Source organism: Vanessa atalanta, chromosome 16 (genome assembly GCF_905147765.1).
Source record: "Vanessa atalanta chromosome 16, ilVanAtal1.2, whole genome shotgun sequence".
Lineage (NCBI taxonomy): Eukaryota > Metazoa > Arthropoda > Insecta > Lepidoptera > Nymphalidae > Vanessa > Vanessa atalanta.
The window spans coordinates 7,139,895-7,278,688 of record NC_061886.1 but is presented as its reverse complement, the minus strand read 5'-3'; the positions used below and the strand labels follow the sequence as shown (position 1 = coordinate 7,278,688).

At 30.4% G+C, this 138,794-nt stretch overlaps 2 protein-coding genes across 2 annotated transcripts; one reads left to right on the top strand and one right to left on the bottom strand.

Annotated features, from left to right (window-relative positions):
• Positions 1–11,662: 11,662 nt before the first annotated feature.
• Positions 11,663–42,184, bottom strand: LOC125070123. Its single transcript, XM_047679824.1, has 11 exons — positions 42,113–42,184; positions 38,072–38,248; positions 17,371–17,476; positions 16,299–16,406; positions 13,844–13,870; positions 13,427–13,483; positions 13,232–13,309; positions 12,921–12,974; positions 12,519–12,533; positions 12,339–12,440; positions 11,663–11,739 (listed from the first exon to the last, which is right to left on the bottom strand). The coding sequence occupies exons 1-11, from the start codon at positions 42,182–42,184 to the stop codon at positions 11,663–11,665; spliced, it is 873 nt and encodes a 290-aa protein (XP_047535780.1).
• An 11,603-nt stretch (positions 42,185–53,787) lies between these two features.
• On the top strand, positions 53,788–137,645 carry LOC125069809 (transcription factor hamlet-like). Its single transcript, XM_047679387.1, has 3 exons — positions 53,788–54,108; positions 90,790–90,862; positions 135,696–137,645. Exon 3 carries the CDS (start codon positions 135,716–135,718, stop codon positions 136,487–136,489), a length of 774 nt encoding a protein of 257 aa, XP_047535343.1. The 5' UTR covers positions 53,788–54,108; positions 90,790–90,862; positions 135,696–135,715; the 3' UTR covers positions 136,490–137,645.
• The last annotated feature ends 1,149 nt before the right edge of the window (positions 137,646–138,794 follow it).

Genomic DNA, 138,794 nt, shown 5'->3' with positions numbered 1-138,794 from the left:
AACATTCTAGTTTGTATTGCGTTCGCATTTTGAAAGCACACTTGCAAAAAACACTCTTCGACCATAACCTCCTTTATTGGTAAAGTTGGTTAAAATAAAAAATAAGCAAATTTCAGAAATATATAAAAAGCTCACGAATATTAATTTGATTTTTCATAAATATCAATTAACTGAAAATAAATTCTAATTATTCTAAGAAATTGTTACGAGTATTTTTAGCAGACATTTGACAAGTCAATTATTTATCAGCCAGCTTCCATGAGTTCTCTGAGGCAGCTTTACGGAATCAGCATAGAACTCAGCAGTTACTCTTTTTATACATATTAGATTTTATACATATAATTAGTCGTGAAAAATTATTGTAACCTTTCAATAATCTTTGAAAATTAAAAGTAAAAAATACCTATCTTTTTTCTAAAAATGGGTTCAAAGTTATTAAGATTGAAGTTAATAAATGTTCTCATCTTCTAAAATGGCTATCTAAGTCAAATCGTCTAGCAACCACAGCCAGCTTTCTTCAACCTGTCACACGACCGACGCGTGCGCAACACTAAAATGTATAAATACTATCTCAATACGTTAATGGAAACATCTATGCAAAAATATAAAAAGAGAAAGTCTGTCTGTAAAAACTATTTAAAATTATATAATAATTTAAGCACATTTATCAATATGTACGAATTAACTCTAATTTTATTCAAAGATATTATTTTAAATTAAGATTAATGTTTTTTTTTATTTTATTGATAAAATAATTAAATTCAATATAGCATTCTATTGAAGTATTCAATGGTAAAAGACTTTATTACGTTTAAACAGCGATAGTATATTAAATTTTATCATTCAATTGAAAATGCATTAAATACACCTACTCATCACAGATTCAACCGTCAAGCAGAAATACTTATTACTGTATCATATTTCGGTTTGACCAGAGATACTTATTATAGTATTATGTTTCGGCGTATTTTTGACCAGCGAGTGAGCCAGCGTAACAGGCACAATGGATATAACATCTTAATTCCCAAGGTTGAACGTGCTTGGGCGATGGTGATTTACTATCAGTTGACCCATTTGCCAGTCTGCTTATCTTTTTTACAAAATCTGATTAAAAGTACAAACAATCCTAATAAAATATTTGCACTAAATGTATTCATAAATTTAATTAATTCTTTATTAGTTTTAGTCCTTTGCACGCCGATTGCACATAAATATTATTCATAATATTTAACGATTAACATAATCGGATTTGAGTCACTTTGCAACAAACATCGACAGTTACTTTCCTGTTTACGAAAATAGAAATGATTCGTTTTATCGAAGCGATTTGAATTAAATTTTTAATAACGACTCAGCGGGCAGGAAGCTTTATTGTGTGGCTAGCGCAATCATAATAAGCCTCCGTTATCAGATACTAAAACACTTTTAATTTTGCTCTGACCTTAAGATGTCGGCCGTTCACGAACAGTGAAAACGAGAGGAGATATACAATCGATTGTGCCCCACCTATCTATGGGAGTGCGCACACTCAAGACGCGTTAGACTAATCGGGACACATGAAAATTTGCTTTATAAAAACACAATACAAACCACACATTCTTTAATTATATTTATAGATATTATTTTAAATAAGTATGAATGTTTATTTTTATATAATTTATTAAAAATAACATTCAATTGAATATGCATTACGTTTAAGTATTCAATGTTAAAATACTAGTATGTAGGTATATTATGTTTAAACAGATATATTGAGTGAAATAATTAAAGTATTATATTACGGCTGTGTAAAGCTATAAGTATATCTAAAAATATGGCATTTTTTTTTTCGACATTGATCTAAGATATAACATATTATGTCTAAATATATAATATCAGAAAGAGATAGTAATATTTTTGTCACTTCAAATGTCTAGAGTTGGTAATTTGAAATCGATACCATTGGTTGAGATATGATAATTTTATCTTCTTTTGTTTTCCTTTAGATATCTTACTTAAATAAATTAACAGTGTCTAATGTCTGTACGAGCTGCAACTGGATGACAGTTATGTTGTACAATAAAGGCAAAAATGTTATAAGCGCTAACAAGTTATTTTTTTATTAGACAAGAGTTTAGACGATTGTATATCATTTAAAAATAAATATAAATAAGTACATACCGACTGTAATAAAACATGTGCCATTGACATAATTATTGACCTTTTAATAAGTTTTTTTTTTGCAATGTTTAACGCTTATGTTCAATGCGAAAGAGAGAATATAATTAATATTGATTTTGTAATTTACTTTAACCTTTTAAATTTAATATTATTTACTTATTTAACAATGAATGATCCCACTCGATCAAGTGAAATAAGGTCAATATTACTTAATTCAGTTTTTCTCACTCAGCTAGATAAGATTTATTGACTAATTAAGGATTAAATAACGTAAGCGCATTAAGCGCTTTAATGTGAATTGTTACTAGATTTTTTTACTGTAAGGTTTTATTGGTCCGAGGCATGTGTCTAGCTATCACTCAGCGGCGACGCATCCTACTCGACGCCGCGCCGCGCCGCGCTACCACCCGTCGTGCACACTTTTCCTGATAAGTGCGTGGTGAATTTTAATTTAACAGCTGTATTAATGTATCCTGAAGCTATCAATTTGACATTGATCGTTAAGACGACAATTATATATTTATATCTATGAACATATTTAGAATTTTGTCAATACAATATGATTGTAGTCATCGTTCGCTTTTTTGTTTTTTAACAAGAACTAATTTATGATTTATGTATATATACAATATAATTTAATTGGTATATTACAGTATAATCATCTAATAGAATATGTTTTTACTATAGTTCATCAGGTGCTCTCAACAGAAAGTAGCCAACTGCACTGGAGCCATTACAGTGCACTGGTGTGTGTGCAAGCACAGGTACATCCTCCTTCAGTTTCATAATCCGATGAGACAGTAATACGATACGACCGGAAAGACTTCAGGTACATAACCAATGGCTTTGTGAGCTTTCCGAGGAAAGGGAGTAACATTACCAAGTTTCGTACTTCGGGCTACTACTGAGAACAGAAAGCCCCAACAAACTTTAAACGGGGCCGCTCCGGTATTTAAAGTTCGTACCACTCGATCTGATACTTTATAAACTAGCCCCTAAACCAATATGGCAATCAACTAAGAAAGTACTTAATACTCAAACATACAGAAAGTGACATTGTGTCATACAGCAATTTACTATGATTACATTAAATGTACAGAATATGATAGGGCGATATATTATACATGTTCACTGTACAAGTATATTTGCGTACATTAAACATACGATTTCTGAATTATATTATTTTGATAAAAGGTAATGCATACGTCACACTTTAATGATCGAAATAGAAGTATTTTTATATATCGATTAAGTGTAGCGGAATTAATAAAATTTTCAGGTTGACCGCTATGCTTATTTGCTAAGTAGGCTTTTAGTATAATTTGGTTACTAATGAAGGTCACAGAGTTAAAATACTTTAACATAATATTTTTTTTATTTTACTATATAACAATTTTATAAATCCGATAGTAACTCTGTCTGTTTGTCTATAACTTTTTCAAACGACGGAACCGAATTTGATTAAACTTGGAATGAAGCAAGCTTGAATTCCAATAAAGGACATAGGCTACTTTTTATGCCTAATTCCAATCCCTAAAACGCGTGCGAAGCCGCAGATGACAATTAGTAATGTTTTAGCTACTAGTATGTTTAAATTTGACAAAATAATTAAGATACAAAAAGAAGCAATAATTAATTCTTACAAACCATCAGCTATCCTATGTCTTTAGGGGCACTTTCTGTCTGAAAGATATATTTGAATATCTTTTTCATTTTCGATAGATCTCTGTATGTTTTCACTCACATATCAATCTCTTGTTACTGCACCGGAACCCTTAGGGACCAGGCTGAAGTTTAATGACTAATTATTTAGTCCTTACTATCCATCAAATTATATTATTTAGCAGTTCGTAAATATATATAAAGGCTAACGTTCATACAAACATATATATACGAAGACATATCCTCAAAATCAGTATTGTACTGTTGAAATACATTTCGTAAAAGATAAAATTCGTAATTTATCACAATTAATATTTCCAAATACAAATTAATGACAAAAGCTTCGTAATGGGAAGGTAATCTTTACTTAAAATAATTTATGCTATCCCAACCTAACCTAACCTAACCATTGACGGCGTTGGTGATCAAAAACCTATTGTCACTCAATATTTAAGCATGTATTATATCATTCTGTTGAATAAATATGTACATTTAAGTAATTAAATGTAATTAATTAGCGTAATTCGGTAAAACAGTTTATGTATCAAATGATAACTACAAGAATGTGACAGCGTACGGTTTGCTCTTTAATACGTACCTAATTTTATAACCTACATAAAGTAACGGACAAATTAAAAAAAAAAAAATGTGACCGGACATAAAATCTGAGAATTATTTGCGATAATGACTTGAATTTTTTAACATTTATAATCGTGTACAAGGTTGATTTAAACGAGATCAGATTGTTTTAACCATGCACATTAAATAAGAGTAATAAAACGGAGAACGGTATGACCTCTGTTCTGTTGTAATCTTTCACTTGAATTTATATAAGAGACATTTATTTGCTAATGCAATAATATTATTGTATAATTGGGGTTTTGTAGAGTTAATAATGTTATGTACAACGACTGAAACCTTAGATATTTCAGTATAATTAATCAACGAGATTATGGCCTTAATGGCAACGCAACAACACTTAGTTTAGCATGAAATATTTTTGTCACTTTTAACATATTATGTCAATGTGTACGTGCATGAACCCATGGCACCAGAACGGCTACGAAGTTCTAAAGGATTTTGCAATAAGCCGCGCTAAAAATATTTTCTAGTAGTCGATAAACGGAATGATTTACGATCGTACGATATCACAATGTCGCAATTAATTTGCGGTACGTAAAATTATTTATATTATCTTATTTTAAGAGGCAATGTAAGGCATGAATAAATAAAAATGTTAATTTTACTTTTTGTTCAAAGCCGTAAAATGAACTTACACGCAAATAGCAGTGGAATATTTGAATAGCCAATTTTATAACTTTATACAGCATGTTCAATTTTTATAACTTAATTTAACATAATTTCATAATATCAACGTTATTTACAAATATGACGTGGCATTTGGCAGGCATTTACATTGTTTTTCCGCTTTAATTATTGTTTTAATGTTATTACGAAACGTTTTTCGACAAAGGTATATAAAATCAAGTCTAGACGTGGTTTACAGTCCAATTTACAAATTTCTAAAGACATTTATCTTCATAGTTGCAATCTAACCTATTAAGTAATGAAAAATAGGTTAGTATTGCGGCAGCGCGTGCGACGAGTAGGCGCGGCCGCCACCGGCACGCTTGCTCTCTATAGCTCGGGTATAGACAGAACAACCGCACTTGATACTTGCTTCGTGCATATAAATAGTTTTTATACACTTATATCAAACGCTATATTCGGTATCTATATCTATGATACGTTATTAGACGTCGAAGCTTACAGCTTTTTATGTATTTTTTTTTAAATTTTATTTAAAAAAAATTTAAAAAAAAATGAAAAAAAAATATATCCCGCTGAGTTTCTTTCGCCGGTTCTTCTCAGGTCCGAGGTGCTAAATTCCGAACCGGTGGTAGATTTTTGACAATCAATAAGCAAGTGCAAACACTTCTATATTGAATAAAGATTTTTGACTTTGACTTTGACTTTGACTTTCGTTTATTTTTATAAATTAATATTAAAACAGGTAAAAAAAATATAATTTGATAAAATTATTATTTGATATCTTAATTAATATATAGTATTTATCTCTTGATTTATAAATATTATACAATATCATTATCAACGAGAATTTGTTGTATATTTTTATTAATAATGAACTTTTGAAATACACATACGAAGGATGTTATACTTTTCCTGTCGAGCTTTACAGTATACATATATATTACACTTAACCTAATAACACCTGCAATCTCAGTAAAACCTGACAAAATTGCGGGGTCATCTATCTGGGCACTAATTGAGATAGTTTACTTGAGACACTGGCCGGTCGGCAGGCATCTCTAAATTGGCCGTTTATGGTGAAAGTCGAGAGCATCAGAGTCTGGAGAAATGTTAAAGTTCATTGTAGCTCCTGATATTACCGGCATGGAACTTTGCTTCGGGGGCTGGTCGAGGTCTTAGCATCACTTTTATTAATAACAGTGATCTAGCCTTCACCTAATACCTTTTGTATAAGTGAAAACAAAATATTTATACAAGTAAAGCGATTATAATTTATACTGAAAACTTCTTCGTAACATTGTTTAATAAGTATTAATCTATATTTATATATTAGTAGACCGTTTTGTAATGCTTAAGTCATAAAATACAAAATCAATATTTATATAAATATTTTTATATTAGAAGAGGCGTAGCGTGTTGGCGAAGATTTTGAGTATCCGTGTTTCAGAATTTCACTAGCTTTTAATTTAGACTATTGACAAGCGTGAATACCAATTCTTGATATATTATAATTATATATTGAAAAATGCATTATAAATATGTAACTCAATACTAAATTTACATTACTTTAAAGGATGATAAAAATATGTAAATATATTCTATAAAATTCAAATTTTATCTAACGTTAAATTTAGAGGCAGTAAAGGGAAATGAGCGATATCACAAAATGTTCAAAATGGTGTAGTGTCCATGCAATCTGATTTACGCGCTCCGCTACACGTTGAAGTCAAGCTTACTATAAACTACACGATTGCCTTTTTAGAAATGCTAATTTCTAGTAAAATATTCACTATCCTTGTCTCTGTATTATGCACGATGAGGAATACCCTATCTGAAAATATTTAAGGTTCGTTCGTTTATTCGTTATCTAAGTAAATAATTCTAGCATTTCTATATTTAAATATCAAAGAGTAAGTTTACAGATAGAACATAATAATTATTTTTTAAATGTTCATTCATGGTTAAACGGTAAACAAAAAATGTTTTTAAGTATTTGAAATAGACAAACAATGTGCCTGATACACACAAAAACAATAAGTATATAGCCTATTCCAACGCAAGTAGGAAAAAAGATCAACAAATCTTAGATTTACGTATTTCATACGATTTGCTAATAATTCAGCTATATTGTGCAGTACTTAGCGTCTATGATTAATATATTTTTTATTTATAATACACTTAACCACTTATTTCCACTTTAATTTTACTTCCAAAGGTCCGATAACAGTTTTGTCGACGTTTAAAACGGAATTTTTCACAAATCCATAGTGAATATCATACGATGTCAACGTCGTTTTAAATAGATAAAATTTCATATGCAATTATTTTAATATTTAGATTCTAAATTTAAATAAAGTTTTTTTTTTAATTAAAATAAATATATAGCAAATATTTTCTGTACCAAAAACACTAATTGATATAAAACTAAAAATAAATAAAGAATTCCTTAAATATCGCCGCGACAAAATTAATAATGACAAGATATTTATAAGCCTTTTACTGTAAATCACGGCTGCAGTTAAATAAGAGGCGGCAAACACTTCTAACCACTAATTAAATTTACGAAAAAATGTATCACACAGCGACCGATTAATTTGAATACTTGTTAAGTTACACTAAAAGCCGAATTTTACTTGAACGGTTTCATTTCAATATTGTAAATGCAACATTTGTAAATACCGACAAAGTTCTTACAATAAATTTTACATTACAGAGATAATTACTTACGTTACGTGTTTTGATATCAAATCAATTTTATACCAAAATAAATAAATTATTTGGCATGAAAAAATTAAAGTAGTCAATTTTACGCACAGTTTTATACTCCATTTCACATAGAAAGTGACTGAAAATAATTTGAATCCTTTTTAAATCCTTTTAATAAAATGTTATTTTGTTAATAAATTATTCTATATTTCATAACGTTAAAACAGACATACAATATTTGAATTAAGAATTTAAATACACATAGTTGAAATAATATAAATAACTGTACAGATCTAAACAAACAAAGATTTTTCTTTTTCGTAATTTATGTTAGTTGCCAGTAGGATAATTTCAGAATGAATGAATGAGAGATTCATATATTCCAACATGTGATACAAGAGTGTCGTAATGTAAGAACTATGTGTGCGTACAAATACAGAAGGTATAACGGTTCAGACTACACTGGTGTTATCACAATACACACTCGTTAGCTTGAAAACGAATATAACATTACAAGACCACACGCTGTGAAGTCAATTAAAATGCATGTTTTTTACTGGAGTCGGCGATTATGTTCTAGACAGTTTATGTAGCTGTTTATTTCAAATTAGTTTTTAATTGAAGTGTTTTCGAGGTGCGATTGATTAGAATTAAATATTTATGTAAAACTTTTTGTAATGTTTCTATACTCTGTGGTCTGTGATACGGGAATGGAATCATTTATTTTAACGATTTTTTTTCTTTATTTGCACAATTGGAAGTTACGCAATTTTTATTATTTAGACTGCTTCGTTGGTCTAGTGGACTTGTCTTTTGAGGCTGCCTATCCTAATGTCTTGGATTTATATACATGGGTATAAAAAAACGCCTGAATTCTTGGACAACAGTCGCATCACCTGTGTTTGGACACACAAGTATTCACGATAGTATCTCCCGTATTCAATATTAACAAATGAGTTCAGCGGAAGCAAAAACGTGATCATATATAAAGCTATGGTCACACAATGTAACTAAGAGTCAATATCTTAGTTATATCTATCTCTAAATTACAAGCAACCTATATATTCGAAAAGGTCATAAAATTTTCAATCATTTCCTATTGTAGTATTTTACCGGATTGGCATTTATAAAAATTTTACTCGATATTTGCACCTAAAGGCTTGGTGTTCCTCACAAAGGATTTAATTGCAATGTTAGTTATTCGGCCGGCTACTTAGATTAAGATCTACATTGTAGACTTGGAGGTCACTTGACTGCTCCACCTTTGCAATCATCTGAGTTGCTTAAGTATCGATTTCTGATTATTTCATACATGGTAAATACTTGACTTTGTTTTATTTAATCTTTAACATTTACCTACTTGTAATTTTATGTGCCATAAATATATATTAAGATTGGAGTAGAGAGGTTTTATATTATGTATGAATGATCTTTGATATATGATTACAGAATTTAATGAAATATTACAAACATTGAAGACTTAGGTAACCATAAAATCTAATAGGTTTTTTTAGCAAAAATGGTAGGTTTTACTCATACATCTTGCTGTAAATATTTAATATGTTTATTTATTTATTATTAGGTATTAGAGGTAAGATCTAAAAAAAAACGATCGAAGAAATATATTTTAAGACAAAAACGAATAAAGGAAAATAATCGCAATCCGCAGACGACAAAAAATGAAAGCACATACTCAGTATGTAACTACTAAAACAAGTGTAAGTTTAATTTAAATATGTATAAAATTGGAATATATTTAAAAAAATCCTATATAACTATATAAATATTACAAAAAACAATATTGAAAATACATTTTATTAGTGAACGAAAACACTTTGCTAATAAATTAAACAACTATTTATTAATATAGACATAATATCTCTTAGAAGTATAAAATGAAAACGCATTGATTAGAACTAATAAATAAAATAATAGTTTAAAATGTAGTAGCGACCTCAATATTCAATAACCATTAAGTTCATCTCAGACCGGACGTCTTAATCATATCTATGTAGAAATATTTGTAAGCGAGAGCCATAAATATTTCTATGGTTAATTTTTGTGTGCCGTGACTCTGAGGTCAAACGCCGTGGTAAATAATTGCACTTGTGCAAGTTATGTACAGCGCAGACATCAGACCGATTTTGTTAGATTAATTATACCGATTTTCAACAAGCAATTTATATAATAAGTATTTATGTAAAATGTTATGTGAAAATATTGTGACGTTACTTACTGAAGAATAAAAGAAAGGAGCCTCACAGTTATAGCGTATAATGTTTAACATTTAACATCTCACCTTGGTAATAAGCAAAATTAATGTTGTATTCCTTCGGAAAATAGATTGTTACTATCTGACGACAAACTTTTTAACATAAAATAATGCTAAACATTATTTCACTTAAAGCCGAGATGGTGCACTGATTATCGCAGGATCCAGACAAGTAGCTCTTAATTTCTATGTACCTATTTTTGGTTTTTATTTATGTCGTGCTTGGTGGTGGAGGAAAATATCGCAAAAGTTCTGCCACATGTGCACCAAACCGGATCGAAAAGTCTTCTCAGAGGTAGAGAAGGACTTGAGTTTACTATTTTACTTTTATTGTTACAATTGAAGTTTTTTTGGTTATTTTAGTCTTGTTAAATAATAGCAGTACCAGGTACTGTCTGCGTGAACTCTAATTGATTAGGCTCTGCGCGTTCATTGTTTGATTTAGTGATTCCACTGACAGTGTTCCAATAATGTGTTACAAAATCCTTGAAAGTCACATTCTTTGTTTTAAACTAGAACGCTGAACTAATCATAGAATGACTTTAAATTATTAATGTCAGACCAAAAAAAAGAATGAAAATTTGAAAAAAGAATAACGATTAAATTGTTCTTCGGACATTGTATCAAATTATGTTTTTTTTTTAATCGCATGATGATATCGTCACTATCTTAACCTTTTCTCAATTATTATTGAGGTCAATGCAGTATGTCCTTTTCTACAATTTATCTTGATTCGTCATCACCTTCACATTTACACCCATTTTGTTGAAACAATATTTAATATTTATTATTTTGTCTCTCTTTCCCTTGCTATCCGTTAATACAAATATTCAATATAGTATTAGGCACACGTCCCTTCTGTCACTAGCTTAACCTTAAAATTTCTGATGTACACACTTATTTGTCTTGTCCTTTCTTATAACACTCCGAATCTATCTCAACATTTTCATTATTCGATACAAGATTATATAGATGATAAAAAAGCGTGGAGTTAATGCTTGTTGACTTCCAGGCAGGATATATTACATACATATATAATTGTATTTAACTAACATGATTGTATTTTTCGATGTCGTAAAAGAGTAACTACTGAGTTTCTTGCCGGTTCTTCTCGATAGAATCTACATTCCGAACCGGTGGTAGCTTCACTTAATATAGTTTGTTTAAAATGACGATTCAAAAGCCTACTTAAATAAAGTATATTTTGATTTGATTTTGATTATCAACTACATTATTTCATAGAACACCATACAACATTACAGCACTACAAGAAGATATATTTACAAGTCAAAAGCTCTTCTTTTATGGATGTCAGCGGCATATGGTAAGAGAAATAAGAGAAGAAATTATTTAAAAAAAAAAAAAAAGAGATTTGTCATCATATTGCCATTATTTGAAAATATAAGTCATATATCAATAAAGAAATATATTGACCTAATACATACCATATACATATGTGATAGTGGTTAGGGATTCATGAAACACTTTACTTTATGTACAACCTTATATTCATTATTCGATAATTAATTAATTCAGAAAATACATATTGTATATATATTATAATTTTTTTTTACATTCGTTTCGGTAATATTACGAAGGAAATTTGATTTTCAACCAACTTAATTCTTCATCATTAGGCTTAGGAATATCATTATGTATTTGTCCATCTGAAAATAATTATACATTGATCATTATTGTATAATTATCATAGTTCAATGGTGTTATATAAGTCCTTTCGCGATTATTAAATCGCAGGTACATTGATATTGTCATTACTTGTAGAACTCATCGCTTAAATAAAAAAAGTAGAAACATGAAGGATTCCTTAGTAAAATCGTAATTTTAAAATATTACTTTTATTACTATTTCTTATATTTTATAACGAAGTCCCCCTGTCTGTCTCTTGGTTTGAACGTGATTAACTCAAACCTAACGATTTTCATACGGTTTTCACCAGCAGACGAAGTAATTCAAGAGGAATGTTTATGTGTACTTAAACTATGTATAGTTCATTAGTGTTGGTAAAAGAACAAAGAAGAAGAAAAAATGATGTGACGTAAACTAATACAGTTATATGTATCGACATTAACGCTTAAGATAAAATATTTAAATAACTATGGACTAACAATATTTTCTTAGCAAGGAAGATTGCTTCCGTAGAAATAATAAATCTTTTATTATTATATCGTTTGTAATATTTATTTATTTTATGCTATAGTTGTGATATTTTATTATTTGACTAGTAAATATATAAGATACAACTCACTTTTCTTCAATGTGTTTATTATATCGACAAACTGGGTGTTATAATTCTCTCCTCTTGTAAAATAATTCATTTCATTTGAACCGGTGCCTTGGTTACAATGTTCTAAAAAATATACCTCGTGAGCTCATAAGCATAATTTAACTAAAAAAATTAAAGGGTTAAATATTTTGCAAAACTTACGTCCACTTTTCATACCTTTAAATGTAATTAGAAAATAATTAGTAAGATGTAAGAACAATATAGATACTACGTGTAATTATAATATATAATAATGTTGAGGTTTTCTTAACGTGGGTACTTTTAATGGTTTTTAAGTTGTGATTAATTTTATTTATACTTGTGTTTACTTTGATTATCTAGTTCTCTGCGGAAAATGAAAACATCACAAGGCAACTGCAAACACTTTGTCGGATAAAATGTTACATCAGATGAAGGTATACTAAATAGCAAGTTAATGCAAGTTGGTTGTGTTTACACTTCCGCGCCTCTGAAATTAAAAAAAGCCCTGTGTCCAGCGTCTAGAATGCCATTTCACCGGATTATTATTATGAGGTAACAGTGTTTGCTTATGGACTGCCTCACCCAATGCCATCCAAAGATCTTTTTTCAGCAAAGGTTGCATGGCTTCTTGACCATCTAAAATCAAAAAGTATACAATTTTGTTAAAAAATTATGAACCTACACTGCCAATGAAAATTCCTTATTTATGAGCAATACTGGTCGAGTGTCACGTGACAAACTATCAAGCAATTTAAGGCTACGGTAAGTAGGATGAATTTGTAAATGTTTTGTGACAATAATATTAGGCGATATTGACAAAGTCAAAGAAACTAGCCATACCTTCAATATACGATCAAAATATTAATTAATAATTACAAGTTAAGTTCACTTACTCATTATATTATGTTTTTTCTCGAAATCTTCCAATGCTTTTTTCAAATCTTTCATGTAAACAATTTGATTATCTTGATCTATAAAATTATTTAAAGTAAGTATTTAAATATTGATTAAAAAATACGTTGAATATCTATTTATTATTAAAACCAATAATTGTTTGACAATAATTGTAAATTAAATTATTTGCATACCTGATACGAGTTTGGAGGTCTCTAAATTTAGTGTCTCTGGGTTAGATATAGAAGAAGCTGGAAAAACGCATATACATATTTGTTTATGTTTTCAAAATTGCTAGAAATTGATAGAATTCTTAACAATCAAATAATTTTTATGATAAATACTAAATAATAGTAATGAGCAATGTATACAGTACGTATAATTTATAAAAAAATATGTTCAAACGACAAAAAAATCAATTGTGTTGGATGTATATAATGCCCATGCATATTTATATAAGGCTATTCAATTGTTTTCATGCAGGAGTATAAGAAAATTGACTACCTGATAGCAAATAATGATCTTAGTTTAAGAACATTTACAGTATAAGAAATAAAACCACTCATAGCACCGTCAATGAACCGCTAACTATGAGATCTTTAATTACTTACGTGTTGTTATATTGTTGTTCCTGCGAACTGAAAATAAACCATATAAAGCAAATATATACCGTAAAGGATATTGTTACAATTTTAGTATGGGATAATTGCTTAAATATTAAATAGATTACAAAAATTCTCGTGCCTGTCGGTAAAGATCTAACGTAAGGGAAATAGTACGAATTATTCTAAGAGAAATTGTATACATAATATAAAATGTTACAAAATTTAAGCAAGACCAACTTGTGCCTCGTTGATCTTGTAGCTAATTTTCAGCTCGTACGCAAATTAAGGCACGAAGTCCTCGTACCCTGGATTAAGTCATTGAATAAATCAATAAATTCTGCTTCGTTTTTGCTTAGTACTGTGTACTATCTTAATTAAGCATTTAAATAATTAGGAATTAAGCAGACGAACTAAACGACATGAGTAATGGTATGATTTGGCCTTCGTTTCTTCAGTTCGAATTTAGAAAAGAAATAAGGAGGATAGTGCAAACCCTGAACGCAGCGTCCAGAAATGAAATGAAATGAAAACTGTTGTTTCAATGCAAAAACAAAAGCAGTGCAAAGCGGCAATCGACGACAGCAGCAACAGCAGCAGCAGAAGCACTGGAGAAGCAGTTCCTCCACAAAACAGCAGCTTCAACTCAGCAAAAATCTTCAGCTGAGTCCACCAAGCAATATTATAATACTTTGGAAAATAATTTTCAAAGTATACAAAAAAAACACTCCCTCAGGAGTGTTTAAATAAATGAAAATTCGGATTGCCGATACATCACCACGTACAATATCTGACAAGGATTGCCTTGTCAGATATTGTACGTGGCCGGTTATTGTACAAAGAGGTTTAGTAACCTGAACCTCTCAAAAAATGGAAATATACATTGATGACGTAGGTAACCCTCCGTTTACATATAATTGGTGTATATTGAAGTATAAGGTGACCGGCGGCGCCTGCACAACGATAAACAGAACGACGTAGACAACGCAGTGCTGCCATCTCATAAGACGAACAGATAATAAATACAAAGAAGATTACGATTCAAAATTCGAAGTTTTGTTAAATAACCGTTAAATGTTCATAACGACAAATAACTACTACATTTTTATTAATATTAAAATATTGCAAAAATTAAATTTATAGGATTATAGTTATATATATATATAGAGTTTTGGTCACGTCCACCATCATAAAAATATACATTTCATTATATATTAATAAAACATATAATATACAATTTAGACATAGTTATTGCATTTTAATTGTTATGATGTTCTGCGCTTTGATTATAAATGATTAGTTAAGTTTTAAAAGAATTAACAAAGCGGCTTTGCTTTCAAAAATTATGAATACTAATTTGTCTTGGCGTATATGTCAATTAATTAATCATTAGAAATATATAAGAATAGAACAACTTTTAGATAACGCTCGTTGCTTTAATGAGGACATTTATTTCCCTGCAAATATTTTAGAATAAATTATAAATAAAACTCACAATGTCAAATGAGTAAATATCGATATTTAGGGTTCCTTTATCAAAATAAAAGATTTTAAAATAAGAGTGAATAAATTTTTTTTTTATATATCCTTTTGTCAAACTTCTTTAGAAATTCAAAAACATGGCTATTAAAATTGATGATAAATTTCATAATTTTAGTGTACGTTTATATTATACATAACGATATATTTAAATAAAATTTTAGAATTCAATTATGTAAGAGGTTTTTTTATTTTTATTTATTAATTTTATTCTACCCTTTCTTGTTATATTTTAATGTTTAAGAATTCGATAAAATAAAGGCGTTCCTGTTCATTTACATATACGAAAACATAAATTAATAATCATTATCTACATATTTTAATATTTTGGGCATTAATTTTCAAATATATTATACTAATTCAGCTTGTATATATATATAAATACAAGCTGAATAATGAAATGTATATATTGAAACTTCTGATTGACATTTAAAGACTTCCACAGCGTTTGACTGATTATCCTCAACGTAAATATAATCACTGAAATAGATAGGCAGCTCTTTGGAATTGCTTTACAAACACTTTAGCTTTTATAGCCAATAAACTATGTATAAATATATGCAGTTAATATTTAAATAGAATACAATAAAAATATAGTTAGGATATGTTTTAAACTATTATTATATATATAGTATTATACATGTATTACATACAGTGAGAACTTAGTTTAAAATCTTTTAATATTATTAGCGTAAAAAGGTTTCAGAAAATTTGTACTGAATTTCGGCAATGACTGATCACAGGCATAAACCTAAGCTAAAAAGAATTTGATTTAATTAAATATTTATAAAATTTTATACAACAATTCTTTTTTTGAAATTCTGATTCGATATTTGACCTTGATTCACATATATGTATACGTTAATACACTAAACCAATGAAACAGCAAAATTAAGTATTTAAATAGTATGGAAGTGATACAAACCTATTTCGTGGACCTGATTCTTTTTGCTAAACCGTCTTCGCGAAGCTTCCTTGTCATAGTTTCGTTCTATATCAAATTGTACTTCGATTTCATGATTAGGAAAAAAACCTGAACAAAATTATTTGAATAAATAAAATCCCCTAGGTATGTAGATATTCTACTAACATACTAAAATTATATTATTTTCATTTTACAAACGTAAGAATTAGGTAATTTAACATGAAATCTATTTAAAAATAACATCATGTTAAATATCCTACATCATCATACGGTGTTATTCTATTTATTTCTGCACACGTTATACAGGAACGAGCTATTCCAGAAGAAAGGTTGGATGGAAAAGTGCTCGCAGGCATCGTAATTTCAATAATTCGGAGAGTTGAAGAGGTCATTCGAACATAATATTAATGATATCAATAGATAATGACAAAATTAGAAGAAAAACTTTAGGCAACGGATACGGAGAATTCGTTTCTTGAAAGACAAGGGCCCTCGTGGATGAATAGGGATCCGGGTGTTTCTAGTATATCATCTGAGGTAAATTAGAAGCATCTCTTGATAAATAATTAGACGAACGGCAGCCGGCGGGGCTGCACACACATGCGCGAGCAAACCGTTAACCTCGTCACTCATGAAGCAAAAGAACATATTGTGGGTTTTGACTGGTGCAATCAATTGTATGAACATTTCCGAGATAAGGATTCGTCGGAAATCCGAGATTAACCATGAACGTTAGTTTCAACACAGTCATGAAGTATTTCAACACCAATTATTTTTACAATTCTTTACTGCTACTATTAAACGGTTGAAACTAGTTGTTACGAATGTAATCCCATATTTTCTTGATACGTGAAGATTTTATCATTGTCCAGGAGCATTTAAATTTATCATTAACCAACAGCTAAGCCACCAAACGAAGTCGGAAATACATGTTCCTTCACTCCAATCATTTAAGACTACGTACATGTTTAAAAATATTTGGACTTTTTTTTATTTAATTTCGAGGACAATTACATTCAGCCTGTAGTGTCAACTTGACGAATTCCTTATTTAAGTGTAAAAATTAACGAACCTGTCAATTTTTTAATTGGTCTCACGAACGTTTCCAGATTGTTTCGCAATTCGTCGACGTCGGCATTGAGGTTACCTTCAAAATTTACATTTAAAAAAATTCCACACTAATCCGAACATAAAATAAATTATTAATACAGTTAATAATTTTAAAGCCTCATATATGAGGAGCCAGTACTTGTACTAGCTACTTATCACTAGTTACCGTACTACCAATAAGAGCTTTAAATTATTTATCGTGTTACAAGTGTAAGTAGGGCTTGATAGCAAATAAAACGAACATGATACACATTAGGTGATCAGTAAAAATAAGTAGTCGACCTAAAACGGGGTGAAAACTTTTCTTCTGAAGAAGAAGTTTTATAATGTATTTCTAAAAAATTAATTTTTACTTATAGAAGCGATAATAATAAGTCGCGCTTTTGTGTCGATAACCAGCGAGCTCAACCCATAAATTGAAACTGACAATGAAAATGACTTATAATTTTTTTTGTATAATAGGATTAGGGTAAGTGCACGATGTCGTTTAAAAGCATATTACAAAATCTTGTTTTTTATACTATGATTAGTTTAAAAAAAAACTTAATAAACAAATATTTAAAAAATTATTAAACATTATAACCTCATAATAAACATAGATATATATTTATAGATGATTAGCTATCCAGAGGGAAATAGATCGTGAGGTTGGTTATATTTGACAATCAGGAAACTCTATAGCAACTTAAACTGTCAGGTAGTACTTACTTTTATGTCTATTAAGAATAAATATGTACTAAAAAGATCATCTCTATTGAGGCAAAAGCGATAACTTACGACTTCTGTAAAAACATTTACATTTATACAATAATGTTATCGATACCATAAAATACAGCACAGAAATCATATTATTTTTCCTTTTACTCTGTAAATAATACTTAAACTCGGCTACCGAATTAAACGGAAATCAATAAACTTCAAGAATTGTAAACATTATATGACTATATAGTTTTATTGTGATGGATTATATAACGAAAAATATTTAAATATAATATTATGTTTGAGAAAGTGTGTTTGTTGATTTATCCTTAAATATAGAATAGAGATAAAAACGCTGTGGACTGTCAGAGAGTGACGTAGTCTACTAGGAGTAAAGAGTGGTGTAATGTATAGAAAATCATTTCGTAAAATCATTCGAAATACTATATTCATATTCAGTATAAATGTCAGACAGTGTTACTATCTATATGCATTGGAAGTCGTAGATACCAGACGATCTTCATTGTTTCGAAGAGTGTCTTTGAAGAGTCATTATTTGTTTCGTGAGAATACGTATTCCTTGGCTGGTCTGGATTGTATTCGACCAGTCAGATCAATATTGGATCATCTCTATTAAGGATTTTTAGATTGTACTCTAGGATCTCCTTTTTTGTCGCTATTTCACCAAGGCGGAAATTTTACTCTTCCTAATCATCCTTTAAATATACATTTATATTAGGCGTTTTCTGTAGAAAAAAGTATACCGTTCAAGCTTTGCAATTCAAAACAATAATTAGACATAGAGATATATTACATACCTAAACGTAAAATGTATTTGATTATCATTGGAAAATAGATCGACCGGGTTCTTGTTTACCTCTGTAAGGTTAATTAGCCAAGATATTATATTATGATGTATTTATTTTATACTATGTAAAATATACACTAATAAGTTTCTAATTCATAAGTTATAACTGGCCATAGTCACATAATTACTTTAATTACGTAACTATGGCAACGGGAGAATAAGCTGGAAGGATTTGACATGATGGTGGGATATTTTTTGACAATAAAATATAAGAATATAATCGACTTTAATTGGAGAAATAAACTTAGATCCTTTTACCTCTAATATTATTTTAAACAAATTCTATAAAAAAAAATAACTATAATATTATCTTTGTGAAATCGGAATAAATAGCTAGTTTTATAATAGTTTACACTACTTTCCTTTGGTTTCGATACCTCTCCATCGTACTATATATATGTTTATTTTATGACTAACGCAAGTCTTTAAAATAATCAATTAGACTGTCATTATACTGATTAGTTCTAGAACGATGAATAAAATAATTTATTTCGCAAAGCGAGCCGGCTATTGCAATTTGTTATATATAATTATCGAAAGACAGCTCAGACCATTGCATATTGCAATTAAAGGTAATAAAATATTGTAATAATTATTTTTTATTGAACAATATCCGTACATATTGCACATATTATTATCTAACAGATAAACTTAAAATAAAAATATAAATATAATTTATGATATAAAGCTCAATTATGTTGATATATTAACTGTTTATTTTATAACTTGTTTTGCCCTTCATTTTTATTGATTTAAATTGGGACCATAAACATGATGAGTAGTCTAAAGTTTTCTGGTTGAGTTCACATTTACGGTTACTGCGCCACACCTTAGGATGGTAACGTGAAGTAATATAGCCTACAACTTACAACTTTCCTCAATCAACGGGCTATGTAATTTACAAAGATTTTTTCCAATTGCCTTATTGGTTATGTAATGTTAGAATGATGATCTAGATATCTATACTAAAATTATAAATGCGAAAGTTACTCTGTCTGTTACCTCTTACCGATGAGGTAAAATTTGGTATGGAGGTAGTTCAAGTCTCGGAAAAGGACATAGCCCACTTTTTTATATTCACTTCTTTGAGGGGGTAAAATGGGGGTAACGTATGTGTGCTATAGGTAGTGTTATAAATTTTGCGCGGGTAAAGTCACATGTCAATCTAATTTTCTATATACAATACCACACATCACGAGATATCCGAAACTGTAAGTCCGATTGACTTGAAATCCAGTATAATTACTCCTTTCAGGACGTAGATGCTAAGAAAAAAATTCTTGAAATTTTAACTTGAAGTAATTAATACAAGTATTGTAAAAGTTAGTGCTTTTAACTGTCAAAATTTGTATTCATTATACATAGCAGCATTAAACTTACATATTATTTCCTTAAAATGAAATAATATGTAATTTTAATAATGAAATAATACTGAAATAAATACAAAATAAAAAAATTGATTAACAAGCGGTGTTTTTAGTTATTATATTATTTTATCTGATACCCGAAGGCAATCCGATTATTCGCAATGTGATCATCTCAAAGTCGTTAGTTTCATAGAAACATTTATACAAAAGTAATTCCTATTTATTATTTTACCTCATTTTTCTTGTAATAATTTAACTACTATCCAGATTGTAGAAAATCGTTTAAATTTCTACACAAAATAAATATTAATCTCTTGTATTCAGGTAATTGAGATGAAAAGTTACGGGTCATTATTCAGGCAGTAAATCAATATCGTATTTAAAAATACCACTTAATCGTAGGTTTATTCATGGTAGGTTCCAATGCACCTGCACGCAATTGAAACGAAATAAGACACGTACATAAATTTTCATGTCTTACCCCCGGGTCACACGACTAATATATTCCGTATTGTGTGCATGAGCATAGTACCTAGTATTGTTAGATTAATGTTGTTATCGGCTTATATATATTTTACGACTTTAGACGAATTTTCATTCTTTTGGTTTCAAGGCTTTCTCTGTTACGTGGAATTAAATTGCATACAATGTTTTGTATAAGAAATATTGTTACTAAAAATTCGATTTTTTTTTTATAAAATACGAAAAAGTTCTTAATGTATTTTTTATTCTGAGTATAAGTTATAGCAGTTGCAGAATTCTGAATTTAATTTGTTCATATAAGCTGAACGAATATTTGTAAAGTTAATTTTAATAATACTTTGGTATTTTTAACGTATAACTAGGAAATGTGATTGTACGACAATTTTATGGATATATGAAGGTATTGGTGCATTAACTTGAGTCATTTTATTGAAATTATTTAACATTATAGGATGTTCAAAACTAGTGTTCTAAATTTAAACCTAAAATGACTACTAAGTTACGATAATAGTGAGTATTTAATAAGATGCATAATTTTATTAAGTTAATTTATTATAATAAATTTTATTAGATGCATATATGCTCTATACATATAATATAAAATTTAATAAGAGAATCGATAAAGTTTATTGCGACGGAGGAATTATTGCCCTCGTGAATCTCGATAGCTTCGGACTGTACCTAATATTGCGCTTATCGTGCGCTGCGACAATCGTGCGCTCGACCGAGCATGTGTGATGATACGATTTGCTTCTATTAGTTGACTTAGAATCTATTGCAAAAATCCTACTTTGTAATTGGCCAGTATTTGATACTCGATCAAAGTTTTACGTCCCAACGATGGGCGTCCCTTTGTTTCCGTTATTTGAGTTTGAATTTATAGGAAGAATCTACGTCGTTGTAATTGGTCAAGCGTTTGAGTTGACGTTTCTAGGATTTGATTATGTGCGATGAGTAGATTTGCTACTATTATTTAAGTTCGATTTTTTTACGGTTTGATATTTGTGAAGAGTTTATTAATAAGGTTATTGGCGAGATCGAGCATTTGCGATAGAAACGATTTTTCTATTTGCTTTTATATTTAAGTTACAATTTGGAATACGGACGAGTACTAATTTCGATAACAAAAAGAAATTAACGATATTTAAAACAGAGTCTGGTAAATGGTAAGGAACGGTATTATATAGGAATAAGAATAGGATACCGGATACAGTGAGTTGAACTTATCATTAGTAGGCTAAATCCATAAGTCATATCTATTCAAAGCTTTTTTCAAAGCTTAGCTTAGAGGGCCCCCTGAGCTCCTGGGCCCTGGATCTGCACTGCACCAACCGGCCCTACGATAGCTACGTCACTGCATTTATATTTTAAAATTCTTAATTTAAACGATAGTATTATATCTTATGAGATATTTAAAAGTAACTGTATACGATTTATGAATATAGTATGCTTGATGTTAAAGAGTAACAGTGCCAGTGTCTTGTCGGTTCTTTTAAGCAGATTAACACCGAATTTATGGAAGCTTTAAATTGGTCGTGCAAAATGACAATTAAAATGTACTTGTCACTGTAATGAGTATTGTAATGTAATCTTCACCTGTTTATCAATAATTTCGTAAAGGTCCCAATCAACAACTATCCACCATTACAGATCATTAAAAAATAATATCTATGTACTTGACAATATGTATCCGCATTCGTATAATCGAAATATTTCGATATTAAATCCATAAAATTCAATGACATGAAGTTCATCGGGCGGCCATGTTTGACGTTTATGGGTGCGTTCAGTGAGTGTGTTCGAAGTAATAATTTCGTGCAGGCGTACGGAAAGCTCAATGAAAACTTATCCAGAATAAATTAATAATAAATGATAAACCGTATTTGTTTATTTTATTTTATTTTACCCGGTTTTCATCTAGTGTAATTATAATTGTAATGACATGACTAAAGTATATTTTGAATTATTTGACTTTTATATCCAAGGATTAAATCTTATGTACGTTTGTAAACTACTTTGAGGATAACACGATATTAACTGTAAAATAATTGTTTTGAGTTGAAGTTGTTATGGATAAAAACGAAGAAATTTTCAAATATTTTAGGAGAGACTTCGTGGATACTAATGGAATTTGATGCTTTTGTTTGATTTTTAATTTATAATAAATTATTAAGAAAAAAAATCTAGTTACTGGAAACACCATCGGCATATTCACAAAAACATTGTATTCAAAAATACACGGACTGATCCCGTTTGATACACCAATACAGGTATTTACAACACTATTCAATTACAAAAAAAAACTCATTAAATTAAGTAATAAAACTTTAAACTAGCATAAGGATACAAAAAGATAATGGCCAAAGGCATTGGAATCAACGCAACAATTGTAATCATCTAAAAATCTACACAACAAACACAATAAAAAAAAATAATGATTGTAATATAATTTAAAAAAAACACACAATAATAAATAATAACTTGAATTTAATCACCCCAAATGGCGTATATATAAGCTTGTAAGTTTGTATTCATTTTGTGCTATCAATTAAACAACAAAATTGTATGGAATAATATGGAGCTAAATTTTTGTTTGTAAACAATTCTAATCAAGCGATTCGAACCTAAATATATTAGTAACATTTTCAAAGCCGATTTCAGCGGTGGCGGAACTTATGTCGCATTAGCACACAGTTTTGGTTATCAGTGACAGTTTTATGGCGATACAAGTGCATCCAAAACGGTCCAGCATGGTCAAGATCGTGACAACGGCTGACCTCTTTGCGTTATAAACATTTAATGGTATGCTGATCATAGATTATACTCGACTACTTTGATTTTTATATCGAATATGATAAATAGTATGTAATTAATAATGTTACAGAATTTGATATTTTAAAAGTAATAAAAAAATCGAATAAGACATTTATTTTTTATAGTTGCACGAACATAAAACGCCTTGACGCTTGTCTATACATTATAGCTTACAAAATAGCAAGTAAGTATATTATCAACTTCAAATTATTACTTATGGGGCAGGGCTTGTGTCACTTCAAGGAATTTTAAGATATTAACTAAGATAATCGGTTTATATTTAAGGCATAGTAACGTATATTAAGATAAAAGTACCCCATTTAATGAGCCGTTGTAGTACGTAATTGAAATCAAGTCTATTCATATATAGTTATTTTACAAAACTAGATTTTTACAAAACGTTTTCAACCAATATGTAATTACTATATATATATATAAATAAAAATCCTATTAACAGAGTAAATCAGTATTAATAAAATCGTAGCATTGTAGTATTCAGCTAAATAAAAGTAATAAAGTTTCTACATTTAGTAAACTACCAATAGCAAAAATTAAATAAAACCGATACTTGTGAAAATAGTTACTCTGTAACTTTTACTAATGTTCAATATGCCTTACGACATCAAAATTTGATTTTAATATAAACGGGTGTTGATGTAACACAAATATATGTACATATGATATTTGAATTGAGCTTTTCAATGAGATGAAAACTTGTATATTTAATATTTTACTTTGTGATTAATAAAATTAACTAATCAAATTTAACTCAAATCGAAACTATTGTACTCATATTAACAACTTTTTATTTGAATGACATAAGACCGACATAAATGGCAGCGAGGAAAGAATCTTTCTGTCCCTTTTCGGGTGGACTGAGTATTGAAATTGAATGAATAAAATAAATTAATTTTTATTCATAGCAGTTATTAATTTCACCTTCGGACATCTCGTCAAAATTCCAAATATCACCCACACCACCTAGATGTCCGAAAATCCACAACAGCGCGATTTTTAAGTCATTTTCTGCCTCGCACAACCACTCTGTGGAACCAGCTTTCGTCGGCGGTTTTTCCGAACCGATACGACTTGGGAACTTTAAAGAAAAGAGCGTACTCTTTCCTGAAAGTCCGGCAACGAACCTGCAAGCCCCCCGGTGTTGCAGATGTCCATGGGCAGTGGTAGTCACTTTCCATCAGGTGAGCCTCCTGCTCGTTTGCCACCTTTTGACATAAAAAATAATAATAATACAAATAACTGTCTCACTGCTGGGCAAGCTTCTTCTCCAAAAGAAGGCTTGGACATACTCAACCATACTACTTCACTGCGGTCTGTAAACATTCACGTGTCAAAAGCTTTAACCAACACATGCAGAACTATTTGAAATCTAACATAATATATTTGTAATTACTTGTAAATTTAATTGATAAAAAAAGTTTTAAGGAGATTGAAACTTTAAATCGCTTTTGTAAAATTTATTTATATGGCAAGTATGTAATTAAGGGAGAGAAGAGGAAAGGATATAGTATAAAGGTTTATTAGCAGCCTTTAAATTTCCCACTGCTCGGCTAAAGGCCTCCTCTCCCTTCGAAGAGAAGGTTTGGAGTCTATTCCACCACACTGCTCCAATGCGGGTTGGTGAAATACATATGTGGCAGAATTTCGTTGAAATTAGACACATGCAGGTACCGATGTTTTCGACGAACGACGAACGACGACGACGAAATCATCGGTTAAGATGCACGCGTTCTAACCACTGGGCCATCTGGGCTAAAGGTTTATAATGAACAAAAAAAAGGTGTATAGTATAAAGGTTTTAATAAACAATATAATTAAAAAAAAAACCCTATGCTACTTCAAAATACCGCTATAGTAATTTCATAATATTGCATAAGTATATTCTATAATTTCACTATAAGGACGCAAATACGTAACGAATATACCTACTTCTATAATCACATATTGGTTTACCATAAAATCATTTCATTAATCTCTATATTAGGAATGTTATCTTTGAAAGCAACGTTGCACGTGTAATTTAGAGGCATTTCTATGTTAATTTGATAACCTCTATTTAATAGCAAAGTGAAACAGTGTTTCATTATGTAGTAAATTTTGAAAACACTGTCTGTATTTAATATTAAATAAACCTTTTTAATTAAAGGATTTTTTTTTTTTGGTAATTTCCACCAATCGTTTGACCGAAATCTATGACCATGACTTTCACAGTTCTTACAATGTTTTGAACGATATGCTGCAAGATATATTCGTAGACTGAATATATATAGATATTTTTAAAGAAGAATTATTAACATTAAGTCCTTAAATACATACAAATATGAATTAAAAATAGTTCTTGTACAAATCTTGATTGCGTAGAATGGTGGCAAGAATGCTAGCTAGATAAATTAGTTTAAGTTCGAAATCAATCTATGCATGCAATCATAATATACAATATGATTAAACATAAACAATTTAATATTGTATATAATTATGAAACACTTAATCTATAGAAATGTAATTATTAATAAATTCTAAAGGGAAAACTAATATATAAACTTAAATTAGTCTAAAATCTTTGTGTGGGCCGCACTGTTTTGGCGCACATGGCAGTAGACACCATGTAAGTCTGCCCAGCGGCTATTCTCCTATTAGATAGCACTTCCTTAACAAAAGAGGCTCTGAGCCTCCCATTGCAACAATTGTATGAGCTATTTACCTTATCTGTAGCAAGCCACAATCACACCCGTTCTCGTATACTGTATTTTGTATACTTCGGTAAAGTAATTTTGATAATATTTTATTTATCAATTAAATGTCATCAGTGGTTGTTATATTAGATAAATTGTAATATTTGCCTCTATACTCAAACAGTCACGTCAAAGATTGCTTTTTTCTTACTAACACGTCTCCAAAATATTACTTTAATACGCACGGTGCAATATTTGTTTGTTACCATTGAGAGGTCGATACTGATGTGATTGTTCACGCACGAAGAGTATATAGAAATAATACGTAAGTATGCAACATTACAAATATCCAGTATAATTATTTAGTGACTACTTTATTCAACATCCGTATATCTCACTAAAATATTAAAAATATATAAATAGTGTTTCTGTTCGAAGTCCATACTTATAATAGTTATGATCGTTAATGTTTTGTCTAAAGATCCATTCAAAAAAAATGTTGGAATGTGACCGTAGTTCCTGAGCTCAAATCTAGGCAAATATAGTTATCCACTTATAAACGAGAAAATTATAAACGAGTAGGAAGATTAATATTTGTTAATTTATTTATTTATAATACAAAACTGTATACATTACAGGACATAGTTGTCCTAATTCGGTATCAAAGCACGTATATTAACAATATTTAAAATAAGTATCTACGTTATATGATATAGTACAATAAATATGTATGGAGATATATTAAAACGCTTGATGTAGTACAAATGTTTTGTTTGATTGTAAGTACCAAGAGTAATAGCGCTGTGTATAGAGTTGTATCGAAGAGTCCGTAGGAGCAACCGAACTAGCTGCGTTATAACAGTGATAGCGCGCGTGACGTGACCATAGCGGGACACTCCTAAACGTGTCCATACACGCCACCTGAATCTTTCTAATATGATAAATGTGAAAGTTTGTGTGTTCGGATGTTTTATACTCAATCACACGCGAACTACTATACGAATTATGTCAGGGAATAAAACAGTTTTTTTTTTCGAGTAATCCCAGGAAGTTTGCTCGTAATTGCTAGTTAAACTTTTAAGTGGCAACATTATGTTTACACATACAAATTGCCATTCATAAATATAAATAAATTTCGACCTTTTCATTAAGTGCTACCCTTAAACGGAATAATGATAAAGTATAAACGCGTCGACGATAACATCTGCATTCAATTTAATTCAATCATTGCAGTTATTTATTTTACGATGACAATACGTTAAAAGTGATTCAGTATAAAATGGGCTAAAGACGCGTTTAAGGTTTAATATTTTCATTGTTATATTATTGAACCAACGGTGAAAGATAATGCCTTTTTATATGACTATATAAAAAGTATATCATATCTGTAAGATTTATCTTCGATACTAAATACATTTATGCGTGTATCTGACAATACTTATTACACTCAAGGGCATATATATATAAAGGATATAATTATTCGGAAATGCTGAATAAATAGTACAATTCGTTCTTAATCTGCTGTACACAATTTTCATATCATTTATAATTCATCGCGTGCTCAGAGGTGAAGAAAAACATGTGTACTCACTAACTTGCCCTCGAGCAGCGTTTTAGAATACGCTCCAAGTTTTCTCCTTAAAAGTAAAAGAGGTATTTGCTCTGTTACTATGTTATTACTTAAGTATGTAAGCAACTATTATGTTATACGATTAATATTTAAACACTAAATTATATAGCGAAATCAACTTGTTTGTTAAAACAAAGAAAACCTGAATCTCGATTATGAAATCCTCAGCACGTGCTGCTAATGCAGACTTAGGGCGCGTACAGACGACCTTTAATGTTATTACGAAATATAAAACTTGACAAACTCAATTCTATACCAATTTATCAGTGTGTAAAGGCATTATTGTAATTGATTTATAACGAATAAAGGATAAACAACATTTTGCATTGATCGTGTTATTCAATCTAAAGGGCTATAGGAATCTTGTATACAAACCTCCTTAGTTAAACAGAAGTGTCTATGGAGCGTAAGCAAGTCGTGACATAACTCCGGCGGGCGGGCGTAATCTCGAATAAATTGCGTACACTTAGAGACTCTTTATAGACCTTTTAAGGCAGAAATTTTGAGATGATAATCGACACGCTCATAATTAAGATGATTTTGATTATAAACTCGTGACGGGGTGTGGGTGGTTCCGCTTCCGAGGTCACGGGTGGCCAGCCCCGTTACGGTAATACATTCATCTCTAACTTTTAACGATGCATAATACCAGACACGGAGTGACTTTTGACCAAATTAAGTAAAACTTTGAATGAAGCAGTTGACACATGTGACGTTAATTTAACAAAGTAATTCAAAGTAACGTTGTAGACAATAAAAGTTTGATTATAAAATAGAAATAAAATAACAAGTAAATACAGGAATAAATGCTAACAAGATATAGACTTGCTTCGATGAAGAAAGGGATCCAACTTTATTCGTCGGCACTCGTCTTATACGGTAGCTTCGTGTGTGGCGTCTACCGATACTTTAAATAATATACTAGCACTGGACGATCCTCATATCTCAGAGGGAAGTATTTTGCATGCAGCCACTACCTATCTTTTGGAATAATCTGGAAATGGGAGCGCATTATTGGATAAAATGGTTCATGTACGGAAATAGTAACACTCATTATCAACCTTAAATCTTTTATCATAAAGTTTAATTTAAATTACGCTTAAATCATTGCAAGATGTTTTGTATTTAATTGAATGATGTGTAACGCATAATTTATCGTAAATACGTAATTGTGTATTGAGAACAAGGAAAAGCATCTTTGAAGAATGTAATGTTATACATTAAAAGTACACGCAACTGTTGATTTAATTTTTTGTGAAGATTTTAATTCAACTTTGAATACTTATCGACCATACTGATTATTCGTATGTACCTACTAAAAACTTAATAAGATACTTCGGTCTCGTAAAACAATTGCCAAAAAATAGTGATTAATTTTATACAAATTGCTTATACAGAGTGTACATTTTATTTAAATTGCTTATTTAAAATACTTTAAGCGTTAAAATGACTTCCTATTAACACACTTCATTTTTATAAAAAAATAACATTATATGTACATTGCATCTCTCTTGTTTTTGATGGCTTTGTGTTTTTACGTCGCAGATATAGCCTGTCTTATGGTACTCATAGGGAATTAAAAAATCCTATATTCCTACAGACGTTATCTGGGTATTGTGATCGATGGTCATGTCCACTACCTCCTTTGTAATAAGATACCCCTATTAAGATTCCTGAATAGTTATTGGTTTAATCATTGATATTTTTAATCATCTTACATCGACTGATAATATTCAATATTACTATTATAATAAGTAATTATTATCCGCTACAATTACGTTTTCCAATACAATTTTATAAAATTTTATGTTTAAAAAACAAGATTAATATTGTCTTTCAAAAATTAAAGAATATATAAGTTTTTTAAGAGGTTCTTTTCAAAAACGTTCTTTGAAATCTTTAATTCTTAATTAAAAAGCATAACACGAAACAATATGATTAAATCAAATACTTAAACGTCTATAAACTTTTCAAATTCCTTTGTATATGTACAAATTCTATCATTTGATAATAGCACTTTAATTTCAATTGTAGTCCATTAAGGCGTGAAGTAGCAAAGGTTTAAAATCGAGTGTCTAGGCTTCAATAAACTTTAATTAATCTTTTGCTTAAGCTTTAGAAAATGTTTTCAGTTATCGTCGAGGCAGATGGCCAGAGCGTCTCATCGCTTCATTAGGGGGTCAGAGTTCAATGCGACACCTCTCCCGCTAATGTTCGTGATGTCTACGTTACGATTGCCTCTACTTCCTGAGACTTGAGACTGATATGTTTGCACACGTGCCACAGAATTAAATGGTCAGTTTAATTCAATTGTGCTTTGTTAAAACATTTTTAAGAAGGAACTGATTATATATATATATATATATATATATTGTATACATTATTTGGTTTTCAAATGTTTTTATACTGCGCTTATAGATCAATTTTTAATTTGAACTAGAAACTTAAGATATATAATTGTGCCGTGTTATATGCTATTTTAATAACAAACTTTTGCATCTCATTATAAATTAATTTAATTATTTGACTGTAGTTTTAAATTGTTTGCAACATCTCGGTGAAGTTTTTAAATAATAGTCCCAAACAAGTGCTATATTTAATATAAATGTATAAAAACCTACGTAAATATTGTTTTATTATGATTTTGATTGATCTAAATCTTTAATTAATTAATTATTAAAAGTATTAAAATGCGTTAGCTTAACTAAGCGAGAATTTATTACGTGTAAGTTATTAAAGAAACGTAAATCACATATATTATCAGCGGACGCTCGAACTAATTGACAGACGGATCATAATTCATTAAAGATTAAGTATTTAATAGAACAAGATCGTTTTAACGTAATGTTTGCGTTAAGTTAATATACACTTTTTCGTCGGGCTTTACTCGATACTTATCGATGTAAGACTTTTGAACCAGTTACTAAGTATGAAAAAAAGATATGAAAACAAAACCTCCTCAAAAAGGAGATAAAGGCTTAGCTCAAGTGTGAGATATGTACAGGCTAACTACTAAGCAATGTGGACAAAATTATATTTAAATTTAGACTATTATTTTAAATATATTCAGTAATATTATTATTTTAATTATATTCAGTTTGACGTTTGTAATGACTGATTACATTAAATAAATATTTCCGTTTAAATTTCTTGTTTTAAAAAATGTTTTCATTGCTTATTTTACGCAATATTATATCTCATAATTAGAATTTTAACATGTATGCAGTCACCTTATGTAATTAAATGTAAAATGAAGTGATTAAAACACCAACAGTAATGAATCAGACTGAACAGGTTTCTAAATCAAAACGTATGTATATAATTTATTTTAATTATTACTTGTTTTAAAACATTTCATTTACAACACAAGACTTAATTCATTTATGAAGTATGATTAGGAAGTTAATATCTTAGTTAAAACATACTAAACTACTAGATGCAGAAGACCGTAATTGCAATTCGTTTTGCAATTTAAAAATGTTAGTAATTCTTATTTATATGCAAATGTAGCAGTCAGAAAGATCTCTTCAACTTTCTAGGAGAAGCCATGTATCTTATTATAAAGGTAGGATGATCCTTTATCGCCGAGCCAAGATATATTCTTAAATCCAAGATATTTGAACCAATTTATGTGGGCTCTAAAGACATTTTTGTACTATTCTATAAGGCACTGAGGCCCAATAGGAAATTAAATGACGGTTTTCTCTTATTTCATTTCATTTTTATTTTAGCATAACCAGAAGAAATTGTGCATCTTGATCTAAAACTGTTGATCTTTTGTAGAGTTTCAGATGTGAGAATTTTACTTATCAACATAATCAAAATACTTAACTACACACAATACAATACTTTACTTTACTTTACTTCTAAAATAAAAACGTGTATTGGTAAAAATATATAAGATAAGAAAATATTACCACTAATAGACTAGTAGATACAGTATAAAAACAACTATTGCAATTTATAAATGTCATGGCTATTTTATAATAGGATGTTATGACGTATTTAGTGTAACTTTCACTGTAATAGAAGCAATGCCGGAGACATCTGCCAGAGGGAAGCGAATCAATTTATTTATTTGTGCACCATTTCCCGCCATTAAATAAGTCGGAGACAGGCGCGCGCGCAAGTGTCTCACACAAACGCAAGCAAGTGGCAGGAAGCTGATAAATGGAAATTCTTACCCCTTTTACAGTATATGTCCATTCACAAGTTTATTATTCAGCTTGTTTTTACATGGAGAACTATTTTATAAAATTCAAATATTAATGTATAACATAAATTATATTTTGGTGAAAAACTTCCTCTCAATGTAATTTTTTTTTTTCTACTGTTTTGTTTTTGTATTTTTATTAACATTTATATTGTAGTTAGGAGTAAAAGTTTGTTAATACTAAGAGACACCAGCTTGTTCAATATTTATATACGAAATAATTTAAAGACACATATAACTGAAATTACCTTGTTCATATATTGTGTTCAGTACAATTTATAGAAGACTAAATCGTTATAAAGATATCAATAACGAGCAATACTGTTTGAAAATAATACATTATTTATTTGAATTATTAAATTGTATTTAATTAAAGTAGACGGCTTTAACTGCATCCATTCTACACGTGTAATATTATTTACTATAACGTCGTTGTATTTTGCTATTAGCTAGATCTGGGTTACCTTCAAGTTACGTTTTAATTAAATCCGTCTGTCTGTCATGCTATCACACGTGCGTCGCTGATTAAGACGGTCGAACACAAAGATCTTTCCGATACTAACGACAGTACAGTCGAACTCAATAATAATGTCGTATTTGTAAATATGTTTTATAAACCCCAGTTCAGAACTTCAAAATCACGTTCCAAATTCAATTATATAAATTTATACTAAAACAATTTCAATATTTAATTAAATAAACGAGATCTATTATTTTCGAAATTCATACAGTAGATAATGCAATTATATAAGCCAAAGAGCCCTAAAACAAAGGGCCCCGGGCCACGAGACTTAAGTTACCTCGCTCGATGGCACGACACCTGTCTGTTTAGTCGCTCCCGTTAGGACTTGGCAGCGCGTCTTTGTAAAGGTTTCCCGAGATCATTAATTTATGCCAACATTGCAACATTAACAATTCATGTAAGAAATACCATTGTATTGACATTTCAATTTTAAGGATTACTGAAAACCCTACAATCAGACGGCCTTACTTATAAATGTCGTTTCGCGGGTGCTTAGTTAAACTCTGATAGCTCTCTTCTATCATTTTGATTTGACATTTGATAGAAGAAGAGCATTGTTTAACTAACCATACCTAAATAACATTTATACGTAGCCGTTTGACACTGAAATGTAATGTATGTGGTGTAAGGGTATATATATTTATATATTAATATTTAAGTTAGTAAAAACACAAACATTTTTGTATGCTGTATATTATATTTAATTAGGATATACAATTATATTTCTTTAAATATTAAAAAAAAAATGATAATTTAAGGAGTCTTAGATAAATATTTCATACATCGCGCTTAACATTATGCATTTAACTTATCAAAATTATATTTTAATCTATTAATTAATCTATGTAAACGATCGATTTATAAAAATAAACAATAGACTTCGTATTTTTAATAACAGTACTAATAAAAACATTTTATTAAAACTAATTGACTTGAATGACGGAGGTAAACTACATACACCCACTAATTATATAAAATAGATTTGACAAACAAAAAAATTACAACGTATTATACTTTCGAAACTTGATTGATTCAGTTTTACTTTTAAATCTATAAGCAACCTATATTTTATGCAACTCGATAAGATAGCAAGCCTCGTTCAATCGAGCTGAGAACTAAAAATATATAGAAGTGACACCTTATATTTGTAATTATAATGTAATTTATTAATTAAAACCAAAACTTTGAAACACTTTATTTAATACTAGCGATCCGGTACGGGTGTACCTTATAGCATAATGTAGTTTTCTACCAGTGATTATTCTTTAAGATTGTTCCGGAGATTATAGGCAAACAATGTTACCTCTTGATAATATTAGTATAGAAAAACCGATACCGAATTTTCTTCCACGCTTTATTTCTAATCAATTCCACTCAGCAAAGTTATATTAGTTATTTATTTTTCTGTATAAATAATTAGGAGAAGGACGACGTTAATATTAACAGCTTAATAAAAAATACCCAAACACATTACGACGACGAATATTCAAATTTATACTGAATATATTCAATACATAATTCCCTTCATGCCACTTCTATTTGTATATCTGTTTTAAGATCTTATTTAAACGGTAAGTATACTCGGTCTGCCATATAGGGATTTTGTGGTTGTGATTAATGAAGTTATTGTTGAATCAATCTGACTTTTATCATGTTGAATTCTATCGTTTGTACTAGTCAGACATTAATACAAATTCGATCATTTTCCTTGAGTGCTTTTACTGATTGTGATTCTATACAATACTGACCGGAAATAAACTTATCCCGAGAATCTTTGCAGACTAGTAAAGTAAATGTCCCACTATTAGGCTAAGGCTTTTTGGGGGAGAAGGTTAATCAACCACATTCCTTTAATCCGGGTTAGACACATGCAGTTTTTCTCACTACGATATGAATTATAAACAAAATTCATTAAAATAAAAAGTTACATTAGTGACAGACTCAGGGAATACTTCGGCAATAAATGCAAGATGAAACAAAACGACGGAATCTGTTTTTTTTTTTTTTTTTTTTAAGTTAGTAATATGTACACACATTCTTTTTTAATAGTATTTAAATATAAGATTGTGTAAAAATGCTCCTAAACTAAATTCAACAATGGCGTACAATTAAGAACTAGCCAACTGTTTTAAGGGGAAATGTAATGCGTAATATCGGGAAATTTTAAAGGCAATATAGATTCTGATTTTCATATCAATGTTTTCTTTAGGCTGAGAGCTACATCTTTGAATTTTTTTAAACAAAAAATTTTTTTTTTTTATTAATGCCGCTCAAGTCTTTTATTAATAATATTTTGAAGCACAGGTCGAATTTCACGTTTTTAATTTACAAACATGATTAAGAAATAAATAATTCAATTTGTGAATTATAATTACTACGCTAAGCATTTATAATTATGATTATAAGTTAATTTATATCAGTAATATACAAGTCTTTCATGCAAGGGCCTAATTATGTCAATAATAATATTTATTAATTATGTCTTACTGCCTTGTCAGTCTTATTGCGATGACTAATTAATTAATACTATGATCATATGATATGTTTCTTTTGTTGCATAGTTTGATATGAATTGAATAGCCGCTTACAATTTAAAAAAAAATATTTATCTCACTGGCCAGTCATTGAGAAAAAAATCTTGTCCTAATAAATCCTATTTTATTTACAGTTCAAAATGCAAATTTATTTTATAGTACAGCTAAATTAAGCTTTTTTTAAATCAGTTATCCATTTGTTTTTCCTACGTTCGATTTTTCTTTATAAATCGTTATTTCTATGTCCATTAAAACTAAATTGCGCGTTATTTGCGAATATAAGTCGCGTCATGGTACCGACGCAAATCAGTTGACATGCAATATTGACGACGTAATAGTATTATTTTTTTTAATGTAAAATGTAAAATAAAATATTGAATCATAAATATGATTCCTATGCAGGCTTTGTATATTACATAAACTACCACCCATAACACGAGTCAATGGTAGATTACATGTAAATGCCATATTTTACTTAAACGTTTGTGCATCAGCCTCAGTTATGGTTCTCAGTAAGGTGGTTTCCAGTTATCGCTTCCAGCTAAGATTTAGTCTAGCTGTTTTGAAGTGAGGTTTTCACAATCTAAGTGTTTCTGCACCAATAAATAAATTCATGGAAAGGCTCGATGGCTCGTTTGCGGTGTAGACGTGAAAACTGCAAATCGTCAATGTTTATTTCGAGCTAATGTCAAACATATCCGCGGGCGTCATGGGCACGAGCGCTTCTACAATGGTCGCATTTTATTATGTATTTATTATTCAAATTGCTTAAAATATAATTTTATGTATTGGGATTAATTTATACTATTTGGATCCCAAATGAAGATTGATTTCATTGCATTTAATACATATCTATAATATAAGAATAAATGCAAATGTATATTATTTAATAAATATGATGCATGTAATGTAACTGTTTAGTGTTATATAATTAAAGATACCTATATTTTAGTATAAGGTAGTATTTAAATTTTGAGGCAATTAAGGGACCCATACTACTTACCAAAAAGGGAAGATTTTTCCTTATTTATATTAAAAATTGTAGTTATATAAATTATCGCATTGATCCGTATAAAAGAAAAGAGTGAAAAATCGTTAGATATTACAGTAATTTCTATGTTATTATTATTTGCATTATAGTTCATTGTAGAACAGACTCCAGATTGGGAGCGCGCGATGTTCCCCGATGCGGGTATTAGTGAACTGCAGCCCCGAGCGTGAAGATAGCAACGAGGTGTAGCCTCAGCGTTCTCGAATTCAACTCAATTATCATACCCCCAGGTCAAATTGACCCGTGATCATTGCGAGACAAGAGGTAAGTAGAGTTACTACAGAATTACAATGGTAATAGTTGTGTTTATCACTGTATTTACCAGTTAAGTCAAGTCTCTATTACAAAATTACAACAGATTTATTTTAATTATTGTTATTTCATTAAGAATATTAAATGACATGTGAGCTAAATTTAAGTTGATATTATTTGTATATATTCCTTTTTAGTTTTCAAAAATATTCCAAATTTAAAATATATAATTTTTATTTCAGACTCACATAACAAAAAATAGTTTCAACATTTCCGATTGGTTGAATTTGTCATTACAACAAACGATGTCACAGGTCAATGGATAAATATCTCGAAATTGAAATACCAGTTTTAATGTATACCAGACAATGCCCACACAAATCAGACAGGATTCCCAATAGAGTATCTGAGTTGTGTATATCAAACATTTGCATGCGCAAACGAGGCTTGCGTGTCGACGCCCACTCGGTGCAATACTGTGCAATCGCTCTACGTATCGGCATAGCATTAGCGCATTTGCTGCACAATGTGGAATTCTGCATAAAACCTTCTTACAAAGTGTTAAATATGCAATGGAATTGTGATTCTTTATTTTTTAACCACAATACATTTGAATACAAAATAAAGCTATATTTTAAAGTATGGATACATATATACTTTTATATAGGATTAGGTAAATATGTATATTGTTAAACTAATCGTAGCACATTTTGAAGAAAGCAATCAAACATTAATTTCGAAACAAAGATCGAGATTATTCTATTCTATAATAATTAACGTTCTGCTAACTTGATTAAAAAGTAAAGAGCGACGGTTTTATGGTTTAATCAGTTTAAAATTTAATTGAAAAATTACGATTTTTATTCAATTCTTAGCTATATGAAAAATTATCAAAAACTATTAAATGTTGTATTTGCCTATAAGCAAAAAAATATTTCTTGTGCAAACAAATATAAGAGCAGTAAAGGAAGTCCCTGTAAATTTCCCTGTAATTATCCCTATTAAAAATATAATATGATAATACCTTCATCTGAAATAAAATGATTGGAACAATAAATAGATTAATTATTTAAACATCAAACAAACATAGCAGAAAGTAGTACACGTATTAAAAACAAATACACTTAAGCAGTTAAGTTAGTGTCTAACTTTTCCTGGTATTAACTATTCCTATTTCAAGTTAAAATGCTCAAAAAAATGATCAGCCTACATTATATTCGCTACCTTAAGAGACATATATCTAAAATATTTAACAAAACTCTAAACCTCTTTCTATCCTATACTAAACATATTATTATAAACTAGACATGTTTCATTAATAACACGTTATTTATCGATGAATACTCGACACGATTTGCAAAGGATAGTTCCCACGTGGTAGACGAATTCAAATCACTTCGCGGTATAGAGAATTTCAAAAATACACTTTAAAAAAATCGAACGCAGAAGATCTTCTAAATGAATAGTGTAAAAAAAAGAGAAAATCTAAATCCTCGTAAATAGAAGTCTTATGATATTAATCCCATCCTCAGATATTACCGTTGGTAATCGGTATATTGAAACTCTCAGTCGGTCGATGGGTAAGGCGATCGCATCTGTCACCCGATACGCCGGCTCGGATCGCGACGATACAGCACGGTACGGGGCCTTGGGATCACGCTTACGGAATACGCATCTCATGCGTATCGGGTGCGCATTCTTTTGAAATATTGCCCACTATACATATAGTTTAAACAATTACTGATAAAAATTATAAAATTTCGTTAATTTTTTTACTATTTTATAGATAGTTAAGTTAAGTAAATAGCAACGCTGTTAATGGAATGTCAAAAGATTCCATTAGTAAACATTGGTAATGAAGATAGACACGGACGACTTTTTTACAGTTATGCGAAAATATTGCATCGCTGACTATGATGCATGGTAGCCCCAACACTTGATACTCACATGTCTGTGGACCCTGTGCTCCAGTGTCCACTGCAAGTTGTAAGAAATATTGTTACTAAAATTATATGGGCAAAGCCTGAAATAAATTGAATATTTATTTTTCTTATATAACAGTAAGACATTAGCAGCGCAACATTAGCAGCGTTTCATTTGTGTGATTTCTCTCTAAAAATAGAAAATTGTATTATATTTTAATATATTATTTTTGAAGTTACACACACGCAGCTACACTGACGGACTGCACCAAAGATCGGGATTACTTTCGAATTAATATTTTTGATAAGTGTGTTTTGATAACCTTTTTAGATAAAACTAAATGAAAACGTCAAAATTTAAATATAGAGCTACAGTAAAGTATAAAAAGGGGGGGGGAGAAAAATTATGCAGTCTCGATTTCGTGTGTATTTAGAGTAAAATTTGAAATTAATTCTTTTTGATTTTTTTTTTCATTTGCGATTTTTAATTTTTATATAATTAACTAAAATACCGTATTGAACATTTTGTAACATAATATTTCTCGGTATTCATTGATAATATAATCAAAATCAAGTTATATTTTATTTAAGTAGGCTTTTACAAGCACTTTTAAAAACACTGGCACGGAATGCGGATTCTACCGAGAAGAACCGGCAAGAAACTCAGTAGTTACTATTTTTCAACATTTAAAAATACAAAGTTATCTTAGTTAAATATATATGTATATATATATATAGCTCCACACTTTTTTTATCATCTATATAATCTTGTATTTAAAAAATAATTGATAATAAAATAATAGGGTGTCCTTTTATTCTCCCCAATTATATAGCTCTTGTTAACCGAAGATAATAAGAAAGTGTCAAATATTGAAGTATTCGTAAATTGCTCTTAAACGTGTTAAGCGCGAGTCAGTGGACGATTGACGTGTCCTTAATTTGATACCATGCTTACTTCTCGCAAACAAAAGTTAAATGAAGTTACTTGCAGAGATTTATTACTTTGCGTAAAAGTGTGAATAGTGGACCGTAAAGATATTTCAATCATTTCTTATATGTTTTAATTAATGTTAAAAATATAATGTAGACCTACACTTTGAATATATATTTTTAATTCAGTATTTTCTGTTATAAACATGGAATATTCATAAAATATTTTAGTAATTTTTTTTTTAATTATTGTCATTTAAATCATTACTTACAGCCCTGTTTATTCCATTATTGTTTATAAGCCCTTCCGCCACATGCTGTCTGTCCCTGTTCTTCACCAATCTGGTACAGTAACCAGTGATTTTGAAATTCATAATAAGTGATTACATCGCCTAGTCAAGTGTCCGTCTGGCTCCACTTAAAATTCGTTACTGCAAATTAGATATTTCGAACTTTATTTTATCATCATCTTTTACTGTGTGCGTGTTGCATATTTTTATGTAAACTATCAATAAAAGATGAACTTTAATGTTATCCCATATGTGTTGCTCACAAACACATGCTAAGTTGTAAAAAAAACACTATTTTTGATTATCGCCTCCTGTCAAGAAAGTCTAAAGTGAGTATTAAGATTGCTCTTCATATTTAACATTTTGTAATTAAACTAACATACGAGAGACTAGAGACGTAGGTTCACGCAGAAAATCAAAATTGCGATTGTTTGTGCGGTTTTTTATTTTCTTTATCAACACAAATCAATAAATTAGTAATGTGAATAATACTTTTGTACATAAAATACATTGTTAGCAAGTATGCTAGTAATTCAATGGTAGGAAATTGTTACCGTTATTTATTGTTATTGCTAGGGGCACAATAAGATCAATTATGCACTTATATACAAATAAGGTGTCGTCGTATCACCAATCCTGTTTAAATGAGTAAATATGTAAAACTAAACAGTTTGAATTCATAATCATAGATCAGGTATTCACTATAACGTGAATTATTTGTTTGATAACATAGTATTAACAATGTGAAATATCCTTTATAATATTCATTACATACATAATGAATATCATTAATAGTAGTGCTTTGTTGCGTTGCGTTGCTTAATTAATCCTACACCGCATTAAACTCGAAGATGCGAGATCCTCGGTATTACAAAGACATGAGCTTAATTAAAAAAGATAGATAAATACCCATGATCTTTAACGTAGGTCTGGTAGAGTAAATACATGCGGAGGATGAGGGTTAAAGGTTGTACAGTTTTCTTAACTAGGCTATATTTTCATATTCTTGTTATAGCAATCTATCAATGGGTAATAAACAAATAAAATCTATGATTTGTATAATTTAAATAAGTTAATGAAAGATTTTTTTTTACTAAGAGATTTCTTTAATCTAAGCACTAAAATTATTTATGATATTTATTATATCGGCCTGTGACAAATGTACTAATTATACCAAACTGTAGCTCAATCGATTGAGTTACTAGTTTAAAATTCAGTTGAAAATACTAATATATAAATTTAAATAAAAACTTTTTTCTAAATATTTAATTTTATATAAACATAAAAATGATTAGTACTAAATATTTGCGATAAACATATCATGTAAATAATCATGTATATTATATATTATTAAATACAAATTTACGTACCTACCAATTATAATAATAAACATATAATGTTGTGTAAAGTAACTATATGCCATATAAAACATTGTTATGGGTAATGGTTAACTTATTCACAATAAAGTGCAATCATTTCCATACAAATAATATATCATTGGCTTGTTGATTCTATATTATTAGTATCTACATATAAATATCATAGAAATATTTTTTGTTCTTGTAAAGACGATGTTTGAGAAGAATAAGAGTATGTCTGTAATTTTTTTCACATCTCTTTAATTTGTTAGTATTATATTTATTTGTGTTTTAAATATAGAATATTAATGTCATCTGTGTCCATAGACATCAGTTCTGTTCGAAATATAAATTATTTACACTGTCAATCCGCCTAAAATGACGCCCAATGTTTGTAAGTACACTGGCTCACTTCTAAAACCAGAACACAATACCACAAACTCTTAATGACGAAAATAGCAGAATTGTATACGGTAGTGTGGTAAAATAAGTTAATCACAACAATAATGTCTAACCAAAGTTTTAGATTTTAAAATATTAGTAGCAGTAGAGTCATACGTCAAGCTTCGAATTAGTAGAGTTTTATTGAATTTAATAAATAAGAACTGCATAATATCTGCAATTAAATAATAAATAAAGAATCTCACGAATTAAATGTATTAGAATACGAATACGATGAGGAACCGAAGGAGTCGAACGTTCCCTACGGTATATAATGTAATTGTTACTTAATTTACCTTTGAGGATTTGTATAAAATCCTATCACCAATATATATTTATAATGTATGTAGAATTTGTCATTGTATAAAATACAAATAATCAATTTATTATTTTTTAAATATGATAGATAAATATAAGCGTCAATTGAACGCAGTTAAAGAACGGAAGTTGGAACAGACGTTGGAAATAATAAATTAACTTAAAATAAATCATGATATATGTTTAAGCATTTCGTTATTTTATCGATTAATTAATAATAAAATAATAATAACCCTATGCAATAGTTAGTATTGAATACGACACGAGATATTATATGCATTGTAATTCATGTCAAGATGGTAAAATTTGTAGCGTACGTACCTCGCAACGCTTATTAACTATTCTGCGCAGTATCGCGTAGGCGATGTTAGTTATTGTATCGTCAACAATCATATGTAAGCCTTGATAAATAATTAATTTATATAATTATAGGCATATTTTCTTAGGTATTTATGTTATAATAACCGTGATGAAAACTAATTTGTCTTAGGGCGTGTTCTGTACGTGAGACGCGTTGGCATTTATTTTATTTATCACCAATAAACATTTTTTATTGTAATGAGAAATAATTCATGAAATGTTTGTGTGTTTAAATAAATTAATTCGTGACAACCTGGATGACTTCCATTATTCGACTGTAATTGAAAACTATGGAGCCATCTTCCCCTAATTGCGTTCGCCAAAATTACAAGATTATATGATATCATATGATGAAGATTTAAGGCATAACAAATGGCAAGGTATTGATAATTTCCTCTTATCTTTAAATATCAACTTAATATTATATGACCCTATATATTAGATAAATTATCCTAATGATTTGCTTGCAAATAAAATGTTTTATAAATTATCAGTGTTTTTTATAATAAATTATACACCAAAAACCAAAAGTCTTACCCTCTTTATTTTAAATATATTTGGACTGTCTGATTTCTTTTTAGGGACATAGCATGTTAGTTCCCAAGGTTGGTGGCGCATAGGTGATGTAAGGAATGGTTAATATTTCTTACAGCACTTTTGTCTATGATTGGTGGTGACCACTTTCACCATCAGGTGGTCATGGCTCGTCCGCCAACCAATGGCATAAAAAAGGCGCTCAAATAGACCATCTCATGGTGAATGGTCACCACCGACCATAGACATTGGCGCTATAAGAAATATTAAACATTGCTTACATCGCCAACGGGTTACGTGCTTACAAACCTTGGGAACTAAGTTAAGATGTGACATAACGTCACTTACGCCTATAAATACACTGATTTACCCACCCACAATAACCCAACAATCCAGAACACAACAATACTGAGAATTGCTGTTTAGCGGTAGACTATGTGATGAGTGGTTAGTACCTACCCAGAGCTTGAACAAAGCCCTACCATCAAGTAAAGTGAACATTTGCATAATATATATATGATTGAATACGTATTTACCTATCTAACAATTTTAATAATATTTTTTATATAGTACTCAATGTATAGTAACTAGTTAAATTTAATTGTATTAAAAACAAAAATTAAAGACTCAAGAGCCGAGATGGGCCATCTCACAGTGGTTAGAACGCGTGCATCTTAACCGATGATTTCGGGTTCAAACCCAGGCAGGCACCACTGAATTTTCATGTGCTTAATTTGTGTTTATATTTCATCTCGTGCTCGGCGGTGAAGGAAAACATCGTGAGGAAACCAGCATGTGTCTAATTTCAACGAAATTCTGCCACATGTGTATTCCGCCAACCCGCATTGGAGTAGCGTGGTGGAATATGCTCCAAACCTTCTCCTCAAAGGGAGAGGAGGCCTTTAGCCCAGCCCAGGGAAAATTTACAGGCTATTATTAAAAGACTCAAATAGAAAAGGTGAAGCAACATAAAAACATGACATCAAGATTGTATGCGATATAAATTAAATTAAACTAACAAATGACGATAAAACACGATCAACTGTCACAATTTTAGTAGCCGACTGTACATTGTAATCAATACGATCGAATGATTAAGTATGAGCATGTTCTTACGTGGCGATTCCTTATTTGTCGAACTAGATCTCGGTGTCTTCCCTAGTAATTATCTATATGAGGTGGTCTTAATAAATATGAATGCAAATAATTGGCCTATCAATTGCGGAAGCCGTGCCATATGACGTATAAATATGTATTTTAAAATATTATATGTGAGGTATAAGTGATTACATAAATGTCATGCAGGTTTAAAACAACAGCATACTATCATATTATAAATTGACCTTAATCGCATTCTTACAATAATTATAACAAGAGAATTTGTATTTCATTTCAATATTTTTTATAACCAGCTGTTACCCGCCCACATCGCTGTTCGTAAATAAAACATTATATATGAATTTTTTTTAAGATTAAATATTTTAAAAAATAACTACCTCATGCTTAATTCAAATTGTATTCGTAAAGATGTGTTGTGTTTTATATGCATGTGTGCGATTTATATACATATAATCTTTCTGATTAATAATATAACGAAGAAATGAACATCTATACTAATATTTTAATGCTAAACTAACTCTGTCGATCGGTCTGAATGGAATTTTATGATATTTGATATGAAACAAGCTTGTACCCCAAGGGCATATAGGGCTACTTTTTATACATAATACCTGACGAACAACCCCTAAAACGCGAGCGAAGCCGCGGTAAGTCCTCCTTAAAAATATAGTCGTTATGCAATGGTTTTAAGGACCATGGCTTATACTTAGTACTACGTTCGTGTATCAATTTAAGCAAAAATGTTTGGGACAATTCGTGCGCGTGTATACCTTATTAGCATATAAGTGGCTTGATGATGTTTCTTGACCGTATAATATCATGTATAAAATTACTTTTGCAAGATGTTAACCAATTCGAATACATGTTGTTTTTAAATTATGTCATAATAGTAATTGTTGGTTCGTAGTTATTGCGGTTAGATATAAATCATTTAAAAGCATTATTTAAATTAACTGAGCAGACATATTTTAAATGTGTGTTATGGAAAATTTTATACTCCTCAATTAAATATTAATTAAAAACTTTATTGAAATATGTAGTATTAAATTATTCGGCGATCAAACATTAAATTTACTCGAAAAAAACAAATGCCAAACGAAACAGAATAACTATTATAAATCAATTGATAATATTCTACGAAAATATGAATTGATTTGAAATTTGACTTCTATTTAAATATAACGCGAAGCAATCACTAATAAAACAAATTCAAAACTTAAACCACTTTACGGAATAGATTCAAAAAGTTGTAACTCAACGTATCCACGGTTACTTTACCTGTGTATCTTACACAACCGAACTACATGCAGGACAGAGAGCCGCGAATAAATATCACCGAGTGTTGTAGGAACATGTAATAGATATTACGCGAGCTAGTTGCATGCAGGTACAGATATATTCCGCGCTGATAACAGCCAAGTCACGTTATCACCGCGCCCGTCCACTGCACAGTCGCCACATTCACTCCTGCTTAACTGCGAATGCGTAGTATTGATACTTGCAATTTAATTTAATTAAACACTTTCATATCCAGGGAGTAATAAAGTTTATATTTATGTACAATAAATTAATTACATGTATAAAACAAACAAATCGATTTAACGAGTAGAACATATGAGCAAGAATGTTATAGATAAACGGGAGAAATTAGATTATGACTAGATTCTCCGGAGGCGAATCGCAGATAGCAATATGAAATAGCAGTGGGTACATACGTTAGCCGTTAGAACAGATTAATTGAAAACTGCGGATTTGCAAGCACAGATGACTTTAGTAAGGATCGGTATGGATACGATAAGCGGAGAGCAGGGATTACGTAACAAAATTTAGTGGTAGGAAAACTTTTGAGACTGCCTTTCCGCAACATTAATTGATGTAACAACCGTAAATAAATTAGCATAAAATGGTCTCATTATTTAAAATCCTTACATTGAAATATTTTACATGTAGATAATAATCCACATAATATTCATATTTTTTTTGTTTTACACAATTTTTTTTTTAAATCTTGTACGTACAAAAGTACCTAGCACGTATAGCTTCAATTGCAGATTTATTTAATATACTATATGTAATATTATTTTTTTTTAAATATGCATAACAAAATAAGAAAAAAAATTACAAAGGATATCTTATGTTTTCTTAGTTTAGTTACCCATCTTATGGATATCTAATGTTTCCTTATGTTTTTTATATTTAGTTATGCCGTGTGACTCGGCCGAAGTAGTAAATAGGCGTCTTGATCTATGGGTATCGTAAGAGCCAAATCGTAACGTAATGTGGCGGGAAATGAACCCAGTAAAATAATTGTAATAATGTTGACAGCAAACATACCGTTGACCGTAAAAATCCTATGCGCCAATCATGAATAAATGAGACAAGGGTAAGGGAATGATGATGATGCCAAATATGGTATCAACGATGTTTAAAGTTATTCGAGAAAAAAAATATTCTATTTGTTAGTGAGAATAAGTAAAATCTTAAAATATATACTTTAAAATAAAGTAGTATAGAATTAATATGTTAGCGTAAAAAAAGTATTAAAATCCATTCATAAATATTAAAACAAAATAGGTAAGTATCAAGTGCGTCTAATCTAGCTACAAAAGAGATCATGCGATGCTTGACGCTGGAGTCAAGGCGAGCGGCCGGCGCCGACCACGCCTTCCCCCCGCGCCGCATGCAAACCACATCGATAGATTCGATTGTGCCATTACGGATACCATGGCATTACGGCTCGTAAATCTGTATCACTATAATTCTATGTAGTTCACTCATTAATAGGAAGTATGAATCGTTGGATTTCCAACGTTTATTTAATTATTTCAAGTATTTAAAAATATATTATTCAAAATTCATAGCGTTGAAGGATATCGAACAGGAAATAAGTCATTATAATTATAAGTATAGATTCTTTACATACCTAGAGAGCAGTATCAACCTATAGAAGTCCCGCTGCTAGGCAATGCTTCACTTGAGGACTTGGGTAGGGATACTTAATCTCAAGTTAAGCAAATTTTGTGATAAAATAAATACTAGTATAATATTTATTTCAACACGATATTTCCTAGATTAATTCTAACACAGACTTAGAAAATATTTGAACCTAACGCTTGCGCAGGTGTTTAGGAAAAATTTGGTTTCTTTTATTTATTAATTAAAATAATTATTTTTCAAAATTATGTATTTTCACTGAATGGAAGGATTTTAAAAGTAACAGGCTAAAGCCTCTTTTTAGCCTCCACGCTGCTCCAAAGCGGGTTGGTAGATAATCAAGTGGTTGCTTCTCATCAGACATTTGCAAGTTTTTTCACTTAAACATTCAGCGGTGCTTATTTGAATTTGAACCCGCAATCATCGGTTTACATTCAAGAGTTCTAACCACTGAGCTGCCACTACTAGTAATTGTACAGTACAGAAAAGAATTCTCTAAAACCAAGTAACCTAAATGGCTGTATAGAATTACGATAAGCAATTAAAGAAATGATACGTATGAATGCAAAGGACTCGTAATGCATTTAAGCCGCAAGTCACAAGATAACTATTCCTAAAGTTGATTTATGCTGACAATTATTGATTTATAACGATTAGCATTTGAGGTATGATCTTGCTTAGTGTTCAAAACGTGTGTTTTTGGACATGTCGGTATAATTTAAGGTTTCACTAACAATTTTACTAAGCGGACTTATACAATTATTCAAATTGGATATATTTTTATAACCTTGTAGTTAACTATTAGATTATATAATTTAGAAGTATTTGTATAATTAAATTAATACTGTTGAATAAAAAGACATGAACTGAAGAAAGAGTTGGTATTATGTTTAATTATTCATGCGACAAGAATACTTTCATTATTTCATTGACGTTAAAACTATACAATAATGATTAAAATTAATAAAGATTAATAAATAGCATTAACCAATAGTAACGCCATCTATAGAGGACGCCTAGAAATCTTTGCGAGGAGGTATGAATATTATTTTCCTATGTGAAAATTCCGAAACGATTTCTATCAATTGATTGGACCAATTCCAAAAACTTATCAACGAAATATTTAAACGAATGACAACTTATCAACGAAATATTTAAACAACATTTAACAATTACATTTTTATTTCTGAACATATTGATAAAATAAGCCATTCTCAATGGTGATTAAGTAAGCGGGAAGAATATACTGTATGTGCGTAATTTTTTACATAATCTGATGGAACCACAAATTCGATACTACTGAAAAGAGTTAAGCGGAAGAAGAAGACTTCACGAACTTTAAAAGGCATGCGAGTGTAACTCTGCCTAGTTCCAAACTTCTTAAAACTTCACAAACAAACAATTGTTATGGTTACAAACAAACAATGGTTAATAGACTCGATAAATAAATATTTTAAGTTTGATAAGAATAAATTGTATTTCTAGTTACATAATTTACCTTGTATAACAAATCATTTGGATCTTGTTAATATATCCGTGATAAGTTCGCGGTACGTTATAATTTATTTAATCAGATCACCACTAACATTACGGATCTTACTGATATCTTTCCAGCTGGTCCGGGCGGATACTTATTAAAATTAATAAACTCCGCCTTTTGAGTCACGTCTAATTTCAATTGCATATCTTTGATAACCTAGATATTCCTCATTTCCGTCCGTCCGTTAGTGGTCCGTTTAAATCTAAGTAAAATAAAATATTTTACTATTTTATTGTCTGTTAAGTATTGTGTTGTTGTACATGAAGAAGAAATATTAATAAAAAAAAAATAAGCACACTTTTTCATAATAAAATCATAAAAATAGCTTTTCAAAATTTCACAAGCATATAAACAATAGATACATTCCTAATAAAGAAAAAATATATTGAAACTAAACATATCAGATATCAAAGTAAATTTAAAGATAAATCAAACTCATATTCCCCAATTTCAAACTGTCATAATACTGATTAATTTAAGCACGTTGTGACGGTAATGATTATTATAAACAGACTTTAATTTCGGCGCTGCATTCGCCTGACCTTTTCACTCAAGCGATATTTTTTATTTCAGATGTGGTTATCATCAAACGTTGATCTGGAATGGTGGCAGCGGCTTGAACGAGGCTGCTACATCCGTTCTCTAAGGTCTTTGGGGACCACGCCCTGTTAAAACGTCGATGCCTACACTATAATACGCGCTACTGCGCAATCGAAGGCGATTCGTTTGGATCTATTTCGCGAGGCTTGAGCGTTATAGCTAAATATGTCTAAGGATTTTTTTGCAATGATCTTTATAAGTAAGATACCGTTTGAAAAAAAAAACGTGTTGAGTTTTAATAGAATATCCAACCTTATACAGGCTAAAAAAATGATGACTCAAAATGTTTTGCCTTTTATGAATGCCTCGTAATCGTATAAACCTTTGATAAGAAAATAATATAATAATAAGATCTCTTTTGCAATGTTATTGAACAGCCTTGTTCAAAGATTTCAATAAAGATAGCGAACTTAAACATACAACATTAAAATTGACACCAAATATAACAAGATAAATACAATTTTTTGTAATAATTAATCTATTTGTATTTTATTACATTTATACATCTTATATTAGGTAAAATCATAATGACACTGAGCCTGTGACGTCATTACTATACAGAGTATTTTTTATAGCTTTCGATACGCATATTTTTTAGAAACAATCTATTTTTAAAATATGTGCTAGAAAAAATTATAAGCTTTATAGAATATTATTTAAATCCTCTAATCTTGAGTCGGTCTACGTTTCACTTGATTTGATTGACGTTTTTTAATTAGCCCGATGCGTTGCTGTAATTCATATGATAAGACAAAAGGTAAAAGAACTAACCACTAACTACTGGTTAAATTTTTGTTTGCGTAATCGATTACCAGTTACAAATTGAAGCCAGTTTCTCTTTTGCAAGTCTTCTTGATTGTGATAATGGTTTTTTTTTCTATTCGACAGCCGTCGATTATTTTCAAGATTACATTGTTATAACCGCAAGGGTGCCGTTTTAAAATAGAATTATAAACAACATATTTTAATTGAAACTCAACAAATTCGGTAACAAAGTTTTTTATTTCTCTTTGTCTGTAATTACACAGGCTAAATCCACTAATCACCAAGCCGCATTGGAGTGGCGAGGTGGAATAAGCGCTAAGCATTCTCGTCTAAATGAGAGGTGGCCTGACAATGCCACCGGACAATCTTTAGGATGGCGTGTTTTCCAACAAATTTGTATATCATGTGTGTTTGTGTATTATATAATCTTGTAGGTTATAGCTTTATCTGCCTACCTGCTAAAAATATACGTGTATACTATACTAAAACTTCAAAGAAGATGTTAATCCATAAGTAGAAAATGTAACTAAATATTTTTATATATAAAGAATTCAAATAATACTTTACAACTTAGACTGCATTCAAAATCCGTTGGACCGTTATCAAAATACAAGTACTGATTTGCATATGGTGCAGAAATCTTAATATGCATATATGCATGATAAATTACAATGAGAAACTAGTCAAGTGCGAGTCTGCGTGTTCGATGAAATTTCTTCAATGTTTTTTTTCTTTTTTATCTTTAGTTTAAATGTTTTTATTAACTACCTAATTACTATTTAGATCATTTTTCGTTGAAATATAACATAACTGATTTTAATAGATGTTGATTTCAAAGTATGTACTACGGAATATGTTACAAAATATTGTTTACATGTTTTTAAAGAAATAAAAGTAAAAATTAATAGAGAATAATACAACATTATTTTGTATCCAAAGCTATATTCTAAATTTTAAGTCTCTAACCCATCAGGGAGTAAGTTAAAATGTCCACGTTTACAGAGAATACACAAAACGGGTGAATAAAACCGTAAACCTAAGTATTACATGTGAAAGATTTTTAAGAATATTATAAAATAAATTTACATACAATAATAACGAAACCCACCGAATTCTCAAAAGTGACGTATGTCCATAAAAAACTTACGTCCCCTTTTTTTTCTCGCTGGAAAAATGCTCTTACGAGTTTCCACATAAAGTCGGGTATGTAAAACTCATCAGTGCCTAAAAATCTTGTTAAATTTCATCTTTTTAGACCCACTGGTTAATGCTATGCGTTGTACGTCACATATTTTAAACTTTTATTAAATACATATTAATAACTTCGACTGCGGATCCCAAAATATTAAATAAAGTTCCTGAAACTGTACAGTTTTATTAGGTAAGAGTTGTGACTAGTTGATACTATCTGAATTCGTAGCTCGTTAACCTTGGCAGATTATAACTCATTTCAAAAGGATTGTGTCTTAAACTATACTTTTAATAAAAATTTATGACCGGCATCCATTAAAACAGGATATCGGCTAAAGATAACATATTTTATAAATTATGTCTTAATAGATTTTTTATTATTCTGTAAATATTTGTTGATTTTTAAATCAATAAACTGCAAACTGTAATTATTTTTTATTTATTTTTTATTATATACCGGCTACCTTTATCATAAAAAGCGGAGCGTTGCAATAATGTTAAGAATCTTACCTTTCGTAATCAATATCAATTGTTTGTTGATTATAATACTTTGACATTACCTAATAATATCTACAAATAGTGAAAAAAATCTGGAAGCAAATGTACTTACTTGAAAAAGTAAGAAAGTTCTAAATACTTTTAAAAATGAACTCATACCTCGTAACTTATCCAAGAATAAAGATCAAAATTAAAGCAATGTGTACTCTCGAGACCATGAACACTTTATTAACGATGTATTTCATTTATTTAACACAAAAACTTACAAGGCGATCATGATCTTATTTAAAGGCGACCATCGCGTTCTTGTTAAAACAGTGGAAAATTTAAATATACACATATTGAAACTTGTAATATTAATCGTAAACTTCGCTTACATCGAATACCGATTTGTTTTATACCAGATCTTCAATAAAAATAAAGAATGATAATTTATCAATAAACTTTAAATTCAACATATATATGAAACGTGCTCGGTTGAATATAATGTTACGAATTTGCTATGTATATATCATTAACATAAACATTTCTTTTTAATTTAAATACTTAACTTGTACTTAAAGATCAGATTCTAATTTGTAAATATCAGTAGCTTTAATGACGATAATTGACTACGAATTGAGCACTAAGGATGAAAATAAAACGAATTAGTTTGCATCTTTTCAATAAAGTACAATACAAACATTGTTTACTATAAATCACATTAAAACAATGAATAATATAATAAAATAATAAAACTTCAATAACAAAATATATTTAACATAAATTAGGATAACATTTACTTAGCATAACGTTGCAATACGTATTTATATATATATATATATATATATATATACAAATGTTGTGTATCTAAATATATATAAATTAACCTCAAATCACTTTATTTTAATAAAATCATAACTTAATCAAACCTTTGAAAATTTAGAATAAAATGGCTCAATCGTTAGACACACAAACATACTGATCTTGTGTAGTACAGACATCGTTTATTAGGTATTGCGCTGTCTGTCTTGCAATCACATCAAAGCTGTCATTACTCTTAATAATTGAGTCCTATATCTTAAAATTCAAGACTTAAAAAGCTTTCATCTTGAAAATTACATTTTGGTCGCATTTTGAAATATTAAATAAGCTATAATTTCATACGATTCCTGCGAATATGATTTAATGTCATGACTTTATTCGTTAACAAGACATCGGCGTAGGCCCGAGGCCGTGAACCAGTAATTCACTGTTTGGTTACTTCAACCGCTTTTTATTGAATCAAAACCAATTTATTTACTTACACCGCAAATTACGACATTTATCGATTTTCGAGAAACTGTAATTATGGCTTAATATTTTATTTTCACAATTCGGATTCCATAGGTTTCAGCCAATCGTTCTGACGTCGAAAATCAATAACGCAAACATATATGTATACATTTTCGTTATTGATTTTCAATTTTATAATAAAATAAGATAATAAATCGATATTACATGAACTATATATGTCTTTTTATGATTAATATTAACTGTAACAACATTATGGATACTGATATGGTAGTTGTGACTTTATAGTATTGCAAACTTAGAGTTTAATTGAGTAAGAATGTCTTGTACGATAAACGCTTTGTCCTAAAAACAAAAGGACTCAAATCACAATAATAATAAAAAAATCGACCAAAGTCCACTCGACCAGCATCCGAACAGTGGCGCACAAATCACATAAATAACAAATGGCTAAATTATACAGCTACAAGTTTAATCATAAAATACTTATTTACATTATAAGTTAAGAGATATATACATTCTATCTTGTATACGACGATTATTATTTAACGAAGAATTTAATATAATTTCTTTGATAAAAAAACGTCCGAAACTGAAACCATTAAAATGACCTTATTGATAATTTTATGAAGCTGTAAGTTTTACAGAACAAAACTCTTAACAACTTATGTAAGTAAATTCTAATAGTTAATCAAGTAATAAATTTAATCTATCTATCTCATATAAAAGACATCAACGAACTATTTCAACGTTGCAATACGTATTTGATTAAATTAAGAAAATGTAAATAAAAAATAAGACTTTTTACTATATAGAAACTATTAGTTAAGTGTACATTGAACATGCATACTGTAATAACCACACAGCATAGTACAAATTGCTTATCAACTATGCAATCATCCAACCAGTCACAACCATATTGGTTAGCGATGTCAAAGACGTAAAAACGGGAAAATGTTGGACTCAAGACTAGTACGATGTGCACGGGGCGGCGTCGCGCCCGCGACTGTGCTATCGTTCAAACCTCGAGTACCGTTAGAGGGAGAGGGAGTGAGATAGCGTAGGGCGTGCGAGTGAGATGCCAGCCGCGCCCCGTCCGAGCCATCCGGAAGCCTCGCTGAAACTGGACCGTTTTCTTTTCTTGTTATTATTGAGATCGGCTCTCAAGTTCTGTTGTTGTCGCGCGGCGCGCCGCTCGCGCTGATAACGCGATGCCACGCCGGCCTGCACACGCGCATGCTTAGCTTTAAGCTCGCTCGCTCTATCTCAACCCCAGTGATGGAATGGATATTCGATGTTCTGTGGTACTGACTTAACGGATATTGTGTTTGAATTTTTTGAAGTTGGAACGTAGTGATAACAGTGAAAACAATTTGTGTTTTAATTAACTCTCGCATTATATTAAGGATTATCGGACTTTTTTATTTTAATAATAACAGTGTTATTCGAATTAGAATAATAAGTACAGCTGAAGGATAATATCAAGTTATTTTCTTCTAAAAAGGTAGGTCAAATATATTTATTTGTCTTATAATGTTACAAGTGAAGATTTTTTTAAATAACAAAAATGGGATAAAAAATATAAATTATATATAACAATAAAACTAAATTAAATAATAAATGTTAAAGTAAAACGATTTATTTAAAAATAAAAATTACTTATAAATAAATAGAATTCAAAGGGTATTCAAATAAATATTATTAGTATTATATTTTAGAATTTATTTTCATTGATAAACTATAAAAATATACTGCATTATAAATAATTCAAGTTATGGTCTAATCTATTAAACCATTAATCGTATAACTATCGGCAGCTAGAGTTAAATTAGTTTTGATGACACTAATGTATTAATTAACTATCATATGCTTTAAATATTCGAAATTTATAGGTTTTTAATTATAGAATACATATATTTACCAGTCGATTTATCATTTACGTATAATCAAAGCGAATTTATGAAAATATATTCGAATTATATATTATGTATTCAAATCTTTTAATAAATCACCATTAGTAGTTTTGTATTCATAAAAATCATAAATTTTATTTTTGCATTACAAAACTGAACAGCGCTAGCGATAACCAATGGAAACGATTCCGTCAACCTTGCCCTACGGCGCACGCGCATAAAATAAAAATATAACACAAATAAATAAAACTCCAGAACGGTTTCACTACAATTTTCACTCCGTACTACAATAACTAAATTAAAAAAAAATGAACAAGATTATTCGACCTAGTAAACCAGAAAGTGAGTATAAAGCCGCCCGCCGCCGCCCGCCGGCCGTCGGTCAGAACATTTTTTGTTCGTATTTTGCTTATTGTATCCGCACTTGTGTTTCGGGACGTGCTTCATTGGCTTGAAGCATTTTTTCTCTATTTATATGATCATTCTCAACATTACAAATTGACTTTCTCACTATCGGTGGATAAATCTTAATTTTTCAGCTCTAGTAAGTGATAAATAACTCGTAGAGAATTAATATTGTTATAAAATAGTCTGTTATCTTTTCTATCATTTTTCAATTCATTATATTTTTAAAATATTAAGAATAATTAGTTGTTATCGATGTGAAAGTTTTTAAATGTGAAAATATCTGTTACGTTTTTACAACACTTACAGTAATAAAAATATCTCGTAAACATTACCTTCTACCTGAAGTTAAACGTTAAACACCGTTAGCATACTAAGGATATTACTAAATTTTTTTTTTATTATTACATTTATTTAACAATGAACAGTAGCACAATAATTTAAAATAAATAATATATAATAAAAAAATATATGCAAAGAAAATTTACTCGTCCTAACGTCCAAATAATATCGAATACTAAGTCATACTATAATTGAAATTCATTTTCGATTAGGAAAGAAATATGTTTTCTTGTTCATTTAGATTTCTTTAACTCACACAGATCAATTGTACACGGCAATATATATAATAAACTCTTCAAATAGTTTTTCTTTATCAGTTTACGTCTTATGTATATTACAATAGAAAGTGAAATTCTTATCAAGTGATATAACTGCCAATATACGCCCACAATCTAAATAATTACCCACCTAATAAGAATACTGCTATCAGCCATCGCTCATTGCGAAGGCAATTTATATCCCCCAAACGTTCTTTTTTTTACAAGACATAGACACCGATATTTTATGAATCAGGCATTGCATCGATTGCAATCGTTTTGAGACGTCAAAAGTCAATCATACTTTTTTTTAATCATTTCTCACTGGCCACTGATCAAGATTGCAATGAAGAAAAAAAAATAAAACGGCTCGACTGAGAATGCTGTGTCATCTCTGTTATTATAAAATAAAATAAAAAATAATTAGACATTTCGCTTTCACTGTTATTGCAGAATGGGTGCGTAGAGTTAGATAACTGACAGACCTGTCTTTTTTAATTTCGATCAGGTGCATGGCGACAATATTCCGGTTTACTATCGATATGTACCGTGGATGGACGTTTTAAAATATAATATTAATTATTACGTAATCAACGCCTACGGGGACACTTTTATTACTTTCGAACGACTTTTTTTGTGATATTATCTGAAACTAGTGATATAAAACATATTTTCTCTGATAAGTTTATTTATCTATAATAGTCAGTGTATTTTTAAAAATATACTTATTTTCTAAATATAGGCTTGTAATAAACAACGAAATAATAAACGACTATATATTTTTGGTGATGCTCTCAGAATATTGCGTACATCTTTAATGTAAGATCAATTCAAAACGCCGCAAAAATAAACACATAAATGATAACAAGCTTATTATTTTTACAGTATTCAATGTTGAATTAATTTTATCGTATAAATGGGAACTATAAAAAAATAATCGAATTCAAATTTTAATTATTACGAACAAATATTAAAATATATATATAATGTATATAATGTCTTAATAAGAATTCTTTTTATTCTGAATCGTACCTTAACGACCGTAAAGCCGTATCATTTAAATATTAACAGCGGTTATGTCTTAGTCACAAAATTAACTCTGGTAGGTGTGACAACAGATGATTTCAAAACGACGCGATACATTTGCATATAATTGCAGTTCGCTTCTAATTATCTTTAGGTCCTGCATCATGCATGTTTATTCCTTTCCTAGTACTAGAATATGAATAACAATGTGCCTTAGACGAACATTTGCGTCGGGATGTAGTTCGGTTCTGAGAAATAAGATATTATAAATTATGTTATATAATTTAATTATTATATTCTCTATAAAGTATATTTATACCTACAAGAACATCGCGACTGTTTCTTTATAAATTATCTTTTTTTGTTTTGATTTTTTATTCTTCAGGAACATTTATATTCTATATTTATTTTTACTACCCAATTACCTTTATTACATAATATTCTTTGCATATTAAATAATTATTGTAGTCAAGTAATGTAATAAAACACTATTTCTATGTATGCACTATACATAAGTTACAACTTCATGTAACACATTTAAAAAGTAATTGTATTTGCGTAAAATGACTCTGATTACTTAATACTAACATACCTCTAATTACTTAAATACACTAAATATTTAATTTTTTAGTAATCACAATAAAATATGAAAGTCTTTGGTCTTATTGCTGAATATTTGAAGGTCTAATTTGTATTGTATTTTAAGGAATTTTTACAAAAAAAACAAATAACAAAATTATTTTAAAATTAAAAAACATTTACTGTTTCAAAAAGATTCCTTATTTAAGTAGAAAAAATTAGGGACTGCATTTTGTCGAAAAACAAAAAAAAAACGCCAAATATCATCGACTAATAAAATGAATCGTAGATACGCTTAGGGGGCTTGCGAACCCTAACCATACAAGAGAAAATAGAAGTATCGTTTACAAACCATTACGATAATCAGCGATAACACGTTAACCGCTTTTAATACTACAAATTAACGGGCAAGAGATGGTAACTCGTTATTCAATAGGCACAATGCGAAGATATTATCGCTAGAGGCATTTCGATGCTAAGTACTATTCACCCATTTGCGACGATACCATCATCCCCGGTTTGTTCGGAGCTATCTCAGGTCACAATGTAGGTATAAGTAAAGTCTACCTTTATGAGTATCTTGATACGAAAAATGTAGAAGGCGATATTTACCCAAATATATAATACCTTCCTAGGTGTACTTCTGAAGCGTAGATATATCTAATTATTGGAGGTAAGTTATATTAAAATAATCTACAGATATATGTGTAAAGTATGTTTAAAATTCTAATATTTTTTAGGATTGCTAGTTGAATCACAATTATGCGGTGCTCTTGTATCTTATACGATGTAAAAAAATGCATTAAATCAAAAATCGATTCGCGAAACAAAATCTGTCGCTAAGACGATTGGGTAAATTTATTCGTCTGCTGCATCAGACACATGAATCACGATGCAGTAAACAAATTCGATACTCCTAGGGGTGAATTTGTGATACATTTGATAGATACCGCATACGAATTTGACTTCATAATGTTTCAACCGCAACACTGCCTTCAGCGAAAATTGTATGCGCTCATATTCCAAGTAAAAAGATTTTGAGACATAGACGGAAATATCTAATAAAAATTCAAGGAAATTCGAAATAGTCTGCACTCGAGTACATCACTCAGATTGTAAAAAAATGCACAGACGGCGATATAGACGGAGGCGTATAATTTTTAGATTCATTTTCATAATGTGCAGTCAAACGTCTGAGGTCAACACCGTACATGACAATACCTATATTAAATGCCCGATATGACGTCATCAAGTATGTACTGATTTATTTTTAAGTGCTATGAAACAGAAATAAATTATTTGAATAAAGCACTTTACAATCCTTGAAATACGAATTTGTACGTGCCTCCACTTAATATGAATATGTAACATGACACTATATAAAAGTAAAGTTTGTACTAAAAATTATTTGTATAATTTTGTATAGGTAGGTGCCATATATTTTATTCTACCACTAATCATATCTATAGCCTATGGAAATGGTGACCACTTACCATCAGGATTCATCTTGACCGATTGCCTTTATTTATTAATTAAAATAACTGAACTTTCACAAAATTTAGTTATTAAACTAAATTCATTATCGTTTGCACTTTTTTAACTTCTCTATCCGACTGTACCGTTGTAAAATAGCTGTCTTTTTCTCGATGAGTAAAAAACAAAACATCAGTTATAGATTTCCGTAAAGTAATATCCGAAACATCAATTTATTTTAATATTTTCTAATTTTAATATATCTTACCTATTCATGTTTCCATATGAAAGGTGGTCAACATTTCCTCATCGATTTGATTGAGATATCACTTTGATAGAACAATCGAAGGCCTTTCTCCGATATGAACGGACATCCGTTTTACATCTCCATGCAACAACCATCAGCTAAGGATATCATCGCTCAAACTTGATACGTTAAGGCGAAGCATGTGTAACTTATTAAAATATTAGTGATTTTGTTGTCTTTTGTTTTTTTTATTATTACGTAAATTAAAGTTAGAGAAAAAAAATAGGTTCTATTACCGATTAATTTTTATTCGAGTTTCATTTCAATTCAAACGGGCACTTACACACACTCAACAAAAATATATTTAAAATGTAAACATTTCAGAAATAAACAAATTCAAAATAAAATACATTAGCGTCATATTCAAGCAGCAATAAATAAATAGATAAGTAGTATATAAAGACCGGATAATAGTTGACATTAACTGAGTTATCTTAACAGATATTATTTCTAAAGACACAATATTTCTGTGAAAATACTAAAATAAAATATTTTAAAGTGACAGACAGTGTACATACAGCTTAGAGGTCTCTGTGTTTTTTAATCTGTGGAATGTTTTCAATGTGTTACTCTTACAACGTATTTGCTTGGCCTTAAATGATCTATAAGATGTTTAAAATAGATAGTAATATAGAGAAACGGTCACGTCCGCTCCGAGCGAAGTAGATCCAATGATAACAAACGGTACCATACGTAATATTTATTGCAAAAATATTTAAAGCCCTGTGATATATTAAACATCTCAATCAAACTTTCCTATATACAATTTCTGTTTAGATATAAAACACTAAAGTAATCATAATTATTAATATGGTAAAAAAATGATATTACGTTTTTTTTTTTTAATAGAACGCAAAAATAATTGGCATAATAAATTATTTATAACAAGGACATAACTAAATACTATTACACATACAATAAATATACTAAAATGTTTTGTATATTATTAAAGTCCACATTTGGAAACAAAGTATTGTATATTAATAACTACTAATTTGGTGTTAAATATAATAGTCAGCCAAGAATCAAGTGAACGCTGTACATCTTACAAGCTAGTTAGAAATAAATCGATCAATAACATTAACTCCATTGAATGTACTTAAATAAATCTAACCGTAATATGTACGAACTACGTGAGTCAAGACCGCCAGCAGCCAGCTACACGTCTACCTACAGACCTAGTTATCTGGGACCATAGTGTTCACACGTGTTTTAAGTCCACAAAAACATCACTTTCATTATCTTTGCGTATATACGTCTTCTGATATTGCGTAACGTACCCAAGTTAACCACATAGATGGCAATCGGTCTATGGGAATCCGATTGTTTAACACAAACGTGTTCACACACATGAATACTGACATTAGGGACTATATTGCATACCTTGTTATGATCAGCTAATTCAAAACGCAGAAAAACTAATTAGGTTGGACTTGCAACGTTGATACTAGCGATTTACCTGTGTGATTGCAATCTGTTATTGTTTACCAATACTTTTGATCGATAAAGACTAGAGTTGCTTACACTATGAAGATATTTATATAACTAGAAGGTAAAATTCTTTCAACTGTGGGTACATAATATAAATCAGAACTTTATTTTTACGTAAAATAATCCTTAATTACTTGTTAATTAATTTACAAGTCAATTTACATTATTTAATTTACACAAAATATCTTTTCCGTAAGGAAGGAGATCACTTATTAATTTTCCATAGCTATATAGCTATGTCGCCATAGTCAATAGGAATATCAAGCTACATATATTATCTGGTACACATATGGTTTATCTTTATATATATAAATCCTCTATGCGTGTGTATGTATCCCAGAGTTCCTTATAAACGAATGAAACGATTTCGATATTTTTTTGTAAGTATTTTATATTAGGATGTCCGTCTGTATTGGAACAGTAGGTAGCGCTGCGATCTAGAAATAAACACAGAGACGAAGTCGAAACGTACAGCTCGTGTATATACACTATAGATATATAACTTGTGATCTATATTTTTGTTATTTTCATGTTTTTTGTGACCAATGCATAGGGCTTGAAGGCAAACGCTCGACGAACTATGAAATAAACATACAATAAAAATAAAAAAAGAGTTTTAATTAATTAAGCGTCACTCTCGATTTCGTTTGAGTGGAATCGTTTCGCTATAGGCATTATCGTGATTTTTAACAATAAACCAGAAATCTCCCATTGGCGTGCGAAATCGAAAAAAATTAATGTTACGTAACCAACGGCCGTCTAATTGCCGTTACAGATTGTTATAAAACCGATCAATTGTTACATTTAGTTAGGTGATTCGAAACTGGGGCAGTCAGCATCTCTCGATAGATCTACGCTTAACGCACGTAGTGGGTTTTATGCCATTTTTGAACGAGAAACTCTTTGAAAGATAAACTCACTAATAAGAGAAAGGGCGAAACGGTATTTTTAAACAAAAGTAAATCTTCTTCTAGTATCCTTTATTTTTCCTTCTCCTAAAGTTTTTTTTTTGATTTTCAAACACAAACCTAATTATAATGTTGATCTCCAGTTTTAGAGGTGAACTTATTCAACGTGTTTAAATAATCTTAAAATATATATAGTTAATAAGGATTTATCCCAGATGAGCGAAAAAAGAGTGACGCAAAATTGATTGAATAAAAAGATTAAAAAAAAATTAAAAGTTAATTTCAAAGAAATACAAATTTAGTCATCTCGAGCATCGTATTCGAATACCTAGTTCAATATTAAACACTTTTCGTCGTTATTGCCTTTCGCCTGTTCTGTATCTGTACTAAAATCTACAAGCAACAAATTAACCACAACATATGAGCATACATAAAAATCTATAAGGGATTTTAATTTACTTTTAAGAGAATTATCGCAGATAAAATTAATGAAATCGTGTGAAATATAAATCAGTTACGATTAATGGTGCAAGGTTTTAATTGGTCGGAATGCCTTCGCATATTTTAATATTCAGTTTAAACCGTTTTCAATGAATTTCGGTCACGAAGATAACGAAATTAACCAATTATCTTGAGGGTTGACTACTGTAATGTTTAAGTGTGTGCAAAATTAAAGTTTGTTTTAATTTTTAACCATGAAAGTCAAACACGTATTCAATTATACAATAAGAGAACAAATATAATACAGACTGTATAAAATAAAGTTGATTATCTGATGAAAATTTGGAAAGAATCAAAGATACTCTGAAGTGTAAGTATATTTATATATAGTATATATAACAGTCTGTAACTGTCACTGTGCAGGGCTAAAGCATATTCACCTTTTGAGAAAAAGGTTTCAAATTTATTTCACCGCGCTATTCCAATACGGATTGTTCGATACATTCATTGTTCCGTTTTCTCACTTCAGAACTTGCCCGGGTTTGAGCCCGCAATCTTCAGTTAAGGTTCTCGTCACCACTAGGCCAACTCGGCTCTTACTAAAAGTAACTCATATAATTATACATAATGCATAAAAGACATAAAACCAACATCGACTATTAGAATATTTACTAACTTCAATTTAAATCTTTAACTTCAATTAATCTTCGTTTAGAATATCAGTGCGTTAAACTAAATGGTATTTAAAATAATTATTGACAAAATCGACATCATATTTATGAAACAGAAAACGTTTTCCCGATAAAATATAATCATACGTTTGTAACTAAGATCGATACCGTTTAAATATTCAACGCGCCCTCCTATAATTCATTGAGGCTTTAAATTCATTTATGCATAGTGGCCATGATTATATGGAGCTTAATAAGAACGTCCAGTTTGCACGTGGAAAATACTAAGAGACTAAATATATGAGCAATTTAAACAAGATAGTATAAAAATAAGGTAAAATTATTTATAATATTACAATTTAAAATTCTATTGGCGTTTTCATAAAACAAGGTCACGGGTGATTATGTCAATCTAAATCATCGTTCGGATTAATGAGAATACTTTGTATATTAAACAGAAAAGTACAAATGTTTTTTTTTTTAATTTCTACTACAAGACGAAACAAATAAACATATCAACAACTAACATATATAAAAACTTACAAAGAAATGTAAAAACAATCAAATTTCGAGCTAAAATTTAATTTACATATAATCATTGACTTGGGACTTATGTCCGAATTTTATATTAAAAAAGTATTTTGTATATATTTTATAGACTTATTGATCAAACCCATCTAAAATTGAACCGATATAATTATATATGTAAATATTTTTACTTATCGATACATCAAAACTAGATACCAAAAATAGTGATAGCTTCCTCATTAGATAGACAATCGAATAGGTTGTTCAAGCTCACAGCTACTGGATTTCTTAGCTCGATAACTTCTTAAATATATTTCATTTTAAGAACTAGCCATTACTCATATGTCCGCCAAAATTTGAGACCTTCAAACGCAACTAGGCCAAGAAAAATGGTAATCAATGTATATTTGTTTATCAAAACGATGACAGCTCTATGTTTTACTAATGACATTTGACAAGATACGAGTACAGTCATAAAATCCTTGAAAAATCCCGTATACGAGCTGATAAACATGTATTTATAGAATAATGGAAATTTAATTAAAATTTATCTATTTAAACCTTCATGATGAATATTTCCTAATGCAGTCATACATACAAACTGCAGCAACCGTAGTAAAAGTAAGTAAAACTAAATATAGAATAGTTTTAATCCTTACAACATCCCAAATAATAATGAAATTACACTGAGAGTCGCAGGTACAGCTCGTTAATATAATAATAAAAATCACAGCTCGTACTACGAATATCGTAATCAACCACGACCAGTCCAATTCAGGAATGCGTCTATCAAATCCATAACAATCGCTGTACAAAAAAACTCCCACGGCATATAATAATGAATAGCTAACGACGAAAACTAGGTGGATCTTTGTGCAATAGCCTAGTGTCTTTTAAAAGAAATATGATCATTTTCAATTTCACAACATTTCCCACAGATGCTATGAATGGAATGGTACTTATCACTGACAAATAAGCCTAATCTATAATGTATCGTATCATTAAATTGTATACACGCGCCATTTGCGTGACCACTTATACGAAATAACACGGTGTTATTACAATATCAATAAAAAGACACGTATTAAATTGTCGTTAGTGTAACAGATTAAAAAAAGTTATAATGTGAAGGAAGTAATTGGCGAAACTTGCCCTATAAACAGAGGCTTCTAATAAACCCTTATACAATGATGATTACGATGTAAGATTTATTAAGTAATTAAAATATTAGTTAACAAGCTCTTGTAATTTTTAATAAGACTAGAAACACATGTTTACTTATATAACATGTTTATCAAAGCCAAGAGCCAAAACGGCTCAGTCGATCGAACAAGTGGATTTTTAACAAATTATATTTTAATTTAGTTTCAAATCTGGACAAACTAAAGTGTGTTAAAGTAATTTTACGCTCGGTGGTTAAGGAAAATATTGTCCGGAAACCTGCGTATATCAGATGGAATTCAGCCACATGTGTGCCCACCAAACCACATTAGAACAGCGTGAAATGAGCTGTACAACGATCAACTAAAGAGATGAGACATCTGCTTAGAAATAAGAAATTTATTAAATATAACTTTTCTACTATTCACTGGGTCTGACTCTGAGTAATGTTTTAAGATTTTACCTCGAGATATATTCTTTTATAAAAATGTAAAACATAACCAATATCGCCTCATCTGATTTCATAAATCGTACTCGGTGCTACTCGTAAAACTTGTTAAGGCAAGTTATAGTTTTTATTTCTTATACCTCCTTTCAAATGCCATGTTATATATTCGAAAATATTACTCCAAATTTCCAAAAACTTAAAAGCAAAAATGAAATAAATATTTTAAAAATTACATTGTCATTTATTGTGATAAGGCTTTATACTGAATAACAAATAAATCGAAGCAAAACTACCTTTCTTTTTTCGTTTTAAATAAGATAGTGGTTACACAGCGATAAGAGATATGTACATGCATATAAACTCGTAAGCAGGCTTCTCTGTAAAAATTTTTGAGATCAACAAATCTTCCATGCAATGTTGTTTTTTACTAAATTTTTGCCAAAATTTTTCTGCTCCCTGGACCGTCGACTGGATTTCATTTATTTGTAACAAAAAGACGTTACATATAATGATAAAGTTATATATTAGATTTCAATCTACGAAATGATAAATGTGATATTAAATGGAATCAGTAAAAATAAATAAAATACAAGTCTTTATAAAACTAGTGAGATGATGTCACAGTACAACACAAGCGAAAAACTTTATATAAATTAAATATATATTTTTACACAATAACAGAATATATTTTTAATTCAAAAATGACTTAAACATAAAATGTCATATCCGTTATCTTTATGAGTTATTAAAATAAAAGTCACTCGAACAATATATCAAAAATAATTAAGTTAAGACGAAAATAAGACATAAAATTTTATATGACGTGACGTTCCCGTTTGGCAAATCGTTTATTTCACGTGTTAACACATTACGACTAATTTGTAATTTGTTAAATTTCTTATAATATATTCTGTGAGCACGAAGATACTTTATGCTGTGATAAGATCTGATAGTGGCACACTTCTCACGCTCTAACTCAAATTCTTCAGTACTCTAGTCACAACCGCGCCTCAGTGTGAAATGACTTAATTTCGTATTTGCGAAATTAAACTCATGCTTGTACAGACGACATGACTTTGACGAATCCGTTGATACAGAAATGCGTATTATGCAACGATGCTGAGCAGCGCTGACAAAAAGTGTTTTCCACTACATTTGAATCTGTTTACTTTAGTACTCTATAATAAAATTGACCTAGCTAGTACAAGTGAATCTCAACCCTTTATTGTTAGATTAAAGTATTAATGTAATTAATTTTTACTTTTAAATTCATCTTGTGTTTGGCGGTTAAGGAAAATATCGTGAAAAAACCTGCATATCTGCCACTCGTAATCCATCAACTAGCATTGGAGCAGCATGGTGGAATAAGCTCTAAGAATATTAACTGTCTGCTACTTATCTATTACTAAAATGAAAATATCATTTTCATAGACCACAAGTGCGATTTCTAAAAGGTTTACCAAACCTGTCCAACTTATAGCAATTTGACGTCAATGGTGTCAGAGCTAGGCCCAATTCATTTCAATAAATGGTTGAAAGTATGATTAATGTTATTTTAGCTAGATAAATTGACTAATTTTGATAAGCAATATTACTTAAAGTCTTTATAACAAAACACTACGCATAATCAGACATCGCAATGCAATGGTGGACGCAAATGTCAAAACTGAGTGACACAAATTTTGGCATTGACTTTTGTAAGAAGCAAATGCGTTTAAAAAACGAGATATTTGACATTTAAATTCAGGCCTAATGCTTAATTGCGATTAAAACATCGTGATAAATCTCGTCATTCTTTCGTGGTGACTATTACAAAAATTGAAAACCGTTTCGTTTCACCCATGATTCCAAATATGATAAATACGAAGTAAAATATTACCCTAAAAAGGTTATAAAGTCGAATACGAAAGAAATCATATGTGTTTCTCTTCATTGTTATGATATCATCCCACAAAACAATGAGGAGACCTTAGAATACACACGAAAACGTCTCAAGAACACACGTTCAATGCAAATTGGCCGAATGTCAAACTAAAGCAGTATACCAGTATAATAACCTTACACAACATGTATCTTGACATTCCTTTTTGTTCGTCAAACATTCTCAGTGTCCGTGCGAACTGTTCCCACGTATGTGATGCTATTGTAGATAGCGTGCTCACCGAGCCGACTAACCACTTCTTTAAGATAACAAACGATTAGCGCATCCGATAATATTCAGGTTTATTATTTCACTGTTTCTTTATAAATCTTTATGTTTTGTCGCTATTAATTTTTAATCATATTTATTAAAAATATTTTATGAGTTATAAGCCAAATGGCTTATATAGAATACTTTAATCATAACCGAAGGTCGTGAATTCGAATATTTCTTGTGATTTGTGCCTATTAACTCATTTAATTAAAAATAAAAAAAATTACAAATTTCATGCTCTATCCCAATTAAATAGACTTTAACTGACGTTACTTTATCCGAATTTGAATTCTCCGTTAAAATTGGTCAATAGTATATGTAATAAAAAAAGTTATACCATGCTTATGGATATCCGTTTAGTCTGCAACAATTTAACACACATCCGTTGAACAAACCGGAATATCCATTTCCTATTTGTGATAGTATTGCAAAATCCGCTCAGTCTTTATAACGTACTAAGTAACATACAGAGTAACGAATATTAATAGTTTTGACATTTCTTATTACAAAATAAAAAACACTAAGTTAGAAAATAAAATTTAATACATACACGCCGTCGTATAAGAAATTGTCAAGACGATATTGCTTGACGTTCTTAAGGCTATCATAAAATATTTTTAAGCTTATAATCTAAGGTGTGGTAACAAGTTCTAATATATGCATTAGTATATTTAATAACATATTTTCATAATTACAAAATATTATAATTTACGCGTCACATTGAGGCGTACTCGTATGTGTAATAAGTGCGTTAAATACGTAACACTGCTTCTTAAGTAACGAGGTCAACATAACTCTATCCGACGTCTGCTATCTCGCCCGTGATCCAGATATTTCCTGCTGTCAGCCAAACGTCATTAATTTCCTTAACAAGTCATCGGACGCGTTTAGGTTTATTTCACACGATAATTTATCGCAAAACCTCGCATCCGTTGAACGCTGATTTGTAACATCCACACAAATATAACGAGATATTTTATCCTCTGTTCCTGTCGAAGAGTGATTAACTAATGAAGGATGTAAATTACAACGCATCCACCGTAATCGAGGATGAAGCCAAGTGGCATTTAAGATACTTATCGTGTACCGCTATTTTTTATTGCTCCGCTAGTGCGTCCAATTCTCAATATTACAAAATAAAGTATAAAACTTCGTATTACGGTGTCATTAATTAAGCCCACCTATTAATTATAATGAACAAAAATGATTATTTCAATTGTAAAATGTATTGAGCAACGCTAGGCTTATTATTTCAAGTGTGTACCACATGCTCGGGATGGAATCGAAGTAGATTTACGGCCGCTTACGAAAACCAATCAGGAGAGGCGTGACCAGTAGTAATTATTTCTTAACACCATCCTCAGAATGCGGCTACCGAACGCTCTCCATTAGACTTCCTCTCGTCTAATGGCTTTGATTGAGATGCGGCCCTCTGCTAAAGAGTTAATTAGATCGGCTTAATTGAACTCGGTTCGGGGCTATCACGAATGCGCTTCCAGACAAATATTTATTATTTTACTGCGTTACATTTTTACGACAGCAACATCATCAAAATAAAAATCAAACAAGTCATTAATGATATGTTTTTACGTCTATTCTATAAAATACTTATTAAGACATTATGTATCTCGTTCTATGTTCACGCATTTTATTATACATTTTTTTGTTTAAGCAACTATATGTATTATTTTTTTGTTTATGATGGCATCAGTAACAAATAACGCGTTGTCATTGTCACGTCGCCGAAAGAACGAAGTCGCCTCGTTTGACAGCCGGTTTGACAGTTTGTAGCCTACGTGATGACGAGATAAAAGTATTAGAGGCAGCTAATGTTTGTACACCGTTACCCTCCTTTGCGGTTGGACCGAAGAGAAACTTTATCAAGGTGAATAAAAACATATAGAGAGAACAATTAATATTAAATAAATAATACAAACATTTTTAGTGACGATCAAATATTGTATTATTTAGTAATTCAAGCAAGAATACTTAGTATTGTTGTGTTTCGGTTTGAAGGGTTGAATGAACCAGTGTTACTATAGGCACAAGGGACATATCACCTTAGCTCCCAAGGTTGATGACGCATTGATTAATATTTCTTACAGCACTAATGTATATATGTAGTGGTGGCCGCTAACCATCAGGTGACCTATTTGACCGTCCGCCAACTTATATCGTAAAAAATAATAATATTAATAATAAAAAATCATATTTATGTATATGTCAATTGCGCCTTCAATTGAAATTCATAATATTGAAATAATTCGGATCAAATTAAGAGACTAAATTCGTCTAATGTGTGTTTCAAAACCAAAATTGCTTGTCATTAGCAAGGCTAAAATGTCACAGAACAATGCAAGTCGAACGCTTGTCGCCGGTCGAAGGCCGCACGTGAGCGCATTTCCTCTGATATTACACTGAAAACCTCAGAACACGAATTTCAATCAAAGTGACATCGAAATTGCCACACGTAATTAACCTCCTCCGAATCAATTGACAATTCGAATCGATAGACAACAAGAATTTTCACTGTGATAGCTAAAAATACAATACAATACAATTTGCATTTAAATAAATTAGTAAATCACGTGCACGTGAGATTAGAAATAGACTCAAATGAATTCAATCCAGATTATGATTATCCATCCATATGGACTCCATAGTTTATCTCGTTAAGTCCAGTTCAGTCCTGAGTCCTATGAATAAAAATACAATACACAGAGAGTCATAAATATTGAAGAGAATACGTCTATTGCCATTTCTAATTTAATCTCTGTTCCAAACTGAAAATGATCACGCACCACAAACATAATACATTCCACTTCGTAAGCATTTCGAAACCGTTCTTTTTTGTTGTAATATTACGTGTATTGCCAAATCACTTTAAAGAAAGTTTATTGATTGAGTAAAGACAAGATGATAATTAATTAATCCAAAACGTCATCACTTAAAACGTGGTCAAAACATAGGTAAGTTCTATACGTAACCCTTTGTCCATCTAAATATCCAGTCATTATAAAATCACTCTATGCTAAAAGTAAATACAAGTTGATATGTTAAAAGAAGGTTTACTTTGCATTGCTTGTACCTAAATATATTCTAAACTATCCTTATTTAGGCCTATAATAGAAGATTATTTACTAATTATTAGCAAGTTAATTCATTGATTATTTTGACCCACAATACGTTGAAAGTTTATTACTCACAATACTTACTGCAATTGAAAACTATTTTATGAATGGTGAATAGTTTCCTAACATCGTTACTTGGCTTGCGTTGGTTTCCTAAATAAACATGACTATAATAGAGAGACAAGAGGCTATTACAAAACGATGAGTGTTCACTTTCGTTCAGCCAATCAGAGAAGAGACAGCACGTGTCTGGGGTCAGAGTTGAGCTCACGCCTCGGGCCTCGAGTCAGGGAGCGCATACTCGTCTATTGTTAAAAACACTGATGAAACTAGACTTAGCGTGAATAAGCAAATACAAAAATATATAGCTCAGTTGTCAAATAGACTACATTTAACATGTATGACTACGTAAAATAATATTAACCAGAACCTTAACAAAAATGTTGTGTTTTATTGAAATTAAATATTGAGATTTCCTGCAACGGATAGAAACATGTTGGTAACCTGTCAATTTCACGCCAATCTACTCCTTTAGCATTGCACGTGGGTCGAACAGATAACTTGTAACAAATAATGAAAACCGAAATGTTTATGATCGGCATCGCGCTAGAATTATTACCGATAACAGCGATACTTGTAATATTGCACATTGATCAAAGTGTAATTTACATAGAGGCGTCAGGTTCTAATCGTTTGATTGTCGACGTCTTGACGCAAATTGGCAGTTAAGATAGATTACTGGACCGTGAAGTGTGTTTTACGAATTCCACACTTCCCAGCACATGTTCCATGCTATCTCTCATTTGAAAATAGTTTTGAACAGACTCTAATTCAATCAGGCGCGAGTCTTAAAGATAGCTGTATCTAGCCGTGTCACAAAAGGGGCGCGTCGGCCAATAAATCGACGCGGGCGCAAGCTCCGCGTGAAAGATGAAGTGCCCGTTTAACATACAATGAGTCTGCACTATGTTGCAACAGAGCTAAACTCAGGACAGACTTAGAATCAGGCTCGTTTAGACACAGGCTAGTACTGGCGCAACTGCTGAACCACATTTGCCACATTAAGCTTTGCAAAGAAAGGTCAAAAACATAAATAATTTCTCGTTCATGACATTTTATAATCGTGACAAAAAATCATTAGTTGCATACACTTAAGTACTTTATTTGCACTAAAAACGTTGCAGAATAGATACTAAATTTGTTCAAAGATTTAAAGATAACCTTAATGTTGTTGATGTACAAAATTATTGCTAGGAAGTCGTTTTAGTAAAGTCATTTAGTCGTACACGTATAGTCTACCTACTCAACTTTTGCAAGACCTGACCATAAAATATAAAACTATTTCGCATATAATTTTCTTAAAACATAATAATGACTTCCTAGACATTATTTGACGTTCTCCTTTAAATAAAAATGTGGGTAGGTATAATTTTAAGCAATTGTGCAAGTCTGAAATCAAGACAGATAAAATTAAATGATAGGCTCGGTTAACTTGTATAAAAACGTAAACGCAGCATAAGATTAGACTAAGCCAGCTAACGAGTCTGGGTGTGTCCTCTGCACCAAATAACACGGTCATAATTGTGGGTGCAGTTAGATGCAGCAGGCCCACATCGGACAACGTGCACAGCTGTCTGCAGACTAGTGATGATTATTGAAGTAAGCTGATTCAAATCAATTCGACGCTGCTTATTCACGCAATTATCATACGAAGGCCTTCGTAAATGTCACATGTACTATTAGTTCCATATTATATATCGAAACATATAATGATTTCAAAGATGCAATCAGTAAATTACTGATGATCAGTCAGCATAGAAAAGTCAATGAACAATTACAAAGATAAACGTTAGTTAAGTGATGCTTAGAGCAAAAACAAAATTAATTACATCCATTGAACACAAAGATTAACTACTCTTTATCGTTGCAATTACAGCTGTCAAAACATCAACCTTGGAATTTGGAATAAAGAAAACACCAGCACGAGCTTCGTTACAATAATGGTCGTATTGTTGCACCGAGCGTTCCAGATACATTAACGAGATAATCGCATGCGAAAAACTAAAATGCCTCCATTGTATTAATTAGTAGGCACATATTGCAACATATGTTTTTATCCTCTTTTTTTTCTCAGCATGCAAACGTCTCATTACTGTTTATGTGTGATCAGTCAAAGTGTACGCATATTAAATTGATATGCAGGTCCGAATTGTATAAAAGGAATGCGATTTTACAATAGTGGTTACGTAAAGGTATCGAATACAAATGGGCTGCAGTGAGCAACATCAGATAGTGTATAGAAAGATAGGAATAGATTATATCTTTACATTTAAACTTTATTGTAAGTAGCTTCACTTGCTTAATACGGTCGTGATATCCGAATGATTTAGATAAACGATAAATAAGACATCGGATAACTCAAGCATAATTTTTACATAACTATTTCTTGGCAAATAGAATTAGTATCATACATTTTGTTTTATTAATTCAATTTTTTATTAATATTTGGATTTATTCTAAATTAGAATCTTAAATGAAAACAATACATCACACTATAGAAATAGTGTAAATTCGTTTGAATGTAATGTAATAAATAATCTTATCAAGCGAATCATTAGGTTATGTTTTAGAGCATCATAATTTTAAAGATCTAAGGGGCCTAAAATCATATTTAAATTCTGTTTAAAATGCATTTTTTTTAACCGAGGACATAAATAATTATACATAAAATTTATAATAGTCACTGAACAAATTATAATCGCGTGGAGTTATGGCAAGAATGCTGGCAACAATTACCTATTAAATAGCTATACTCCAGTATTAAGGAAAAAAAGATATCGAAACTTTATTTTTTGCTATTTTTTTTTTAATTTTACAATGATTAATAATTGTTTTATTAATAACAAAGTACTGTTTAACAATAAAGGTTATGTAAACAATACGTTGATACTGATATGCAAAATCAAGAACCCAACTTGATGCTATTTATAAATACGCTTTAAATTTACAACTATTCGAATGATGTTATTAGTATTTATCGCAGTTAGAAGTGCGTGTTTGTATTGTCAGTCTCGCGTCAATCACTAAATATTCGAAGCCAGATATTAATGCTAGTAATTATCGTATTTTCAAAGTTATTTATAAGCTATTAAACCCATTCTCATCTTCTTAACAGCACCTTTTGTTTACATGATCGTAAATTTGCTTCTGACATGATCATTGCTTCAACTTGAGATGTGTTTACTAAAAGGATTTAAAAAAAAAAACAACAACAAATCAAGTCATAATATATCATGTGTATAATAAACATATATTAGGCATATAATAAATATGACCATAGACAATTTGAAACCAAAAACGGTAAAAATAATATTCGTTGCTGTGATGGTATCCGATAGGTAAGTGGTTTTCGTAACGCCCCCCGCAAGCACTCGCGATACTATCAGCTGCGCGTGCGCAAGGCAGCTGCTCATCCGACCATACTTTGTTTTATCAAAGGCCTTCGGGACAAATACACGCAACAAAATATCATAGATCCAAAGATTACTAAGCATCTTCATTTAAATCATCCGTTATTATAGAATCGAATTATCCTAATGGATCGATTCGATATCGATCATTTACAAGGACAGCCATTAACCTCAATCCCTTAAGGACGTAATTGACCTTCGACGACATGTATTGTAATATCGATTATTACTTTCGATTCGATACGTACATCGATCGCGTCTTCGATTGTGTCAACTTTGACGAGCACTGATGCAAAGAGCGAGGTTATATATTGCATTTGATTTTAATGGATTTTAATCTTATCTTCGTCGATGTATCTTTTATGTCTTGATGACCAAATTTCGAATAATTATTAAGTTTATATATTTAATTAATATTCTTGTCTTATACAGTCGATTTAAATGTTTTTACAAAATAGATAAGACCTCATATGTATTCGTAAAATTCAATCTAAATATAAATTTCAAATTGTCAAGGTTGGAATTTATCACTAGATGGCCTTTAGAAGTGTGCAGAAATCGGTACTAGCCTTATGTAATGTAATAAAAGTTTCATAAAACGTAATTCAATATAATAATGCTTTAGTAACGAAACCAAAGAACGGTGATTGCAATTAATGAGATCAGTTGTGAGTCACAGGCGGGGGTCCTCGTGAAACGTTGCTTCAATCATGTTCAATGGCATCGATTCAATCCTCGTTATCATATGATCATGTCGAAAGCAAGGTTAGAGGGAGCGGTCAAGGGATAGAGCCGCCTTCACCTCGCAACGATGACTCAAAACTTTCAGCATTGTACACAATATTGATCTTAAGACAACGCTTGCAACATTCGTCACTAATTATAAATTGATTCATTTCACAATCGATTGTTGGACAATGGAAATTTAAACACACCTATTGTTTAAACATACTATTAGATAGCTTAAGAATTCCTTACTTGTCTTCTCAATAACGATCTACAATATATTCCAAACCAATAAAATTACAGCCTGTTATTGTTCCACTGCTGGGTAAAAGCCTCCTCTAGCATTTAAAAAAGATATAAAGTTTATTTCACCGCACTCCATAGCATAGTAGATAACGGGTAGCCAAATATCATCTGACGCATGCAGGCCACGATGTTTTACTTTACAGCGAAACTCGGAATAAATTGTGAACAAAAATTAACCATGTAAGACTTAGTGGGCGGATTTGACACTTAAATCTTCATATTGAGCTTTGGTGACAAATCTGTGAACTGTCAGAATCAGACTGAACAAATACAATCGCAGTATGTGTAATTGCAACACTCCTTACGCACGTACCTACGAATATTATTTACGATATTAGAGTACTCCATCATAGATGCTCCGTTAGCATAGCATCTTGTGACGCATGACAGGAGTAAGGTCGCATTCGCTTTCGATGGACAGTTAGCTACACGTTATCTGATCTCTTCGTTTCGTAATCGATATCTATGTAACGCACGCATCTCGATAGTTATTTAGGTGGCCTTGTTCGAGAACAATTTATGATTTGTGCTCGAACACCTGATAAGATATTATTGACTGCTATCAGATTCTAATTAAATTAAATAATTGGAAATTGTTGCTTGAAAGTAATTGCATGTTACATTCGATTGAGTTATGGAGGTATTTTTATTACCCTTTGCGCTATAATAGTTACAGCAATATATTTTCTTATAGTTTTATAAGCATTTTTGTACTTGCTATCTACTGCTTAAATTCTTCTGAATAATTTATGAAACTAAAGGCTAATCCCTATATGGCTTATCCAGGATCAAACCATACCACTAGCATAGTTTGTATATTTCGTACGGGAAACAGAGTTTTCTAAGTTCTTAAGTTCAACGAAAAAAGTCAATAGACTGCAAAGTAATAAAAACGATAACTTTAAAAGGATTTCCCAACAATACGACATTTCTAATGGTTTGAGCTGTAGAAGGCGTGTAAGTGAAACGAGAACATGTTTTTGTTTTAATAATATTTTATAGTTCAGTCCATAACTGGCCGATGGCTGATCGGCTTTCTTGTCCAGATTATTTCAAGGCTGAGTCCACACAGTACTTCATTTTTTGTACGTATCCATCACGTAACATTAATGCGGCTTCTATTAATACTTTTTGTGTAATTGAATACTTTATCTAAGGCCTCATATTTTTTATTAAGTACCTTATCTGCCGATATTTTAAATTTCTCAATTTGAATATAAAACGGCTAACATATTTTATACCAATTAATTTTTTAATTTATTATAATTTTAATGTCTACGTATATTTGAAAAGGTTTTATATTTACGATAAATAATAATTAAAATCAATCTTACATTGAGGTGTGCTACTAATAATAGGCTTATAAATAAAATCATATATTTTTTGTTAGTGTATCCGAGTACTAAGACACGCACTCACTCAGTTTCTCTGGAGACAAGTCGTAGAGGCGTGGTCATATTTACAGTTATGGCCACCGAGACATAGCGTCGATACAAATATCCATATCAGAGGGCTATAGCGATAGGAAATAGCCTATAAATGAATTATTAGACGCTTTTTGTAGCAATCCGTTATACATTTATTATTTAATATAAGCCATCCGTCTGAGCTTTCTTTGGTTCTATTATTATATGTAAGAGTAAAATAACTTTTGTGTGTCAAAATTGGATATAACTTATTTGTTTGTATTATTTTATTTTATTTTTAAAGAATATATTAAATCAATATAGACTATTTGTATAATAATATGAGGAAACATAACCGTATTCTCTTTTCCCAACACTCATAATCCCCGTCGGATTTATCGGCGATCCGATTTGACCGAAGAAAGTACACAGAAAGAACCAATGTCTTCGTCTTACGAAACATAGGAACCGCTAAGAATTTCGTTATATTAAAGACTAAAGGTAATTTCATAAATGAATTTCAAACAATCGCTAAGATCGCTTGATGTTTCTGATTCTACATGTTTGTACAATCAAAAACATCAAGCGCTTTACAGCTAACTGTATTTAAATCGATCGAACAAAAACCGTATCTATTTGAATAGTACGAGCAATTTAAATATCCAGGGCGTTTTCACGTTCGTCATAAATATCAATGTTAATTACGGGAAGACAGCCGACCACCCGCGCGTTGTTTTTGCTCCGTATCGAATGACGTCGCTGTATAGGAAAGCGTATTTTGCATCATGTATTAAACGGTGATTTTAAGGCTTCTAGGTTTGTTCGGAGATCGAAGATAGCTGTGGTTTTTGATTTCCCGTTTGAGGTTGTACCGACATAGAACTAAAAAGAAGTGGCGTGTTAACAACTTCATTATGATTATACCCAAACAGCAAAAAATATAATTTTATGCAACGATTAATTACCTTCCGTCTCGTTTGATCTACTTCAAATATAAATATTTACGATATTAGTATGTTTATTTATTTTTAATTAAAAACTAAATTTTATTTGTTGCCTTGATAGCCTTTATAACTACTTAGTACAATGAAATCTATATCGTATTTTATTAGTTTTAAAAGATACACTGAATACATTTTATGTAAGAGTTCCTGTGAGTAAAAAGCGAACCATATTCCAATAATATCAATATAGAATAAATTGACACAAGTATTGAATTTTATTATTAATGTATTAAGGTACAGTTCGCAAAATTATAATGTATTCAAATTTATTTAGCCTAATTAAATGTTTGTTATAAACAAAAAGTTGAATTGAAGGACACGTTAGTTTTTTTTTTTTTACTTTAATAAAAATATATTAATTTAACCATTTATAGATATAGGCCTTTACTCTATTTATAGTGCTTATTAAATGTTTTTTATTATGTAATCCCGCTTCGAATAACATAATTTGTAAATAAAACCACACACTACTTCAACAGTACAATAATGGACAATTACACACACATCTATACTACAGAACACATTTTTGATATCAACAGCTCTTTTCTTACAAGTAAATTATTATTAAACAGAAAACACACATGTGTAGACAGTATATTTTTAATCAGCGACATAAGTCAGTCGTCCGTAGGTTATACGTAACGGTACAGACTTACAAAATCTCCAGATGTATTGTGGTTACGTACAATCCCGCGGTATAGGTTTCCCTACCGTTAAATGTGGCTTTTCTATATTCAATCAAGCTGAGAAGTTGAACGGAAATGCAAATTTATATCGAGCCTAATTTCCCGGTACATGAATTTGAACGAGAAACGTCTAGAGACTGGTCCAGCGATATTTTTATAGTGAACATTTCCTGCTAGAAAGCAGATTCTTATTATTCTTTCGTTTACACAATACTACACAGACTTTGATTTAGAAAACAATGTTTCGATCGCGACGGTTAACTTAATTAAAATTTTGCTAATAATATTAACATAATTCATAAGTCTGGTTTTATAAAATGTGAGGCAGTAAAATCTTCTCCATACTTACAAACGCTAATAAATAATTACATAAAATTACGAAAAAGTACGGCCTATTATGATGGTTATATTACTAATATTTTTATTAACGATGTTACACGACCTCGATATAGTTTATAATTATTATTATAGATTACAAAATTTTAGAAAATATAGATAATTGGCGTTAACATATTAAAAAGACGAGTTATACGACAACACTCCGTAATGACATTATAATTATGCAATACGTAATTAATTTAAGACGGTTGATATAAAGAAGTAATTAACAGATTACGGAATAATATATTTCGTTAATAAAAAATTTGCATATAGTTGACTGTATAAGCCCCTGCGTTAAACAAAAACAAATGAAATTACCCTGGTCTCCTAAACGAAATTAACCGAATCAATATATTATTTATTCAAACTAAGACTTTTGACGACCTCCGTGGTCGAGTAGTGTGTACACCGGTTTTCATGGGTACGCCACTCCGAGGTCCCGGGTTCGATTCCCGGCCGAGTCGATGTAGAAAAAATTCATTAGTTTTCTATGTTGTCTTGGGTCTGGGTGTTTGTGGTACCGTCGTTACTTCTGATTTCCATAACACAAGTGCTTTAGCTACTTACATTGGGATCAGAGTAATGTATGTGATGTTGTCCAATATTTATTATTATTATTAAAAAACTGGTAAATAAAAGCACTTTAGAATCGTAATATTACAGTATCGAAATGTAAAGGGGCCAGTTCCATTCTAATTTTGCAATGTATATATTTATTGAACTTTACATCACAGTGGCTATCATCCCTCATATCTGTGACGTCATGTTAACTGGCATTCGAGAGATCAATCTGATTATAATCAACTCTTTAGTATTACGTAATAATAAAATCGAAATCTTAAATAAAATATCAGTTAATGGATGCGACAAGCGCCGGAAATAATAATTATTATTCGTAGTAAATTATTAAATTGCTCCAGATTGGAAATATGTATTATAATTAATCCAAATCATAACATTTTTTTACGCGTTGTCACAGATCCGTTGGTACGATGCCATTACTCCGAAATTAATTCTCACGGATCACGCACTTAAGATGCTTTCAGAAGACCAGTTATTATTTTAAACTTAATAAAAAACATTTTCAACCTTATACACGTAGAAATAAAGTTCAAATCGTTGTTTTCATACGTCAATTGTTATATCTCGGACGCATCAAATCAGCTGTCAATTCACACGGAGCTTTGGTCAGATTGCTCATAAATGTGTCTCCGTGTCTTTTAATTATTTACGTTATAGATTAATTTAAAAACACATTCGTAAACAACAACAGTTGTAAAAAATTATAATATTCAAAGTAATCAGTATCTAAAAGGAACCTTTAATTTTTTTTTTTAATAAGATAAATTGGATAAGGAAATAATTGCCTTGCAAACTATATTACAAATCTACGTAGCGGTATAATTAACATACGATGTCAGTTATCTGCATTAATTAATATGACACTGATTGAAAAAAGGAACAGAAGTCATTTATCATGCCCGTTTAATAGTTGACATTATGCAACACACGAGCAAGAACAACTTAATGAAAATATATCTTTGAAATAGATCTTTATCGGTAATTAAAAACTATTTGACCTGGCTGATATGCCCACAATTATCAGGGTTCCTTAACGTCAAATCTTATAAATAAGCCTACACCGTATGCTTGTCACATGAGCTGCTATCATGAAGAATTATATTAATAATCAAAACAAGGGTTGCACTGAACTCTTAATGTGTGTTCGACTCACACTTGACTGGTTTTCAATACTTTGTCAGAATGTTAATGGATACATACATTACGAATACGGTAATGCCTCATAGCTCCTTATTCAATTAGTTAAAACATTTGAAGTGACATTTATTAAGAGCTTCTGGTTCTTAATTAAACATTACCTAGAAATAACATATAAGCGAATTCCTACATAAAAACAGTGCATGAATTTGATTTTTTAATTTTGTAATATAAAGGCGATTTTTGTATAAAATATACGATAGATTCGCGAGCTTCTTACTAATTTGCAGGCTCTAATTAAAAACTTATCATTAAATAATAACAGCACTTAATATTAATCGCTTCTGATAAGCCACTTAAAAGCAGTGCCGCACTTCACAAGATACAGTTTAAAGTGATTTATCTTTTGCACTTTTAAGCACTTTCTACACACAAGTGAAAGCCTAAAATCGAAGTACATCAACCGTGAATCTTCTTACACTCGACGTAACGTGAAGCGGCCATTAAAATTATCTTCGCGACAACGTCCACTCTAATCTGTTTAAATATAAAGCTGTGGTCATAGAATATGAAGCGTATTGAATATGGCAGCGAAAGTATATTGTGGTATTAATGGCAGCTGTTTAAAAGTATTATCTACTAATTGCACGAATTGATCTAATGCATAAGCATTTTTGACGTTTAACGTGTATAGATTAAGTCTACTTAAATAAAATAAATTAATTTTATTTTTTATTTTTGTGACATGTCTCATACCGATACGATCAGTAGCACGTGATTGAAGCACAAAGAAAAAATTTATAATCTATACAAAAACTGTAAATGCGAAAGTAAATCTGTTACTTCTTCAAACCGCTGAATTGATTTTTATTAAACTTCGCACATTTTTAATTCAGCCATCGAGAGGGTAACATTGGCGGTTTGTTTGCTGTAGGTAAAGTTTTATAAATTTCTTGTAAAGGCACGAGTTAGATATATAAATTATATGAGATTGAAAATTACTAAATAGTGAGCGAGCGTATTAAACAATGAATTACGATTAAATTACTTTTATGTCACTTCTGCTACGCTATTGTTCCTTGCCGTGCAAAAAGTAACCCAGTCTCTTTGATGTCACCGACCCTGTTTAATTTAAGGTACTCGACTCATTTGGGCACCCAATTAAGCGCGAAATATATCGCAACCTGAGTAAAAGGGTTCATCAAAATTTTTCATTCTCATTGTGATCTTTTTTCCTTGGACAATGATATGGCTGTTAAATTTTTTTGTTTTGCATTCATTTGCCGGTTTAAAATTATTATGGCATAATTTTTCATTGTTTTATAATTTTTTAAAATATGTCTTCTTGTTGATTGTAAGAAGTTATTAAGGAATAAATCAACTGTTTTATTATTCATGTAAAGTTTGCAGTCAAAGATCAGGTATTTATAATAAAACTTGACGATACTTTTAAATGTTTTAAAATAATATTTTACAGAAAAAGTAAGTATTAGAAAGATACAATTTAATTTTCAATAAATTGTGTCTGCATGCGCCCTTATTTTATAGATGATATGATAACACCGTATAGTACGTAGCAACGTAATAGTCATTCGATATTCATCTATCTTTGTATCTATTTCATCACCAGTCGACTCCTTACCTCATTCTAATATCTCATTCACGCATGCGTCACTCTTGTAACTATCACTAATATCAGTTTTCGATCACGCTTGATCCCCTGACCCTTGATTTCGGCTACCGTAGACACGATTTTTTTCAACATTGACGAATAAATTTACACTCTATCAATCATGACTTAAAGGTGTCTTTTGCTTGTATTTCTTTACTGTCGGAACGTTTGAAATATCATATGCTTAACAATTTAAGATTAATATATTAAATAGCAGTGTCTTGTTATTTGTTAATGTATTTGAATATAAACCAAATGTACCATAATTTTACAGTCATTCATATGTTAATATAATGGGTTTGTAATAAAGTTGAAACATTATATTTGCTGTAGTGTCATTATAAAGTGTGTTTTTATGTTTAAATGATAAAGGCATCACATATAACTTTATAATATATTACTAATATATAATATTAGTATTAATGTTGTTTAAGTAGTAATTTGCGTACGAATAGGATATGAAATTGGAATGTGTAAATTTTCTTTTGTTTATTTTTATTTAAATTCAACATGAAAAGTAGTATTTATTAATTTGAACAAAATAAATAATATTCACATCAGCTAAAACAAAGAAGACAGACAGCTTGTTCGATTACAATTTTTTTTAATTGCCTTATAGATAAAATAACGATAAACGTTATCTGGTTACATTGATTTTCTTATCGTCGAATTTAAAAATAATCATTATTTGTATCTCGACTTATTAACTCGTGTTCATTAAAATCGATTTCTGAGATCAAGATTTCGCAATAAAAATGATCGTCAGGCCAAAGCCATTAAGCTAATGAATCGCGAAAATGGAGCAACATCCTGCGAACGTAGGAAGTCCAACCAGTTTGTGACTAAAGCGGAGATGAGTCGAATGATGCGCGAGTCAAAAACTCACACACTAATCATTTTGTATTAACTCAGCGATACAAAACATGACACGGAAATTTATAAAACGATTTTATATAAAGTGAAATAACTGTCGATATCTCATTAATGGGCAAAATTCTACCTTTCTCATATAGGGCTTGGAGTTTATTTCACCAAACGGCTCATATGAAAGCATTTCATCCGACAACTGCGAGACTTTCTTCTTCAAGTGCGAGATGAATTATAATTAAACACAAATTAATAGCATGAAAATTCATTGGTTGAGAATGAGGCCACAAACTTCAGTCGAGATTCACGTCTCCTAGTCAGTCAGCCAAATCAGCTTATTATGTGTCAAATGACTCACGCATCACGTGCGCCTATATTTTCGTATTTATTTTAAACATTACTAAAAACCAAAAGAGCAAAACAAAAGAGATTTTTATTGTGCCAGCTGAAAAAAATACACTCAAAAATATCATTTTATAACGACCATATTATTTACAAGAAGAACGTGTAATTGCTGACTTTAATTGTTTTTATCAGCAGATATCACCTACGAGACGCGGTTAAGTAACGATAGCCGGCAAAACGTTTCCAAAATCGACTTCGAAATAACTTACAAAGTAACTTAATCGAAACCATTGCATGTTATCATAATGAGCTTGCTACGACTTGAAACTTAGGACTAAGTGGAGTAGTCATGTTATACTATCAAGAAGATATATCTAAAGATAAATTAATCCTTAATTACGAATGATCTTAATTAAGGCTTCAATCAATGATAATGATACTCCAGTTTTATTAATTACTCTGAAAACATAATGTATTACCGCTAATATAATTTCTTTGATTTATGTAAACAGCTTTGTATGCCCTTACATTACTTATGTTACTTCATTCCTATGTAGATTTGTCGTGAGAATGTTTACAAGTTCAGTAGTTTTATTTATTGACCTTACAAGCATTAAGTATAAAGGATGCAAATTAGTTACACACAAACATATTTCCTGTTTCATTTATTCATATAAACTTTTTCGGTATACATATTTATATGTATATTTAAACCACAGTTTAATCAAAGTCTGCAAATAGTTAAATCACTTATCACAGATCCCTTTATCAGGCCCTTCTCCAATCGTATTCGATAGCCAATCAGATGTCGTTTAATTTCGATATACTTTGAGGACATCAAAAACGAGTTCTCTTTTTAAATAATAAAAAATATAGTGAAGAATATTATTTATTATTTTATATTATATACAAACAAGACTTAGATTTTATAATATTGCATATAAACACTGGCTGCATTCCGTAACTCTATCAGCGTCCGAATTAATTTTCCTGTAGATCATTTCGGTTATCCGGGACTCAGACTATGCATCCTTAAATTTATTTATAATTTATTATGTTAAATTTAATTATAATAAATTCAATTATTTACCCCGTAATGAAGTACGAAAACAGATGTTTATATTCTTTATTTATTATTAAAAAATACTTATTTTATAACGGTAATCAAAACACAACACGATTACGTATTACGCCTGCCCTAAATAGAATATGCGCAGGGCGTAACAACTATGGCGCTCTGCAAAGTGCAAGGACAAGATTAATGCGCGCCAACACTTAAATGCACTAAGGTCAGGCTACAGTGCACACAGCTTTACGATAAAAATGTATTTTTATTATTTTGACAACGAAACATTTTTTAATTTTTCAATATATAAGACACATCGTTGATGTTCACATTGGCGACTTTTTCACAATATATGTAACGTAAAATTAGAATTTATGTGTTATATTATATTTACATAATTACTCGAACTTATATTTTGTAAGAACTCAAAAAAATATTGGAAAAACACATACCTTCGGTATTAGATGAAAAATATTTAAACTAAAATACTGAAAGGTCAAAAAAATCAATCTCTATAAAATAGAATTATTTTATAGTAAAATTATGTTTGCATATTCCACGTGGTTACTTTATCATATATAAATCACTAATGAAACAAATTATTCATGCGCATAATAAAGGCTCCTAGATCGTGAGTTAAGCCCTTATTTCTTCAACATTCAGATATCGAATTCACAATTTAGTTGATATCGTTAACAAACATTGTGAAATTGGCATTTGTTTCATAAAATATGGCCTCAATTTTCATTGAATTCATTGTAATTTTGAATTTCTTGACAGTATTTAAATCACTTGATAATTTATTCTTTCGTAACATATCTTAGAAACATAAAATAAATTTTAATGAACACAAAACAATATTCAACTCATTAGCTTACCTCACTTTTTAAAATTGGAATATGTTTTACAATAATATATATTTTTAAATGTATAATGCTAAAGTACAGAAGCATTTAAGTAATCACTTAAATTCGGGTACTTAATTAACGTTTACATTTAATGTATAAGGGCAAATGTCAGGTTTTAAATAATTAATATGTATATATACGCCAAACTACTATAATATACTATAAACTATATATAACTTCAAAGATAAAACATTCAGATTGTGGTAGTGGTATTGTTTATGTCATATGAAAATGTAATTCTTTATAGCTGCGATTTCACTTATATCATTTCACTGATCTGCAAAGTTGTACTATAATTAATTAATTTATTTATCAAAACTGTACACATATCATTACAGAACATGGTTGTCCTAATTCGATAATACAGTACGTTTAATAACAATATTTCAGATAAGTTACTACGTTATATAGGATATAGTCCTATGGCTATATTTGTGAGCTCACTCACGCTGTAACAAAACAAATGAACCCTATCAGCTAACACGTTGAAGGTACGTAACGTAAATATCAAGACTAGGTCATAGGACTAGACATAGGTCAATAGAAGAATATATTTTACCTTTATTTTCTATTGACTGCCTCATTGGTCTAAATTGTCATTACTGGGTATGTCCATTGCCCCAGAATACTTTCTTTTTGTGCAGATATAACATACCATAGAGTTATAAGAGGAAAGGAATAGAGAGTACACTTATGTTAGCGCACACACTTGAAAATGACCGTAAGGCCAACATTAGTTTAAAAGATATCAATCAATACTACTTTTAATAATGTCAAACCATAGTTACATACAAAATAGACAATTTCTAGTAAAAATAATACCAAATTTCAGCCAAATGAAAACAAATTACGATAAAAACAGACTGATTTAAACTTTACCATACAAAAACCTTTATATAATGTAATATAAGCAGCAATAACCAAAATATGAATCAAGAACGGCTTAATATTGTATAAATATAAAAGAAATTGGTGTTAGTTACACTACTTATAACTCAAGAACGGATGAACCAATTTGGCTGAAAATTGGTGGAGAGCTAGTTTAGAACCAGGAGACATAGGATACTTTTGATTCCGTTTCGGAACGGAAACGTAAATATTAATCACCAGGAATTAGATTTAGTAGTTCAAACGAATATATGTTAAATACCTGAACATATGAAAGTTTGTTCAGGGATTTAACATATATTCGTAAAAAAAAAAAACATAAATGAAGCGTTATATAAAAAACAAATATTAATATCATCACACCTAATCTATACTAATATTATAATTGCAAAAGTAGCTCTGTATATCTGTATGTTAGGCAATCAAGCTTAAAACACTGAACTAAATATTATCAAATTTGATATGAAGTATGCTTTAACCTCAAGAAGGATATCTAAAACCTACGGCCGACAGACGCGGGCGAAAACTAGTATCATAATAACCCTTATATTCAAATGTAAATAAAATCATGGACATCTTAATTTTGTAACATTATTTCAAAAGAAGACGTATATTACACCTTATTAACAGTTACAACCGTTCGCATTAATGACACGTCCAATGAGGTAAAATTAAGTGGTCACGAAACTTAGGTCTAAGCAATTACTTTTATGTTTTATTTCCTACATTTAACAAGAGATATAAAACTGAGGTCAGGAGAAAATAAAACTTAGTAATGTTTGTATGGAATTAATGTTAATATTTATCGTAGTTTATTATTCGGTCTTCGTTAAATGTATATTTGTAATTATTACTTGTATAAATAAATATGTTTTGCAGAGACGGCCCACTCGGTTTCTGGTCTAGAACACGTGAATCTTAGTCGAAAATCTCTGGTTCAAACCCAAGCAAGCTTTTCTGAATTTTGCACCTTTCATGTACTTAATTAGTTTTCATAATCATCTCATGTCGAGCTTGGCAGTGAAGTAAAACACAGTGAGAAAACCTGCATGTATCCAATCCAATATCCAACCCGTAATGTTGCAGTGTGGTAGACTAAACTCCAAAACTTCTCCTCTGTAAGGAAAATAGTACTATTAGCCCGGCAGTGAAACATTCATAGGCTCTTACTTTACTTTTACTTTAAGAATAGCAATTTTCGTTTTGCACGGTCGCCAGCGAATTCGTAAAGATAATTTTATATAATATCTTATCCAAATGCATGGGTTGATATCGAAACTCACTGACGCAATAACCATTGTTCTTCTGCCATCTTATTATTAAAAAAAAAAACATAATCTTATAACTATAAACAAAAAAAAACCACAAAAACAAGCTAAGAGATTTTTTGTTGATGTAACTTTGTACGTTTTCAATACCTTAATAAGGCTTTATTCATAAAGTGTACATTTATGTAAGGCCAATAATGCATATTTCGATTTGTATTTAATATAAATAAATTTACCGTACTAGCTTATCTTCATGCTCACATTTAAGTGAAATATAGCAACCTTTTACCAGGTCAAGAAGCTTTATATATCAAAAATTATATACATCGATTTGCTTGAATAAATTAATATAATTTAAAATCATATTAAATTTACATTCCTTCCTTTGTATAATAATGTCGATGGAAATAAATTAATATATCGAAAAAGTCTTAATATTATCTAACGTATACTGAATTTTAAATCTTATTACAGATACAATTAGAAATTAATTTCAATAAAATGTTTTATGGTAGTGATCTTAGCCCTAAAACTAGCCTTTGAATAGTAAAAAAACAAACATCTGCGTAACGTCGAGGCGAGTCGCTATAAACATCCTTATACGACATATACGGAAAAAACGACTCGAATACGTGCGACGGTTTCCATGAAATGCGATGATGCCGAGTAATTTTCCAAAGATTCAAATTACTTCTGTCAACTAATTTATTCTTGAGACGATGGTTTGATACGATATAATAAAAGTAAAACTTGCTATATCGAGTTTTATTCGATTTAAGCGATATTTTCGTAAGTGTAATTTTATTAACATCCGTCAATCGATGTTACAATTAAAGCCTCCTTCATAAATTTGCGTGTTCGATTGCATAAGAAGCTGCTTTCGAATGTTGTAAAAAGTCAAAAAGCCAAAATCACTAAAAGGACCCTTCTCCTCATTTCGTCGGTCGTAAATGTTACTGGGGTTTCTGCAATTACCTCGGATGATATACATTTTAGTGACTTTTACATTTGGTTGTTATTTTTTTTTTATCTAGAGATTACTTTTACTTCTCTCCGTGTAACACTTATAACATAATTATGGCCAGAGGGCATATTGAAAAATAATTCTTGTATAAAATATATAAAATACCCATGTGACACTATAATTTACATACTTACGCATAATTTAATTACATTCCTAATATTAATTCAAATGTATTATATATTAATTATCTGTATTAAATAAATTACGCAAGTAAAACTAATCTTTAAAAATGTTTTTTTTTTCTTAATTAAAAACTAATATTTTTTGCTAAAACATTTTTATAAACAAGGAATAATGTTATCCTATCTTATTAAAATAAATAAAATTCAAGACTTTGATTATTAAAGCTAGGACCGATAATCAAAATTCGGCAAACATCACGCGGCAAAATAAACTACAATAAAATTACTATTTGAATCAAGATGGGTACGACTTAATTATTGTTGTACCAATCATACCGACCGTCCAACGGACTTCCTTCTACTAATATCTCTACACCTTATGGCATTCAGAATAAGGTTCAAAATATATTTAAAAATATGTTTAATTCGTCCCATTCAATCATAATTGTAGGCTATATCGTCTACTGTCCGTATAGAACTATAATATTTTGTTTAAACGAGCACTCGGTTTTTTTAACGGCCATACTTATTATGCTACGTAATTTTATGTCTTAACATAATAAAAAAAATTGGTTACTTAATAATTTTTAAAATTCGAACGTTAAAAAAGAGTTCGTAACCAAAAAATACTATAGAAGTAATGTTATGGATTGCCTTTGTTATTTTTAGGTGTTACGGTAACACGCTATTAGAAGGATTGGCTTCTTGCATCATTGTGGAACCTTAACCTACATCAATAAAGGTATATTACACATCAGAATGTCACATCAATCTTCAATGACGATTAATAATCGCGGCTCCCATTGCTTTGTATCAGAATCATCGCCTATTGTATGCGATATGTAACGCATGATACACACTGCCATTAAAGACGAAAAACGAAAAATATTAAATTCTTAACTTAGTATTATAAATGAACGATAAGAACTCACATTTAAAATTATTGTAATATATAAAACATTTTCTTAAAACTATCTGGTTTAAGTTGGTTCTTATATAAATAACTTAAAATTATACATGCGTTTTGTTGACTGAACATGCAGACTGTAACGCGTTCTCCTTTTATAAAAAGCCGAACTTCTAATCGAACCCGCAAATTGTTTAAGCCTTTGTTTTCGAAAACGTGAATGGGATTCATTCAAGCACATGTTATTTAAAAAATCTATCTTGTTAAGCAAGAGAATCATCATTTGTTATGAAAGACAGACATTGTATGGAATTAAAGCGATTTGTTAGAGATCCAGCCTCCGAATAGAACTTATATTTACTTCTTCATATTTCAAGGCGTTTTGTCTTTATTTTTTTATTTTATAATTAAAGTGGAATAATATTATTTTTACGAATAATTACGGAAAGGTATATATAATAATACGGTTCATAAAATGTGGTTGCTTTTGGGATACATTTAAAAATAGAATAATTATCTTAAGAGAAATGTTTAGGCCAACTTAAATATTGTTTGTTAATATCATCCGACCAAAACTAATAAACGCACTTTTTTTAATAATTAATATTTTTAATGCACATCAGGGTATAGTGAACATAATTTTGGCACTATAATTCTTAAAAAATATTTACTCGTAGCAGAATTGTCTCGAATGCAAGACTGGTGATCGAAGTGATAACAGTAAAAAAACACATTAACATAAAAGATAATTTAGACTAATTTAAAATTATACTAAACTCGAAAATAATGTTGAAATAAAAGTAATTGTTACTGTAATGACCTACTTTAAAATTTAATACCTACAATGAATATATTTTAATTTTATTTAAGGGTCGTTAATCGTTTTCAGTTTTTACGATTTAACGAAACAACACGCGATATGTCCTTAGCAATTTCGCAACGTGTCTGCTTTATTTATGTGTCAATAAAGATAACTGTTAATAAAAAAAAAAAAACATTAAACCACCTCTATAACGACTTAGTATACTTATAACTTAACAATTTACCATCTTCTGAATGAATAAATAAATGTATAGTACTTAAAATCTTAAAACAAAAGAACTCGACTTATTTAAATTAGAAAGGCAGACAGGCCACACGATGGTAAGTTGTCTCCACCGCCCATAAATATTAAAGAGCCGTGAAAAATAGTCAAACCGCCACTAACCATAGACTCTAATGTTATTTCCTTAGTGCCTAATTCATTACACTGGCTCAATCACTTTTCAAAGCAGAACACAATTGCCATACACTTTTGCTGCATCGAATAATTAACTAGTGGGTGGAACCTGAACAGACGGGTTTGCGCAAATCCATAAACACAAAGTAATATTTTCATGTAGAAAACTTGTAAAAAATTTTTCATAAGCCTCAATACTTAAAATTTTCTTAACATTGCTTCATGTATAAAGAGTTGTTACGTAGCGTATAAGCTTTCTAAATAAATGTACTACCTAACACAAAAAAATAATTCAAATCGGACTCGTAGGTCCGCGCTACTTGCGTTCAAACAAACACACCAAGTATTATTTAAACTTAATTAATAATACTTAATATATTTCCTTTTTGTAACATATCATCAAAATTTAAATATTCACTAAATTTATGTAAGTGTGTGTGTGTTCTGGAAATCATTTATGAGGAATACACATTCAAACATTATATAAAATGTACATAACACATTTTTACCGAATGTATAATAATTAACTTAATAACGTTACCCGCCTTCGTCCGAATCCAGCGACAATGCGGGGTTTGTTAACATTTGGCAATAGTTCAAAGATCACGCAATTAATTTCAAAAGCCGATTTCTAGAATCGGAACTGTGGCCACGGATCACGATGCGACTAATTCAGTGGTAATTTTGCAATGTTATCATAGAATAATTGTCATCGGATACAATGTCGAAACGGTTTGAAATATTGGGCGTCTGTGTAATGGTTGTGAAACACTGCATTCTCATTGACATTAATATTATAATTAAAAATATTATTACTGATATAATATAATACCTCATACTTTTTTTTGAATTAAATATATATTTAAATATAGTACATATAAATTATTTTCATTTTACTTTACCATTTATTTATTTTTTTATTTCAGAGTACAAAAAACGCCGCCAAACTGTCTACCGCAAATGAGATTATCCCCGGTTTCCACATCCAAGCGCTAATAGGTAAGGGATCTATTAGATACATAATAGCGTTAAGCATACAAGATCGTTAACTGCATTTTCATTCAAAAATAAAAATAAAATTTTAATTGCGAATATTTTTTGTTTCTGTCTGACGAAAAACAGTATGACAATAAATTTACCTGTTTCCAGATTGTTTTGAACCGCGGCCTTGTACTATCACTTTATGTTCGATAAAAAGCAGATTCCTAAGTTAAGAAAAAAATAAGATATTTTTTTTAGGTAACAGTTAGGCGGACTGGCAAAACTGGTGTGAGGGGTCACCATCGTCCATAGACATTGGCGCTGTAAGAAATATTAACCATTCCTTACATCACACCAATACGCCAATTCGCTGTAAGTATTGTTATTTGGCGATAGAATATTTGATGAGTGTGTCGTCCCTACACAGGCTTGCACAAAGCCCTACTACCAAGTAAATACATAAATATTAATATTATTTATTTTACCTTATTAGCGTAGTAGCTAAAGGATTCAATAGAGTCTTCATGCATGTATTCACCAATGAAATAATTACTTGTAAGCGTGTTCAGCTTATAAGATAAAATTAATTCCGCTAATGCAATGTGAGCCGCATAAAGGGCGATGGCTAAACTTTATAATGGCTTATTATAATAAACGCGGTGGTCTCGGCTCCTACACGGTTTGACCTGGGGCGATTAGTCGGCTACTGAGGCCAGTATCGAGTAATACTTGAGAACATGCCATGGTGCTCTTATTAACTGACTAGAAGAGGTAGAAGAAAATAAAAATTAAAAATAAGAATAAATGTATCTCTAAAAAAAAACTACGTAATTAAAAGCTGTGACTTTTCGCCTAACCGCCTAGCAAACGCCAACCTTTCTCCGAAATGATTTTTATGGTGTATTGGTTCTCCACCCCCAAACTCGAGAGACTCTTGAGCGTTCGCTTGATGAAAATTTAAAAAAAAAATCTCTTGGTCGACTATCATGGGTTAATACAAAAAAACATGTATATATTACAAAAATAATTAATTCCAGTTAGGTAATAGACGAAAATATAAAATTAAGCTTCAATTCAATTTCAGTTTATATGTACATGATAAGTTTAATAACGAATTCTGCACTTCACCGGATCGCATCCAGGAACACAAAGCCTCCGTGTATTAATATCGCTCGAGACTGTTCATGTAACTGCTCACGCATAACATATACCGATGTAGTTTAGCAAATGACCGCCGCTTAGAAATTTCCTCCGGTATTCCAACGATTTTACGCCTTAAATCCATGCAAATTCAGATAATTTTATACAACATTCTCACTCGTCTATAAAACACTTTAACTAAGATCCAAAATAGGAAGACATCGTGCAAGCAGGACGAGCCCAAATCCGACTAGATGTTGCTTCTAAGAAATACTACGGAATTACTTAGAAGTTGATAGTAAAACCAAATAAAAAGTAGTTTGTGAATGCAGACATTCGATTAATACGCTTACATTCATTATGTATTTGGATCAATTTGAAATCAACAGTCTTCAACTGATACACTAAATCTAATTAGTGTCGAGAAAGTTGAATGGATAGAGCACGGAGATCTTAGTTGATAGTGTCGGGTTCGAATTTGATCACATACATGATACAGTATCACAGTTTTTTTTAAATGTTTTTATATTTACAATTTGTCTCGTGCGCGGCGTTGAAGTCTATTACGTGTTTTTTTTGCAATAAATATAGGATTTACAGCCTTATACTTAAGCCTAGTTTAACTAATTAGTATTAAAAAAAATTTATGCAATAGTTTGGATTCGACATAATTGACACAAGATAAATAAGCCTATATTTCGTAGTTGTCGTCCTTGTCTCAATGTCGATTTGAATAGTGATATCTAAATTAAGCCGCAACGTGTGCTAAAAAATTAAATGTTTTGTTACATTACATACAATTTAAATTCCTCATTATATTGACGTCGGAGTATAATTTTGACACACGCCTTATAATGAAGTCGAGTCACGCTATAGAAGTAAACGCGAGTAATTCAAGAACAACTTTTACATTGCACTGTAAAATGTATATAGCAACTTATGATTATATATTTACTATTTTATATAAAAACCTTTTTAAAACTACTTATTAGAAAAAAATCAAAAAGCTATCAAATGCTTTTATAGGTCTGCAAAGAGTAAATTTACCTAAATTTGTTTTGGAAAAAAATATAACAAAAATGTTGCTAGATATTCTTGCTTTCAATATATAACTTGAGATAAAAATCTATTTGAATAAAATAATATGTAAAAAAACTTTACTTAAACTAAATATTTTTTTAATTTGATTACAATAAGAAAAAACAAAAATCAATCTGAAGACAAATCCTCAATCATCTTCAGTCAAGGATAAGTATTTGTAGTAATATAAACAAGTATTTAATTACAACTTGTAACACTAGATGTGTTACAATTCTCCAAAATCCTCAAAACTTTGGTTTAACTTACAATGTTTTCTTTTATGTTTGATAGTATGGTTTATTTTTGATGGTAAGCAATATATAAGAAAGACTATAAAATAATGATGGTTACCAAATTATCACGGACAATCGCATTATATCAACTGGATGTTTTCGTCTCCTTCTTAATAACCATATCAATTATAATCCGTTTGGTATTCGAAATTTAACATTGCTTTTTTTTATTTTTATGCCTTACGTTATTAAAGTTGCACCTGTCGTAGTCACGAGTTGTCTGGAACCAGTCAAATATGAGTCACGGTTAGAACTTAAATATGAAATGGAAAATGTAAATCGCGAAAGATTAAAATGAACATAACTGACGTCTGGTTAAAAAACAAATATTATTTATGTTTTATTTATAACATTTTGTTTTAAAAAATATATAATACTCGAAATTCAAATAGAATTATGTAATATATTCATTGGTTAATATTTTCAATTATTCATCACAAATAAAAGGAAAACGTATCTTGCATATGGCTGCGTTTTTGATTGGAACGTTAAAATGATTTCAGTTTTATATTTGTTAATGTAATATATATGATGTAATATCATTATTCACTACATATTCTATTAAGTATAAAACAACAAAAAGTTAGCGGCAAATTTTATTAAGTACATTACATACATTACGTCTCCATCGTCGCGTATATTTATCATTAAAATTAACTATATATTGAGATTAACCATTAATGGTTACTTAAAATTAACAATGGAACAAGGTTGTACTGTTATTATCAAATATTATAATAGACATTACATCAATCTACGAGCTTAATTTATTTATTTTGTATTTTATTAGAAAGCCAACGGCACACTTTGAAGACATTTTATGACAATTCGATTTAAAACATTTATGTTTATAATTGTGCACACTTAGGACTAACTTAACATGCAGATTTTATTACCATAGTATGTAATTCTTTGATTTAATACTAGTATTTTTTAAAAAGAAATGTTTTTACTTAAAAGATGATTTATTTTTAAAATTTACTTTAAACGTTTTTTGTAATATTAAAACTACGAAACTAGTACGTAATTCATTCTATGTTTTGGTTAGAATCTTTCAAACAGAAATATTGAGTAATAAATTATTAAGAATAGTTTTACTTTAGAGAGAAATATATATATTTTTATTGTCGATAAAGATACCATCTTTTAATCATAAGTTAAAACAAACACATCAGTAACTTGTGATAATTATCTTTAATAACGCATATTTACGTCGCAACCGGTGAGACTATTTGCAAAATGTGTCATCATAAACATATCTAGCCTAAGACAGTCCTAACTAATGTATGCGAAGATTCTAATTTATATGTATACGCAATAAATATACGAGAAAATAACGTGTCACGAACATCGTACATTGTAACTTGTATACACTCCTACTCACCAATAAAACAAATAGTTTATTACTTTCAGCGATGAACTAAGTAAATACAGTATTTGTTCTTGTAAATTCCATTATATATAATTCCATAAATGTTGCTTATTTTAAAGGATTTAAAGATAAGCCTCCGCTTGATATGACTAGCGGCATATGTTTACATGTTTATTCCACTATTGTTGAATAACATTTTATAGGGTTATTATTTAAAAATATATATGTCGGTATATTTTTTTTAATATGAAATATAGGTTAATAAACTCATACAAGATATAAAAACAATTAAAAATATATTACATTATTGTAATCACGAGGAGCATATGCAATTTATTATACGAGTCGTTAAAACTTAAGTATTTAATGTCGCAACAGCACAATCGCAATAGATAATAAAAAAGAGATAGGTATCTAACAGTACCCGTTTCACTTTTCTATAAAGGCGTCGTAGCACGCGACCAGCCTTATCAAACAACATTGTGGACTAGCCCACTTTCCTCTGATATATCGAAAGCGTCGGATCAGTAGATCCACAGTATCTGCGGTTGCTCACAATCGAATACCGCGAGGTTTCGCTTCACCACCTACCACGTCTGTCCACTCTCCTTTGGCCGTCTTTGTTTATTATATTTAATTAGTGTATATCACTCGAAGAGGAAATCTCGTAGGCTTATTTATGGCCAGACGCTCGTTAAGCTAACTGAAATTTACAAGGTGTTTTACATAGCCATTCCATTAATATTACGCACTTTATTATATATTTCAATGTTTATTTAAATAGCTTATTTTTGAGGTACTTGTAGGTAATATATGTTTTTAAATTTAAATCATGCAGATAATTTCCCTTCCTGTATTACAACTTAAAAAAAAACACATTTTTCTATTTAATATTTTTTAATAAGTTACATATTATTTATTAACCGAATTCAATTTCAAAATCACCGTATAAAACAAAACAATTATACGCAGCAAATATTTAAATAACAAGAGGCTATCGCTTACGTCATGCTTGAATATATTTCAAATTCGATAAGCGATGCTTATACTACCGGGAAACATTACGCAACGAGTATTCAATAGTTATCTGGTGCATTTATTACAGTGTAAAATCGTTATTGTATCCGTATGAAAACAAATAAATTTTCATTAAAGAAATCTATGGTAATAAAGTAAAAAACATAACGGTTCGCCGCCTCATACGTATATTAAACAACATTTATTTTCCTTCGAATTAATTAAAATAATCCTACCGCAATTCCTTATCGTTAACACTAAAGTAAACCTGCCGCGATCCCTTATAAAGTCATTGGAGGCGTCAAAACGCGTCCAGTACTGTAAAATATGTGGATATGCAAATACATAGATAAAAGAAGGTTATAATATGCAGACCTAATGATGCAGACATCGGCACACTCCGAGAAAACATTATGAACTGGTTTAGTGCTTTGGTAGACACTCCTTACCGTAAAGCTAGGTTCACAATTTCACCTACATTAAATATTAAAAATAAATGTATTAAATATACGAAATATGTTGTCGCTTCAGAATAAATAGGTCAACATTTTGTCTTTTGTAGGTTTTTGGCTTTTTAACTTAATTTTATCAATTTAATTTCAACAGCATCTTCCGATCATCTTACAAGCAATTGCAAATAAAACACATTGACTGTAATTTAAGAATTTTTTATTTTTTTCATATAATTTATTTTAGACACGGAACAAAAAAAAAATGAAAATATACATTTTATTGTAATCTATGATGTTATCTCTAACAAATTATCAACAATAGATGCCTATAAAAAAGGCCACTAAGAGTTTTTATTTCTTTAAAACAATATTATTATGTAATAAAATTGCTACAAACACTAAAACGTGATGATTTTATAATAAACTTGAAACGAATTAAGTTTGAAGTGTTCGGCTAAACTTTTTAAATTTCTGAAAACAAAAATTGAAACTCACCAAACATTATAGAGTGATTTAAACGTATTGACGTCTAGTGATAGCAGTACACGTCATACGATATATTGACGTATCCTGTATGGTTGGAAATAGAAGTGAACCAGTCAATTTACATAGTCAAAAACTAATGGCATAACTTGGAATATGTTTTTCTAACTAACTATCATCACTAATTCTGTCAAGTGTGATATATTATATATAATACTATGTTCTGTTTCTTATAAAATAATTTGAACACAATCATTACCAATAATTTCAAAAATGTAAGTCCACGAAAATTGAACTTATTAAATCTGTGAATTACCCAAAAATGGGTCCATTCAACAATGTAGGTAATAATACTCGAGGCGAGCCAAAACAGAAATCGAAATGTCTTAAATCACGAAGCACTCACGCGTAAAGTGGTTACAATAAGTAGATGTTCCTTTTTATTGATTTGCTTAACACAATTTACTAAAATAGCGCTTTACTTTTACCTCCATTTACGCGAAAGTCGCGGGCTCTGACGATTGACACGACATGTTCTATTTAGCTGCTCTTATCGTGATTGTTAAACCATCAAATAACTCACTTAAATTATCCTTTTACCTTCGTCAAATTAAAATAAGAAAAAAAAAACTCTGTTATCCCAAATGTTGTTTTTGGTAACAGTAAAAGTGTTTCTTTCTTTCGAATTTATAAATATATACTGACGAGTCTATAGTGCCAGTAAAATAGTTTAAAAATGGAACACGAACAACCGATCATTTATATTATTAAATAAGCATACAAATAATAATTTATTTTAATATATAAATGGCAACATTAAAAAAAAAACATAGAATTAAGTTAATGTTGTTGAAAGTGACACGTGATATTCGCATTTATTATATTAGCTCGGTAAATATCGCAAGCTCGGTGCTATTAAATAAATTTCTTTCTTACTACATCTTATAATTTTATATCGTAGTTTCGTAGATCTCTACAAACAACATTCACGCATTTAATGATCTAATATCTGGAGCAGTTCTCGTAAGTTGACTGACAGATAAGTGATTGTGGAATTTGTTACCATCTAATATCTAGTTATCATATTAGATATATTGAACCACACCTGTTTTCTCGTAATTATATGTTTGTAGAGTGAGCCAGCGACATCGATTTCACGTATGATAAACGTTTATTTTGCAGAATCTCTAAACGTTTAACAGAATTCAATGATTATTTTTTTAACAATGTAATAACTGTTATAAATGTAAGCGCGTCTCATTGTTGCGCCTAACAAGCTTACAGTTTGTTTTGATATGTTTTTAAAGAAAACATATCAAGTATGTAATTTGATGGTACATAAAAATAAAATGATACACAAATATTTTTAGTTTTTGTAATCACAGCCCAATAAAATATATATTGACCGTACTAATACTTATTAGCTCCATCACGACCGTAAAAAAGCTGAATAGAGCGAACAGTCGTATATCAGTGGTATAATGGAGCGCGGTCTTTCAATGTGTGATACAGGTTTATTCCACATTTACCTGAACATAACCAATAATTACATACAATTTAAATAAAAACATATTTCATATTTAAATAATTAAAAATTAGTAATGTCAACTTTAAATGCCCCTTTGATGTCTTTAACTTGAATAAAAAATACGTTACAATTAAATTTCAGTGTAATTAAACTAACTAATATATCTTAAATTAAGAATGAAAAATAGACTTTAAAAAATAGGATTTTTAATTTACCTAAATCATAGGTCCAAGTGGAACAACTGACGGTACCATAAAATACTCAAAGCGAACAGCGGGCAAAGACGGAACAAATCAGACGAGGCACTTATAACGGCTCGGCACGCGCTGCAGAGCATCAATTACCGGGTCGTGAGCGCTCCCGCACTACAGCCGGTATAAATAAAACTGCCCATACACCGCTCCAGTGGCGCAATAGTAAAGGCTATCCGAAAGGTCTTACGTTCAGATTTCAGACTGGTTTTCGCGTGATAACTCCCCGATGATTCACTTTTTAATATCGTTTAGAAACGCTGAATGTTGTAACGCTGCAAAAATTGATTATTTTTTCAACGTGAATTTTATATAAATGCATTTTGTTTTATAATTATTTCGGTTGAAAGAATTTAAAAGAAGAAGTAGAAAAAATAAAATAATAGAATGTCCATTAAATCGCTTCTAACTTATCCAATACGACCGTAAACGATCAAAACTTAGCTACTATATAGGCGAACATTGGAGCACGCTCAGCGATCGTGACTTAGTAATGTGCGAAGTGGCACGCGCCGACATGTCACGTCACGGTGGAGAGAGATAAAAGGTACAAGTCGGGTGCCTATTCTTCATTTTTTCGCATCCGTCCTATTTTCGCTTTCCTAACAATAGCCTTGGTCACGGAGAAGTCGATTGATTCGCTTTCGTTTCCTCTGGTGTGACGACACCAGCTCGGCCCTTGTTTCTTAGTTATTCACGCGAAAAAATATAATTCCATTGTCATTTATACCGATTGTTTATTTCTATCAATTTTCTTAACATCATAAAGTTCCAAATAAATATGAACAAAAGTTATTTTTTCGACCTAATGACTGTGCAGAAATGGCATGTATATAAAATATTTTATATTAAAGTAACTTTAAATACATTTCGATAAGAAAATCATTTAGCCGTAAAATCGAAATAACTTTAAACGTAATGTAAATATCAGCAGTAACATTAATACTTCGTATATTCAACGTGACTCACATGTGTTTAACGATGCCCCAGAGCGATGCATTATTTGTACAAGATACAGGCAATTTATCTATACACAAGATCACTAGTTTTCCTTGTCATCTCATCTGGTCTAGAAAAATTTTGACGTTATAATGAAGCAGTTTTAATATTTGCATGATGATAAATACTATTTTGTAATATACCATACATACACATAATAAAACCTCTTAAGAATAAACTAATTATTTATTTACTCGTACATTAAAAATGTAAAATTTACCGTATTTATGCATCTATTATTATTATTATTGTAAGCGGTTACTTTAAAAAACCCAAGTTCGAGAAATCCCAGTGATTTGTGGTTTTCTGATTTTAAATGAACGTATTTGTTTGTTTGTAATTGTTAATATGAATAAATTAAAACTAAATTAACCTGACAATGAAAACACTCACCTTATAGCTTTCACAGACTTTTTGGTTATTATGAAAACAAACTTTTGGCTAAAGTTAAATCGAGAATCCAAGCAAGAAAAGTACTTGCAATTGACTAACAATAAAAATGTTTGTAATTACGAATTACGAAGGTCTTACAGTTTGTATTAAACAAAACAAAATGTATACGAATTTGATTATATAATGATGTTTTTTACTTCGTTTAAATATATAAATTTTATATTCATTGTTTTACATATAAAATTAAAACATTGAATAAATTTTAAGTGATATTGTTAAATGTTTTAAAAATATAACGAGACGACAAAATTTTTATCGGTTAATTTTAAAGCCGAAAGTAATAACACTTTCGCAACATCGCATATTCTTTACAAAAAAAAAAATAACTTTTGAAATAGTTATTACGAAGTCATCAACGAGCATAGGTAGCGAACAAAAAGTTTTCTTCATTCATAAAAAGTGTCGTAAAATAAATGTACAATTACAATAATTGTTCTTAAAAAACAGTAAAAAATTATGTATAAAATTAGCAGAACGTTAAAAGTCAGTAGTATAAGTTACCGCTCATTTCAAAACCGTTGAACCGATTTTGATGAAAATAAAAAAAAATTAAACTTACCATTATGATTGTAATATATATTATATATTACAGAATTGAATGAGGTACTTGTACATTAAATGTTTCAGGAAATCGTTCTTCAGATATTATAAGTGCGAGAAGGAGAACGCTCCTTATCAAACTGTTTTTACATACCTCAACAACACTGGATTTTTGAAAATGAATAGACGTCGAGGAGACAAACAAACGGTTATATAAAAATCCAAGTTCCAAGGGAGTGAAATTGTCAGCGAAACACCTCATTCAATTTAAATTCAATATCAACATCGTCGTTATTACTTTACGCAAACAATATTCGAATAATGATACACTCTATTGGCTAGTTTCACCGCTGGGTCAGCGAAACAATCGGTCAGCCGCCGGCAACACATTATCGACCTCGAAACAAACAAATTCAATTAGGATTAAGAAATTAAACGCTCAAAGGAACCGCGAAGATGTTATCCGAACGAGGTCAACGACACATCGAATGAATAAAAATATTTTGGCGTTAAACAGTAACGATATAAAAATATTATATATAAAAAAATGTCGGAGCTGTTACATACACATTTTACACATACACACATTTTATATTATTATTATTATAAGTTCAATACGATAATGTCTTAGTCAGGAATAATGTTTTGTGAACCAGTTGGCACGTTTGTAATACAGTTTTATAAAGCGAAAAAGTTTAACAGTTACTTTTTTAAGACATCTATGCGTGATAGTAGTGTTGCGACATTCTGAGAATTCAATGCGTGAGAACCGTAGGTTTTAAACCACCTTTGACATGGGCACTCAAAACGACCATTTAGGAAGTACATAATTGTACTAAGTCCAAGTGACTACGTCGTAATTTACAATGTACGTTTAAAATGTTTGCCGCGTCTTCACACCATAAAAATAATCACTTTTTTGTTCACAATGTTACTTAGTTTTAAAGGTTTAAGCAAAACTATTTTTTAAATAGTATTAATGGACAACAAGTATGTCCGACATACTAATTTTCTGTGATCCTTCATTATGTTTAATCGAACATTATAATTATATTAAATACCTACTTTTTAAATAGGAACCCGTTGAAATCTATTCAGTGCGCATTTAAGCCCGTTGAAGTCTTTTCAAGGCAGATGCTGAAATGTTTACTTATGTAAAAAGTAAGTATAAAAGTAAGAAGTATATATATTTTATAAAATACTAAAATATTTTAACTTCAATTTAACAAAAAATAATCTTAGTTTTTTTTTCGTGACAATCATTACTAACACATCTGTCGAGCAAATAAATAAACGCTTCCGAGGATTGGTCTTCTCATTAAAGGTAGAATATATTTGTAAGTTCTTATCAAGATGATATCAGGCAATAAATAAACATTCGAAAATGATAGTATGACGTGACATAAACAGCAATACAAGACTGGAACGTGGCATTATCTAAAAGGGGACGGCTACTTTCATTCGATCGAGTTTTCTCAACTAGTTCCAGTCACATCACTTAGCGGAAACTGTCGTTTTCAATCGTAGAACCGGAGCGATGATTCCTCTTATCAAATTGCGGGTGTTGGTCGGTGAAAATGTTCCCACATTTTCTCGTGGGCCATGGTTGATCATATGAATCAGTGGAAATTGTTAGTTGATGTCGCTCAAGGCTGATAATAGCCGGTTATTTGTCAGTTTTCTCTGGACGCGCCATCGCCTATCGCCCGTGTTATTCGCTTATAGACACACCTGTATCGAACTTAACGACTAATTGGTTCAAGAATAAAAACTTGACAATTCAGAAATTATAACATATAGTTTCTTAATAAATACCATATTCAAATTTAACACATATTTTATTTCAATTGTCATTTACTAACACTTAAATCCTCTGATATATCAGTATCAGAGAATAATATAACAAATTAGTTGAAATATTAAACAATGTGTCCATAAATGATATGTAACTTTATACAATAAAACTTTAAAATTGCGACAAAGCCTAGATTTTTTTATGCACATTGTATCATTATAATTCTGCATCTACTATAAAATAGTACAGACAATAATGTACTTCAATTTGCCACTTATTTATTAACAGAAATGTCATTATTATTACAAGTGAAAGTTTAAAGTATAACGTCGAAGAAAATATAGTGCATGTGAATTTATATTATAAACGAGTTTTATTCTTTTAATATATTTATAGCTTATATATACTTTTTGCTTGATCTCATGATTTTCTGTCTTCATAAATGAAAAATTACTAACATAATTATAATCACTTCAAACGAAATGTCATGACAAATTCTTTTAGACCGATAATAATAATTAATCTATATGCAGGACTAGTTTTTATTTTTAATAAAATTTTTGCAATAAAATCTACATAAGAGGATTCAATTAACGAGGATTAAACATGGTATTTATAATGTTATGTTTAATTTTTTTATAACATATAAATGCATTTTACTGCAGTGAATTAAATGAATCTTAGAAGCAATTAATAGTTCCCGATTTAGCGACAGGCGGGAAAGGGAGCGCTGAACTCATTACACGGAGCACGACCAGCTTGCGCCGCGGGCGCCGATCAACTGAGGAAGTGACGCCGCGCCCAGCACACGCGCACCTTTGTTATAGGGCTGCAAATTAAAATATTTTAAATACTGTTAAAAGTACTTAAAAGCCCCGAAAGTTCGTCTAAACTTAAATAAATATTATAATTATTTAAAACAAATATTGTATTTAGGTAATTTCAGTTAACAGAAAAATCAATAATAGTACATTTTTCTTAATATTCAATCTCAGTTAGTCGCGTTAATTACAAATTTATCGATCACAGTTTTTATTTTGAAAAGTAAAAATAAAACATAGTTCTTGATTAAGTATAAAGCTAGCGACAACCTTAATACAATGGCTACAGGCGCAAGCACGAAGCTAGTATTTGCACAAAGCGGAGCCGCGCACCGCCCTCAGCTATCGAATGTCATTTCACAGCTTAACATTAGTCGCATCATGACAGACACACAATTCCAACGTTTCCTTCGCATAATTGCGAAATACAATCTCATCGGTTCCTAGACCTCTAGCCACTAGAACAACTGTAGCTCTTTAAATCAAGATATGTATTAAAATTAACAATAATCTACTCCTCTCGTCTCCTTTGGATTAAACCACCTTGCTTAGTCTGATTATAATTAAGCTTCTATGCACTAAGCTATGCGGGAGAGGCAACTATTCTAAACTGCATTCTCGAATTCCTGTCATAGTTAACGATCTAGATATCTGATAGCATCTGAATATTGGGATAGCGCGATACAGAAACGAGTATTCAATTATACCGCAAAACGCTTGTTTACAAATATTTATTCAAATAAACCCCGCAAATAGCTTCACAGACAGATATTGAACTTAATAGTAAGAGAATCGGTTTAATTTTCGCTTCAAAATCACATTTATCATGATCTTCGCGTACGAACGCGTCAGTCGATGAATATTTAATGCAGTCATTCCGATTGAATGAACACCATATTCAGTGTGTTAGATACTAAATACCTGCGCTTGAGCGCATTCGAAGCTTATTTTAAAATGGATGGATTGATTTATCGCGCGTCTGCAGAAGATCTAAAAACTGGTCCGTATGCTCATATCTATATGTATAGATAGATAGCGTCACCGAGATCTCTCGTTACGAATCCAAATACGTACAATGTTTTAGTTTTGACCGCCTTAAATGAAAACATTATCATACTAAAATTGGCCAAGACGTGTACGTAGAAATCGTATTTCGTTATTTAGTGAGACCTTAAAGTCCGTCGCTATCTAGGCGTATAATGCATTAAATGTTCTGCATTAATGCTTCGCGTGGGCCGGTCCGTCCACATTTCTATGATGAATCGGTCTCCGGCGCCGGCACGTTACGAAAATTCGCCTCAATTTACATATAGATACGATCCCCTGACATATTCTAGCATGAACTATCGATAGTTCACTGTATTCTATTGTTGTTACACGAAATATTTATTGACCACCGTAATAGCCATTATAGAAGCTGAATCAAGTTATGTAAGCTCAAAGCGAGTTGTCTTATCAACGAGCATCTTTCTTTTGTTGTATACAGTAACATATCTTTCATTTTAATATTTAATGTTACAATATAGTTATTATTTTTCGAATATCCGTTATTAAGAACGACGAAATCATTACCGTGGACAAAGCAATTGCTTACTAATTACATAGAGTAGCACCAGAAGCAGAGCACGCAATCAACAAAAACAGAGAACCGACAAGCTCGTGACCTCGTCAAAAATATATAATCAAAGACAATGCGTCCAGACGGTCAAATGTTAACCCTGCATTGCGAAACATTAAAGGCATTAGAATGTCATGTGGTAAAGAATGGCCCACTGGGTGATTGATGGTGCGCGGGCGCGTGGGCGGTGCGGCGCGCGCGCTGAAAACACTCGCTAAATTACACCATGCCATGTCAATTGTGATTGGATAATTTTGGTTCTACGACTATGAGCAAGAAGATCATCTGTTGCCATTGTTTCGAGCGAATCATTACTTAAACACATATACGAAACATCTATAATTTATTACACATAATAAAGAAAACATTGCTTAACTTGTATATATTTAATAATTTCCTTGTAATGGACTTAAGACATTAAATCTATTTGCATTTAATACTTGTGTTATTTTATTTTAAAATACATTGCCGCACGCGCAGCGCACGCGTCTTTAATGATCTCCAAGCACATGGTTCTATTCGGCTTCAACGAAAATTATAGAGATATTAAATCGTTTTCAAAGATTATTTAAAAAAAGAATATTTTGTAATTGCGTGAATTTTTAAGCTGAACATATTTCTTTTTAACTGTAAAGTAACTTATAACGACTGAATATGGTTGATTACTGATTAAGAGAAAAATAATATTTAATTCATAACATGTATAGTTAATCTACTATTTCAAATAATTACAATATTACTAAAACTTTCATCCACAGCAAAATAGACCTTATTTTTATAGTAATAAGAGATACCGATACTAACATATTATAAAGATTAATAAATTGACCAGTGTGTATGTACATCTGAAGTAGCTGTGTAATTAAGAACGGTGCTTGGAGGCAACTCGCGTGAATAGATAAATGAGACGCCGTCATATGTACCAGAATGTAGATTATTGTTTAAATAACAATACGAAGTGACTTTTGATATACAGTATGTTATTCTTTTGTATTCCCGATTTACAACTATACATCATGATGTGAGAATAAAGATGCAAAAAAATTAATATTAATGAGTGGACATACAAAATAAATCCAAACATACATACATATTAACAGTATAACTAAATAAAAGCCTCTACAATACCTAAAGCAAATATTTATAAATGAATATAATATAAGCTATCGTGTAACGGTATTCCGTGCTTAAAGTGACACTAATGTCAATTTATACCGATACATTATTAACAATTGCATACATCATTCAATTAAAGGCTCCGGACATCGAACACGGCCTGTCCGTAATCGCAATGGCCCAGTATTTTATAAAGGCATGCACACAATCATATTTAAGAGCGAGGCACGCAACGAAATGCAAGAGGGTAATAAAATGAGAGTTCCAGTGGACACTAGACGTTTACCGCATTGATGTAGTGCCGCATCAGTTTCAGCTTAGATGGCGACCAAGATTAACTGTTCTGTAAGTCATGCGGGCGATTTGAACGTATTTTGCGGTGACGCGTCGCGAGTCTAAGACTCCGAGCGATTGTAAATGTTTTCAATCGTTTTCTGACACCTTAGTCAAAGATTATTCTTATTTAGTGATTCAGTTCAAACTCTAATAGCAACTTTTTGTTTTCGTACGGTAAAAACAATTTTTTATAAGTGTAACTTTAATAATTTAAACAAGAGTTTTGAAAACATGAATATGTTCGATTTTATTAATTTCATGTATAAAATTACATTTATATTTTCATGTAATAATTTAAAATTATTATAAAATAATTATACATATTCTAATATTGACCAGTGATATTGAAAAAGTAATTTTATATTTTTTTAATAATAATTCATTTATGTAAGTGTTTGTATGTATATGTTATTGATTCTTGCACCATAACTGTATGTCGCTGTGACGATACTAAAGAGTGGCTAGGTATATTATTTAGCTGATTGTGATGTATGACAGGATCGTGCGCATAATAGCCGGCTAAGTTTCGATTGGGAGGGCTTTGTGTAAATCTCATTCGCTTCGCTTAGCGTAGATTAATACACGCGACTTGTATTTTATATTTTAAATAAAATTAACGTTATCAAATAAAATTAATATCCAAGAGGTTTTTAAATGTTTGTATAGGTTTCATGTAACTGCATTATTTATAATAAAAAAATAACTTTTATAATTAAATGAAGTGTATTCTCATGATAAACATAAGAACTATTAAACTTATTTTTATTATGTACATACTTTTAAATAATCATACATACATACATCCCAATTAAAATTCGTTATATAAATATCATGTTAAATACTTTTTATTCAGCCTGTATATACCACGCTACCGATTATTACAAAGTATAAAAACTTCAAAAAAATACGCTGTCGGAAAAAAGTGCAAAAATAAATACACTTTATCGATTAATAAACAGCACGGCATTAACACTCGATGATCTGACGTGTATAAAAAATCTATATAAGCAAATAAACATAAGTAAATAAATAAAATAAAAATGTCAAGTGCCTTGGCGTGTTATTAACGCATCTCTTACTTTACCCTGTATAACCATCGGGGCTATCGTAAGCTATATTATTTTATGTTGTGAATAGGACCTCATAACTTTTCATCTGAACCTCATAAAATCTCATTGCCACGACCACCTATCAGCCAGAGTTCTGTAACTTTACACTTATTACCGGACCAAAGGACAGATTGGTATCGATGTAAAATAGCCTTTATCGGACTCTAGTTCGAGAAAAGCCTTTGTTCCGTGGGTGGTGAGGGCAATAAAGGTCATTATTGGCTAATAAGTAAAATTAATCTGCTAGGCAATCACAAGCAGAGAATTCTAAGTACATATTAGTATGCCATTAGGGTTGTCTTTTGACAAATTTAAATTTTCAGTATTTCTGATGAAGAGAAACAAACTAACAACGGAGGTATATAAGCGTCTACTCTCTGTTGATTGAATATATCCCTATAAATAATCTTCCGTTATCAAATATATCTTTAACTCGGCACGTTTTAAATTTCGAATAAAGTTATAAATTTAAATTATATTCGTCGCCTTCCTTGACATTTATTAAAAAACTCATTTCAAGACGTCATATGAACTTTATTGCAAGATAATTTGGACAAGTACGATCGGTGGTAAAAAGAGCGATGCGTCCCAAATGTGTCGCTGAGTAATTGCGGTAGTGTTTCGCCTCTGATGAGTATGCGTAGGCGCCGATCCATGTATATATATTATGTACCAATTACATTGGCCAATAACAACTCAATTTGGTTTTAGGGTTGTCAGGAAATATTTAATAATTAGCGTACGCAGCATTTCATACAGTCTACAATTTTGAAAAAAAAAATCTCTATATTATTTTAATGTTCATATGGTTTATTATTTTACTTCAATTTAATATTTTAATTTGCTTAAGATATTTCCTATAATTTAAAAAAAAACTTAAATTAATAATCACGAAACACGAAACACAGCCCTAATGAGTAATGTATCAGTCGCAAGGCGAGACTTCTCCGAAGCTTTTTGAGTGTTCGACGATATTTCAACTAGACAGAAAATTTTCATATATCCAATGAATGATTTATGGCAGCATTCAATACGATGTCTTCATTTGGTAGCTTCAGGCAGGTCGTGAGTGGGAGTGTTTTGGATGACCCAAAAGAATTCCAAAGGAGAATACCGGATGGTGTAATAAATCAAAATTCATTCCATTCGATCCTCTTGATACAATTCCTTTCGCACGGACCGAGTTACATTTATCATTACGCTCACAACACCCCTTTGTCAGAGTGAAAACTTAACACGTAATCTCGACGCATGAAATTAAGAAATAAAGATACCGATACGTTTCACCAATATTGCTCATTGGAATTTGATATTCAAAACATTTGTTTTCGATTTCGAAATCGAAAACCACAGATATCGATGACTCTTCAAGCACTCAACCCTTAAAGCATCCTTGAATCTGTAACAAACTCGTTGTATAATAAAAAGATATACCGAAGATTATGAAGGAAAAGGTAAAACTTTTAGCATTAAATATAAAGAAATATATACCTCTTGAAAAAAAGTCAACATGACTACAATTGAATTGTGGATAAAATAAATGGAAGAGCTATTTATAAATTGCTTGTGTAATTTATTATTAAAATACTAAAATTATGTATTTAAAATTGTTTTTACAATTATATGAGAATTAATATCGTAAACGACAATTCATTTCGAAAATACATCAAACAATTCACTGTTTAAACACCAGGAAGGGCTAACATTGTATATCCAGGGCATATCACTTTCGTATCGGCTCCAGTTATGTCAATAACGGTCAGTATCGTAATAGAAACGTATCTAGTGTTATTTCACAAAACAATAGCCGTCTGCAACAACAAGGAAGCTGTACCAACTCATCGATACTTAGGACATACAAACACTCAAGACAAGACAAACTGAAATACCATTTCAAATATACATATATTATAAACGGAAAGTAGACAATAAATGTATTAAAACAAAATTTATTTTATTTTATTTAAATAAATGATTTTTTTTTATATGAAACTAAATTTCGGTCCCATCATATATTTAATTTTTTTTATATTGAAGTATCATATATCATAGTCTTAAGTATTATTTGTCTGAGGCCTGTCTGTAGTGTATCGAGTTGCTTATTTTAGTGGACAGAGGGCAGTGTCGCAGAATGCCGTTGTGCCTTGTGCCCTGCTTGCATACTTTCACCAACCGCTTCCTGATGGTTTAAAAGCACTCGTTTAGACTGAACTGGTGCATATGATAGTCACTAGACCATTTGTAAGTCTGATATTAAATTCATATGGTTTTTTTCTATGTTAAAACAATATACTTTTATAATAAAAGTAAAACTACTCTTATTGAATTTCAATAATTTTATGTAAAATATAATTACATATTATCCGTTTTCAAACTGTTTTAAGTTCACGGAAAAAAATAAAAAAAGGTTTTTACTGTTGATAGAAATTGTTTTAAAATATTCGAAATATTAAATTAAATAAATTTAAGTAATTACTGTGAATTTAAATTAACAAAAAAAAAATTGTGTTCGAAAATGGAAATTCAAACGAGCCTTTAAAATATTTTCCGTTCATGCTAGTTCTAAACTTGTTACACATTGCTTGCAAGAGCGACTATCGAAGGAAGCGTTGCATTGCCCGGAGCTACGAGTATCTCTATTTACAGAGTTCCATTTGTATGACTAGATATGTAATTTACAAACGATACTATCCATTATTCCTAGTTACTTAATTTACGTATATGCATACTTTTCTCTACATAAGAATACAAAAATATATTTCTATTCTTATAATTAAACAGTCAAATGTTTAAAGCTTCGTATATTTACTACATCCATGATGGCTCAGTGTCTAAAGCATATCTTAGCCGAGGGATTGCGGATTCAAACCCGGGCAGACACAACTGGATATTTAAGCGCTTAATTTTTGTTTATAATTCATGTTTCAAATATGAGGAAAGTATTTGCATGGCGTGGTGGAATTACCTCCAACATCATTCAAATGCATTCTCCTCAAGTGGAGAGATTCTTGCCTAGCAAGGACTTTTATAGGCCGTTACTTTTTTACATTTGTTTTGGAAATTATTAAATAAATATATAGTTACGTTTTCTTGCTTTGTAATTATGATCTACATACAGATTTTATCCATCGAAGTGAGCCTCGGATTACGTAACATTCGTAAGGAGAGCACTTCAACATTAAACTACCAAAATAATTTCACTCTACACCAATAAACCTCCCACTTAACGTGATTCACTTTTTGCTTACTTTCTTTCAAGCAAGAGGCTCCGCTCTCGAATCTTTATGACGCGATAAAACTGTTGGCAACTCCTGCAATGTTACAAGCAGTCAGCGAAATGTGATATTTTACAGAGTAACGCGGGTCCATATCAATGTCATGTTATGGTCGGCTCGCATCATTTGTTTCTCGCAACACAAATCCGGAAGGCGTGTGACATTTGTTGAAGGCTTTCAACGTCTTTATAGATACGTATAAAGGAAACGATAACTTAATATTCAAGATACCTTTTGAGGTTTTATCGAAAAATGATTATTCGTTACAAAAAGGCAGTTCTAGATAATAACAGCATTACTTAATTTTGTTTCCTTTTACTTGAACATCTCACCAAATTTTTATTGCTTTGATTAAGAGCCAATCATTTATAAGATAACCTCAATTGAATTCAGAAAAACTTAAATCGAATAATAAAAAATCGATATTATACGTAAACATCGGTTTTAAATATTTTTTACATTTATACAACATTTTAAAATCAGTAAAATTAAAATTAAAATAATTAGATAAAAACAACATTTTAATACATCCATAATATAACTTAAATACGAGATGTTAACATTTCGATACATTTAATAGCACCTACTTTACACTACTGTTAACTTGTATGTTATTGACATCATACAGAGATTATTTGTTTCCATTATTATATAGCAATTTAAAAACGAAGGCGCGCCCCTCCATGTTAAAAAAAAATTAGTATCGGCATGCATTAATATGAGTGACGCTCGTGTTTACAAGATGTTACTTAGTGTGCGTGAAACTAAGAGTAGAGACAGCAACAAAATACAAATCAGATTATATTTGTTAAGTTTATGTTTTAAAAGAATATTCATTTATCATATCGTTTCTTAATATTACTTCTATTATACAACATGATAATTCAGTGACGTAAGCTGTAATAAAAAAAAAATACGTCTATTGATGAAATAACCAGACCAAGTCTAGAAAGCAAAAAAAGAAAATATTATTATAAGTACTGTACTTATATTCGGCAATCCTAGATAACCTTAGATAAAGGTAAGTAATTTAAAAAATTATATCGATATATATATAATAGTTATTATATTTTATATGTTAACGAATAACATTAAATATCATACTTTCTTAGGCAAATCGCATGCATTATTTATATTGCTAAATAGGAAACTTTTAAAACTGCACTTATTATTACATATCGTATTACAATCATCGTAAATTGAATCACTTCGAAGCACCGACGTTGTGTTTACAATATACGTCAGTCATACTGGTTTAGAAGTTATTCGTTGATTTACAACTGGCTAGGTAGAAACTGGATATTGTTTCCGGCGCAATGGCCTCCCGGTCTTCTCGTTAACAAGATTAACATACAAATGATATTGTTAATTTTGTTTGTATGTAAAATTAGACAAAATAAACTTGATTACGTAACAGGTTTATTGGTTTCCGATATATTAAATTTATATAATTAAACCATATATAATTGCAACATAGCGCAACGTATAAAATGTAATTGTCAATGAAATTTACAACTGAATAAGCGTACCTCATGTAAGATAAATTATTTATTTTATCTATATGGGTCCATAGAAACAGAAAACAATTAAATTATCGAGTAAATCCATAAACCCAAGTTATAGACCGTAACGAATGGAATTTGATCTTATTTATAGTTTTACGGCCATTCATTATTGGATCGATTCTTGCTAATAACGATCATAATCTTTCTATTGATGTTTAGAAATCATAATAAATTGTATTTTATCTGAATAATACATCGACTTCATCATTTCTGTATTATAAAACGCTTCATATTTTTTGTTCGAAAGTCGAAATTAAATATCTCTAACTAGATAGTCTCATTTATCATCATTTCAATCGTATACGTACAAACTAATTACCCAATAAAACTCGTCTTCAATTTAATATAATGTAGCGCGAACATTTTATCGATATATTTTTTTTATCGTTTTAATAAGGATTAGTTTATTATTACTATTTAAATATTGTATTATTAATGTATTTGCTCCACGCAATACTAATTGAGCGTGTCCTTGCGATTTAGTTATGATTGTGCTATATTGCTAACGCAAATAACTCATAAAGTAATTTAACATCTCTAATCGTCCACTTGGTTGTTAATTCAATATTACGCTATAAAAAACGTTATATAAAAGCAATATTAATTTAATTGTTTATTATGTTAGATGCTAATTTTAATATAATTAAGTAAATAAAACTAAAATAGGTTTCAAGGATAACTATTACGCCTCAATTATTTAAATATATTTTGCACTTTATTTGAATACAATTACCGTACTAATTTGTAGATTTGCAATCAGAAATACCTACGTCTCAAACCTTATATTCCAAAGTGATTTTTATACATCAAGTAGAGACGTGATTTATTTGTCCATTCAGTTAATGAATCTGAATTTAATGACGATAATCATGTATCAAGTAAAAAAGCCCTTGGCATAAAATTTCACAATATTTTAATTGAACATGGTAGCTTCGCCTTTTCTTCTCACCGATGCCGACACCGATTACCGTTGCTTAATTAAATGATGTGTCGTTACGATCCTCATGTCGCGAAATATTTCACCGAGTTTATTCACCACGTGATATAAGACATCCAGCGACAACAAACGAATTAAACTTTATGGTTCAATAGATTGATATAGTATTGCGTTGCGATACTTCTGTTTAATTTATAACAAAACTTTCAAATTGTCATTTATATAACACATTAAATCTTTGGTACAGATGCGGCCGTGTATAGTACGGAGGCCGTCGTTTGTTATTTATAACAGAAAAAGTAATATTTCTTCTATTTATAACGTCTACGTATTTTATAACTAGTTATATACAGCACATAAGGTAAAGATTAAAATTTTAACTAATAGCGTTTTAAATATAAATATATTTCGATCGCTTCCGTTATATTCGTCCGGCTGCCGCCGGATGCTCATCTTGGTTTGAAGTCAGGGCTACCAAAATGGAAATTTTAACCTCAATATAGATATAAAATACCAATATGTCAATTCATATATGTTTACTTCGTATTCTAAGAGGTTGGTTATCTTGAATATCATCTCGTTAAATAATATAAAAGTGTGCTTATTTGTCTAGTCAATGGTAACACTTAATAATAACATGTATTTATTAACATAAGAATTGATAACATTAAGTGTTTAAATATGTATACAAATATGAATTAAAAATAGTTACTGCATAAATCTTGACCGCGTGGAATGATGACAATAATGCTAGCAGCATTCCCCGTTGAATCGCAATTCCGATCCTCTGGGCTAAAAACGAACCAGCCCTCCTGTCACCAGTGGAGGCAATAAGGCGAGGTTTTGATGAAAAATATTATATTAAAAAATACATAATACTTAAACATACTTTTCGTTAAAATATTATACAGTTTATAGTACATTGGCAGCTTTATGAAATAGTACCATTACCGTCCAATGGAGGGCGAATGGGTCGCATCAAATTATCGTTCAAATTTTTTTTAAATATATCTTATATTTCTTAATTTAATATAAAGTTTAAATAATTTTTAATAACACTGATGTTCTTATTTTGTTTGTAATTTAATTCTTTTGTTATTGCTCATTAGGTTTATAATTATAATTTTTACACATGTAACTTGAAAATAAATTAATCAGGCAACCCTGATTGATGAACTAGTCGAAACCCGAGAGCCTTGCAAATTTCACCTCCGCGTTTCAACCTTATTTTAATTATCAACACCGTATTATGTCCATAAGTAATTGCCCTTTTAAATCACATTCGCTCTTTCAATCAATAACGCGTGTCACAAATTGAGAAGAAAGTGCTATAAAATTTATGCGTCCAATTAAATTAGAGCATAAAACAGGATCGGTAATGAGGTTGGCACGAGAAGTACCTTGTTCGCCGGTGAATGTCTTTGGCGTCGTTTTTGGCAACAATGAGTGAATTTTGCTTCGTATTGTACAGTTTCGTTTTGAAAAAAAAAACAGTATCACTGAATATTCAGAAGCGAGTTTGCAACGAAGAAGTTAATGATAGCCATAAATTTGAAGGGTTCCAGTTTTTCTGGCTGTGAGCGTCTCTTTAACGAGGCAGCTGAATCAAAAACAATGGGTGGTCAATGGCTCTTAATTGAATTGTTCCATAACATTTTCGTGCGTGTCTTACACATCATAAACCACACGTAATTACTGACTGCTTTTAAGAGATAGTTGCATTTGTTACTTTTATTAATTTAAAAGAAAAATACAACTTTATATATTTATATTTTTAATGCAATAAAATGTTTTTAATGCAAGTATTTATAAGATATACCAAATGGCTGTTAATAAAATCGTAAAGATATATAAAAAAAATACGGTTCTTAAATGTAATAAGCAAAATTTCGATATTAATGCGAGAATTAAGTATACAAAAACAATTTAATTTACGTTTCTAAGCGTATTAAATTCTAATTATTTAATTGAAACACGTAATAAAGTCTAAGATTGACTAATTATTTCAAGACTTGTTTTACATCGACGTCATTGTCCCTAATGCCCGCTAATTTAATAGAATATTAAACATGTATTTAATTATAATTTCGTAAATTGCAAATTAATACTTATTACCTAATGAAGCACTTTGACCCTACTATAAAGAATACCTATACTTTATAGTAGGGTCAAAGTGCTTCATATATTCTAGTGTTAACATTATACAATTATTATAGCAATTTAGCAAAATAGGCGCATGCGCACATTAACTGTCCCTAACGAGAATCAAAATAACTTTATATATATATATCGCTATATTCCGCAATGCTCAAGCCGGCCACAGTCCACGGAAGAGAGCAAGTAGCTGTTAGAAACCTTTTTAAATACATTTTGGTGAACTGTATAATAACATGCATATTTTTTTTATTTCGGGTAAATACTACAGCTGACTTCTGTACAGGCTAGTAATTGATATTAAATATTTAAAAACAACACAACAATAAAAGATATAATCAGCAATAGATTTATATAAAAGTTTCAAGTTTAAATCGTAAATAACAAATATAATAAAAAATGCAATCTTAACTTAATAGTTAAGATATATTTAATATAGATATGTTTAAAAGTAAAAAAAAAAACATCTCAAGCTCTAAATAGTTTTCAAGCCCTGATAGGTTTCACCACAACCAGTCCGAGTCCACTCGGACGCATCGATCTTAGCTAATCGTAATTAACGACATCGCTCCATGAAATCGAATTACGTCGACAAATCGATTCGCAACCATTATTCTCCGTAATTATTTTTAAATTAACGTCATTTTACACTCATAGTCATCACTAGAGACAGAACGATCTCGAACGATGTAAGGAATGACGGAAACACTAATAAAAAACACAACCAATTCGTACAAATACAAATACGTTCGTGTACAAATATATTGCACACTTTCAGCTTTCGTGATGTGCGTTATCCATTTTATATATGTTATTCGTGCTTTTAATGCGATCAACTTTTTTTTAATTTTGTCTGACGTTTCGACAGAGATGCATCTACCGTGGTCGAGTCAGTTCGTGGTAAAAACCAAATGTATGCCGTGAGATCGAATCGAATTTATAACTAGCGCAAATTGAAAAAAACACTACTTTATTTAATAAATATTTATACTAATTTTATATATTTTATTCGGGTGTTGTATTATTTTGCCGATTTTTTCAACTATAGTTTATCATTATCAAAAAAAAAAAAAAGCTATAGAAGTATGAAGGAGATAGACGACGAAAACTCATACAGGCGACGTCGAAGGACGAAGGTTTCCCAGTCAGCTCGTAGCCATGATTAGTGTGACTATAACGAAACGACTGACAAAATAATTTTAAAACTATATGATCAATATTAAATTAGAATAAAAAACATTAAACATTAACAACCATATTTAATTTTATTTGTACTATACAATTTAAACGTGTATTTTACTATAAATAAAGAAAAGTAAAGAGACCAAAGACAAGAGGATGTTCATTTTTTCGCCTATATTTCGTATTTGCGATTTGATAGAGAAATTGTTTTAGGACTCTTTCAAACGTAAGTTGCAATCATGATGATTACAATAATAATGTTTTAAGTTGTATCTTTGATATGACATTTGTTTTATGTAAAATAATTAATTTCAAATACTGATAGTTCAATCATATAAATTTAAAAATTAATATAATAGTTAATTTGCCCTTGAATATATGAATCATAATAAAATATAGTTTTAATATATCATATAAAATATTTTTATAAATCGACAAATAACATTAGACATCCAAATCGTAATGCAAATAAGGCAGTCAACTATTATATCGATAAAAACAATTTAAATTACAAAATTGTATTCGCTCTTCGTCAATTAATTTCATTTGCACGAATGTATCAAGTAAATGATATTTTAAATTACTCATTACCATTGAATAGCCTTTTAAAAATAATTAAACATTACGTTTAATCCTCAAAATAATAAAACTTCCTACGTTGGCTACTAAAATAGTCTTTATTAAAGCATACGAACTATTTAGTTAAGTACTCTAGTGCGATCGTTAAACACTAAGTGCATAAGATTGAAACTTAATAAGGAGCAGTTTCACCGTTAATGGTTTAACTGACATCTTCGCAGTACCGACGTGCGAAGATTAACACCGGTTTTCATACGAGTGATGTTCACGTATGTACTTTTATATCGATAAAATCCAATAACAATGTCACAAAACGACATTAAAGCTGAATAAAGCAATCCAATATATGTACTTAAAAACACCGATACATAAATTATAATTAACATCCTTATATTCACATAATATTACATTTTATATATTTATATTATTTATTTAAGTTAATAATTCGCTTCCTGTGATTAAGCAAAACTAAAAACGAACGTCATTTTTGACAAAACTAAGCAAATAATTTAAAAGTATCGATACGAGCAGGTACATCACTTTGAATTGGTTCGTGCTCGAAATGGTCAAGATGTGTATGTAAAGCAGGTGCAGGTAAGGTAATGATGAGGGCTTTCCAGTGCTTCACGTGAAAGTACGCATCGAAATCCGTGTAATTAACTCCGCCTGTTTCGGTTGTGGTGCAACACTATTGAATGTTTTAGCTATCAGATCGACATAATGGATGCTCGTTTGTAATTGTATATTGTATTGTCTATAATGTTCGTTGAATTTTATCGAATTCTCTAAGTTTTGTAAGACTAATCACCAGCTGACTTGTATGATATTGTTTAATACATTGTACGGTACATTTAGTTTATGAAGCTATCTTTATAAAGAACATTTATATATTGAAATAGATATACGAACTACTACATGGAATATACTATAAATTAAATAATGTTATGTCTTAGAAATATTATGTGCAACGGCATACTCTCCTGGCAAGAATAAATTTGTGATTCAATTATGTTGGTCCAGTGTAAGTTGGTCGATATACATGTACCGAAATTTCATCCAAAACAAACTGTTCCTCACCACGTTTTTTTTCTCCCAAACTCGTTTTAGTTATACACACAAATTAAGCACATGATAGCTCCGTTTTATTCCGCTACCAAGACCAACCTTTTTTTTGTTATATGTCATAGAAAATATCAACGATATGATATTATGATAAGACTAATTCATCATTATCATATAATATGAACTGAAGCTGAGTTTAAAATTTTTATTGCAAATCGGTTTTATGTTTCCGTGGAAACGTGAAAAACGAACTGCATAAATATAATTTATATTAAAAATGTATTTATAACAAAGAATATAAAACTTTTTTTGAAAGGCCGGCAACGCACCTGCAAGCCCCCCGGTGGTGCTGATGTCCATGGGCGGTGGTAGTCACTTTCCATCAGGTGAGCCTCCTGTTCGTTTGCCACCTTTAGACATAAAAAAAAAAACTTTACAATTTTTTTCTAAAATGTTCATCCTGCATTATTCAAAAATATCTGAATTGTCCAAATCAAGGTCCATTACATTACATTACATTACATCACATTACATAATATAGGTCAAGAACTTTAAATATAATTACTCACCTAACTGTTTTGATATAACAAGTCGTTTCCGCCGATAAAAAAAATGGTATGAATAATAAATACATTAAAAATATAATCGATAATTTCATAGCTACCAGTTTTTAGACTTTAACTAAGCAGGAAGTTGACTGGTTCTCGTTTAATCTAAATTTAATATAGTAATCGTGGCTACAAACGGAAATTATTGATTATAAACTATTGCTAACAGTTCGAAACGCAATCAAGTAATAGTCTGCGCACTCCTCCCTATCTTAACTACTTCATTTCTGCGACAAGTAATGTATTATAAATATGAATAATCTTAAAATTCTTATAAATGTTAATATTAATTGAACTCGCAATATCACTCGCTTTTTGTATCATATTATGAAGGTTTAGAATTAAATACCAGTTAAATATCCCATTTATTGACGAAGCCCATAAGCCTTTATAACTTAACGCCACGATCATAAGGATCAAAGCAGTAACCATAAACGTCAACCAATGGCAAACTGAATAAACTAACATGATCAGACGTCCATTTTTTATAGCTCTCGCTGTATCGATATAAAGTTTAAAAAATATGGACAGACAAACAATCTATTACAGTTTTATTATATGTGAATAGTGGGCAATTATAATGGTGCACTGTGTACATTCATTAACGATGTCAGTCTAATTCAAATTGTGAGTCTATATCGTGATAATCGAATTTAGAATAAAAAAGTGAACTTATTTTTTTTATACTAGCCAAACCTAAACAATTTAACTTAAAATATTAAAATAGCTTTGTAGACGTTAAATAAATATCTTAGACTTATAAAGAACAAACTTCTTGTTTACCATGGAGCTCGTTAAACAGTAATTAAAATAACATATTACTATTGCTTATTAAAACAATTTTGTTGTCTTTCTAATTATATGGAACACTTGTACGGATTTAATATTCTATGACTCTACAAAATCGAATTAATTTATATTCCGATATAAAGCTCAACTTTATATTAAACCACGTCCATGTTTCCTCATAAACAACCAAGATACAGTGGCCACCTCGAGCAATAATGAATAGTCTCGTATTTACTATATCCATTAAATATCGACTAAACATAATAAATAGACAAGTAAAGTCGTGAACATGAACATCGTGCATAAAATCTTTTTGATTCATCTCAAAACTGTTCCAACGCCTTTGTTGAATGGGTACTATATTCAAATACACATATTTTAATAGAATATATCATGTATAAAGCAATAAGTAGATACATACTTTAATGTATTTACATAATTATATTCTCGTAGTATTAAAAAAGTACTACATACTGTACTGTGTACTCTAGTTTTTAAACAAAATTTATTTTTAGATTAGTACATTAAATATTATGAACAGTTAATCTTTTATTTTTCTTCTTTGTAGAGACAGTCTTAAGACACTTTGAAATACTATAATTGAGAAACAACTGGTATTACACAAACTAAATCAAGAACATATATTATAAAATGCTTATCGCATGTTTGTGTATGTCAATATACAAAAATAGATTTAAAATAAAAAGTATGAGACAATGCGCATAATAATTGCAATCCATCACTGCAGATTGGCATATGAATACAATATACCACCGAGTTTCTTCCTATTCGAGTGTATCATAAATCATTTTAAAGGTTATTTTTTTTTCAACGTAGGATGCACAATAAGAGTAATGTTTAAGCTTTCACGTCATATACCCGATAAAGACATAATAATTGCAGTCGATTTAAGTATAGTAAAATTATTTTAAATACAATTAAAATTGTTTCGTATTTTAATACGCATATACATTATACGTATTTGAGAAATATAATTGTAATATAACTTTAATAGAGACCTTAAAAAATGTCATATCAAATAGCAGAGGCTAAGTTTAAAAAAAAAATGTAAGTATTATTATGTGACTTCATTTCCTCGAGAGCATTGTATAAGCGCCATACACATTAAGTACCGTACAATTAAGGCAATTTGTTGATTTTGACTTATTTATATAATAAGCATTTACCATAAAGGGTCGGCACAATGGAAAGATAAGTTCAGCGAGATTGGTGGAAAAATTTCGTAACATCCATCACGCAACACTACAGCGTCCATAGCAATGTTGTCGGCTATCGGATATTAATTAAAAAAGCTCTTGTTTAAGCGTTCAAAGCTCCGTATTATTTTTTGTAAAGCCTTAATGAAGCCCATACATGGTGCAAACGACCGCTCCAGAATTTGCATTGATCTTCGTTGGTAATTCTCAACGCGATTTTTGGAAGTCATGAGATCGACAACTTTTATTATTTATAAAGACATGGAATGTAATTTTAAATCTTTATGGTATCAATTATGACACATTACTCGTATGTGATTCTTAACGCTTTCAATTACTTAAAAAATACATTATTAACGATTATCTTAATAGACAACTTAATAAGATACAAATTAAAAATAATATTTTAATGATAAATTATTGAAGGAATTTTTATATACTGAACACCAATATATAAATATGAAGTCAAATAAATCCAAATATAATTTCATCAATAAAACTAATATATTTTTTATTATTATATTTATATGACAAATTAATATAATAATAAAAATTATATTATATTATATTTATATCAAAGGAAGGGCTGCGGAGAGTCGGTTGTAAGGTGAACCAAAATCAATTGAAGATTCACACCACAAATTGGAAAACGAAATATTTAAAATTAAAATAAATAACTTAAAATGAAACGTATAATATAATACGAGTTTATGCCTAGCTCAGTTTTCAGGGACTCCATTAATTGTAATTACGAACTGTGTTTTCTTAAATAAATAAATTAATGTATTTATTGTATGTCACATAAGCTATTTAATATAATAAATCAACTAGAACTACAATTATTTTATATACTTGAAATAGAAATATTTTTGCTAAATGCAGATGGAATTCAATTATTGGGTTAATTGATAATTTGCATCAGTCGTTAAATACAAGGTTTGTTTTAGATTACCGAGAGAAATAATCGACGGAATGTTTATTATACGGTTCAATACATAATTGTTTTAAAGTCAAGCGGTCTTTACAGATTATTTATGTAGGTTAGGATAAATTATAGATGTATAAAAAAACTGGTTCATTTTTTTTTAATTGACTTTATTTTTCGTTCTCCATATCATGTCGTCGTCGTTGTGTAATGTCCGATAATTATTAGTTATGTTCTTTTATAGCGTATTAAGTAATCGCGAAGAAGCAAATATTACATATGTACGCACAATGTCGTTAAAATTACAAATATTATATCAAATTCACGATTACATTTAACACTGCCTTGCCTTCGAAAATCACGTAACGTCATTGATTCTGTATTTTCATCTATATTCTTTCCAATCGTGAATCGTGAAGTGAGTGACAGAAGTGAATATTGATTTGTGTATTTTATTCAAGACGAACGACAATAATTGACATTCAAAAACAAAAAGAGAAATTTCGACTCAGAGGAGAACACGATGAAAACAATACCGTCAATCGCGTTAGTTCAATATAATAGATTTTCGAAATGAATACGACCACGTTAAATGTTGTTTATTATAACCGAATTTTCCAATAAACATATTCGGTTTTGTAATAACAAAACTCATCTTGTTACAGTAAGCAGACAGCTGATAGCGACAGCCAATAAACAATGAAATCGCAAACACGTCAACAATAATAACTAGATTTATACACGTGGGTTGGTTAGATATAATGCCGAAAGTTGTTGCTCAATACGTTTTACATTTATAATATACGGGGCAATATTTGGACATACATTAAATATATATGCTATCATCTTACAAACTTGAGATGCTTTTTTTAATCAGCAATATTGTATAGTTTCAAATTTATCTAAATAACGGCGTCTCTAAAAAAACTCTATAAAATTTCTATTCAATAACTTAATTAAAAATATTTATTGAATAATTTATTATCGAATCATTGAAAAGAAACTATTCCTCAATCATATCGATAATAACAATCGAAGCAATTATTTGATAAAGAATTATTGATTATTATGGACAATCGTTTCTAAATCGTTAATAAGACTTTTTCATTCGAATTATTTATAGTTCGATTCGAGAAAATAGGTGGCCGTATGTTTACTTGCTCATCGTATCGGATGTCGTCAACTTAAGCATTAGCACTTAACAAACCTCGTCCATATCATCCTAAGGAATCGCCCAGACATTCGCCGTAATGCCAAGGCTCACGGGATTAATGTGGGCAGCCATTGTACATTTTGCTATTGTCAATTAGTATTGGAAATATTGTAACGCTTGCATTACTTCATCTATGTGATAAGACATCTACGCGTTAGACAGTTCCGTAAATCACCAGCGCAGTCACTGATCAGATAAAAAAATGTTATTTGTATTATTGGTTACTTGAAGTTATGAAATATAAGCACATTTGTACCATACGTATACTACGTATGGTATATATAAATAGGTTAAATTTGCACCAAGAGAATTGGAATTGTTTAACGGAGAAATTCTGCTAGCATTCATGCAACTATTTCAAGCATTCATAATTTGTTTAGTAATGAATCGTTACTGTGCAAAAAACATGTATATGCTTATAAAAATATTCGCGATCTAATTTATTATAATAACAAGGCCACAACTATTTTTGGAATAGTCCTTTCATTGAATTAATAAATAAATTATAAAGAATATTTTTGTATGAATAGTTTATAACATAAGTATTATAACTTTCAAGCCTGCAATTCGTCATGAGTCGTAAGACGTATCTAGCAGGATCTCGTGTAGTATTCTTGACCTGTATTATCTGCAGAGCATGCGATTACCTGTGTCATTAGCCGCCCTCGTTGTACTGGCGCTGCGTTCGGCCCTAATGACAGTCCGTCGGTGGACCAGTTCTGTTATCATTGGCGTGGAAGGTCGATTGCCTGTAATGAAGCCGATTAACAGGTGGGTCGCTGCGCTTGCGCTGTGTAATTTAATGTCGATGGTTTTGCACGATAGACTCATAGGTTTTTAATGCATTTATCCGTAACTGTTACGCGTATAAAGTTTGATAAATGTACATAATCTGAGAGATTAATTTAAAAATATAAACTATACAATTTAAATTAAGGCTGTCATGAAATTTGTAATTTTACTAAATATAACAATAAAATACTTACTGTTTTCTCTTTTTTTACATCTAAAAATATTTGCCGTAATACAATTTAAATTCCGAATTAACGGAACGAGACAGCACAAAATATAAAATCCTGTAACGAGACCTACAATTACTTTTTACTAACTTAATTTACGAGTTATTTTTGAAACAATCAATTTATCCGGAGGAAATATTTTTCATATACACATTTGCATTAGAACACTTAAGACTCAAATAAATCTAAGCCCTCAAACTTGTACCGATCATGCATATTCATTAATCTTTAAACCGAAACATGTTCTCAAACTGTTCTCATAAACTGCATACAGACAATACTGCCCGCTTGTTTTAGTCCTCACATATTGTCTCAACCAGTTTCTCATACACCTGTTATTGCATTGCATAAAATCAGGTCAGCTAGTCCAGCAGTACTCTAGATTCATCCGTTGTCAGATGGACCTTGTGTGTCAATAGGAACATAAAATGTTGCTTTATAATATCGTTAATCAAGATTGCATTAATATGCAGCATAACGAGTAAGTACACTGGTTTCGTTGTAGGCTTAGATGCACTAATGAAATACAATTATGACGGTCGGAATGACTGCTGATACTGATAAGCGAGATATTGAAACGTTTACATACACGTCCAATTGGCTATTCAAAAATTTATGCAAAGATTTTATTTCGATGGCTATTGACGTGTGGACGGGCCTAGGTCGCTGGTTGTCGATACTTGTCACGCGTGTTAATGTAAATATATACCGTTATTCAATTGTTGTTATTATTAATTTTGTTTTTATTTATCATGTATTAATTCTTTTGTTTTATTAACTTACTAGTACCTGGTAAGTTGACTTTTTTTGTGAACGACTTCGCTGTCTTTTGAATGTACAAAAAATCAAAATATACTATATACAAACAATTTTCATTTTAATTGTATAGAATTATATTCAATGTTAACTACCACCGATTCGGATTATAGATTCTACAGAGAACCGAATAGAAACGCGTTACTTTATTATGTTCAACAAATTTGTAATTTATTCTTTTTACATCAACAGCCTTTTAATTTCCCACTTCTGGTCTAAGGCCTCTTTTTCCTTTGAGGAGAAGATTTGGAGCATATTCCAGCACGCTGTTACAATGCGGTTTGGTGGACTGGCCAAAAGTGCCGATGCAAATAGTCAATGCTTTATATAAAGGATATTAATATAGAAATACGTAGATACGTAAAAGAAAACTAACAGTAAACCTTTATGGATACCTTTTTTTCTTGCGTATAACTTATTTTATATTTATGGAATAATATCATGCGTATTAATATTACCGACTATCAAATCAAACTTATCAATACAATCTCCATACGTTTTATTCAAGAAACAGTTAAAACACAAGAGGTCTAATGAACCGCTAAGTTATTATGGTACATTTATTCTACTTTCTAAGCATTTTATTCTAATGATAGGACATAAAGAGATAACTATTAGAATAACATTGGATGAGCCTTTAACTATTAAAATGGATACTATAATTAGTGTAAAAGTAACCGTTCGTTAATGTTCCCCTGTAAGTAAAACCTCTTTCTAAACAAACTCTTGGATCTATTTCACTCCACTACAAGTCGGACATTGCTGCTAAATTTCATCTTACGTATGAAATATTCCTGACATGTATTCTAATAATGAACTCAGCTCAGTAGTTCATAAGACTGTGGATCTCGAGATATCCCAAATCCCAGTTTCTCTGTTGAGAAATTCTCAATAAGTTTGGCAGTGCTATAAGGGCACATTCGGTACCGCGAAAAACACGTAAAGCAAGGTACTGTGTGACAATTAGAGTGAATGATATTTCCTACGCATTTGATTAGTCTTTGAGCTCGGCTACTGCGACCAAAATTACAGTATTGAGTATACTGTTTATTTATTTTAACTTAGTCAAATATACAGCGTGTAGTATTTTGATATGTTTAAAAAATATATTTTAATAATTATTAAACAAAACTAGAGTTAAGTCAATTATTTTGCCTCTTACAAAATAACATAAGAAATTTACGCCATAAGTACGCTATTACATGACTTTTACTTTATATAAGCACATCTAATCTTTATTAAAGTCTATTAAGCAGATAAATAATACGCGTAATCTATTTTACAGGCATCTCATAAAATTCACGCATTGATTAAATTTATAATTTTATACGCTTCACTTTCTCGATAGCTTTATTTTATTATACGAACATGTTTCAATAAGAAAGGGATTGAATTGATTTGTTTAACATTTCCTTTATAATAGAATGATATGATTATCATTCTATTATAATGGAATGTATGATAATATATGAAATGTGTCAACTATACACATAGAGTAATTATTAAAATATTAAATTTAAAATTATGTCATTTATACCTGTAATTACAGTTACTCACAGTTCACACCGCAAAGCAGAAATTAAAACCACTTCGGATTTCTAATAAAATCAAGGAAAAATTGTTATAGGTAACATAAGAATTTTATTATGGGTAGCGCGAAAATGACATTTTGGTAGCATAACAGTTTTAGGTTTAAATTCACTTAGTTGGACAGCCAAACTCTACGAGCCATAAACCTACATTGATACAATATAATAAAAGCATAAATACACGATTTGTCTCAATCTGTAAAGGTTTCATACAGTAGACAAGGCAAACGTTCTACCTACCTTACCTGCGCAATAAGGTAAAAAGGAAGAAAATAAACGATCCGCTTACTGTAAGCCAGAACTTGATTTATTCACTGCACCGTACTTAATTATATGTGCCTACGTTCTTAATAATACAGGGTCGAATCCACACTGAATCCTCTACAACAATGCTAACTGGTTTATTAACATAATGCTATAACTAGAACTATTAGAAGGCTGAGATACTTCGATATCAATAGAAATTTAATATTATCCCTACACGCACGATTTTATATTTACTATGATAAAATTATATTCTGAGTTTAAACTTAATTATCGCAAACGATTAATTATAAAGATTACAACATTGATATTTTTAAAAATACTAATGTTCATTTTAAATAAGAAATAGTTATTGGTTGTAAAATTACTTATGATTTTAAAATACTTCAATTCTTATATTAGTTAAAACATTTGTAACAGCTCTGCACATCGATATAAAATTATGATTTTTTTTATAGCCACACATGTATCTGTACGTATCTTATAAGATAGATTAGTTGTAATTATCTTTTGTCTAAAGTGTGCACGAGTTTCTTTATCTAATACCGAGTTGACGGTTGCTTGATTTATTAATGTAATAACATTTTTCTAAGTGGGCATCCATACGCGCCTTACAAGGCCCAGCATACTAGTATCAAAGGTACAAAAACTTGCAGCCATTAGCGTTTATGAGAATAATTAATTTAATAAAAACGAAGTATGAGACTTGTACACTAACATAATAACTGGACTGTTAGCATTACAGTATGTTTTGTATGTATTCTATTTGTAACTTTTTTTTAATTTTACACTGTGAATACTTGTTAACAACGTGTTGGGTTTCTTTCTCGACACCTTGGCTAAGACTTCATTATATCAAAGAAGAAATAACGATATCCGTGTATTTGTAGTTTGATCATCCTAAAAAGTATTTTTACTCAGCTAAGTCGTTTGAAGTTCTATGTCGTTGTCAGACATGGGTTACATTACTTCATTAATTTTTTTTTTTATTTAACTTCGTTACTATTTATTGGTTTTAATTAATAATACTTTTAAAACCATTAATTTAGATGTTTCGTTATAATTTAAATTCGTATCGTGTTGCCCTTGAGTTTAACTAATTTCATATGAGAATAATCATTGTTTACTTAGTTTTAGTATTTCTGAAAAGGGGAAAGCTTTCCGGTACAAACTAGTATTTGAGCTAAATTTAAAATTTTCATAAAATACTCATTCAATAAATTTAAGATGACAATTTAGACAGACTTTACTTTCACCGGTCACAAATATTTGATTATAATTTCTAAATATACACACCGCCTTACATACAATTAATTAATCAATACATCCTATTATATCTCTTGTCATCATTATTTTAGAGATCATAATTGCGCAAGCTAAAAAAATAAATATAGCTGCAGCCTCATTACTCTGAGGTTGGTTTGCATGCAATTAGTGACACTTGAAACATCCGGTCGGATGGCGGTTTAGTGGCGAAATGATATATCTAATTATCATCGCAGGATAAGAGTTATCTTTTCTTATCTTATTAGGCCTTATTAGTAGATACCGTAAATTGACTTCAAATATTTCATTTATGTTATCGAGCCTTTTGAAGTAAAACTATATTCACCGCTAATTAAAATACTAATAACACAAAACTCGACAGATTGCCTTTGATAGGTAGATAGATATTTATTATCCGACCTACTTTTTAAGTTTTTCAAAGAAAAATAGGTACTCAAGAATTAACTTTTTTATACAATAAAACCTAAATTGCAGATAAAATCTGCACAGTTCCAAAATGGCTCTTCTGCTTCTGCAAAGTTTTGAAATATATATTTTATATAAAGTCTTCTTAACCACGAAAAAAATGTGTCTTATGATATACTATGTGATATTTACCAATAAGAAATAAATCGCAACTAAGAAACATGCAGTCCGATGTTACAATAAATTTGGGTGGTTAATTTATTTATAGAAACATTTATAGTTAAACTTGAATAATAAAAGTCATAAAATATATTTTTTTCAATTGATAAAGTTGAATGATTTACGAATGTTGATCTAATCCTGTTATTTGAATTCTATTGCGAATAACGGCTCCGGCTATCATATACTAATCAATTCGATTTACGATTAAAAATTCAAACACTTTTATTATTTTATTTAAATTACTTTTATCGCTATATTTGATTAAGAAAAAAAAATGCTTCAGCAACTTTTTTATCGTCTTTTTATAGAAAGTAATCATAAGCAAACAATGTTCAGTCAATAAAATTAAATAGTTATATTGAAATAATAATTTAAAAACAACATATATACGTAAAAAAATATAATTGCGTTGTATCGATCCTTTGAATGTTATAATTAATTAAACTCAACGTCGCATAACACTATCTGAAATTTCACGATCGTAGTCTGCGGTGAGTTTCTAGTTTCTTATTATAGAATACGGCTTTGAAAATAAAAACATTAACATACACTACGATTTTCCGAGTCGACACGACACGCGACAATTCCGCAATTTATTAAGGGTATGTCTAATAAAATCCAGCGCTAGTTCTTGATAAAGGCATGACCACCTACGTACGGTTGCGTTGGCGAAATGTCGTGTTTGGGTCTCTAAGATTATTATGGTCTAGCATTCCGTTGTTTGATATCAGTTGCAACCTGCCTCTCCTTTGTTTACTTCATGTTATCTACTTTTAATTACAGCTATTCAAATTTCTATTGGCATATCGAAATGTCTATATTCGGTTTTTACATAATTAGAGTTATGCAAATAGTGTACTAATTTTTATAATATGTTCAGTCAGTGGTCGATCACTGATTATACATAAGTTTTTGTCGTTTTGTTTTTTTTTTTGTTATAAAAGTATTTGTTATATATTCCTTATTTTAATTTCTAATAAAAATGAAATGCAATCTATTTTACTATTAACGAACATACATGTGAAGTTTGTCTTGATAAAAATATTAATAATATCAGTATATAACTTATGAATGGACGTTTAATGAAAGATCTGCTTTACGTAAACTATAATTGTGATAAACATTAAGAAGTCTTATTCAAAGACAACATTCATACACAATTGCATTTGATTAACTGTAATAATAATTAAATTTGAAACATTAAAAGGAACAGTGTGTAAATGTTCCACTGTGTGCTAAAGGATTCTCTCGATTTCAAAATAATATTAGCAATTTTTTTCTATCAGATAGATTTTCATCCAACACATGGAGGTTTCCTCACGAGGTATGCCTTCACTGAAAATAAGATAAACGATAAACACAAATAAAGGACATGAAAATAATCTAGTGATTACTTGGGCTTGAACCCACAATATTCCAATAAGATCAAGTGTTCTTATCATCACGGCTATTAAGACAATGAAAAGTTTTAAATGAAATAAGGAAATATATAAAGAGATTAACTTGAGTTAAGTCTAGTTAAACTCATTAAGTAACTACAACACTCTTAGACGATTACTGTGAGCAGTTATTAATAATATCGCATTAATTGAATTTTCATTTATGGTAACATAAGGTATGCCTTCAAGATACTTGTAGGCATTTATCTCTACTAAGCGTGCTTTGAATCACAATTAGACAGATACGAGTACAAATCTTACATATTTTTTAATGATAAAACAATTTTTATTTATATTAAATAAAATAATCCAACAGCTTACGTTACGTTTCCAAATATTTCTTATGTAGATGAAGGATGATATTTTTTTTAAATATTTTAACAAACATCAATTAGCAATACTTTATAAAAAATGTATTTCGAAATCATATAATATATATATTCAAAAAAGTCAAAATTAAACGTCAATTGATTATAACATAAATGTAATTTCAATAAACGATATGCTATTTCGTTCTTTGACTTTTATTTAAATCGCAACATTTTCTACAAAATTTAATACAAGCTTGATAAAACCGTTTATGTTAAACAAGAATAACAAGACGTGTCCCCAGTTCACCCACTACGAGCTCCCCAACATCCCAGATCCGTAATCAGAGACTCATACATCATCTTAATACTGGCCGTGTCACCGCAAATCCGAATCACCAATGCAAATGTGCCAGGTTTCCTGCCTTCATTCTAATACCACGTCGTAATTTACGAGACAACTCCTGCTATCTACCTTCTACACAATTTTGTGGAGATTATGTGCTGAATAAATAATGAAAATGCAATATTATATCTTTACCGTAATGATCACAATCGTTAACCTTTATTTAACAGATATAACTGACTGCTTTTCGATAGGATTGAATAGCGATAAGCTGAATAGAAAATAAATTTATATTCTATATAAATTATTGAGTTTTTTTTTTCACAAGTTTTATTTCTTTGATACAAAGAATCCATACTTTAACGGTCTACGATGGCATTAATGGGACTGCATTGTTGCCTTGTTTTTATTACGTATAACTCGTATATTCTTGACATATATGTAACGCTAATTATATTTTAAGATTTTTATTGTACTTACAGTGAGAAAAAAATATTCAATTTGTATGTTACCGGGTCATAAAATGTCTGATCTTTAATTAATCTAACTGATTTACAAGAATGTTTAACTACATAAATTAATTGTGCTTATCATAGAAGGACAAACAAATGATACGTGAATTATAGTTTTAAGTACATTACAAATAATGCCTTTGTCTGTATAATCTAGGAGACTTGTTAAAACAAACAAATTAGCCCTCAATTAATGAATATACTAGTAAACAAATTTGGTTTCGAATTAAGTGTATTCTATTATATTCTATCATTGAACATTATATATCCATATGCTATCCCGATCATTACAAAAATGGAACCAATTTTTTGTAATGTCAATATTCTCAGAACATATGATACTTGTAAAGTTCTAAAGACAATTAGAAGTATATTATTATTATTATTTACTGTGTTAATTACACCCAAGTGAAGTTATACAAGATAAAATATATTTTTAACTCGAAGAACTTTTTTTTCTTATAAATATTTACGATCCAATCTTAAGTCTACGCAAATGTTTATTATTATTTGGCGCGTGCTTAAATATGTTGGTAATTAGACCGTCCCGCCGTAACTCTATTTTACGACTATAACTCGGAAACTACAGAAGAATTTCACCCATAAACTTTGTAAAACAGTTTATTACTATAAGCAAATACTTACCGTAAACAACGCCTCTCGTTTAACCTGGATGCTTGCGCCAAGAAAAATATATTCCTACTTAACACTTACTTTACGCATAAAATAGTACATTAGAAAGTTCCTTGCACATATTTTTTCATGCTGTTATTAAGGAATAATGAAAAATATATTTTAAAAAAAAAACTATTAGATTGTTTTGGTGATTTTTGTTTACAAGTTTCTCTTTATAAACTCCATATTTGAGGCATAAAATCGTACGCATTGTAGTCAATATTGTAACGTGAAACAGTGTGCTAATGTGTTCGCAAAAAAAGTTCCAATTTCCGGCTGTTCTCACGACATATGTCGCTCCCATTCTCACACATGGTGTGTCGATTTACAATATCGTAAAGCGCCTGCGCGACATATCACTCAACTATTGGTCAGACGCACCGTATACCTATATATGGAATTATTTTCTCAGTCAAATGGAATGATGCTAAAGAAATTTTCAAAACAATTATTAAATAATATTTTTAAAAATAGGTTTTTTTAAGGAATGAATTATTGGATTAAAGTACAAAACACTTACATTGGAACTAATTCACGAATTTATAAATAGCTAAGTGAACTGGAATAATGAACGTGGGATCAATAACTACAGACTTTTTTTTCTTTTACACAGTACTGGTATGTCCGAGGACACAGCCCATACATCTAAGCTTGATTTATTTCTCATACAGGGTTCATACATCGTATAGTAATTTCATATCTCGCCATAAGGTGATCGGCGCGACGCGTTTCCTAAAATAGTGATGTGAAATAAATCAAAGATCTCGGTTGTCGATATGTAGCCTAAAAAACTAGCAGTGCGTGTGAATCTGCTGCGGCCTCGATCTTATGAGAGAGTATGTGGAGTATTTGTGTGTCATATGAGATTGGAGTTAACCTGCGCTTTTGCAAGCGTTCTACTGCACACGTTTAAATGAACGGAAATGTTATTATATGAATTAATTCATATCTCATATTGACATTTTCATTCCAAATTCGGAAGTTTAATAAATTTAACGTATTTATTTCCAATGATGGTATTCGTAGTAAACGCATTTGTAGTGACTATGTTTCAATTTTTTTATAAACTATTTCTATATCAATAATCTTAGTCAAACGTTATAAATGATATTTATTTTAAATGGCCGCCTTATAGAGAGAAATATAAGAAACGTTTTCATGATATTTATAACTAAGCATTATCTTTTATACAAATCATAGGCTTTTTGTATACGAATGTAGGCGCAATAATTTAAACTGATATTTATTATTAAAACATTTAGTGCATTTTGGTATGGCTGCATTTTATTACATTCGATTATGAATGAATTTTATACCGCTAACATGCCACATGGGATAAAATAACTTTATACGTTACTGAAATTTAATGTAAATATATTATTTAGTGGCATATCTATAGCAAATGAATTTCTATAGTAAAAATTTATTAAACAAAAAGGAAAATTGGATAAAATAAATTTTATTTGTTTATTTTAATTATAATATCGTCAATAAAATGAAGCACCACCCATATGTTCCGCACTACCGACCATGCAAAACGCGTATCATTGGCAGCTTACTTCACACACTGTTTAACTCACATCAAACAAATCCACGCCAGAATACACTCTATTGTATTCACACTGATACTATATTGGTATGAACGTTCTGTATCTTGTTGATAATGCCTACATTTGATAGACTTATCGTGATTGATGAGCGGACGTTGTAAATCACTATCATAAGTATACCTAAACGCTTATGGTATAGTTGCCGTGATGATAGATTTATGAAACGGATTAAGTAAGGTCTACTGCCGGTGACCCTTCATCGCAACTGGAATTTGTCGTGCGGCCACAACTAGTTTTAAACAACACCATTGTAACTCTAGACAAACTATTATATATTGTAATGTTTTCGAATGTTTTAATTTGTCAACACCTGAGAATTATTGTAACATTGTGCAGTCAATTATATTTCAAACATATTTATTCGTATTATAATAAAATATAAAGTCTAAATAAAGATATTAAATATCCTTACACTTCGGTTGGTGTAGGAACTGCAGCGTTTAAACGGAATGAAATCATTACAGATAAAATTACGATGTCTCGTTTCAATTCGCACCTCACCTCCAATATAATACCTAAATTATTATTACCTGATAATGATAAATAAACTTATTTATTGAAGGCACGTTTTATCGCGAGCTAGTAACATAATATTAGAAGTCGATATATTGGTTTCGTATATAATATATCGAATAGAGTAATTTATTAAATTTAACTTTACATAACAAACCAGTGAGACGAGTTGACGAGCCTATTCGAAATGCATAAAATCCCACAAAAGTCAAGAGTCGGACCGTTTGGAGTGGCGCTCAAAGTAGCGGTAAGAACGAATAAGCGATTCAAATGCTAATATATCACAAGGCGGCGCAGCGTGATGGCGCTCATTGGCCACGCTATTTACATTAACATACATAACCGTGTTCGCTCCGCCTACCACGCAATACGTCACGACGCTTCCGAACGTCGTTAATTACGAGTAATTAGTGGATCGTGACTAGAGTCGTGATGGGCGCACACAAATATGCTCTAAATGCAATTTGCTGAACGTGCAAATAGTCAGAAGCGTGAAGAGTGCGAGTAATTCTTTCATATCGCCGACAAATTTATCTACGAGCGTCTAGTATTATTAGTGTACGTGCAAATATCGCACAGTTGGTACCGCCGCTGTCGGTAATGTCGATACTTGCGGTTAACCTGATAGTTTCTTAATGCGCAATTATTTTCTCAGTTTCTCCAGGGGCTGAATGGTTTCGCGGGGAACATTGGTTACAAATCATAAACAAGCGGCACCGGCCTCACGAGCTCACCAAATAAGGCTCCCGAGACGTCGATAGCTGACTCTTGTTCAAAGGATTTATGTCGTCTGCTTTTGGCACAAATTAGCGGCGTGTCTGATCGTAGGCGTGAGCCAACAAATTTCTAGCGGCACTATTAAGAAGATATCCCTCATTCTATATTCACATTGAATATACATGTAGCTAGAAAATAATTAAATAGAATAATAATACAAAAGCGGTAAAGATTTAGATACTATTAATCATAAGATTACTAATTATATAATTATTTCAAGTAGACATACAATATTACTATTAGAGAATAGACAATATATATGTACATATAACCCAATCAGTCACACTTAATGCGTAATGAAATAGTAATATATGCCTGTCGTGTGTAGTGGTATCGGTATTCTAAATCTCAACGGCGCCGTACAAGTTCCCAACAACCGTGACGAGACGTGGGTGATGTATGTACACTGCCCTGATCAATCACACAAATATAGTTGTTCAGTGAACAAGAGGTGACTTTTTACAAGTATATGTTATAACGAAGTGTGGGCACGAAACTAGATCAGGTGAAAGGGACGAAGAAGTAAATAAATCAAAACTACTTCTTGTGTAAGGAGGTACTATAATTTCAAGTTTATAAAACCGTGAATTAATGCACTAAAAACAAGATATGATATATTTAATAAATTTAATAATTAATGAGATCATATATATTTTTTTTATATTTCAATAAATTTATATATTTTTATAATAATAATTTATTTATACTTATCATCTATCGACTTTATAAATTCGTCTTGCCAACACTATTAAGATCAATATCATTACGATTCTATCAATATAATTCAAACGTTCGCAATCTTGTTCGTTAGCAATATATATTTATCTCATCGGAAAGTACTCAATAAAATATAGCTAATAATTTATTTAAAAAAACATAGTTTCTGTATCGATTGCTCTAGTTTCGATGTCGCAAGTAAGTGGGCGTGCGTCGAAGGCGAGCGTAGGAGCGTCGATCAGATGGTCACCCTCCGCACCGGTCGCGTCATTTCGCTATTTCACGAAACGGCTTAGCATAACAACTCAGTTGTTCTCTTTGTTATTCGAAACTAGTAACTACGAAAAAAATATTTTGATACTATTGAATGTGAAAATTTTATTATTTGTTTTAATATTGATATTATATCGAACAATATTAATTTAACATCTCTCTTGTTACAGGTCGGTGGCGCACGAGCCCGATGAGCGCGTGCGCGGCGGCCGCCATGCGCGAAAAGCACGCGGCGCCGCGCCGCCTCGCCTCGCCGCCCTCTTCGCCTCTTGAGCGACATCCCAGCCCTCTTGGCTCCCCACGTGCTGATGAACCTTTGGACCTTAGAGTAACGCACAAGCGTCCACCTCGGTTAGAAGATGAAAACTGCAACCTTATTGTTCCTTCGCCACCTCCGCACCCGACACACCCAGCTCATCCAGCGCATCCAGCGTTGCTACAATTCTGTAGAAGACTCCCCTTAGCACTACCGGCGTCTTTTGGTCGCTACCCATTCCTACCGGCTGCTGCTGCGACCCTTCTCGCACCCGGAGCTCCGAGAGCCCCTCCAGTTCCTCAAAATCCCGGAATAAATAGAGCACGTGACCGTTACACATGCTCCTATTGTGGAAAAGCGTTCCCAAGAAGTGCAAACTTGACAAGACATTTACGGACACACACAGGCGAGCAACCTTACCGTTGTAAATACTGTGAACGATCCTTCTCGATATCTTCAAATTTACAAAGACATGTGCGAAATATTCATAACAAGGAGCGACCTTTCCGATGTCGTCATTGCGACCGTTGTTTCGGTCAGCAAACGAATCTGGACAGGCACCTTAAGAAACACGAAGCAGAAAACGGAGACGACAACCGTCGAAGATCTCCAGAGGAGACCTACTTCGAAGAGATAAGGTCATTTATGGGACGCGTGGCACCCAATCGCCGCGCTGCTACGGCCGCTAGTGTCGCGGACCATACCTGATAGTGACTCAAGGAATATTCCACTGTACAATAATCTGGTCGATACATCCAAATGACTGTTATATATAATTACAACTGTACGTCATTCACTACGTGAGTTGATGCTTGATCATTTGTGAGCTGCGAAGTAAAATAATACCTTTAACAGTACAATACGTAAATGTAATTATCTGTTGTGTAAAGTTCCATGACAGTGTATATGTATTCAATATTCTTAATCGTTACCGCATCTTTAATCTCTCACAAAGTGACCCAATCAAATGCAACGAAATAACATCGTGTCGGCTTTAAGGTTATGAGGAAGTTATAGGTATACTTTATGTAAATATGAAGCTATTGTTCAAAGTAGTTTAGTTAGAACGCGTACCGAATTTTTACTACCGATAAAGTTATACGAGCTAGATTTTATTTTATATTCATTGTGCATAAAAGACGTAAATAGGTATCTTTATAGGATAAGTGTTCAGAGTGTTCGCTATTTTAGATATAGATATAAAGATTAAATCGTATGGATGTAAGTAGTCTTTTTGTATTATTTTTTTTTTTTGTAAATTTTGCTTCATTTGATGTTGTATATTAGTGTTTTAGTCTGAGAGGAAACGCCGGTTACCAATAAACATATAACTTGTTGCTTATTGAAGATATAAATAATTTTATAAAATGTTAGAAAACTTGTTTAAAAATGATCTGATCAGTGAATATTATTTTAATATATAATACTGTGTGTTGGATAAATTATTTAAGTTTAAGGCGAAACCACAGAGTACGTTTATTAGAGTTGGACGTCGTAACGCCCTGATTGTTATGTTTAAAAATATTACGCAAATTAAAAGTATTTGTTTATAATTCTGAGATTTTATATAATATATATTATAAAGTGTTTTGTAAAACGATAAACAAACGTACCGTTTGTTTTCTATCCTTATACTAAATTAAGATAAAACAACTGTGATTTTATTTATTACTTGGCTGCAATTGGATCCGTGTATATGATTATTGTATCAAATATATTGACGAAAGTCTCTCAAAGAACTAATGTAAACGTTCCTTTAAGTATAGATAGATCTCTATTATTGTTACGAGTATGAAGTATTTAATATTTTATATTATGATTCCATTTCCAAGCTTCCTTAAATATCTTTATGCATATACATAGTATTGACCATCAATAATTATTGATGTGTAATGTAATAAAAAAGTATTTTCTATTAATATATGTATGATTTTCATTGAATAAGTAAATAATAATAAAACTATATTTTATTAAACGATGTTCTGTATTATACGAAATAATTGTAAACGATTTTATTAAACATAAAAACTTACTATTTTTTTTCTATTAAATATTAAGGACAAATATTTATATAAACTGAATACCCCCTTTTCAAAATTCATGTAACTTTTACCTACACATATGTATGTATATTCCGACAATTTGCCATGCCCTTACTGTTTAGTATACTCGTACCAAAACTGTTAAACATGTAAGAGATGCTATTTAACTTATCACTAGATTGTATAAGTAATAGAGATTATTACCTTTGTCGTTTTGTACTTTTGATACCTATTAGACGTTTGAAGGTCACCGATTACCTTGTCAAAATAAATAACAATAAATCAATGTGTGTTTCTTTATTTAATACCCCCAAAGAATATTTAATAAAAATATAAAATTACAAAAAGGTCAAAATTCCTCTTAAGGTCCTCAAGGTTTCGAAAACGTATGCTACCTACTGATGGACAGACATGTGTCAGAATTTCATTAAACACATGTAGGCTTTTTCACGATGAGACGAATTATAAAACCAAATTTAAATACATATGCACATAAAACCTCTGTACTTTAGCCGAATTTGAACCAGTGACCTCAGTAAAATCGTCACACATATATATTATAGACTGTTATATAACTCAGAATTTTTTTTTTTCATATTGCTCGAGGAATATATTTTAGAATTTAGATTGTCTTTGAGATAGACGATATGATTAAACTTTATTGCTATTAATTTCAGTGAAACAAGCCAGATAGGTCTATTACCATTGCATAAACAAGCTTAAATTTATTGTACATAATAATAAGTGTTATATACTGCTATAAATAACTGTTAACTGTTTCTATGTAATTGTAAAATAACTATGAAATCAGCCATAATTAAAAATTTAATTAACACGTAATGTTTCAAAATGTAGCATTAAATTCTCATTCGATCCAGTTACTGCTGTAGATATTAAAAATTATTTAAAACTATTAATATAAAATACCAAAGTATGGGAGGGACTATGGAATATTTTTGCACTTGTAATTA

What these genes read in the sequence shown, in the direction of transcription:
- LOC125070123 (XM_047679824.1), bottom strand. Translation starts at nt 42,184, where the DNA reads ATGATTGTTGACGATACAATAACTAACATCGCCTACGCGATACTGCGC. An exon ending in GAATCAGGTCCACGAAATAG is followed by an intron (nt 13,871 to 16,298) that starts GTTTGTATCACT and finishes GTTTATTTTCAG; the next exon opens with TTCGCAGGAACAACAATATA. An exon ending in GACCTCCAAACTCGTATCAG is followed by an intron (nt 13,310 to 13,426) that starts GTATGCAAATAA and finishes ATAATTTTATAG; the next exon opens with ATCAAGATAATCAAATTGTT.
- LOC125069809 (XM_047679387.1), top strand. Translation starts at nt 135,716, where the DNA reads ATGAGCGCGTGCGCGGCGGCCGCCATGCGCGAAAAGCACGCGGCGCCG.